At 41.2% G+C, this 101,837-nt stretch overlaps 3 protein-coding genes across 7 annotated transcripts; 2 read left to right on the top strand and 1 right to left on the bottom strand.

The window, feature by feature from the left end:
* Nucleotides 1–24,088: 24,088 nt before the first annotated feature.
* On the top strand, nt 24,089–44,590 carry thrap3a (thyroid hormone receptor associated protein 3a). 4 transcript variants are annotated; one of them, XM_086218010.1, is made up of 11 exons: nt 24,089–24,306; nt 32,293–32,449; nt 35,987–36,868; nt 37,480–38,172; nt 38,354–38,526; nt 39,648–39,759; nt 40,052–40,136; nt 41,990–42,171; nt 42,271–42,448; nt 42,562–42,705; nt 42,801–44,590. In XM_086218010.1, the coding sequence occupies exons 2-11, from the start codon at nt 32,316–32,318 to the stop codon at nt 43,038–43,040; spliced, it is 2,823 nt and encodes a 940-aa protein (XP_086074136.1). In that variant the 5' UTR covers nt 24,089–24,306; nt 32,293–32,315; the 3' UTR covers nt 43,041–44,590. The 4 variants fall into 4 exon arrangements, with proteins under 4 accessions (XP_086074136.1, XP_086074138.1, XP_086074137.1 ...); XM_086218012.1 differs by lacking the exon at nt 24,089–24,306 and adding an exon at nt 27,007–27,101; XM_086218011.1 differs by lacking the exon at nt 24,089–24,306 and adding an exon at nt 32,059–32,192.
* A 2,283-nt stretch (nt 44,591–46,873) lies between these two features.
* Nucleotides 46,874–59,159, top strand: mnmip1 (manchette microtubule inner protein 1). Its single transcript, XM_086218014.1, has 16 exons — nt 46,874–47,280; nt 47,739–47,896; nt 48,004–48,061; nt 48,975–49,084; nt 49,498–49,588; nt 49,672–49,733; nt 49,817–49,856; nt 50,321–50,415; nt 50,838–50,939; nt 51,300–51,351; nt 54,560–54,610; nt 54,702–54,819; nt 55,851–56,016; nt 56,985–57,187; nt 57,821–57,884; nt 58,010–59,159. Exons 1-16 carry the CDS (start codon nt 47,277–47,279, stop codon nt 58,040–58,042), a joined length of 1,407 nt encoding a protein of 468 aa, XP_086074140.1. The 5' UTR covers nt 46,874–47,276; the 3' UTR covers nt 58,043–59,159.
* Nucleotides 59,160–61,876: 2,717 nt separating this feature from the next.
* Nucleotides 61,877–77,332, bottom strand: eva1ba (eva-1 homolog Ba (C. elegans)). 2 transcript variants are annotated; one of them, XM_086218016.1, is made up of 5 exons: nt 77,049–77,332; nt 73,741–73,820; nt 65,593–65,764; nt 63,342–63,438; nt 61,877–63,115 (listed from the first exon to the last, which is right to left on the bottom strand). In XM_086218016.1, the coding sequence occupies exons 4-5, from the start codon at nt 63,406–63,408 to the stop codon at nt 62,691–62,693; spliced, it is 492 nt and encodes a 163-aa protein (XP_086074142.1). In that variant the 5' UTR covers nt 63,409–63,438; nt 65,593–65,764; nt 73,741–73,820; nt 77,049–77,332; the 3' UTR covers nt 61,877–62,690. The 2 variants fall into 2 exon arrangements, with proteins under 2 accessions (XP_086074142.1, XP_086074141.1); XM_086218015.1 differs by lacking the exon at nt 73,741–73,820.
* Between the last annotated feature and the right edge of the window lie 24,505 nt (nt 77,333–101,837).

Consider the following 101,837-nt stretch of genomic DNA (forward strand, 5'->3'; position numbering starts at 1 on the left):
CTAAAAGTTGCACCTCTGAGATTCGCTTTATAATCTATACCCAACAGAAGCAGAATCAGGCCCCGTGGACCGTCTCAGTCCAGCCCGCGACATTCGAAAAGGTTCTCAGAACCTCCACCAGCATTGTTCTCATAAATCCATGTGTGATTGATGACTCTGAACCGCTGTTAAACTTCGTTCTATCAGTGGCTGCTGTTCACAGTTAGGTTGGACTATCATATTTTTAAGCAAGGTCATCTCAACATTGACTGGGAGAGTGGAAATGTTCAATGAATTGTGGCATCGAGAGATATTTTTCACCCAAGCATGCTGATAACCAGTGACGCACTGATCTGATGTTGGTATTGGATATTGGCTCCCTACTTTTGAGGCTACAAACTCGGCCAACTGAAGTTTGATAAACTATGACTCTAGCTGCCTTGAATCCATTTTTATTATAACGTAATGAAATGAGTTTCATCTGTGACAGATGGAGTGCGGCGTATCCGCACTTGGCAAGAGAAGGTGATACTGTAATCAAGTGGATCTTTTCATCTGAACCTCAGAGAACATCAGATTGACACATGCAGTTGGAAAAAAAAAAAAAGTCAAAGAATACCACATCAAAAGAGCTTCTCTCAGTCTACCGAATTCACAGCGGTAAAATTCTGCAAATTTAGCACCGCGCTGTTTGAATGTTTCAATTTAATTAACCAATCTGAGGCCCTTAGTTATCAAAGTCAGTATTGCTTTCTGGAGAGAGAAAAAAAATGCCCACCCCAGCTCTCCACTGTGGGAAAAAAATAAAGGAGAATGTATGAAGAGGATTATTGATATTTTCCTTCAGCCTCCAAACTCAGCAAAACACAGGAAACCATTACCATGTGTGTTGCCTTGAGACTAATATAAGAGAGAGTGAGTACCTGCATGGATGATTCAAGAGCAGGCACAGAATCACCGGACAAGTTTGATCCTGTTAATATGTGCCCGCCACAACTAAATAATCTAATGATGAATATGATGGCGTGGACACCAACTGCAATGGATAAAAGGCTTTATTTTCCTTTACACTGATCTGTGAAGAAACCACTCATTGTTCTGATTTACTGTACTAGTTCTCTCCGTTCCCCCAGCGGGGATATCAGGCACAGCTGGTTCTCACTCTGAGAAGTGGAAAGTACCCCTTTTTGCATCATTATGCTCATCCCCCCTTTTCAGTTTCACGCTCCTTGTGTCTCAGATGTGAGAGGAAGCTAGCTCGCCAGCACTGTCAACTGTGTCTGGGACTTAGAGTATTATTTATCACTCGGGCTGCTGACTGCTTACTCACAATGTTTAGTGGAGGTGTCTCCCACAAGAAAGGCTCTTTTTAAATCAAGAGAGCGTGTTTTTTTTATACAGCCTGTCTGAGATGTAAAACCTGTAGTCTATTCAAGTAAGTTGAAATTTAATTCACACCAGATGCATCCATAAGACCACGGGCACCCTTACGCTGCAAATATGCTAACACAGCATGTCTTAAGGCATGAGAAAAGAGGAGGAAATCCATGTCAGATTTGCTATTTGTAGCCTGAACTTGAAACAACTTTGAACCAAGCACAGATGTTAAAACTTTTCTTTATACAGGAGGATGCGATATAAGTTATTATAGCCCCTTAACAGAATGCACAAAACACAAGTTGTGACTTTTCTTCTTTCAATCCTTGAGGGATATAAGAGGGAAATTTCAAAACCCCTAGACAGGGAAAAAGTTGCCAAAAGAACAAACAATTTAACTCCAGACAAAGCTCCTTCTCAGAGGAACTTCACCTAAAGCAGCATTAATTAAAAATAACCAGCAGCTGCCAGCCACAGAAAATCCTGCACCTTCTTTTAGCGTGTCAGAGTAAACTGGTCGATGCCTGTATTTTCGCAGAAATACTCCATGCCTCTCATTTCTGTCAGCACCCTCCCCCTCGGCCCGTGTTCTCAGCTTCTCATGTTGATGGCAGCTGATTCAACATCTATGTGAATCTACCTCTTGTGCCTCATCATGTCTAAAGCCATCAGGCCCCATTTTGTAGTAAGATGGTGTCAGGTTGCATATTGCCTGATCACATCTCGTGGCTCCAGACTTCTTGGGTTTAAAGACTCTCGCTAAAGTTCCTCCCACTGACAGGGCCAAATAAGGAAATAGTTCCCAGTGGCTGGCAACAATAAAACCATGTGGTTGGCATGGTGGAGAGTGAGCTGGTCTTGGTTATTCCAAATTGCTCTGGACTTGATTTAATTCGTGAACTTGCATAACTCCCTAAAAAAAAAAAAAATCGGCACAGCCAAGAAAGGATACAGTGAGCCAGAATCACATGCTATTTGTCAATGTTCCCACACATGGATACACACTACAAACACACAACACACACTCACATACATGTTCTTGTGTTGTTTGTGGCTCAGCGATGACTTCACAAACAGTTTCCTTCCGCAAAGATACGTTTTATGATGATGAGAAAGATTGACGGGTGCCATACGGTGCACAGATTGTCAAACAATGTTGCACATTGCTGTGGATTGGGAAAAGGAACAAGGAAGTTTCCCATGTGAATCACCTGGAATAACCAACACTTAATAACTTTCAGAAACCTGCAACAGGAGGCTGACTATTGGTTACACAAGCTGAGAGTGTATAAATAGAGATTTTTGTGTGAAAAGTCGAATATTAAATAACACACATCTAAAGTTTCATTCATCCCAGAGGAGCTGTATTAATCTATTCTCTGGTAGAAATAAGTAACACAACTTTTGCACTCAAGACCAATTTTGCTCATTGTTTCATTTTCCTTTAAAAGAGAGAAAGCAAATAGGAGCAAAAAGAAAGTCCTCTACATGTGTTCTTGATTTGGTGTGAATCGGCACTAGACCAACACAATGTACAGAAAAGATTATCTCAGTAGTCCGTGAGAGCTGCGGGAGAGTAATAAAACCAGATGAAAACCTTTGGATGAGAAGATCTCGGAGGTCCAGTACCAATGCTCCTAAAAGAGTATGCTCCTTACGGTTATTACAGCAATCCCCTGCAAAGTCTCGAATCTTTGCACACAATGATCATAAACTAAAATGTCCCACAGGCATAATGCTTGTACAGTTTCACTGTGACCCAGGGAAAGACATTTCAAAATCATGTCAATCTGTGACTTTACAAAAACCAGATCTCTCAAAATACTCTCACAGAGATTAGATAATTACATTGTTTCATGGGCGCACAGGACAGATGGCCGCTACGCTGTTGAACTGCTCTCAGCCAAGTGCGATTTCACAAAAACTGTTGCATAATGCGATAAAAGTCAAAAATTGGATGTTTGATCTTGAAGTATTGCACAAATATCTTACGAAGAGTTGAGCAACAGTTGGCTGTGTCGCTTTGAGGTTCGAGAAGTAAAAAAACACAGCGACAAAAAAAAAACAGCGATTCATAGGTGCATTAGACGACTTAAAGAGGAGGGAAAGTTTGTGCCCTCCCAGTGAACCATCATCCAAAAGCTTTAGGTTGTTTACGAGAGGAACAATTTCAGAGTGCCCTGGTAGGTGTAGTATGTCGCGCGTACTATTCCTGAAAGCCAAAAGCTCTCCGAGCTGCACAGCCTTGGACGTAATGCTGACAGACATATTGCTGTCTCCCCATCTGCCCCACAACAGCCTCTCCTCACATGCTGAAAAGTGTTTTTGAGATCGGCGATGTCAACATAAGAGATGGAACATGTGTGGCAACGTGGCTGCTCTTTACATTATACGTTGAAGAGAGTGTACATAAGAGCCTCGTGCATGTGTCTGCGCCACAGATCAGACGGAGAAGGGGAAAAGGGGGGAAATGCTGCTTAACCGAACTCTGGAGTTGAACCAAAAGCCACAAAAGTTGCTCTGGATCCAGCATCGCTGAGCCCTGTAGAGATGTCTAGCAGAACAGAACAGAGCAGAACAGTGGTTCTATTCAAACCAAACCATTTTTTCCCTGGCACCAGTCTGAATGGGTATAAAATGAGATCACTTCTTCTTTTTTCTTTTTTTTTTGTAGAAAATTAAATGAAGACAGAAGGGAAAGTATTTTTCCACCATCCAAAACAGCAGCTGAGCCTGGTGTGTATTTGAATGCAAGAAGGTGTATATTTAATATAAAGTGTAAAACGCTGTCAGCAAAAAAAAAAAAAAAAAAGTTTAAAGAAAAAGTTGTTTAGGTTGAAGCTGTGAAGCCGATGGCACCTCAGTTTTTCCTAGTTGAGTTGTTTCTTTTCGGAAGTGAGGGGGACTGGAAATGTTTACCTCACTCGAGTAACAGCAGAGTTAAATCATTGTCAACTCTGACCCCAATTTGCTCTTCGTTTTTATCACTTTTATGTGGGAGGGAAGAGTTGGATTCAGGATCCTGAATTCATACGGTCCAACTATGTGTGGGGGACATAAATGGACCTCTGTGGACACCTACTGATGTCACAGGATATTCATTGAGGAACAACATGTCTGCCTGAATCCAGCATCATTTTACATCAACACGGATGAAGCAGATATGCTTTCATCTGGGTTTTACCAGTGGAGTAAAACAAAAACAAAGTATTCTACACCCCTGACAGCCGAGAGGTCCATCATAGGTCCAACCAGCCCTCCGTCCAGGACTTATATGCGTCCAGAAGGATGAAAAGAGCAGGCCACTTCACCGCAGACCCATCACACCCTGGTCATAACCTCTACAAACTCCTGCACAGCACTGTGCGCCAAGACTACCCACACTGAAATATTTCCTCCCTCTTCATAGGCCGCCGCTCTAATGAAAACTAGTCCCAGTCCACTGTGTTGTATAACACTGAACATCCACTGAAAATGCAATATTCAATTACTATTCAGCATTTGATGGCTTATTTCCTGTTAATAATTCAATATTTGCTCCAAATACTTTGTGTAATTGCGCAACAGGGTTCAGTTTGAATAATTAGTATTGGCCACATACAGTTTGAACTCTGCACCATTACACATATACAGTACATGTATTCATTTTTTGAAGTATTAGTCATCTTTTATTTGCTTTCATCATAGAGAGCTGTGGAAATACTCTCTCTGTGTGTACAAATACTCAGCCGGTGAAGCAGAGACCGATTTTGATGTTGGGTGATATTGAGAGGGCAATGTCGATGATGCCGCCCTGTCACGGGCACATCTTTAGTCCACGCCCACTCAAGTCATCAGATCAATCATTTTTCAACCGAGAAACCGCTTCAAAGGTTTGGAAGGAAACTAACAAGCAGATTTTCCTGATTAAACTGGATTGGCCCCATGAGAGGAAACAGGTGGAGCGGCTCATCACACATACTCACTGATCTTAGCTGGACTTGCCCTCCAGGTGTTCATGCTCATTGCAATGTGTTTGAAATCCTGCAGTGAAATTTAAATTATTGCATTTTACTCTTGAGTAAAAAACATGGCCAAAACACAGTTCTAGGACATATCCATGGCAAACGATCAAATGCTGAGTGTCTGTAATTTAGTATATTTTCACCATTGTATTGGAAATATTTAATAAAAAGCTCTTCCCAAGCCTGTCAGACCAGTGTTGGCATCAAAGCACCAGCTAGGAAGCGTCTGGCACTTCAAACGGTGGGATTTATTCTGGGCAGCTGGGTGTTACAACCACAGCTCTATCAAGAAAATACTGGGAATTAAATTAAAGAACATGTCAACCCACTTTTCTAGTCTGATCATTGGTTTCCCATCACTGAACGCAAACAGGTTCCTCCCAACCTGCAAGCTGCAGTCAGGCTCCAGTTGTCTCCTCCATCGTGACATGGACTCAGGGGTCACCTGACCCAACCTGACCCTACCTGGCAACTGACTCAGTCTTTGAGTTAATTTAAAGTCAATAATGATTGCCAAGACCTTTTATGTGAGGAGTGTGTCTGGAAATGTAGAATGTCATCTACGTGATGATGAATGAATTGTATATCACCAGTGTTGATGAGGCAGACAGACCCACATGAAGAAAAACCAGCAGTAGAAGAAGACAGGAACTGAAGTGTAGATGATTTCTTATGGAAGAAAAAAAGAACAAACCGAAAATCAGAACCTGAAACAACAAACTGGAAGACAAAATAATGACTTACAGTAAAGCACAGAGAGGAGAGGCCAGACATGAAAAGCAGGGCAACAACAACAAAAAAAGAAACCAAAAAAAATCTGTCAAAGAATGACAAGAACAGCTGAGCAAATGGAATTAATCGTACAATAAGAGAAAAGGCGGGGGAAACTTGAGGACTAGAAGTCGAAGACTGAACAGAGAGAAAATCAGAGACAAAGAAGAGAAACGGTCAAAGAGGAAGTAAAGCACACAAGACACGATGAAGAAGTGATTTCAAAATAAAACATGTAACAAAGATATCCGAAACAAACGAATACGGAGCAGATTAACCAAGGGAAACAAGGAGCAACGCAAAGATCAAAGTTTAAAAGTCCACAGAAAGAAACAAAGTCAACAGGGCAAAACTGACAGTCTTGAGCTGAAATCCAAACAACCCGGTCTTTGACCCTATAGTTCATGTTACGGCACATATTCACAAATACTCAAAATCCACAATGACGAAAAGTTTTGCTCCATTCAACAAGGAACGCACAGAGATAAAAAAAGAGAAGAAATGTGTTGACTGATGTCATCCGCTGTTATGAAGCCATTAATGAAAACAGAACGACAACCTCAACCTCGCTCAGACGGACTCGAATTGTCGCTCCCAAATCTGACTGACTGAGTTGTAGCTTTTCTGAACAACTCTAATTCAATTTGCAGTGGTTTGTCTTATTATCCAATGTCTTGTGGTGATAACTTGCAAAGCTGTGGGAACATTTCAGTTCAGCTGCTGTTGTTTAAACAAGCACAACAATATGCGAGAAAACAATCATGCAAATAATACTGCTGTCTTTTTTCTAAATTCAGTGTGTTTCCAGCAGAGCCGCCAACAAACCAACGGTGGAGCATCAACGTTCTGTCTGTAGTTCAGCCAGCAGCTCCACTGGTTTCCCTCCAAGTGGAAGAGAAAAGTTAAACAACAACATTAAATTAACCTGTGAAGGAGAAAATGGCTCTGATAATGCAGTTAATGTTTGGCCAGACCTCCATTAATAAACGGACAGTGTACAGTTTTAATTTGTGTGCTGGCACTTGTTTGTGATTTCTTGATTTGTGCATTTGGACCTGTGAGCTACACAAATAACTATAATAGTATCAAATTATGACTCTTTCTTTTGGGATTCGTCTTTCCATGGAATAGCTGTTATGTGTCTTATACACCCACGCAGTTGCTTTCATGAATTTGGTTAATCAGCTCCAAGACACTACAACAAACTTGACATATCTGACCCACATCAATACAGTGGCATGACTTTTTTCATGTTGTTCTGGATTTGATTCGATCTTTTTTTTTTTCTTTCTTCAAAGCAGCATCTCTCGTCTCCTGACTCCTTGTGACATTTTCCATGAAAGTCAAAGTTAATTTTCAACACACTGTAATGGTCGAGTGAAGTCTATTTGAACACCCCAGGGAGCTCAGGAGAGACATCAAATTAGCATTGTTCTAGTTACACAACTCACATGGAACGAACAGATCTTCTCGCACAAATGCGTTCAAGGCACTTTTCTCTTCCTCCTGCCCTTCAGTTCACAACCCAAACTGCTGAACAGTCATGGAATGGACATTTTTATTGGGTACTATACCATGGCTGGAACTTGAATAAATAAACCCTGAAGTAAGTTGTGTGTAATGTCCACGATAGCTAGAAAGTAGGTCAAGATTCAGAGGGAAGCATAGAACCTGACTGGTTGCTGACACACTGATATTCTATTGTTCCATTATTGGCAGCCAAATGAAGTGTTAAATGGGTCTCAAACCAATTTACTGCAGCTCAGGAAAAAGAAATACATTTAATGAGAAGGTTATGTAATTAGACTTCATCTTCATGAAATGTTTTTGTTATTTGTTTGTACTGTTAGCAAAGCCCGTGGGATTCTGGGAAACAATCATTTTCAGTTAAGTAACACAGCGTGAGAGGGAATTGACCCCAGATGGGTTACTGGCACGTCACAGTGTTTGGAACAAGGACGGGATCACCGAACTGAGTACTTTGGTTCCCCTGTGCATTTCTCAGTTGCCCACACAGTTTTTTTTTTTTCTAAGTATCTCCAGCAGTTCAGCTGAAGGGGCAAAACTTTATGTCAAATTGTCACCACTCTGGGTGCGACCATGAAAAGGCTGGAAAACACACTGAGCCCCTCCTGCCGCCTCTTTTGGATTGGCACTTCAAATCAGTTTTGATATGCTGCGCTGAATATCAATCTATTGATCATTTTGCCCCAGTGACGGAGGGCTTGGTCCAAGCGTCCATGGTTAACCGCCAAGAAGTTTTTTTGAATGGTTACACATGTATGAGTTAATTTGTGTACACACAAAGCTTTGCCAGAGAGCTGCCTGAGGTAAAAAAGTGAGATGATGCTCAGAATGGAACCATTTTACCCAGAAAGGCAACAAAGTCACACGAAAACTGTGTGATTCCACTTCAGTTTAGTGGTAGTACGACCTTGTTTATGCTTGAGTGAGACTCCATCAAGCTCCTGCCAGATTGGAGGGGCTGTATGTCATGTCATTAACCAAAAATGAAATAGCTTGTTTGCTTGTGAAGGAGTTTTGGGCTATCCAGACGCAAAATTAAGTGACATTGACATCCCTCATGTTTGTGTGTGTGTGTGTGTGTGTGTGTGTGTGTGTGTGTGTGTGTGTGTGTGTGCGCGCACGCGCGCTTGTGAGTTTGTGTCAGGTGTTCTTCCTGTTAAGGGGACATAACTTTGTGGTCACAATGTGAAAATGGTTCTGTTTTATGGAGGAACAATAAGCAAGTACCCATAAATCTCAATTTTATGTTTAACAAGGAAGACTTGAGGTAGTGTGAAGCCTGAAGTTGGTTATACAAAGTTTCCAGCAAATAAATGGAAGTCAATCAACTGTGCTCTGAAGTGATGGAAAGACAAATGAGCGTGTGTATGAGTGCGACACACAATGATTTCCCTTCAGACATCGCTCATTAAATGTTACAGCTCTGCGGTGCCCTCCTTTGGGGTTAAATATACTGAAAAACAATAATAACTCATCCTATTGTGGTATTGTTGTACATCTGACACAATAACTCCTCTCTACTGATGTCTCTCCAACAGCGATGGACATGTCATTATGGTTTCATCTCCAACTTGTAACTATTGATTTCAATCTTAAGCATCTCTGAAATGCGCTTTCACTCCAACAGCCCTCTCACCTACGCCTGGAAACCATGACTCTTCGTCCTGGAGGTGAGGGTTAGTGAGCTCTCCAGTGTTTTTGAAGCACCCCCTTCCATTTGTTTTGAATCTTTTACTTTCCCCTGAGAATGTTGTGAAAAAAATAAACCAACTTTTTCCCGTATTTTACATAAACCGTGGGCCGTGTGCTCGCAAAAACAAGCTAAAAGGCTAACAGGGAGCTAAATAGCAGGCGTTTGCTAGCTCTGCAGCTACAGCTGTCGTGTTCCATTTGGATTGTCAACATTTCTAGGAGCCAAAAAAAAAAGGACAAAATTAGCTGCTTATCCTGGGCTAGCTTAAGCTATCTACATCATAATTAGCATTGCCTTATGATTCATTTACTCACTTGATGCTTTCTTCCAGACAAATACAGTTTCTCAGAGAGCACATGGGTTCATCTTCATCTCCTCTGCCAAGCATCTAATGTGATCCTTGCTGCTTGTTTGTTTGTCAGCAGAATATCTCAAAAACTAATGGATGGCTTTTGATGGCATTGAGTGGAAAAGCATAGTATTACATGGAAAATGTGATTCATTTTTTGAGACGATCTGGATCAAGTTCAGATCCTGAATCCTGAGGACCGTTCCAGGCCATTGGCAGGATATAGACCAGCTACTTGCGGTATTTTTCAGGGCCTTTTTTTTTTGGTGGTTGGAAGAGAATGTAGGAAAGGATTTGGATGATTCTATATTATGTATCTATGTAACCACATTGGTGGAGGTATGAGCTCTCTGAGTGCTTTCTAGTTCCCGATATCAATTAAAGTCATTGTTTTCTTTCGGTTTTACAACCCCAGATGGTCTTGTCAGTTTGTCCTGTCATCAGCAGCAAACAAAGGTCATCTGCAGCTGGGAGTAACTTAGAAACCAACATTTATTCGAATAAACAAATACTATAAAACCAGACCTTGAGTATAAGCTAAATGTCAAAGTGCTATCATCTACAGGAGTTTTCACTCAGAGGATTTCTTCCAAGGAGATTATTCATACCAGATTTTATTGACTTTATAGATTCTTCTGTAGATCATCTGATGTTTACTTTTGTTGGTCTTCATCTGCCGTGAGTTGCTGAGTTGTCGGTCATGCAACTTCTTGTGTATTTTAATATTGCAATATCTAAATAAATATATAGTTATGTCAGAAAGCACATACACACACATAAAGGGGCGGAGATGGAAATCTGTCAGTTCCCATGTGGTGTTTATGGAGCTGCCTGAGGGTAATAGAGTCAACAAATCCAGTCAGCTGAAACTAAAGGCACTGTGTGTTTGCAGTTACAAGTTGTGCTCTGGCATACCCATTTAGGTCAGTCTGCATCCTATTTGGGCCTCAGAGTTTAAGATGTGGGCTTGAGACCAGCTGGTCACTGGTTTTAATAACTATACTGGCTGCAAACGTATGGGAAGTTAAATTTTCACCAGCTACTGTTGACACGCCTGCAAGTGAGCTTTATTGCACTGGCAGAACTGGTCGGCAGGAAACGCAACTTTGTGGGTGTTGGATCGACTCTGATACATTGTGTAACTGTACGTGACCGTGAACAGTATATATGCTGAGCAACCTGTCCGAGCTAAAAAAAAAAAACAGAAAAAAGATTTTGCAAACTCAACAATGAAAAGACATGATTTATGTTCCAAATGGATAAACACTGGTAAAACAAACCTCAGTTCAATCGTTAAGTCACAGGCTGTCCTCAGTGAGTGGCCACATGCAACATTCGCATCGCCAAAATAAACGGAACAGCAATAAGTACGTCTATCAGAGGATGGAAACAGTTTGAGCTAAAATGTTCTAATGCACACACCGAGTATAAAGAGCACCTTTCTAAAGAGCCTATGATTGAGGATTTTCTGGAACTTTAATGTGAAAAGTCTGTAGAAAATCAGGAAGATTACAGGGTTGCTTCAAAATGCAAAAAAAGCACATTTTCTCAGTTACCACTAATTTTAACAAGTCATGTCGATAGTCCGTGCAAATTTGTGCGGCAATGCTACTTGAGATATTTCAGTCTGGTCCAAAGTAGTGGACCAAGTCCCTGACATTACAACACCTGGAGCCACGCTGATGGTATGGAAAAGAAATCTCCACTCCAACAACATGTCATGAAGGATGTAATGTCCTGATGACTCTGGCTAATCTAAAGAGCATGCCAAACTGTTTCCAAAGGGATGACTTTCTGCAAAATACGTCCCTGTGGAGGAAATAGGAGTGCTTTTCTGAAGGACTTCACTAAAGAAAAATGGCTGCTGTCAGATGTTAACAGAAAACATGTTTATCTCTTAGCGTGTGTGCGTGTGATTCTGGCTGCACCGGCCTTGATGCAGGTAATAACAAGGAAAAAGTACCTGGAGTTGATCAGATAAATATTGCATTCATATAAAAAAGGTCTTATATTTTAGACACCTATTATGTTTTTGTTTTTTTTAACTGTTTAAATTATATAATACTCTAACAGCAATTACAACTACTTAGGTAGGGGCATGGCAAAAACCATGAGCGGGAGCACATTATACAACCAAAACTGACTACATAGTCAGAAAGTAAAATATGATATTTAGTGTTATTTTTGTCTCAGCTTTTAACCCCCATTTGGTTTTCTCAATTGTGATGTCAAGAAAAGAACTTATTTTCTATTTTAATCGCTATCTATGTAACAGATTTATGAAAAAATTTGCGTTTGTCTCAGAAAAAATAATAAAATCTCATAGATTTAAACTAAACTTTGCTTTTTTGCTTTAAATTTATGGTCTTCTCTGTCTTTTTCATGTGGCATTACAGCAGCATACATACTTAACTAGCCCACAGCACTCTGAGAAAAAAACAACAGCTTCATATTACAAGAATGAAATGGTTTAAATATAATACGAAATATAAAAATGTAGCTAATGCTCAAGTGGGATGATGCTGCATCTCTCTAACTGTAGTGGGGATCAGATGTTCAGGCCTGTCTATGACAAAGATGAGTAATTTACTAAGTAAAAAGAATAATTTTGTGACTAATATACTTATTCAAGTGAGACCTGGCTTGACTGAAAAGCTGAATCATGAATGAGTGTAAGCATACGGTCCTTTCGTCCACCCACATCATGTTGAAGTCAAATATTTCCATGTCAGCAGACTGTCAAGGCCTACGCTGCACCACTCCTCCAGCCGCGGGCCAATCACAGGCATCTTGTGTCCAGACAGGGAAGAAACATAGAGTTCCTTGTCGAGGAGAGTTTCAAAAAGCCATCGTGTTCTGGCCAAGTGTATTATGTCCATTTCTGCTATTTCTGCTACAAGCTAAACCCATCCACATGCTTGGACAAAAGCAGCAGTGATAGCCAGTGTGTGGGAGGCTCTCTGTTTGACTCACACAAGTATCAAATCCGTCGCCTTTTCAAATACTGCTGTTTTTGAACTGTGATCCAGAAGGGGAGATGTATGCCACGTTTCTCCACACAAGTGGTGTGGATGGGCTGTTTTTTTCTTTTTACCAAACGTGACTCACTGTGGTCTTCAAAAAGAATTCCTTCGTTGCCCTCAATTTCCCGAATGTCTTCTTGGTGAGAGTTAAAAGCTGCTGAACTAGTATGCGTGTGGAATGTACTGTTTTTATTTGTTGGAAGGCTTTTTTTTTCTTGCATTGCACAGTTTGTTCCTGTTTTTTATTCCACTGGTAGTTGTGCGAGTTGACATGAAACTCTGCGGTAGGCATCTGCCTCCACTTAATGAAACAAAGATTCAGTTTAATTCTCTCCAAGAGGGCTGCTGTTCTCTAAAAAGAACTGGATAATCAGAAAAAACAAAACGTGTATTATTATTCTAATCCAGGAGGTAACAGAAGAAAAACTAACAAGCAGAATAGAATAGGGTGTACCCCTGTATCACGATTCAATGAAACAGTCTAAAAATTCTGGACTCGTTTGAGTGGAATTTTATTTATTTTTTCCACAAAAACAGTTCCAGCTTTTATTGTGTTATGTAGAGCATGGAACCGATTTGGCTCTCGAAATGTGAACTGCGGTGTCACAGCTCACCTCAGGCTGCTCGGTTTCAGAGGTGACCTTGATATGTTTGGCTACTGGACCTCACAAAATATACCATCCATTCATTGCTATGATTGAGTTGCAGCTATAGACTTGACCTTAGGAATCACAAAATGCAGTGAATGCTAGTAGGAGGAGACACAAACAAATGAATGCTACGCTTAGAAGATGCTTGTTTGAGCATGATTTGACCAATATTGGTTCAAAGGCACTTGAAATTTTTATCCTACATGCATCTGTTTTTGTAATGGGGGACAACATGCCACTACTGTACATTACTGAAATAAGTCAAAAAGGCAGAGCGGCCTCTTGGGTATCAAAATGCACATTTTATGCTGGAGTTTGTTGTCTCAGTCCGCTGTCTGCATCCTGGTTATGTTCTCATGTTACCGGTGATCCATCGGAACGCTAACTGTGAAATGACACCGCTGACAGCCTGTATGACTGACTGACAGATCCGGGAAGATGTAGCACCAAAGGTTAGGTGGATTTGCACAGGCACTAATTTTACCTCATGGAAAACCACAGATAGGGGATACGCCACTTAACAGGAGTGTATCTGTGTGAGTATCTTTGTAATAAGTGCGTGTGCAAGAGCGGTTATACTCCCCAGCCTCTGTCAGCACATGCACAAACAGCCCTGTTGACTAAACTCAGAAGAGGTGTTTTTCATTGATGTCACAGATCATAAACTAGACGCTGAGGGATGTCGCCAAGGCACGGAGGAGAGTGGCAGCCTCAGCTGCTCTCGATCATAAAGACCATCCTTTGGGCTTCTCCCTGCCCTGAGGGACATCTACTTTGGGTTTGAGAGAGTGCAGCTGTGATGGAAGCTACAGTGTTTTTCCTTGTGCATCATGAACACCCCTGTTTGTACCGCATACACAAGCAAATTCATGTATACTGACATGCACACCATCCATATAACACTCTCCTTTTGCTGCTTCAGTTCTCAGGTGATTACAACACTTCCCCCAAGAGTAAAAGGACTGAATGACGAGGCCGACTTCCTCATATGATCCCTTGTATCTGTGCTTAAATCGCATAATCTGGAATTAAACATGATGAATGTCTTTGTCAGCACAGCTTGGATGGAAATTTCATGTGTCAGCTTCTACACAGACTGAATCACACCACAACATCTGCAACTACTACACCTAGAGTATAATAAGCACCTCAGTCTCAGACAGCCAGACTCAAGCGATCCATTAGTAGGACTGATGGAATATCAAACTTGAGAAGCTGTAAAGCAGCAGAGGGTCATCCACAAACAGGATCCAGTTCCTTAGACTTCAAACTATTTGAGGAGATGCCAGAAAAAGGTGTGGTGTGGCCTTAGACCTTGACTAACTTTCTTTCATTTACTTGCAATCATTAGCGAGGCCCACACTCCTCCAGCTGCTGCTCTTTAACGGTGAAGTTAGTTATAAAAACTGCCCCAACGATCCAACATCACTGGCGGTTCACACAAGTCAAGGTTTTGGCTTTCACTTAAAGCACAAGATTTTCCAAGTCCCTCAGGTTATGATTCATCAAAACCTCATCCGTGGAAATCTTGAACCCCCTACCAACAGTCCCCCACTTGATGCACCCTGTATTAGCCGTAACTCTGAGATGCATGTGTGAGCAACATGCACAGGAAGAGCTTCTCTTTTGTGAGACTGCAGCGCTGCATCGTATCAGCGCTCGATTTAGGTCTGAGCTGCTGGCGTAGACCTCAAGGGGCTTAAGAAGCAAACTTAGTTGAAAGAAGAAGCCCTGCTGGGGAAACTGATCACTAGAGAAAATGCTGTGGCTAGTCGATATGTCTTGTGCTGTTATTTTTTCCAGTACTGAGAGAATGGGAATGTAGGGAAGAGAACACAGGAGAGAATGTTCTCTCTGGATTTAAAGCCAGATGATATTTGGGTAAAGAAACCAGAGCAGCTATACTGAAAAATGACATGAAATGAAAAATGGATCACTGTCGTATTTTTAAGCTACTGGGGCTGAAATGACATGTGCAATATGAAGTTGTCTCCCAGTGTGTTTTTGCAATATTATGCAATTGGTAGCTGGGAAACACTATGAGTGATTCATCATAGGAAAGTTGAATCAAACCTGATTTTTTTTAATTTATTTGTGGTTGATATGGAAATTTTATACATCTAATAACTACTAATGATGTCTGCAATAATGTTTAAGTCACAAACAAGATACTCTTCTATCACAACAAAAAGTTGTTCTCTGGGGTTCCCTGCCTGGCTGACATGTGCTTCTAATGCAAAAGTATCTTTGAAACACAGAGGATTCTTTGTTACAGAACACTTTTCATGTGCTGGTGTTTATTTGAGACCTAGCTTGATCATGATCTCATAATACAAAACAGAAGTCTAATTGCATAAGTACTCTTGGATATAATACCATGATATGATACTGGACTGTTTCAACAGAATCAAAGCTTATTAAAAGCTTCAAATTGTATTTACACAGTGTCAATTCTGTGTATCTGTGTGTTGTTACTGTTGTTGCAGGGGGTGTAGCTCAGGCGATACAACAGTTATTTAGTAATCAGAAGATTTACTGATTTGATCCCCCCGGCCTCCCTAGAGATCTTGTCCTTGAACTAGACACCAAGTCCCAATTAATCCTGTTGTGTAAAGTGTTTTAAATAAAAGTGCTGGATTAATTCAAATCTCTGGCTATTCCAGCTATGTTGACAATACAAAAAAACAGCCTTACTGTATATTACACCTTCCAGTTTCTTTTTGTGGCATTAATAAAAAACAATATAATAAATGGAAAAACTGTTACAGATGAGCTCACTAGAGTCTTACCGGCAATAACTGTAAACAACTATTAATGCAGGAAGGATTTTCAGTCAATATTATTGAAAATATGTAGTACTTGGAGAAAGTAGTATGCAGACCTGCCCAGAGGTTCAATGCTCCTGGCAGCAGTGAGGCTGAATGGAGCATATAAACACATACTAAAGTTCAGTACAGCGTTCATACGCGGTCCCTTTGTAAAGGTCATAACGTTGAAGCCAGAGAAGTCATGATTCAGTCGTACGTGGTATGCTAGCAGGATAGAAATACCACCATTTTGTTCCCGATAAGGAGTACGGGAGGTAAGATTTGGTGCAAACATCTGCCTCAGTCCTGCTCATCTTCAACATGCCGATATCATCATTGTGAGCATGGTGACATTTGCATTTAGCGCCGATGCAAAGTGCAGTGTCGTATACTCAAGCTGAGCCCATTATGGCCTGATCAGCTGCTACTGAGCGGCCATCCAAAGTCCAGATGAATTTCAGACATTTCAGAAATATTGATTGGAAATCGTCATGCTTTTGCACAGTGAGTTCATAGCCCCAAGTCATTTCCCAAAATTCATAGCAATTTCTCAGCAAGCCTGGTGGCAGATAGTGTCAGAAAGTGCTAAAGCACGTCGTGTCATAGGAGGCAGGTAGGTTGAGCCGTAGCTGTAGCATAACACCTGTTTGATGGCTCTTTCTCCTCCAATCAGGACAGACTTCAACTTCAGCAACCTCTTCATTTTATTCTTCTTCAGGGTGTTAAAAAAACTTCCTTGGAGGTTTTGAATGAATAACATCCATACTTAAGGCGATGTTAAAGCTAATAGACTGAGCAAATCAATTATTTTATCAAATTATTATCTCTCCTGTTTTCTGTGAATAATATGATCGCCGTAAGATTACCATGAATAGAAAGTAAAACAATGTAAATCTCCAACTTAATTTACATATGTCAAAAATGTGTTAGGGACAGACTGTCCTTGCTGTTTGGTATCACAGAATTGTACACTGCACACACACTTATAACTCTTTGATGGACGACTAATCCCAACAGGCTTTTGCTCATAATCGCAGCTCTTATGAAACCCCTGACCCAGCAATTCCATCTTGGGTTCCTACCATTCTCTTTAATTGCTGACACAGGGTTTGATGGGCAAGGCTGGGACTTGGGCCCACAGAAACTTCTAGAAGGTGATAATAGACTCTGGACAGGGGTCATGGAACCCTCTGGAGGCATGGGCAGCTGTCTGGCTTACGTGTTCATCTTCTCACACCCAGCTGGGGCCTGCTGTGTTGATCACAAAGGGGAAAGAGAGACATTAATCTTACGTTTGGAAGGAGTCAGATATCCTGACGTTTATGGTGACGATAAAGGACCTTGCGGATGGTGATGGCAAGGCGAGCGCCTTCACTCTCTAACCAGTGTGAGCATTTATAGGGTGGGAAAGCTGGATCTACATGGATGCACCAAATTGGACTAGAAGTTAAATCCAAAAATACTGACTGTAAACACTCACTGTATTTGACAACAGTATGAGCGTGGAAGGATTTACAGTCATGGTTTTCCTCTGTATCACATTACAACATTTAACGGGTTCCCAATAAGAGATTAACAAAAATCCATCTTCTGCAATTGTCTTTTGACTGCCAAAACTCATGGGTAAAATGATCCCCAAATTCTCTACAAGGTTCAGAGTTGACACTGAACTTGGCCCTGATGGGAGATTTGACTCACTCTATAATAGTGTAAAACCAAAGGCACTCACCAGTGATATTTTAGGAGCACAGAGAGGAAAGCCTTTAGTTTAATAAAAATGGCTTCCATAAAAGAATGGTTATATGTCCGTAGAACAATCATAGCTTTATTTTTGTATCAACTAAATCTTTTATTGGCTTCTACAGTGCTCTAATGATGAATTACACCATGATTCAGTAAGTCGTTAAGAAGAATTTGGCTCTTTGCAAGAGCTAACCACAACCAGATGGGCTGTATCAAAAGTAATGTTATGTAAAAGGATTGGCACAGACCAGCCTGACAGCCAGTTGTTTGTAGTTGGCATTATATTGTTCCTTCCAAAGACCTTATAAGACCGGAATATTTACACAGTATTATTGCTTGGCTATACTGAAATGTGATTATTGATAATTAAATAAATTCACATAAAGCAAAATCACAACAAAACAGGGAATTGTTTGTGCAAAATTATCTACTCATTAAATAATTACCATCCACGATTATACCATTGAATGTCAGTATATGTTTCAGGTTACACTTGTACAGAAACGGTCTGGTTGATACAGACGGATGACATATGAAAGGGAAAACAAAAATTTTAAGTGTCCTATTACAGTGTTGAGCCGTCACAAGCCAGCAGCTTTAATGTGCCTTCATGCATGCGTCTGAAACTCCACTGGACGGGTGAACACCATTCTTCCCAGAGATATTCTTTCATATTGTGTTTTGATGATGAGAGTGCCAACTAAGACGTCAATGCAAATCCTCCCATAGGTGTTCTATTGGTTTTCAGATCTGTTGACGGTAAAGCAGACTGCCAAAGCCTTGGTTAGTAAAATGTGGCTCCATATCACTTTCAGTCAATCATCCCTATAGGGGATTTTAATCTGCGCCATTAGAAGTCATGTTGAAGCTTAAGGCATGTCAGCGAGGAGACGGACAACTCCAACAGGTGTGAAAGATATAAAGTAGGAGGGGTATGAACTCTTCTATCCAAGCACTGAGAGAGAAAGTGGTGCTCAAAATAACCTGCCTGGAGTCTGTACAGTGAGCGTATGATGCAGAGTTGACGGGCAGGAGAGACGGACAACGAGGGACCAGAAGGCGCTGCAGAAGGGCCTTACCAGGATTGCCTTTCCACAAAGACAGAATCAATAATTCCTGAAATGTTCGTGAATGCTTTAAGACATTCCAGAGGAAACCCATAATAAGAAAGCTGGGAACTTCATTTTATTGCCAAAATATCTGACTGCTGTGCACAATATGATGTGGGAACAATTTATGGAAGCAAATGTCAACTCTTGACAGAAAAGTAAATTACTTGGAGAAATTTTGAAAGACTGCCTATTATCGTTGCCAATGAAAATAAAGAAAGTTTTAGTGGATTATATTTCCAAAAGGAAATAGAGAGACCTGTAATAAAAAAATACATTGTATGTAAAAACATATTTTTTATTTCCTCTTATTGTACAGTTCCAATGGTATTTAATTATTTCATTTTTAAATAACAGCCATTTCATTGTTAAATCTGAAAAAATGGTTTAAAAAAAAATCGGGCAGTCCGATACCCTGACTACAAGAACATTCCCCACAGGATTCCTCGAGGGACACGGTTGAATGCCTTCTCCAAGTCAGCAAAACACATGTAGACTGGTTGGGCAAACTCCCATGCACCCTCAAGGACCCTGCCAAGAGTGTAGAGCTGGTCCACAGCTCCACGACTAGGGTGAAAACCACACTGCTCCACCTGGATCTGAGGTTGGACTATCCCTGCACCCTCTTTTCCAGAACCCCCAAATAGACCTTACAAGGAAGGCTGAGGAGTGTGATCCCATGATAGTTGGAACACCCTCCAGTCCCCTTTCTTAAAAAGGGGAACCACCACCCCAGTCTGCTTATCCAGTGGCACTGCCCTGATGTCCACACGGTGCTGCAGAGTCGTGTCAACCAAGACAGCCAGGGCCTTGAGGAATTGCGGACGTATCTCATCCACCCCCAGGGCCCTGCTACCGAGGAGGTTTTGGACCACCTTGCAACCTCAGCCTCAGAGATAGGAGAGCCCACTGTAGAGCCCCCACATACTGCTTCCTCATTGGAAGACATGTTGGTGGGATTGAGGAGGTCTTCAAAGTATTCCCTCCATTGGAACCACAACATCTCGAGTTGAGGTCAGCAGCACACCACCTGCACCATACACGGTGTTGACAGGGAACTGCTTCCCCCTCCTGAGACAGCGGATGGTGGTCCAGAACCTCTTTGAAGCTGTCTGGAAGTCGTTCTCCATGGCCTGGCCGAACTCCTCCCATCTCAGAGCTTTTGCCTCGGTAACTGCCTACCGGTACCTGTCAGCTGCTTCCTGAGTCCCATGGGCCAAAAAGGCCCAATAGGACTCCTTTTTCAGCTTGACGGCATCCCTCACTGCCTGTGTCCACCAACAGGTTCTTTGATTACAATGTTAAACTAAAGCTGAAGATAGGACCACCAAGGTTGCCGCTCGTGACTGCCACGCATCCCACACACTATTTGACCCCTTTGGCCCCTCCCATTGGTGGTGAGTCCATTGGAGGGGGAATCCACCTTTCCTCATAATGTCATGCTGCCAAAAACCCTTAAAAAAAGTCTCCTTGAGCTACTGAGCCCCTAATTGCATCTGATGACCCTGCGACGGACTGGCAACCCATTCCAGGTTGAACCCAATGTCAGCTGGGATGGGTTTCAGCCCCCCCCCCCCCCCCCCGGACCCTTAATGTATAAGAGGTATAGAAAATGGATGGATGGTTGGATAGACTCACTCCTACACCACTTTGATTTGATGTAATGAGTCCTGCTGAGGCTCTTGCAGGCAGTGCCGTGTATTTGAATTTATTTACAATGCAAATATGCTCAGCTGCAGTTTGCCATGACACATTATGCTCTGAAAGACAGGAAATGTGTCAAGTGGTATATTTCATTGGTGATATACAGAGCTCAAATATGCTAAAAGCTGCAGAGACACAATAACTACCAGCCACATGGATGATAAAAAAGTCATTGTGCTCCTAACTATGATATGTGAGAGTAAAGAAGTAGTTGAATGGATTCAGAAGCTGGAAAAAATGCTTAAAAATCTGTCATGGAAGACTGCCTTAAGTTGCCAGATATAGCTTTGTTGAACTCAAAAGAAACATAACAATACTACATATATCCTCAATTCACCTCTTACTTGAAATGTATTAAAGGCTTGTACGGAAAAAAAGGCCTCACCAAGTGAAACAGAGCCTCAGATTCTTATGATAGAAGCTTCCACTCCCTTATAGAGAACCCACTGCACAAAAAGCATTTTAAATAAGAAATATCTGTGTTGTTACATGTCTATCTTGGTGCGGCTTTATCAAAGTTGCCTGGTCTGTGTTATGAATGTCCAAATCTTGAATGATGTATTCCAGAAAGCCCCAAGTATGACGCTCTTGTAGATTATCTTAAACCTTTTATAAGGGGATGTGTTAACAGACTGGATACATTTTTAAAATGTTATACAATTACATGTTTTACCATTAGATGTCATGATCAGGGATATCTCCCTGACCAAATTGTTCCCAGTAGGGTTTGAAATTTGACGATCATCGCTGCAGTAGGCTACTCTGCAGACATGACAAAAATAACAGCTCTTTTTTTTTTTTGAAGCACATTCCGAGGGGAGGAAAATAAAGGGCACACAGAAGCCATATGAACTCAATTGCCTAGACAGTCATGAATGTAGTGTATGTTACTGGTGAAAACAAGCCAAGAAAACCAGAAGATAAGAAATCTGAAGAGCAGGCCTTGTGCAACTCCTGGCTGACAAGCTTCCTGCCTTTACATAAATAGACCTTAATTGTCTGTGTGAAAACATGCGAGTAAAAATATTATTAAACTTATAGATAAGACAAGTAGAAACATTCTCAACAAAAGAAACACATTTTATCAGAGTATTCATGATTATGAGTACTCTTTTTTTTTGTTGTTGCATAATCTACTTAATGCACTGAATAAGGTTAGCCAGACTTCCCTCTCACCAGCAACACCCCGGCTCCTCCTGAGGGACCCTACGGCATTCCCAGACCAGATGAGCCATATAATCCCTCTAACATGTTCTGGTTCAACGCCGGACCTGCTACCAGTTGGAAATTCTCGGAACACATCCAACAGGAGGCACATGGAAGCTGTCTCAATCAGATGTCTGAAGCACCTTCAAGTAGTGATGCTGAAGCAGTTCAACCCAAAGCTCCCTTCATCTCTCTCTTCGCTACAGCAGACCTGTGCGGCTCCCACAGTTGGTGCATTACTCCCCCATTTTCTAAACACCTTGATGATTCATGCAATATAGTGTTCAATGTACTGCTATTAATATGGGCACAGTTCTATCACTGGAGTAATAAAAAAAAACTGCATACCTCGTACCACTGGCCTCGGTGCCCTACATTCCCACACAAAGGACACACCGAGGGGCAAGATTTCATGCTTTCTCCACTTCCACTAAACACACTCAAACCAAGTGGTCTCACATCAACTTTCTTTTGGGGGATGGATGGTGTGATCCACCAGTGACTGGTGCACCCTCCACCCTTTAGTCTAAGTTCCCAAGCATTGTCCCTGTCTTATGTGTGACATGTCAGGTAGGTTTAGGAGTTGAGGCCCATTCAAGGTCAGCGGTTCTCCTGCTGCATATAACCTGAGCCAAGCCCTGCTTCCTCTCCCTGCGTCCTTACTTTGTAAAACCTCAATGACAAAAGTAGCATCAGTGATGAATCTTCAAGTCAGCATTAAAAAAAAATCAATACCAAGAATACATTCTTGCCAGGATATGAGAAAGATTTTGTATTTCCCCTTGAGATGACTTCTTGGCCATTAATCATAGGACATAAATCCCTAAAAGCCTTCAGTAAAAGCCACAATATTGGAATTATGTCAGTGGAACATTGGCTCTTTGAGGACAGATGTCATCTACAACACAAAATGGTTGCTTCTCAATAAAATTAAAAGATACAACTGCACCGCATGTTTGTCAAATACAGCACATTTACATGCATGAAGTCAAACCACAAGCATATCGGCAGCAAATTACATGTGATGCAGCTTGTACAAAGATGAACTGATGAAAAGATAAAAGATAGATTTACATAACAACTGAAAAAGATGTGAACGCATGCAAAGTACAAAACTTTATTTTGATGGAACACAGAACTCAGAGTAATAAAAGAACAAACAGTGAATATTATTCCATATTGTGAAGCCGATCTGATAAATATCCAGAGTTGAATGGATCTACTGTTCACAGTGACTTCGTCATAAATAAGTTACAACTGTAGTCGATTAACAGCTTTGTGCTCAATGCCAGCAAGCCTTGTTTTGATCTGCGTAGAAGAAAGTGGCTAGCATGACAGTGCAGTGGTAAGCGCTGTCCCCTCACAGCATGGAGCCTTCTCTTTTGGGTCTCCATGTTCACCCCATGTCCCCCCCCAAGTGCTTTGGCTCTCTCCACAAACTGAAAACAGGTAGGTTAAGCTGAGCACTAAATTGTCCACAGGTGTGTGTGTGTGTGTGTGTGTGTGTGTGTGTGTGTGTGTGTGTGTGTGTGTGTGTGTGTGACTGGCAGCTTGTAAAGGTTGTATCGCAGTGTGAGCTGGGATTGGCTACACTGGGTAGTAGCCTATGGATTACCTACAGAATTTAATTTCATGCTCTATTTGTCAATACTGAAGCAGATTTTCCCATTTTAGGCATTCATTACATCTATCTTCTAAAAAGATGACGAACAAGTAACCTTGTTATCTTGTGACCTAAAAATAATAAAAATGAGGGACCACAAATTAATTAAATATAGGAAACAGTTTGTATCTTGTGACCCCTGAATGATTACATCGGTGGAATGATCATTCTGAACGGCCACAAATTCATAAACAAAATCTTGTGGCTTCATCATGTTGTTTTCTCTCGATGGCCACTCCAGGGCTCTGTAATCCGCCACTGCTGATAACTGACAAATGATGTGACACATGATGAAAAACTGCATTTGCTTCCATCTTGAAGTAACCAAACATCATGTGTGAGATCGCACACATTATTAACTGCAGCCATACGGTTACACGAGAGACTATTAAGCCGCTGCTGTGACGACATGATGTCATTTCTGGGCTCATGAGCTACTGTATTCCTCCTGATCGCCGCTCCCCTTCAGAGCAGTGATATCAGCCTGGAGGTGTTTGGACAGACGCGGAAGGAAACATGAAGCTGTGAGCCATGACGCGGCCACACCTCCTGTCTTTGAACGGCGCTCTTCAGCCGTCTCACGCCCGGGACATAAGTTAGGCTCTGCAGCACAGACACAAGGTAGACAAGGGACAAATAACTCATTCCTGCAACATTGTGCCTGAATGTGACGCAGCGACTCTCAACGACAACGCCGACCGGTAAGTGGTTCTGTTCTTTACGCTCAGTAATGGGGAGGAAAACAGAACTGAATGAAAATACTGCACAGTGGAGGTTCGGTGGAAAATCAGCTGTGAGGATCATGTAATGCCACCGTGGTTTATATCGTGTGTGCCATATGCAGCTGCGCAGTAACAGTTTATTGATTTATTGTAGATTGACTTATTACTATTATTTCTTAATGAGATTAATTGCTTGCTGGTTTTTAATTTTGCTTGATTGAAGTGCCAACAGTGAAAGGATGGAGAAGAGCATCTCACAAAGGACATGGCACTGTGGCTCTGATAGAAGCTCTGCTGGCTGTCTCTGGTGTTCTGTGACTGTATGAAGTGAAAACAGTTGAGCAGGGTCGGATAAGTCGCTGGAATCAAAGCATTGCATGCAGGCAACCTCTCTATCAACACACTTTTATTTTATTTTGTGGTACTTTACAATAATGGTACATTAATAGTGGTTATTTAATGCTTAGTTAACTGTTAGTAATGCTTCATGGACTGTTAACAAATGTTAACTCTGGGCAACAGCAAAGATGGCTGGAAAATCTGGAGGAGGTTGGGGTGGGGACAGGGTGAAGTGTTACTTAAAGGATACATGTTCGCCACTTTACAATACAAACCACTAAGAGCATTAATAAATCATTACTTATGCTTAAGTAATGCTTATTTAACACCCTTACATATATAGCTAAACCTTAACTACAAGTACCTTTGTTGTAAAGTGTTAACCATCTATTTTTCTTAGATGTTTGGACTGTCAGGGGATTTTAAGGGGAAAACTGAGTTTACTGGTAGTCTGCCTGCTGTTTATAGCAGAAAGCACAATGACAGGATAACTTTTGTGATTGCAGGTTTCACTCAGTGGTCCCACCACCTTCAGTAAACAGCTGCAACTGACTGCCAAGTCATATAGCAACAAGAATTGCTTTTTTTTTTCTTCTTTTTTAAAATAAAAAAACAAGGGTTTCCCGTATCTACTGATCTAATTGGGTTTTGTGGTATAGTGTGAAATCTATTTCTGAGTTGCATTGATGTGAAAAAATGATCCTGCAATATCCTGTTGGGCTTCAGGATCTTGAATGTGGTCAATCCTCTTTGACAAACACAAGCCACCCTAAAATATACACACACAATGAATAACAAAGGTGTGTCTACATGTTAGTGTTTTGGCACTGTATGTTCTCATTGTGTGTTTAGTTTCACTTTTGTCTGTCTTTCTTTTTTTTTTGGGAGCACTGGAACTGCCATGTGTGGTTTACTGCAGTCATTGTGGTGTCTTGCTTGGTCTCTTCTTTCCAGACAAACATGAGGGGAATGGCAAAAAATTTTAAAAAGTTTCAGTACACATCAAACTCCCTTAATTAGCGCCTTCACAGTAGAAATGAGTCTGGTTACACAACATGACACCCAGTGTTATATTGTCTACTTTAAGACTCCAAAGTCCAAGAAATGATAACTCTTAAGTAGTTTGGAAGCTCAAAGCTGTTCTACAAATCATCATTTTCCAAGTTACTGCCAACTGACCAAAATTAGAGAGGAACTTTAGCTGACTAATTTCCGCTTGTATGAAGCAGAGTTTCTGAAACACTGATTACAGAAGCATCTCAGTATGACAATGCCTCACAAACTGGGCCTCAGAGTTTCACGAGATGAAAACATATCGAAATGTGTTCTTGTTTGTCCATGTAAAATAAAATGCAAGTGAATGGAGACTATGACTTGCACATATATCCTCTTCCACCCCAACCCTTATTTTCAAACCCTCACTAAAGTGGTTTCAATTATAAATAGTTTGTTCACCCAAAAATAATCAACAAATAAGTTGTTGCTGATGAGGAAGGGATGCTACAAAGATTGATAACCTGACAGGTCATTGTTTGGTTTTGGTTTGTTTTTCAGAACCTTCTGAAAAATTGCCCATAGCAACTGTTTGGAAATAGATAAACTTTTTCAGAAAATACTTGGCAGGTTAATGTTCCAACCATTGGTTTGACAACGTTAAACCAACACCAACTGACAGAGACCAACGGGAGTCCGTTGACAAGCGAAAAGTCTTTTTTCTCTTGAGGAAAGCCTACGGTACCGTTCTTTACTCTTCTTTTCAACGATAGAATCAATTCAGTCCTGATATAAATGATGCCGTAGTAGCATCCACGCTAACCTTGTCAGGCGCCACCATTGAACAAGCACTTATTGCTGTTGTTGTCTCACCTATATCACGCTGTATCGCCTAAAGGACCTTGAGTGGATACAGTGGTTGAACAATAGGTGGTGTGGACGAAGAGTATGTGAGCCGAAGAGGGGAAACTGGTGATTTTTTTTCTTTTGACAACATCCATCCATCCATCCATCCAATTTCTACTGCTTATCCTGTTAAGGGTCATGGGGGAGCTGGAGCCTATCCCAGCTCACCCTGGACAGGTCACTAGTCCATCACAGGGCCAGCACATAGAGACAGACAACCATTCACACTCACAGTCACACCTACGGTCAATTTAGAGTATCAATCAGCCTCGTCCCCTCTTGATGTCTTTGGACTGTGGGAGGAAGCTGGAGTACCAGAGAGAACCCACACAGGAACAGGGAGAGCATGCAGACTCCACACAGAAAGATCCTGTGCTCCAGCCGGGTTTCAAATACAGAACCTTCTTGCAGTGAGATGACCGTGCTGACCACTGCACCACTTGTGCCGCCCTCTTTCGACAACATTTTGGACTAAATGGAATCAACACAGATCAGTCTGTGTGTGGTGTCAGTAAGTTCGTTACTACATCAAATGAGTAAGTAAAGCTACTACACATTTGCCTGGTAGTCATAAGTTTTTTCAGTCAGAAATATTGGAGAATGCTCTACACCCATGTTGCAAGGGTGCAGTCAGTTTGTAGACTTCTTTTCATTTTAAGTTCTTTGGGTTTGGACGCAAATGCATAAATTGAATTGAATTTTTTTTCTTGTGAGGTTGGGATTTTGTCAAACCAGCTGCCTCGCATGGTAAGCGGTTTACAGCTTACATGCAACAACATCATGAGTGTAAACAATCAACTTCAGTCTCTTGTCTTCTCTTACTTTGTGGTGACATTAAAGCTTATTATATAGATTTGTGGTGGTACCCTGCGGTGCTGCCACTTAGGCAAAATGCTGGTTGCAATGTGTGATTTTGATGCTCATTGTCGTCCCCTCCCCCCCCCCAACACCATAAATGCAAAGTGTTTCCAGTACAGACACACTTGGGGTGGTTAGATTGGCACATTCTCACCACTCTCAGTGGAGTCACTCACCATATTTTCCTCATTCACTCTCACTGTTTATTTCCCTACTTCCTGTTTCTGCTGCTCTGCATCACGTGCGGTAACACTGCATTGTCATTTGTCAAGGAAGAAAGCAGAAGAGCTTGTTTTCCTGCAGCTGATTCCCCTCATGAAATCGTGTTGGAATCATTATTTGGAAATGAGGTCATTTAAAAGGTTTCAATCAAAATAAATAGTAGAGTTTTAGTCCAATCCTTCTCTGAAAATCAACTTAACTTCTGTTTTCACCCAGAAAACTTGAAGAAAAGCTCACTGAGCAGTGAGACTGAATTAAACCGGCAGGAATCGGTGTGGTTTTCTCGGTATTTGTTAACCGCTTCAGCGTGTGTCTCCAGGGAAAACTTACGAGGGACTTCCACATTTCAGTAAAGCAAGATTGTGCCAATGACAGTTGCTGTGGCTTTTCTGAAATAGTGAGCGGGGCGTCTCGGGGCACATAAAGATAGCAAATGGGACGGCAGCTGCCAGTGTGTCATCCTAGTCTTAATGATATGGCAGTTGATTGAGTCGAGTTTGTGTGTGTGTGTGTGTGTGTGTGTGTGTGTGAGAGTGAGTGAGTGCTTTGAGCTGTGTATCGAGTTGCCGGACCATTGTTGATCAGAGATACTTTAGCTGTTACATGAAATAAACAGGTGAGGAGGATCATACAGCTGTCGTTTTCAACTGCAAGGGGACACTGAATGCTGTGTGTGAGTCAGCGTGTGTGCTTTCTTGAAGTTCTATCCATGTGAGAACCATGTAGAGCTAATTATTGTATAAAAACAGATATCTTTAACATACCTAGGTAATTCAGTCCTTGTGCACTCTGCCATATTTGGTAACATCTTGTTGTACCTGATATTCTGGTTTTGGTTTGTAATTTGATGTTTTTAACAAGGTAAGCAAGTTTACATTTAAGATGTTACTGAAACAATTTCAAAACGATAGTTTTGTGAATGTAGTTTATAGGCTACTGTACTTAATATTTCTCTACATTACGGTGACTGTCATACATACGTTGATATCCGTGAATCCAGGGCAAGAACACTCATTTTAATTCCGACAAATATTTGTATCTGAAAACCTTTCAGTGACTGAACCAGAGGGCTCAACTTGGACTTTAAACCAAGAAATATTTCATTTTTTCGGTGTCATCAATTTGTGGTCAATGTGATACGCGCTGGAAACTAATTAGTTTTTAAGGTGATACGTGCAGGACGTCAATTTGTTTTTAATATGATACAGACTTGACAAGTGTGGTGTAATTAATAGTCATGTAATTTCAGCAGTTGTTGGGTATTTGGAAGAGGTAAACAGTTGGTGAAGTAGTGAGTTCAGATTTAGGATGTGATTAAGGTGAGCAGGTACATGCAGGGGTTATCAATTAAAAGTCCTCAGAAGATTAGTAATAAGTGTGTGTGTGTTCATTTGGTGCACATGCATCAGTTTCTGCATTTTTGTGCAAATAGTGGATGATTAAAGACAAAGCCAGCCGCAGCCTTTGAGAGGGGCTGACATCTGTGTGATTAGGCTTCCGACCACACACACACACACACACACACACACACACACACACACACACACACACTATGAGGGAGGTACAGCTGCAGCTTGTTATCAATGGAGGGTTCAGAGTGAGTCTATCGAAATAGATCCCACCGTTCAATTCTGCCAACTGGTTATCCAGCAGGTTGCTTTGGTTCCAGTTTCTTTCATCCAGTCCAACAGCCCTGCCATAAACTGTGCCTTTAAAAATATCAAGTTCAGTTTTGAATGACACTGTCAAAACGGTTATAATCTGACTTTTTGTTTATCGACAACCCTGCCAAGGAGGTAATGTGATAGACTGCATGCGTTTGTAAGTAGGATATCTGAAAAACCAACCGGCGGATACGGATGAAATTTGATAGAAAGATGATTAACCTTTGAAGGCAAAATCTTGGACCCTGAAAACTTTTTTCAACCTTAGATGTTAGCGGTACTGGGCAGCAGCATGACTCTGGAGGTAGGTAGACAAAGAAATCGAAGAGTTGTTGTTTGGATCCGGCTTCCTCCAGAGACAGTCGTCTCATTGTTGTTTGGCACCTGGCATGCTACCTGAATTAGGGAGCAATATAAATACAGTCCATTTTGCATATTTTTTAAAATATGAAATGGTTTTAAGCAAAAAGTTTTGGTTTATGGAAATCCTCTGGATCACCAATCGTAGTTTTGCCGGTTGAAAAGAAAAATCGGTGAGCAGATATGGATGAGTCTATGTTCATATTCTACATGAACCTCCTGTTCCCTGGGACCTAAGGCCTGTCTGAGTTCAACTCCAGCAGAAATGGCTTGTGGTTTCGTGCTTGCGTGCATCGTACCGAAAGGTGTGAAATGAATATCAATTTCAATAACACGCGCAGTTCAATGGTTACCTCTCTGACAGTGTCAATCAAATGGAGCATCGCTGTTAAAGCAGAGCTATTGTACTGATTCACATTTGACTGTACAAGTGTACCTAAAGATGTGGCCTGTGAGGCTACATACTGTACTCACACGTTACCCCACGCTACTAAAATAAGGTTGTTTGTTTGATTGTAATAGGCACTACGGTTGAGGTAACTTATCTTTTTTTAGTAGTTTTGTTTGCAGCTCATTTAAAATGTTTCAGGGAAACTATTTTCAGCCATACGACAGCATCCAGAACAGAGATGTAGTGCTACGTTTATTCCAGTCATTACAACAAATTCAGAACAACAGCAATTAAACCTCTCCATAAGAATCCCCTATAAGGCCATCATCCTCTGATAACTAAAGAGAAATTAATCCAGTGGTTTATTTATTCTATTGCTTAGCGACCACATATTGGAGAGGGGCACATGTGAATGTGATTCAAATGTGCACAGTAAGCTGAATTGACGGTCTGTTGAGGCTGGGCCCTTCAGGAAATTATTCTCTGAAAGCCAAAAACAACAGGCTGCCAGGAACGAGGAGAGTGGGACGTTCGCTGAGCACATGGAGGAGGCGGGGGAAGATGGATCCATTTCAATACTTTCCAAAATAGTAGCAAGCATACACATCGGGACCACCATGTGATTGCGTGCGCTGGTTTTGAAATCCCTGTCATATGCACTTGGCAATTTCCTCCATCCCAAGTCCCAGAAGATGACTCATAATGAAAGATCAATTATTTGATCCCTGGCATTTACTGTACTCTGAGGATCAAATATCACAGATTATGCCTGGTGAACCTCGGACTGAACAAGATTCTCCTACTGTAGAATTATACTTCTGGGAGTGAATCCTTTGGGGAATTGAGAAAGTGCTCAATGTTCAAAGTGTAAATAAAACACAGTCAGTGTCGCTGATTAGAGATCCATGGGAGATCATTAACCACGAGAGAATGTGATATGGTGTGAGGGAGCTGCAGAGAAAACATTCAGCCCACCAATCTAGAGGAGGATTATTAGTATTGGACGAGTGAGAGTTTGCAACAATATTTGAATTTCAAACAAAAATGATGAAGCAAAATAGAGCTGAAACAAAACAGGCTCTCCAAATAGCGAAAGTTAATAATAGTGCTGCAATTCGGTTACTTCTTTATTTACATCGGCTGATATTTCATAAATTGTTGAGTCCCATAAAATGTCAAAAAAATGAAAACAAAAATGCTCATCATAATTCCCCTGAGCCCAAAATGAAATATTTCAATTGCAATCATTTGTCCATGAAACAGTCCAGCACCCAAAGACTCCTTGTTGTCTTTCATAAGTGGCAAAAAAGCACAAATAGGTCTACTTAATGTGGAAGTGGAAAATGTTTGGCATTGTTTTTTCTAGGAAAAAAAAAGACTGATTAATTGCTGCAGCTGTGGTTCATACTAAGCACAATGTTTTTAGTTTTCAAATAGAACAGGTTTCTTTTACAGGAAAGAGTACTTTTTTTTTCTTTTTTTTTTTTGGACATTGTTTCCTCTTAAACCATCCCAAGAGTGAAGTATTTGCTGCATGTAAGATGTATTCAGTGCCAGGGGTTAGAATGAGGGTGTGCAGAGGGGGGTCATGGATGGCTGATAGAGTGGTACAGAATGGAAACAGTGAAAGAAACCGGCTTATACAAAAAAATATCACTGCACATCCTGGGTTGTCATTTTTCAGAACCTTACATGGAAGCTGTCTTGTTTTGTATTGTTTTCTCATGAGGACCATAACTGAAACAGGAAACGCTTGTGTTGCCAGTGTCAGTTGTATGTATGATGTAAGGCATGCACATTTACCGTATATTTCTGTGTTTTCCAGCGAGCTCAGTAGTTTGTCAGATGACTGATGTGAGACTGCCCTCTATGCAAATGATCTGTGACTAAATAAAACAGGTTCTGTTTAGATGCCCTACGCTACTACAGATTGCCTTCTTGCTTCGTCACAGCTGTTCCATCTCTTCACTCTGCTTTACATGACGAGTGTTTCCAAGCGCATCACGGATGGCTCATATCTATTGGATAGTTCCTGTCATGGATTTTTGACTCGCAGCTCTCCTTACACTTGTTTATCCCATAGTACCACCGACAACATTCAGTGCGATGTCAACAATCATTGTCTGATGCTGGTACTTGAAGAACGCAGTAATTGACTTACATTTGTTTGTTTTTTGAGTATTTTTTTAAAGCATTTTTCTAAATCCTACTATGAACTCTATTTTGTGGCAGTTTGAGGTGGGCTGCCTGCAGCGATGACCAGATCAACAAAATCAGCCTCTCGCTCTCAGAGTCGTTCAAGGTCCCGATCAAGATCACGGTCAAGATCCCGTTCCACTTCTCACTCCAGAAGCAACTCCAGATCGCGGTCTAGGAAGCATCGTTACAGGTAGCTTTATGATTTGGGATTATTGTGATTTTATATCAAATATCAACTGTATTGTCCTTCACCCTCCAGTATTGTTATATCTCTGTCAACTGCAAACTGTGTTGTTAAACTTAGTAAAACAATTGTTACTTTAGACTTGAAAAATGTAAGTGTGCAGGTTAGTTAATCATTGAATTGTTCGTAGGAGATTGACGATGCAGTGTTGTTGATTTGATATGTAAAAATGCATTTATCCTGGGCCCAAGCGGACAGTTAGGAGAACATCAACAAGCAGTTGTGTATTCTGTGATTGGTGGGGTTTCCTGGAAGATGTTTTCCTGTTGATTTCCACCTGCAATACCTTATATTTTCCTGGACTTCATGAGCCTGGTTCTCATATGAATGGTCAAAGCTGGTGTAGTGTATTAATGGATTTGGGTTCAACCCAAAGCTCTGAAGAAAGCCTCTGTGTCCGGAGGAAATTGCTGTTTGAGAGAAAGTTCAGCCACTGGTTAGAGGAGTTTACTTAAATTAGAGTGAATATTATTGAAGTTTACATTGCATGTGGAAACATTTACATAAACTCAGTGGACCACAACCTATTTTATCAAGGCTATCATGGCAGTTTTTGTTGTTAATTGCTTTGCTCAAATAGAAAAATACTTTGTCGTATTATTTGTTAGGTATGTAAAATAGAAAGGTGTGGCTTCACTCAGATTCTCGACTGTTTCTGGCTGAATGACTGTGGCATGGCAGTAAAATGGCAGCGCGGATTGTTTCCTGGCAGTGTTGCAGCACATATTAAAATTAGCATAAAGAATAGACGTGGAAGGAATCTAATAGTTTAGTCTTTCTGAAACCACCTTCCATATGTGGTCACACTTGTACTACAATAATGTAAAAAGTACACACTTGCAGCTTTTATATTGAGGTTCACACATAAACACATCCAAAAATGACAAATGCACTCGTGCAGAGGTTATTTACCTCTCTGTATTCACTGCTTTTTGATTTGCTGTCTAGAGTTTATGATGATCATGTAAGTGAGTGAAGCTTAAAGGTAGACCGTCTTAGCATGACACTCAGTTTGGTACTTGACTTGTAAAAGCAAAATATAGTTTAAGAGTGTTGTTCAACTTGAAAAGATTTAGTTGATGGTATCTGCAGTGGAACACTCAGTGTAATAATCTGTATTGAATTATGATTAATCCTCTCGAAACTGAATGAACAGTCTCTTAAACTGGCAAGTATAGAGTCAAAGAATTGGAGTAGACCCCCCCCCCCCCCCATGTTCCATGTGACTCAGCTCAACCAGAACTGTTTTGAGAGAGATGCAGTTTCCGCAGCTCGCACTGGAAGTGTGCAGTGCTTCTCAGTGCGCTGCCTTCTTTAATTGCTCGCTATTCCAATGAAAAAACGCACTAGGTGAGTTTTCTGCATTTTTGGTTTGCTCACGTGCTTTAAGAGTCTGGCTTCTTTTAGTGTGGCGCTTCTTTAGGCTTTTAAAATGAATGAGTGTTTTTTTATGTATTAGATTTGGTGTGTCTGTAATGTATTCTTTGGTGTAGACATTACTAAATACCTAAATTGCATTTTAAAAAGGGTAAATGGACATAGCAGTTGGTTATATCTTATATACTGAGTGTTGGATGGTTTGATATACTTAAAATACATACAAAAGTTGATGCCTGCAACAGTTAAGAAGCATTCGCATTCTCCAGTACGCCAGTGGCAGTTGTGGGGATGACGTGTTGAAATGTGCTTCGTTTGTAGAAGAGCAGATTGGTGCCGATTGAACACAGAAAAGAACAAACGTATCATGGCTGTTAACTGAAGACTGGGTGAAATGCTCAGGCATGACTGTACCACGTTTTAAGCAAGAACAGCAGAGCCACCATGTGGACGAGCCCGGCACTGCAGCTTGGCTCAACACCACAGTGAAATCTAAGCTCTTCCTAATGCTGTGCTCCTAATGAAGCCCTCCTATTATTGGCACTCCAGAATTTTGGAATATGTTCAGAAATACATGCAAACACACCAGTCTTGTATAATCATGAGATTTAAGTTCAAACAGCAAAAATGCTTTTCTACAGTGAAACCCAACCCAAATACAGTCATTAAACCAATTATTGGCATACTTTTTTGATGAATTTAAATCCTCAATCAAAACAAATGTTTTGTACTTGTGGTCAACGTTTCACACGAGCCGAATGAAACGTCATGATTTTGCTGCATAAAAATGGGCTGCTTTTTCACAGTGATGAGGTCAAACATCTTGGAATCCCCTTCTCAACAGGTACCATGCACTACAGTGTAAGCCAAGTAAGGATTTGTGGCCAAATGACGGCCCAAATATTGGAGGAAAGGCACAAAAAGCAAGACCAGTGTTTTTAAAAGCCACCATAAGTGAGCCACAGCCTTTCTATGATAATGTTAATGGACTGCTGAAACCATATAGCTCTTTGGGAATGAAGTGCATCAGTTCAAGAGGACCAAATGAAGGCCGTAAGAAAAAGGACACCATTTCCTGCTGTAAAGTGTGCTGGAGACTATCATGCTGTGGGCCTTACTTGCTGCATCTGAATGTATCAAAGAATGATGAAAGCAGAGGATGATCATTGCATCTTGGGAAGAAATTTGTTTTCTAGTTTTAGAAGACTGTTTGTGGCAAAGATGGTGGGTCTTTCAGCAGGAAAAATCACCTAAAGCACATATCCAGCTGCCCCCAAAATGACTGAAAAGGACAAGATTGTCGGTTTGGCAGTGTTTGCCAGCAGTGAGCAGAGTCCTGACCTAATTCCTACTGAAAACCTTTGGAGGGAGGTGACAACTGCCATAGAGCTGGAATGAATGAACGAGTGGAAGAAACTTGCACAGACAGGTGCAAGAAGCTTCTAGATGGCTACAGGACACATGTAGAGGTTGTATAGCTAAAAGCTCTGCAACAGAAATACAAGTTTGTTAAGGGTGTTTGAGGGCACATGGTGTTACTTCCCCACAATGACATTTTTTTTGAACATTCAGCAACCTTGGACATTGTATTCAAAGATTCTATATAGAAGATTTAAAAAAAACAAAACAAAAACAGGTTAATTTACTTTCATATTCAATAATTCTCACCAGGACTGTGTTACCGCTTTCAACTGATACAAGGTGGCCAGGTACATCTGCATTTCTTTACATTTTATGATATTGAGATGTAGCATATTTGGTGTCTTTGACAAAAAAGACACGACTAAATGTCTAAGGTAACCTGCAAAGTAGTTTTCATTGGGATAAAATGATTGTAAAATTCAAGACTTCAGTTAAGAGAAGAACAATTTGGCCGATGCTGCTGCTTTTGCCATTTGTTTATTTTGTCGTACTTTATTTCCCTGTGTTCCATGACAACAAACATCTTCACCGTATAATCTTTCAATTTGATCACCTGTACCTTAACCATCTTTCAATGAACAGATGATGAATTAGTGCATGTGCATTTATATATTACATGTAAATGTACAAAATTGTATTGTAACAGGTCACTGCTGTGCTTTTTTCTCCTTAATCTTTTCATAGCTCTAGGTCTCGGTCACGGTCAAGATCTCATTCTCCGTCTTACAACCGTGACAAGAAATATCCAAAGGGGTACCAGAACAATCGGGAGTACCGGGGCTACCATCGCGGCTTCCGGAGGCCCTACAACTCAAGGGGCAGAGGGCGTGGCTACTTCCCACGTGGTCGCTATCAGCGTGGGGGTGGTGGCTACAACAATAACAATAATTTCCGCTCCAACTGGAAGAACTACAAGCAGTATCCTCAAAAGCAGCAGCAGCAGCAGCAGCAGCAGCAGCAGCAGCAGCAGAACCATTCACGTGGAAGATTTTACCTCCAAAAACGCTCAGGAAGCCCCCCTCCCAGTCAGTCTCGCCAGTCTGATCGATCTTCTTCACCATTATCCAGACAGTCTCAGCGTTCTTCCTCTTCACACTCCTCCTCTCCTAAATCAAGGCCAGCCTTGTTGCCGGCCAGACAAAGTTCTAAAGATGTGAAAGAGGAGCTCTTGGCCTCCAAAGAGGTCGAAAAAGGAGGAGGGGGAGATGGGGAGCTACTGGATCTCCTCGAGGTCCATGCAGGAGATGCCAAAGAAGGAAAAAGCAGCGGGGAAACAGGGGGAAAATGGCAAGGCCTGACAGAGTGTAGCAGCAGTCCAAAAAGAGCCAGTCCTCTGGCAAGCTCTGCTGTTACTGTTGGGCAGAACAGCCAAACCACTAACCAGTCCAGTACCTCCACTAAAACCACGAATGACATGAGCAACGGTGCCCCCTCCTGGCAGATGGTGTGTAATTCATCCTCTACAAAAAATCCATCACAGGAAGCTCTAAATTCAATGCTTTCCAGCTTTGACTTCTTCTCCAGTGAGGATGGGGATAGAACAGCAATCTCCATCGCCTTCAGAAAGTAAGGCTGACTTTACTCTTTTCTATAGTTGACAACATGTTGTGAATTATTGTTTGGCTCTGAAATGCTTTTGTGTAAGGCTGAACAATTTCAGTATTGATATTGAAATCACAATATACTGCAATATCCAAAAAACAGGCACCGAATTTTTGTATTATGGTGAAATATGCAAGAATGTACCATTACAAATAAATTGTTCTGGTACTCCAAACTGCAAATGACAGTTGTCTGGTTCAGATCCCAGTTAAAATCATATCCTCATGTATGATTTTACATAAATATTTTTATATACATTTTTTTTAGTAAATAGTATTTCTTATATTATTAAATATTATCTTCCCACTGAAATCATGTCAAAATAACATTCAGTCCGACTGGCAAGTCTGTTTGGGAAAATGATAAATCCATCTTGTGAAAAGTAGTCGCCTTGTCATAATGTTTGAAGTGATCTGTTATTTATTCTAACATGTGAGCTTCATATTTCACTTCTGGTTTAAACATATCGTCCGATAATGCCTTCCTTTCAAGATGACAACCCTGATAATCGTTGTTTGTCTGTCAAGCAGCTTGAACAATGCGATATAGCTCTTTATCTCTTTGTCATTTTGTAGGTTTTTGGAGGAGCAAAATAAAAAAGCTAAATCGGCTTTGGAAAACAGCAAGAACACAGAAGCAAATGCTGTGGATGTGGAGCAAGAGAACGTAAATGGTAAAGCATCCACAGGTATCACGGACTCAGTGTCAAGAGGGCACAAAGAGGACGTGGACGCTGAAGTGTCTCTGAACAGTCTGCTGAAGACTTCTCCTTTTCTGTCTGGTGATGGAGAGGAAGAGGAGGAGATAACAATCAAACCCAGTTCAAAGTCCGTCCACAAGGACTGGCACGATGGGGACGAGTGCTCTAAGCCAAAAATCAAGATCACTCACTCAGCTCGAGAACTGTTTGACGAGTGCTTTAGCAAATGGCAGAATACGTCCTATTCACAGGTAGCTAACGGTGACCTTGATGGCATGACAGAGGAGATGTTTCCCTGTGGAAAGCAAGATAAAGCAGCTGCCATTACTGCTGCTCTTGCGAAGCGGGAACTGGTTGGGAATTTTGAGGAATTGCCCACAGACAGGGGTTGTAATGCCAGGAACATGGCAATGTCTCTCTCCCACCTCTCTCCCGCACCACAACCAAGGAGGAATTCTGACAGAGAGATGTTCACAATCAGGGGCGGGGACTCATCTCTCATATCCCCAAGAAAAACCCAAGCAAAATTTAATGTCAGAATGGATTTCCTTGGAGACAGTTTGATAAGGTGAGCCTCAGGCAGTAGCTTGTTTCCACATGGAGCCAGTAAAGTGTTATCTGTATATATAGCTGTAATTTTCAAAGCTTTTCATGTTTTTTAATGACATAAATTCTGTTAAAAGACACTGTGAAATAAAGGCAGTTTTTTTTTTTAAAAACAAAACAAAACTGTTTTTCTTCATTTTCAGCTCTTCTGATATTTTAGCTGAGGAGCGACAGTTGTCTCAGGACCTTGTGCAGGCCTCAAAAAAGGACCAGGAGTTTCGCTCCATCTTTCAACATGTTCAGGCAGCTCAGTTACAGAGAACGCCCTCTGAGCTGTTTGCTCAGCACATTGTCTCCATCGTTCACCACATCAAAGGTAAGTCATCTTTGTGTCTACGCCAGGACGTCATATATCATCTCAGCACAGACAAATCAGCGTGTTTGAATAACTGAATTGAGCCTTTATTGAATTGTCGTTATTATTGTTTTTAACCCCTCACATTGCAACATCTCCTTTGGCCATACGAGGTAGTGAACCTTTGCAAACGTTCAATCAGTGACAAACGGCATTTTATTCCCAAAACATTTTGCTCTTTTAAAAAGACATGTAAGCACTGACAGAAGGCAGAGGCTGCGTAGCCAAAAACCTGACAAATCTGGAACCTTCATCACATCCATGCACAAGAAAAAGAAAAAGAAAAATCAGACAGCAATGATATGAGGAGTCCAGTCCACCGTGGTCTGATACAGGGATTCCAAATGTTTCAAAACCCACAAATTTACCGAGCAAAGATTCCTGACCCCCAATAACCAAAAAGGTGGTTGAAATATTCAGACACACACAACCTAATAGGCGTATCCAAACATACTGAAATCTTCATTCATTTTATTTTTACCATTTTAAGTTGTACACCTGGATTTATACACCTAGAGACATTCAAAAGATGAACATGCTACAAAAATGAATGGTATGCCAAAACATCGAACACGAGACGTATAATTACCTAGCTTCATGATGGATGTTGTTGAAGCACAGTAATATTGATAGTGCCAGACAACAAGGGCTGCAACTAACAGTGATTGTCGTGATCGACCCATCTGAAAAAGTATTTTCACGACTAACTAATGAATCTTCCACTTAAATACTGTCCGAAAAAAATTGTGAAAATATTGCTAACATCTTCTTTCCCAGTTGCCGTAGTCACTTGTTCAAATGACTTATTTTGTCCATCACACAGTCCAAACTTAGACTTACTTGGGGGAAAAAGACAGGAATGATTAATGGATTGTCAGATTCGTTGATTTTGTTTGGTCAGTTAATCAATGCTTTGCTGCAGTCTCCTATGATTTTACCGGGAGACAAAAGTGCACAGATTTGATGTGTGATAAGTCACTGTATACCATCGCAGTTGGATGGAAAACTTTATTAGGAAATTGGGAGCACAAATAACCCAAGCATTTATAAAAGGCCCATTTTTTTCCTGATTCTCCATGCAGCTCAGCACTTTGCATCTTCGGGAATGACTCTAAACGAGCGATTCACCGTGTACCAAAGACGAGCTGCAGAGGTGGAAACCGTGAAGCCAAGAAAAAGCCCAGAGATACACAGGTAGAGTCGCCTATTGAGTGACCCTCTCACCTTCAGTGTGCTGTGGCTTCACCTCCTCTTTTAACAGCTTTCAGGTATTTCTTTCAACTTTCCTACCTGAAAATCAACTTTGGCTTATTTGTTCTCATGCTCGGTGGAGGTCAGTTTTGTTTTCCCAACAGTTTTTCATTCTTTGTCCCGTTTTATGTGGTCTCTGTAGTTCAGTGTGGCTCAGTGTGTTTTTGACTGGTTGTTCTTATTCCAACATTATCTTGATCTAATTTTCTGCCTGAAATGTCTTTCTTTCTCACAGGAGAATTGATGTTTCACCAAGTGCTTTTAAGAAACACTCTCAACTTTTTGAGGCCATGAAAAGCTCAGAGGATGGCACTTACAAGGTGACTGACTATTTTGCACTAGGAAATATATTGAGAAAAACAAACAACAGCAAACCAGTGAGCAAGCCAGATGCCTTTAGACTGCATTCTCTTGAAGCCTGTGGCTTTCCTTGAAGGGAGATGCTCAAAGCCTAAGAAATGCAATGCAAAATAAGGCACTTTGACTATGTTGTTTGTTATATTTCACCTCCACAAATGGTGAATTGGTTATTCTGTGGGCACATGCCTCACCAAGGCTTATGAATCAAATAAAGTCAGAAATGGAAGCTGCTGTGCCCAAGCTGTTCAAAGGAGTCTATTTGTCTTCGTAAGTATCCTTTAAAAAAATAAGGAACGGAAATAACCCTCAGCAATAAATATATGTGCCTGTGCTTATAGTTACATACTTAACTTTCTGAGTAAACCTCAAAACATTTCTTCATTGATGCGCATGTGATTTGTAGAACTGAAGCATACACTACTAAAAACTCTGAAACTGAGTAAACTCAAACTAGCATTACAAAGGTATCTCCTTGTTCATCTCCAGCATGGTTAAAAAAGCACAATAGTGTTTTTCTACAACATTGCCACCATTTAGCGTAGCTTTCAAGAGTTTTCACTTTGCACGAGGATCAGACTACACAATATTTGGGTTTTTCAAGATGGCGGTGTCAGATTATGCAAGCCTGCCGCCAGTGAGAGTCCTTGTCATGTGCCACGCTACATGACACTTACTGAAGTCACACTCAGTGGGAGGTGGTTTGAGCAGAACAGTTGTGTGTGACGTTGGCAGTCTTGTCCTCTGACAAGAAAACAAAATAATAATTGTGGACCTGACCTTGTTGAGTAGTCATCTCTGTACTGGTCTACCACTGTAGCACAGCGCCAGTGTTAAAGCTCAGCTAACCAGCCACTCACTTCAGAAGCTTTTTCTCTGGAACATTGACCCATCTTAACTCTGTCATGGTGGTCCCGAAAGCAAATGTTTTGTTGTTCCATCTGACAATCTGTTTTGTTTTTGTCTTTACACATCTGTGCACCAGAAAGCACTCTGTTATCCTATTCAATGCAAGTTTTGCCTGCAAATGAAAGAAAAAAAAGCCAAAAAGACTGGAATGCTAGACTTTCTTGGATTATATTGCATGCCAGCTTGTCTGTCCCGATGTTCAAAGTTTGGCATGATCATGGACATGCGCTGGTCACGACAACATCGTGTCAAAATCTGATGATGTTGTGCAGTCTGATCCCGAATTAGTTAGAACAATTTACCAAAGCGTACATCCAAGTATGTACAGTTGGATTCCCATCTCCCGTGCAGCTATTGATTTTTGTTCTTTCAGTCCGTATGGTATGATTATCAACTCCAGGTTTATTGCTGTAGTATAAGAGCATCCAGGGTTGGTTTGAAAATGCACCTTCTCACGGAGCAACCACCTGTAAAACATGGCAATTGGCTGTTTCAAATAGACGGCAAATTAGTCAGGATGATGCTGAAACACGTTGGTGCTGTTCATTTCTGTTGACGAGAAGATTCTTCAGGAATTTCCCACAAGCACCTGAATGCGGCAGTGAGTTGGATACAAGACTAAATGGTGACGATGATGGATTGCCTCCAGTTGATTCTCGTACCATAACAATGATATAGCTGCGTTAAAGACAGAACATCAACCATCAGTCTATCAAGTACTTTGGGGCAATGGTTAAGAATTGGTCCTTTAGGTTCAAACTCCAAAAATGTCAAGGTTTTATTAATTACCTGGGTCTGAACCCTACTAATTAGTTTAAAAACCAGCTTGGCTTACTGCAGACTGATAGCTTCTACATGCGAATCCGAAGTCTGTCCACGACATTATGTTCTGTTCCGATTTGCTCAGGACGGAGGGGAAAAACTGAAGGGTGATCCGATGGACCTCCGTTTGGATATCGAACGCCGAAAAAAATATTCCAACCATGAAAGAGATTACAATCAGTCTCGGGGTAGAGATATGAGAGATTCTCCAGATTCTAGTCGAGAGAGATCTGTGGGAAAGTCCTCCAAACGCCGCAAGAAATCCAAGTATGTGCATCCACAAATACATTTAACAGAGTTGATCGCCTACTTGTGTCGTAAGGACTTGTGCATGGAGGAATTTTCATGTATTGTTTCTCCTCGTAGGAAACATAAGAGGAAGCGCTCTCGCTCCAGTTCTTCCTCCTCTTCATCATCTTCAAAGTCCCAAAAAGACACGCCTGATGACAAATCTGATTTCAAAGATGAAAGCTTTAACAGGATGCAACTGGGGCAAAAGGAGTCACCAGGACCCACTGACAGAGGAGGACCACGGGGAGGATTTGTAAGCCACCCTCCTCTAAGAAGTTTTTGCTCCAAAGAAGCAATGACTGTTCTTGAGCAATATTTAATCTGATTTGATGTTTCACAACTTTGTCCATTTTTCTAAATGTACAGCAAGTACGATTCCGTGGAAGGGGCTGGAACAGGGGGAATTATCAAGGAAACAGTTCCCATTGTAACCCTGTAAACATGACAATACAATCAAAAAATGAAGATTGGGACCCAGAATATACTCCAAAGAGCAGAAAATACTACTTGGTATGTTAGACCCAAACAACCACATGGATGCCAGTTAAATTTAGAACATAGTTGTTGCCTTAAACATTTCCATCCATCCTTTGTCCTCTTCTCAGCACGATGACAGAGATGGAGAGGGAGAGTGCAAGTGGATGGATAACAGAGGGCGAGGACGGGGGAGCTTCCCACGTGGAAGGGCACGATTTATTATACGCAAAGCCACCACCGGCCCAAATTTCACATGCTCCAAATGGGCTCACGACAAGTTCAAGGTCAATGGGGAGCAAGGTGGCATGCATGAAGACGAGAGGGAACAGGACCATAAAGAGGGAGGAATCAATGGAGGAAATACTTGAGCGTGGATTAAGACGTCAAAGAATCTTAATCATCTGTTAAGTTGCTATGGGATCTTACTCTTAATTTTATCCGCAACACCGATTTGAGAAATGCAGATCACAATGTTTTAAGTCTCAGCTATTGCTTGAAAAACTCTGCTTTAATGTTTAGGCTACTTACTTGACACAGTAATTTCTGACATCAGGACACGACAAGTAGAAGCACTGTTAAAGGGTGAATTGCTGTTTTCTCAGAATGCAGGTTCGTTACTCTTTTTTTTGCGTTATACGGTCAAATTTTCATGTGGTATTTGAGAATTCTTTTCTTGTGGCATTGAACAAAAAAATCAAGTTGTTTTGGAAATGGCAAGAAAAAAATCCTGTCTGTAGATCAAATAAGCTTGTGCCTTATACTTGTACTGGTAAATACTTTAACACCCCAGCCATTAGATTGATCAAAATGAGACTTCTTACACTGTAGTTCCTTAAAAAAAAAAAAAAAAAAAAAAAAAAAAAGTTTAACACTATAAATGACCCTTATGAGACAATGGGACCAAACTGCAAACGGTCAAAGGTTACGCTGAGCAGTTTTTCTGTGTACTTCATCCCATCAATCCACATTATTAGCTGTTGAGGCAAACTACCTGTACATGTAAGACATTGTTCATGAAATGGTTTGTAATTCATCAAAGTAACTATGCTTATATTACATTGGGTAGTTCTTTTAAAAGATTTTTTTCTTTCCTCGAGACATTCATTGTAGTTTTTGTACCTGGTTAGGTGGGATTTTGATTTTGTTTGTAAAGAATTTGCTCTTAGATCTTGATGTGAATTTCATTTGCTGTTTTTAAAACTTTACGCAGCCGATTGTGGTTAATCTATTGTGTTAGTTGTGTTAACATTGAGATAATATAGGCCCAAAAATTTGAACAATGAAAGGATAACACCTATTAATAATAATAAAAAAAAGACTTATTTTTCATTGCCACAGGGGGGCAGCAGAAACGAGCTATGGAAACAACACTGACATATTATCCTAAAGTTCATATTTATAGAACTACTTTCAAAAAAACCTATTTGTTCATTTGTATTGTGAAAAAAATTACATATCCAGGATTTATGGAGCTTTGTTTCTGTCACCTGATGAAATTACTTTGGTTCTGTTTCTGGGCTTAATAAACTCCTCAGTGGAATAGCTGACGCTTTAGCCGCTGCTACGTTCATCAGCTGTGAGGTCACAGCTGGCGAGAGCAGGGAGGTCTGTGAGGTGGAAGGTAAAGGATGAGATGAGCGCCTCTTCCGAGTCACGCCTGTCACATACTTTTTTTATATATTATTATATTAAAAAGTTTATTGTTAAATCCAGGATTAGGCTCTCCACTGGCTCACCAGTAGTACTGAGATAGAAACCTTTGGTGCCTTGCTGACTGTGTGTGGGTGTACTGTTCTTAATTGTACTGAAAAGCTACGTATTGAGATTCACATCATTTTGTTTAAATGAAACTGCTAAGGTGTTACGGCTCTTTGTTGTTGTTTTTTTTCTTAGCGATTGTAAATTAAAGAGATGGTGAAAATGTTTTCCTCGATGCGTCTTGATTTCTAACAGTTTGTCGTTATTTAAGAAAAGAAATGTTTACGAGAAATGCTGCAGACCAACCAGGGGTGTCATGAAAGCACGGAGGCCAGCCAGCCAAGTGCATGGTGAGCAAAGACGGAGATCCAGTTCACAACAGATTTTTTTACCAATTGCACCAACAATTTGAAGTAAGTCCGTGATCAGGTGCAAGCCGTACTCTGCAGTTTCTCCCTCTTCTTACATTTCTTGGCTCATCCACGGTTTTGTCTTTTGACAATTTGCTGTGTGATTATTTTCGAATCCAAAATATTCCGAGCATAATGGGAGTAAAGACCCGCCATGCTACCCAAACTAGCACCTTCTTTTACACAATCAAGTGTTCAGATTGTTCACAAATGACCACTATAAGTAACAGGTTGTGGGAAAGGAGAGTTGTGATACGTTGGGATCACCAGCTTTCACTGAGAGTTCAAACTCCTCCCCCCTGAAGACAGAGCAAGACAGGGTCTCTCTTCTGGCTTTTGCTTGGTAAACAGCAGGTCTTTGTGCACTTGCAGTTCAACTCAGTGCTGGTTGACCTCTGCTTTTCAAGTTGTGGATTTTCATTTGTGATTCGTGTGTGTGTGTGTGTGTTATGATGCTGGCTGCAAACCAATTCCCCTTATTGGACAATAAAGATATCTTTATTAATGATGGATGAAACTTATACACACACACATTTTTAAACCTATTATTTGATGGAGTCATCATTAGCTATTGAACAACTGCCACAGTATTTCTTTACGCACAGCCAGATTAACTCACACCCAGTTTGAATGACTTAAGATAAATAAAGAAGAACAGATAACAAAAGTGAACACTGACATCTGAGGAAAGAGTATACTTGTGTTTAGCACTTGGAATCTCAGCTCCTCCTGTGTGCACAGTAACCAGCGCCCATCAGGAATAGTTCTATTTGTTTTAATCATGTTTGAAAAACACATATTCATGCCCAGTGACTAATCCATGGCGTGGATAATTTTCTTTGAACAGGTTCAGCTGGTTGGCAGCAATTCCACCTTTCTGATGCCTGACATACTTTGAGGTTTTACTTTTACAAGAGTAAAATTTGGACACATTGGATTATGGGAGTACTCACTGTATATTACTGATTAATGTTGTAAAGAGCCAGCTTAAGAGCAGGGAAGTGGTTTTCCTGGGGCCTCCACCCTGATGAAGGCTATTTGGCTGAAATGTATCAGCCATATTCTTCCTACTTTTCCCTCTTCCTTGGACTGGCCAAGGAAACCACCTCACCACACTTATGGAATGTTTTTGCACACAATACCAAAGAACACCTTGTTTACACAACAACAACAACAACAACAACAACAACAACAACAACAAACACAACACTTGCTAGTTAAGTCTGACCAGTGTTATTCACTTAAGGAGACCTGTTAGGCTTGAGTTTTTCATATTTGAACATCTTTGTCTTATGTTAGTTTGATTTTGTGACAATATTTGTCAATGATTTTGTTTGTTTTTTGCCTTTATGGTTATTTATTGAATAAACATAGATCTGCATAATGCAAGTACTTGATTCATGCAGACACAAGTATACCAACTTACTGTACAAAATACTGCTTCAATTAAGCTGAATGTAAGAGACCAATGGTTGATGTTATTAACTTGATTGAATATTTCAAGTTTCTTAGTGCCCTGACATGTTCGCTTGATGTTTCTTGATTCAGTATGTTGTTTACTATGGTGGGTGAGTGTGCACAGCCCTCGGTCAGCTCCGCCCTCTCATCCAAATATGGTCACTTCAGGCACAAAAAAACAAAAACAAGAACTGCCAAAATACAGAACCCAAAGCTCTGTAACAGTAGTCCCCACCTCAGTAGGCGACATCATACTGGTGACAATGTCCACCTTATTTGAACCTGATGCAAACAAACACATTGTAATTCATATAAAAGCCCCTCTTGTTCCTCTGCCTGTCAAGGCTCCTGTAGCAGTTGTGAGTGTGCGATTTAATATTTATTATTGAATGAAGTGAGCATTTTTGATTGCTGTGAAATATTATTCAGAGCAGTTTTGCTTAATCCATTGTCGCGTATTCCAGTTCTGCGTTACTCAGTCCGTTTGCCTCTAGGATTTTACAAAACAACGGCAGCAGCACACAAACACACTCCAGCTCCTCCCAGCAGCATAAACGACACGCTTGGAGTCTCTTGTCTGCAGCTATTGTTGATACCACAATCAGATAAATAACAGCAGGCTAGAGGGGAGAATTTTAATTAACTTGCTCATTTTTGAAGACACTTGTGCGCGACTTCTAGTCCGACTGCTGCTGCATGTCTGTGCTGGATTTTAAGTGACTTATGGTTTGCTTTTGTTCCACCACTATAAACCTGTCTTACCTGTTTCTCTTGGTATTCTCCTTCTCTCTCTCTCTCTCTCTCTCTCTCCCTCTGTCTGTCTGACCCATCCTACATCTTACTGTTGACTTGCCATAACTAGCCTCAGGAAAAGGTGCTGAATGTTAATGTTTGACAAGAAGGAAGAAGGACCTTAGCTGCCATATCCCTGCCTTGGACAACACAACCACCACTCTTTCAGTTCTCCTTCCACCTAGAAGCTTGCCGTTCTGTGAAGGAATTCCACATTGAACTACAATCAAGAGAGTAAGACACACAATGGGTGAGTCCCTCGTTCTCAAGGAAACGATTCATTTAAAGGGTAAAGCATGGAGAAATAGTGTTGACAATCTTGAGTAACTGTGTGAAGTAAAGGCTAGCATGCAAATAAGAATACAACAGCAGTATATGGACAGCACAGTAGAACTTAGAGAATTTGGTTCTGGTTGCCGAAACATTTTCAAGCTGTCTTGAATGTCACTTTGTTCCTTCTTAGTTCTTTTAAGTCCTTCTAAAGTTCTCTTGCTGTTGCCGGTATATTTCACAACAGACTTATCAAGGAGAGAAAAATATTCAGAAACAATATCTGTAACAACCCACATTCACAGATCCTCGGCGAGCCAACACTGTGAAGAGGTTTGTCTTTGGTTTTGAAATGTCACGACACATCACTTGTCAGTCAAGAACACCAGCCTTGTGCAGGGAATCTAATTTTCTGCCCCATTTATGAACGAACTATAGAGGTGCTGGTGCTGCTCGACTTCGAGGGCAACATGGGAGACGAGCTCACAGTGAGGACGGGGGATGTGGTTAAAAACGTCACAAAGACCGGCGAGGAGGGATGGCTGGAGGGGGAGCTGAGAGGAAAGAGAGGCATCTTCCCTGCCAACTTCGTCAAGGTCTGTTAACTCTATAGAGCCCAGAGTGCCGTACTTTCACTGTGTTTATCTCTGTTCATGCTCATGCACGTGGAGTAAATAGGCTTCCTTTTGGTTTTTCATTACAGGAGGTACCAGTGTACTTGATGGGTGATGGCAAGCGAGAGCCGCGAAGCATTAGAAAAAGTACGATGTCTCACATCTGTCCATGTTATCCTCAAGAAAATTAGAAAAATAGAAAATGGACACAATAAACACAAAATATGTGGAGAGTTTCATTTTGGAATCATTTATCTTTGTAAATTTCACCAACATTTCACCTCATCAGTCTGATATACACGTCATAATAATTCCCTTTTGAGCGCCAATACGCTCAATTCAAAACGATACCAAAAAAAAGTTTTAAATAAATAAAGAAAAAAAAATCCCATCCAAAATTGGATTTTCTGCATTTTAAGGACATGCCTGACTTTGCTGAGAGATCGTGACAGCGATTTCAATTGGTCGTCTCAGTTTACATGCAGTTTTACTGCTGGGGGTTCAGGCAACATTTGAAAATTTCATGTATGATAAAAAAAAAAAAAAACATCAATGCTGAGCTCAAAGGCAGGATATTTTCCAAACAAAATGTACATGTGACCATCCTCTTCCTGAAGATAAATTAAATCAAAAATTAATTACATGAAAATTGAAAAAACATTTTTTTTTTTTATTACAAAATAGCAACTTTAATGATGTTAAACCTCTATAGCAACTGGCACAAAAGGACCACGTGTACACGATAAAAAAAATTAAAAATTAAAATGCTATTCAAGGGAGCTCTGTCATGAAGAAAATGGTTTAAAATGCAGGTCTCCAGAGTCGTGGTTCAAGTGGTGCGTGCACTCTGCAACAGTGCAGGCAAGCTAGCTGACTGTAAATCGATGTATTCCACATCCGCGCCAAATAAAACCTCATTATAAAAACGCCGCTGAACAACACAAAAACTGATTTTGAGGGATGAAATGTGTTAAAAACCTCTTTTTGAGCTCTTCATCCAAAAGTACCTGCAGATTATAAATCTGGCCTGCTAATGTGGATGCTGATTCTGTCTTTTCAGCGAAGAGGATGAAACAGCCCAGGAAATGTGAGGTCACGTTTGCCTACACCCCTGTAAATGAAGATGAGCTGCAGCTGGTCCTTGGAGAGACTATAGAAATCATCAGTGAGGTAAACTAACATTCAGGTCCGATACATTGCTCTTAATTGTCAATATCCAAAACAGTGACGCAGCTCACTGTGCCAACAAGCTACGGTAGCCTGATGATGCCAGGAGAGAAAACAAGTCACTTTCCCACTGCTATCCAAAACCTAAGCATGAGATTTAGATTAAAAGTCTGGATAAAATGCTTGTTCAGCCAACTACCACTAGGTAAATTAAGAATATGTATTGTATATATTTACTGGGGAAAAAAAATGCATGCCAGGCTAGTTCTGAGTGTTTCTCTGGATTATTCAAGCCAGCATGCATTTGGTGAACATAAAATGATTACAATCTCTGGAATGTATACAGGAGATTAAAGTCTCATAATACCATTTTATCTCACAGTCTTGTTTTCTGTCAACCTGAATTTACTTGACAGATTGAAGACGGCTGGTGGATGGGGATCAGAGGTGGGAAAGTGGGGGCGTTTCCATCAAACTTTGTCAAGGAAATCTTTGTTAGCCCAAGAGGTACAGTGTGCCCTTATTCTGTGTTCACTCATTCTTCTTTTTAAATTGTATGTATACTACATCAGTGGTTCTTTTGTTTCAAGACGCTAAATACAATGAGGGCAAGTCCAGACCGAAACTCACGGATGCAGTTTTCACCAAAGAGGTATGTAATGCCCAAATACTTCTCTCCACATAACCATTTTGAAGGCTGTGGTTTTTTTTAAATACGTCTTGTTTTTCTTAAAGATTTCTCAGAGAGCAAGTGTTCGCAACAAGGGGAAAAATAGTAAGTTCCAATAAAAGCTACTAAATCTTACTTAGTCATTGTAACTGATAACACAAATATGATCTAATGTCATATTACTGTTATTACTGATATTTTCTGAGACAATTATTGCGCTGGGAAAATATTTTCCAAACCAAGACAGGGCAGCTATTTTTAGAGACTTTAAAAGCAGCTCGACAGGTCTGCTTAAACCCTGACACACAATACGCAAGTGGCAGTCGGTGCATCCTGTTCTTTTACTTTGTGCTTTGAGGTTGTTTAAAAATACGCTAAATATCAACACTGATTGAGCTTCATTTGTGATTGCCTTGGCAACTTTAGCTCTGGTTCCTTAAAACCGTTTTTCAGACACCCTTTTAACGGTAATGAACTATAAAAAAAAAATCCATTCCCCATAACAAGTATTCTGTTCCAGCTTGAATCGCTGGTGGGTTTTCACTGTTTTTTCTTATGTATTTCCTCAGCAGTGGAGTGTTGCCAGGCCATGTTTGACTACAAAGGCAAAGTAGAGGATGAGCTGGATTTGAAAACTGGAGATGTTATAGTGATACTCAGAAAGGTCTGAGCACATTTTATTGTTCTTTTCTGACACTGTTTCAGCCATTTTTTTTTCTCCCTTTGTTTTACGCTATGGACAGACTCAGACTCCTGCAGGTGCCAGTTGTTTTCTTTCGCAGTCTTGGCGGACGTATCATTTTCAAACTGCCAAACTGGTTCTGTCACCTCATAGGAAATGATGCGTCATGCTGGATAAAATGACGCACATGATTTCAATGACACAAATTTGGCCCAAATCATATGATATCATGGAAAAGAGAGAGTTCTGTGATACTTTTAAGGATTAAAAAAAAAAAAAAAATTTGTGTACCACAGGCAGCCATGTTTTGTTTGACCGTTTGGTCATCTCATGAGAAGTAATTTCATATCCCAATGGACAGTGGTGTCTTTGAGGTTAAGAGACTCTTTAATCTCCATCTAAAGGAAACCGAAGATGAAGGCTGGTGGGAGGGAGAGCTGAACGGGCGCTGTGGTTATTTTCCTGACAACTTTGTCATGGTGATACCATCAACGGCCAGTCTGAACGTGAGTGGACCTGACACGCTACTGGAGAATAGCAGAGCTAAACTGGAACTTGCCCATATTCCAAGAGAGGTTTGACTAGTGCTACAATGAAGCCATGGAGAAGCTTAAAAGTAATTTGACTAGTCTCAATTATTTGGATTTTTTTTTTTTTTTTCCCCAAAATGTGTTTACGTACAGTGGCCTTTGCCTTGGCAAGTCTGCAGTCAGTGTGGAATGACTCAGCGTTGTCTTTAACATCCTGTTTTGAATTTACTCAATAAAAGTTCCCTCATTGGAAACAGAATGTAAAATGAAGGTGTCTTGAGTGCACAAATGGACCTACTTGTCAACCTGTTGAGTTTTCCGTCTCTCCTCCTCTAGCGTGGGACTACGAGCCAACTGCCTGCACGGAACGTCAACCAGGAACTCTCAGGTAAAATAACAGTGTGCATGATGCACTGATCAAACAGAACAGCACAGGAATAAAGTCCTTGTGTTTTAGAGGTTCTGACTCAGTATTTTCTGGCTTTTTTAACATAATTTTAGACTGTGAATGACTGCTGTTGTTGTTGGGTGGATGCTTTCCAGCGTGTGGAACAGCCAATTATGTTTTATAATGTGCACCTTCAAGATATTTCCGTACAGTTGAGTCTGAGACAGTCCATTTAATTCAGTTTAAGAAGACACATTGAGTCACCATGCTTAATTTGTTAAAAGGGTGTCACTGCTACTCAATAATAAAATCATGTATTTACATATTGAAATATCACACACTTACCACAATGACACTTCATCCATTGGGTTTTATTTTGCAGTTTCTTTGACATTAACAGTACTTAAATTGTTTTTGTTGTCGGTGAGGCTCAGTGGAAATGGTAAATGGTAAATGAACTCATTTTTATACAGCCCTTTTCTACCTTAGCGGCACTCAAAGCATTTTACAGTGTCATCTCATTCACCCATTCACACACACACACACACACACACATTGATGGTGAAGGCTGCCATGCAAGGCGCCAACCTACTCATCAGGAGCAGTTATGGGTCCACTATCTTGCTCAAGGACACTTCAACATGGTCACCGGGGTCGAAGATTGAACCAGTGACCCTTCTGTTGCTAGGCGGGCCCTGTACCTCTGAGCCATGCCGCTGGCCATGACATCTTTTGTAGAAATCAAGACTGTAGGGGGCAGGATGTGGTTGACAGACATGTTACAGCATAAAGAGGAGCCGTCTGTGGTGCAAGTTGTGGTGCAAGTGCAAATTTAGCAAATGCTTGTGCCAAAAGAACAAAAATATCTCCTTTACATCAGGTGTGCGTGTCATCTACAGGGACGCAGCGAGACAGTTTGACAGTTTTGAAAGGCTCCTGTAACACCTCTGAGGTGGGAGAGCACACTGCACAAATCGGGTTATTGGCAGCTGGCATCCAAATGTGTCATATTTTATCATCGGTTATTGGAATTTACATCCTCACTGTGATAACTTTACATCCCCCACCCACCCTCAAGTTCCAGTTCACCCCTGTTTTTCATCAGTGTCAGCTGACAACATTGTTTGTCGCGTTTCTGTATTCAGATAGTAAAAATTGTGCAGATTTCCTGGGGGCAAAAGGGTTTGTTGTTGTTGGAGTTGGGCATTGGGAACATTCTGAATTCTCAAAAGTCTAATGACACAATAAATTTGACCCTTCTCTTACTCTTTTTGGAAACATAACATGAAAAGTGATTTAAAACAATTTAACTTGGAGTCAAGTGCATTCTCAAGCAGTGTGTTTCTTTGTGTGGTTGGACATCCAAAAACTCTACGCATCAAAACATTTGTGCTTCATCAGGCAGGTGACACTACAACTCCATTAGGACTACGATTTTGTCATGCTGTCAGATTATATAGCTTTTTCATACAATATCACTCACACAAATGTAACAGGAAGTCTCAGACTCTAGTGAGATTGGGGGATGGTTGGAATGGTCACGTGACACAATTCAGGAGTCTTGGAGGAAACAAGGGGGTGGGGGAAGTGAGGAGAGCTCTGTCACAGAGATTTCCACAACCAGCATAAGAAGCAGCACTTTAACTACCACTCTGCTCTGTGGATGGTTTGCTTGAGAGGAAATGTTGCACAATGCTTTGAGCACTCAAGGTAGGCTTCCTGTGTTCTCATTTGGTCTGTCATTAATCTTGGTATTTGGTTTAGGTGTTCTAAGTGTCACGCCACGTATTGTGCTCTCATTCTAGAAGCCTACTCAGTCTTATCTTTGTGCTGTGCAGGCTGATATTTATTCTACCAGGCTCCTCAATTGTATGCTTGAAATAAACGCTGGATTGGGACATTACCTTCAGTTGACTGAGGCTCATAGTTCAAGCGTCTAAGTTCTCCAAAGGTTGTATTTTTTTTCTTTGAGCTGCCAGTCCCTAAAGAACTTGTTGAGACCCTGGGGAACAGTTACTGTAGAGCTACTGGATACAGCTGTGACCCTTGCTTGCAACTTATTGCACTCCCACGCATCTTAAACTAAAGCACAGTTTGATTTCTAACACTAGCATTATTCCCATAATGCTTTCTGGGGTAAAAAAAAAAAACAATACAAATTTCTCTCTGAATCAAATAAAATTAGCTTTTAGGAGCAGTGTTGCAAGTCTGCTAAATTGTGTCAATAAAAAAACAATATGGTATTGAAGACTCCACTTACATTGGGCTTTTATGTTCTCCTGACTACTCAATGCAATTTACAAGCCATTCATACACACATTTGTAGTTATGGTGCATGACTTCAGGTAAGGTGCCAACCTGCCACAGGAGAGATTAGACAAAACACTTCAACATGACCTCTACATGAGCCAGGCGTAGAATCATGAACCTTGTAATTATTAGATGTCCAGCGGTGCCATGATTATACTGTACCTTAAATGGATGCAATGGACGACAAATTCAAGCTATTCCCATACTAAGCAGGACAACAGCTAGCTTTTATGTATCAAAGTCAGTTTTGAGGTTCATGCTTGCTCTTCCTTAAGATGGGTTTGTTACAGAATGTGTGGAAAAGTAAAAAGGTGCGAAGACATGCAGGCCTGCCATCTGGCTCTTCATTTCTGGAACTAGACTCAGGTGTTTGCTATACCTGTACCAACATTCCAAAACCAGCATCTACTCCATCCCGAACAGGTATGACCTGTAGCTGCTGGTTACCATCTTTAACTGGAAAAGGTTAATGAGGTGACTTATGAGGAACTTACTGCAATTATTTATTATTAGTTCATCAATAATGAGTTTTATTTTATCATTATTTTTATTTATCAATGCAAAAGGGATGTGTGTGATCTTGCTTCTTTGTGTTTTTCCTGCTCACACATTTGACGGATGACACTGAAGGACCTTCCAATAATTTATGTTCTGAATGCTCAATGATGCTGTGCTTGTTTTTTTTGTCTGAGCTATTTAGTTATTAGCGGGATGGAAAGGTATTGTTTATTAATGGCCCTTTAAAATACAATAAACTAAAATGATATATTTAAGCTGGAACTCTATAGGATGATGAGCAAGGTAAATTATTACATGATTGTTGGGTTAATGTTTTTAATGTGACATCACAACAATATTGACTCTTAACACTTTTTCAAAAAATGTCAACTTCTTTCAGCAAAGACAGAGGCTTCAGCAATGGAAAAGGGCAGTTCTACAAAGACAAAAGGTAAGAATGGCCTTTGCCTTATATTATTATTACATATTGCATCCATAGACATGTTACTTTTTTTTAGTAATGTGAAGAATGTGCCTAACAGATGATAAGACAGAAGCTAAGGACTTGAGAAGCAACCCTCCGACCAAAGTCAAGCTGCCGTCTATCAACAAGCCCAGCCCCCCTCCAGTCAAAGAAAAACCTAACAAGCTTTTGCCCAAGTGAGTGATGAAGCATTTCTGGTGTCATCTATCTCAAAAACTAACTGCAAGTATAACCTCTCTAGAGTTCAGAATTCTCCCTATACTGAAGCTTTACTGAAACATGAATTGTTATTCATTTGCAGCCCTTTATCTAAAGAAAGGGCCCATTAGGAAATGTCAGTAAATGTCTCCCTTCTGGTCCAAAGAGAGCCTTTAGATGTTCAAGGTTTTGGTTGCTGCCACTTGTTGCTATGGTGTCTTCAAAGAAGAATGCCAGGATGCCCAACCTTTAGTGGCACGGTGGAAAGTCTGGGATGAGTCAGATTCGGCCCAAACAGACGAGAGCAGCCCATTTCCTGTTTCCTGAGCAAACACACAGGCAGACTGAAAAGACTGAGAAAACAAAAACAGCCCTGTCTTAAGGGGGATGCTAATCAAGACCAAGCATTTCTAAATGAAAATGTTCAAGTAAATACGTTCCAAATCTTAAATGTTAATACAGTCTCAAGCCTTCATTTCTCGGCTGATTCTTAAAAAAATAAAAATCAGATAAAATCAGTGTGTCAAAGTTCTAGAAGTTAATCTAATGTGAAATTGAAACATTCCAGCACAGAATAACATGCAATACTCCAGCTTTCATGCTCTGCACCTGCACGGGGCACAGTTTGGTAAGCTTTAAACCACATCCAAGGTTTCAAAGATCTTTTTGTTTTCTGTGAACACATAATCTACAGCCTGTGCCCCAGATTGCTTTACAAGAAATATGAGAATTCAGATTACGACTTCCGCTGAGGAGGTGATGTTTGTTAGCAGGATTACACAAACTATTCAACTTATTTTCTGGGGCACAGGCCAAGGAAGACCCATTTGGATTTGTTTATTTGTTAGTGATAAGCATTATCTCATAAACTGCTTGATGGAGAGAAATTTGGTGGGAACATACTGTCAATCATGGACGTCTGTTCTAGTTCCACCTGTTCCCCCATTGTTTGTTTGCTTACAATTGTTACAAAGAAAATGCTTTAGTTTCCTTAATTTCTCCCCAAAAGGACCAATGGTGATGTGGCTCCAGTACCACCAAAAGCACCACTGGAGAAAGAGGCCGACCAATTTGACGGAGTAGACGTGGAGACTGAAAAACTGAGCCACCCAACAGCAAACAGAGCTAAACCCCCACAGAGGAGACCACCATCAGGCCTGGTCACAGCAGCACAAGTATGTCCACATCAGTGACAAGTTGATTGATTTATTATTTTTTCATGGAATCATGTTTTCCTGAGCTGTAAAAATGTCAGCGCTTGAGTTACATAAGGCACTATTAACTTCTACCTCACAATCTTTGCATTTGGAACAAGGAGGCAACGTCCTTTTTATCAGGGAAAAGTACAAGGATTTTTTTGTCGTACAGTGGATCATGACAGACCCAAATATGCTTACCAACCAGCATTTTAAGGCCCAGTTTGTTGCTATGTTTTTCTGATTGCTGTGCAAAAAAATTCAAATGTTCATCAAGATCTTTCCAGAATACCTTAGACTATCAAAACAATAAATACTAAGTAGTACCTGTTGGACAAGAAAGTTATGGCACCCAACGTCTGCTAGTTGTTTGTTTGTTTTTGTCTACCAGCATGACCGCAATAAAACAATCAGTGAGATTCTTACAAAACTTGGTCGAGCAGGGGAAGAACCCTTTCAAAAAGGAAACTAGCACTAAGGTTCAACAGTCTCAAAAGCAGACTTCTGCATGAGCTGCTAAATAGCAACAAGATGTGTCTGAGCAAGTAAGCAGAGGTCCTAGTGATGTCATAGTGTTCCATTGTTCTTTGATAAACAAGTTCCAACCCGACTCCCGGAGATTAATAAATCATTCCAGCAAATGGGGGAATTCATTGGCTGTGGTAGAGGTGAATCGTGGGGCTGGTGCCACTTGTGCCTGGCTTCCAGTTGATAAACTGGCATAGTTGAGGTAGAACCACCTTAGGGCAAGTTGTGAGCTGTTGTAAGAAATGATGTGGTGCCTGCAGGCTTAGAGTTCCACTGACAAGAGAGAACCAGAGTCATCAATAACAACAAGAAAAGACAGATCTACCTACATTGTAAAAGATGTGGAGCTGATTTGTTGATGCAAGATAAACCAGAGTTTAGCTTTGGTTTATGAAAATAACCAATTATATGTCATTCAGGGTACAGAAAATCTCACACCATCACCATCACCAGCCAAGTCGGATCATCAACCCAGGACACCGCCTCCAGTCCGACCGGCACCACCCATAGTGGCTGTGGATGGCAAAATTGTGATCCATAAAGAAGAGCTGACAGTGGAAAGCCTGCAGGCTGAGATCAAAGAGCTGAGGATGGCTCTGGAGCTTCTACAGACACAACATGTGTGAGTACGACTCATCTGGAACATCACCTTGCTTAAACCAGAGAGAGACAGACAGACAGACAGACAGAGACCTGCTGAATGGAAAGTCAAAAGTACTTTAAGTTGTTCGTTTGTTGGGTAAATCTAAAAATTAGTATGTTGTGTCTTATTTTCAGTATCTTCAAACTGAACACAATAAAGTGAGGTTTTAAGTTGGATTGCATGACTTACTGAATAATTGCAGACACAAAGTTTAATGCACATGTGCTTGTGGCAAAATGAACCACACTTGCCATTTTTACAAGTTAATGCAAAAAGTTTTTTTCTGCATGTTGACTGTACAGTATGTGTGAAAGAGGCACTTTGTTGTACAATGTCACACCATTGCAGTCAAATCCCACGAGCAAATTAATGAAACATTGCTGCTAGCAGATATTCTGTCGCACACTGACAAAAAAAAGAAGTGTGAATTATTTATTAGATGATTACAATGTTTGTCCACCAACTTCATGATCAAGATCAAAAACAACAAAAATGTTTGAACGGATAGCAAGTCGCTGAAGGAGCTAACTGGCAGTGCATATCTAGACATATGTGGGCCAGCCTCTGTCTACTCTACAACCTCCTGTCTTTGTCTCTGTATCTTTTGATCAGCCAAGACATGCAGGAAGTGAAAGAAGAACTGACGGAGGAGAGAAAAAAACGACAGGCGCTGCAGGTTAGTGAAGCATTCATACCATTCACACATAACACCACCAATAATATCATAAGAATGCAGAAGTTGTTGCTCCCATGATCATGACTGTGATATAATTTATGGTTAAAATTGTCTTTTCCATACAGGAGGAAGTACTTGCTTTGAGGACAAAACAGTAATCACTGTGACTGGTACGGCTGGCTGACACTGTACCATGCAGGCCCATTGACTGCAACAAAATTAAACTTTTTTTTCAAACTTGGATTCCAAGTGGGGAGGAACACGCCATCTCTTCCACTGCAGACACACAATGAAGGGCTAGGAAAGTCAAACAGAGTATCAAGCTAATCCTGCACAAAGACAAAGGCAACTGGATCCTCCTTTAAAATAATGTTTGATTTTTACATATTTGAATGCTGGAAATCACAAATATTGGTAATGAGTGGAATATTCTTGGTAAAAGAAATTTATGTTTTACATAACTGTATGCCAACTTGTAACAAATCAGTTTCTAACTTTGGTTAGTTTTATGGTGTTTAACATTTATACAATGAATGCCTCAGTAGAATATGTAATATATGTGGCTGTACATAAGAGAACATATGATTTTTTTTCAGAAAACTTGCGGATTTTTTAAAGGAATTTTTAAGTCACATAAAAGGGTATTGTTATCAAAATATTAATAAATCGTATAAATGCAGGTATTTCATTTATCAGAATGCAATACAGTATAAAATCCACTAGAGGGCACTGTTTGTCAATTATTCTACACAATGGAGTTTACAGTGACGACTGGAGTTATGGAAGTCAACTGAGGGGAGTGATCTACACTGATACACAAATCAAAAAATGACATGTATGAAGATGTAACATATAAGGAAAAGTTCACTTTTAAGCTTTTATGAGAGAAAATCTTGCAAAGTGGTGTTAAAAAAAAAGTCAACTGCATTCTTTGCAAATAGGCGTCCAGAAAAGGTGACTCACACTCAAAACTCCACACGCTGTGACTCACTGAGACTGTGAGAACCAATGAGAAATTCTCAGCCCCCCCATCAAGGGTAGAGGTATTTATCATGTCCAAAAGCAGATCATCTTCAGTGTATAGATTGGGTTTTGTCTCCAAATTGGGGCGCTGGCGATGACTGTGGGAGTATTCCTGTCTCATCAGTGTTGCCCACAGTACAGAGCACATCTGGAGAACATGTGGAACTCATCAGGGACATGGCGCTTCTGAAACTGCCATGGGAACACACTATTTTTAAAAGCTGTTGAATAATGGTCATTGGGGTTATGTTCCCACTGGGGTGAAATAAATTGAAGTAAACAAAGGGTTGATATTTAATTAATCAATTAATTAAAATAATGCAATTTCCTTAATACAGCATACAAATGAACTTTTTTGTCCACTAACAGATATCGAAAATATTTAATAATCACAGTGACGACAAGAACTGTTTACACAAGAGGAACACTTATACTATGCAGCCTGGGCTGATACTTGACTCTCCTGGAAGAAATATAGAAGTGAACTTGTAGGAGGACTTTATGACCAGTGGGATCGGACCGTTGGGAGTGCCAAGTGTTGAAAACTGAAATATTTTGGAGCTCACTTCAGATACCAACAAACTCCAAGTTAAAAATAGAAATAATGAAAGACTAAGTGAGCTGACAAAGAACAGTTTGTCAGTGAAAATGGTTCAGCGAATACAATCCGATCTATGACCTCATGGGAAACAACAGTGAATTATCTAAAAGGAATTTTGATATGGAGAAAAAAATCACCAAAGAAGAGTCATAAGGTAGTCACTCAAGGATGATTTTTAACCTCAGAACTATAAAACTACACAAAAATATTTTCATTTTGACTATTCAAGTCAAATAGATCATGATGTGTTGAGGTTCAGATTTACGTGTTTTCCTGGATTTCCCTCACACTGGCGTTCCTTTCATAGGTGTATTGTTTCATAACATAAATACGGTTAGAATGCAAAGTTGAAAACACTACAAGCATACCATTAGAAACATGCCAGATTGTATATTTCTCAAATATAGCTCCCTTGTTGAAGACCTGACTAAAATATGCAAATTGTTTGAGGGATATTTAAGATTGTGTGTCAATGTTCCAAAATGGCTGGCACAGAGACCGTAGGGGTCCAGCTTAAGCTTATGGAAATCATGTTACATTTCAAGTGCAGGCAAGAACAGTGAGCGGCGGCGGTTTGCACGAGACGCAAGACACTAGCACAAAAAAGAAATTGACAGCTACATCTAAAATTCTTTTCCATCAACACCACTAATTTCGGAAAGCCAGAGGATTTTCCAAAAGCTTGACTGGGTTCCATCTGAAAACAGAGCAGGCCCCAACACAAACCTGAACCCTGTTCACACTGTGTGCACTTTAAGGACGAGTCAAGACATCTAGCACAAGTTCGCAGCCTCCCTCACTCCCTCCCTCCCTCCTCGACTGAGACCTTCATCCCCGTGACAGTATGCTAGGCTACTGAATATGAGGATACATGGTCATCCAGGTTGAGTACAAGTCCACTTACGTAGGTGTAATTGACATGAAAACCAGTCATAAATTCTTCCAAATCAACAAACTACCGAAGAGTGATTTGTGACAGTATCCCAAACAAACTTTCGCCCACTGTGGGCAGTTCGTCAGTGTTCCGCAAGCCTTTATTGGCAGCTAAACAATATTGCAGTCAGCCAACTTTCATGGAACGGATTTGTTATGTAAATACACAGTACTATGATCAAAGTTGATGTTGGCCTTCTAGGTTCTGAACCTGTCATTCCCTTTGAGCGCAAACAACATGTGAAGTCCAGGGAGTAATGATAATACACCCACCACAGGAAATATACAAGCTGGCAAAGTGACACTTTCCTTATGAAATGTTACGTGCAGAGAGTTTTAGGAGATGACCTGCACAGACAGACAGAGGCTTGTGTAGCAGTAACGTAGCATGGAGTCACGTAACATGTCATTTCATTCCGCTAACACAAACTTGGAATATCTCTCTATGTAGAGGGCTGAATCTTAACTGGCTTCATGACTTCTTAACGATTCTATAACATCTGATTTTTGACGCGTTGCGATGTATCTCATCATATGTCAGTTTAAATTAGGGCAGCGCCTCAAATTGATATTTAATTGAAATGGCAATATGGCCTAAAGCAATTCGTCATACCACAGGGGGGAGCAGTATTTGTTGCAAAGGGGTACTTGTGTCAAAATATTATTTTAAAAATTTAATAAGGGACCTTTTTTTTCAGGCCAGGTAATAGTAAGTGATGAGAAGTCACATGGAAGCTACTGATAATAAATAAATTATAAATTTAAATACGCACGTAAAATAGAAATATCAATAAAATCAAAAAGAAAGAGCTGTGTCTTGTTTTGTCAATAACGTGACATTGTCTTGCATAGAGTTGGAGTTGCTATGATGTGGACGATGTTTATTAATTAATTTATTTGTTTTAGCAAGCATCGTCTGTTGAATCTCCAACCTAAAACTAACTTCGGCAAACTAGCAAACACCGGTGTGACGTTGTGTTCGACCCGCTAGCCTACAGAAGTGCTAGCATGGCTAAAACGTTAGCAAGCTCACAAACGGGTTAGCATTAAAAGATATGGACTCAATAAACATAAAAGCAGCAAACACTTAGCTTGTTGAAGAGCGGCGGGTCGAACTCCAATGTTGAGACGGTTTTATAGTCAAAACAAACAAACCGTCGGGAAGCTGCTCGGCCCGTAGTGTCGTTAAAAAAGTGTTTTAGCAGTTTGATGAGTTTTAACGGTGAGCAGGTGCTGACGTGCTAAATGGACCGCTGCCTTTACGTCAAGAGTGCGGCCGATGGAAGCAACAGGTGTTCTCTCCAACCAGCTCTCAAGCTCACCTCCATTTTTCCAGGAGAAATTACCTCCAAAGTATTGAATTACCTTGGACATCTCCCTTTTTTTTAATGTCAGCCCAGTCTTGGAAAAAGACATTTGCCATCACGACTTTTGGAGTTCCCCGAAATCTTTATTATAAAATCTTGAAACTTTTAAGGCACATACAGGAGACACTGAGCAGAAATAAAAGGTTATTAAAGAATCACACTGGCAATTTTATTATTAAATCCATGGCCCAAAGAGCTCTGCTGAAATCTGATATTTGTATGACATTTGAGTAAATTATCCACTGTAATACTTTAATTTTATCATTTCCTTTCATGGAATTATCCCAGGAAATCCAGACATTTATGTAACTAGCAGTTGTCTTTACATTATATTGTGTTTATAATGTGTTGCCCCCACAAATGAATTGATATGTTCTTGTTTAAACAATGTAATTTCCTGTCAGAGCGAGGTCCCCTCAGGGTGTGTTCTTGGAGACTTTTTAAGAGCACTTTTGAGACTTCTCCATTAACTCACCATCATTCCAAACCAATATTGTCATTGCAACACACTGTACATACATTGTGTCCTATATGTCCTTATATGCTTTCATTTTTACACGTAAACCAAGTGTGCATTTAATGTAATCAAGCACCATACATTTTAGTAGACCAATTACTTCAAGTGACATCAGCTCCATTTATCTGCATTATTTCCATATGGATTGATTCGTCTTAAAGACACCTTGGGTTTAAATTCATGTTGAAAATAACTTTGCTTCATAAGAAGTGCAATACTATATAGTTAAGCTCTGTCAGAGTCATCACATGTGGCACATTGTTTCTGACACAGGCAGTTCAAGTCTTAAAGGCTTCAGGGTCTCCAGGCCCATCCAAAGGTCCATGCCTCTCCTTCATAGGAGTTCCCCTGTTGCCTCATGTATCTTAGTAGTAGTGCACTCTTCCAATAGTCCCTGTTCCTGTCCCCAGGATATCAGGCTGGCCGTTCCTCCAGATCTCACGAATGATCCGCTCCCTCTCCTCTAGTCGCTGTGCTCTCTCCAGCTCTTCAGCTGAAGTAAATACATTCACACTCATTGTCCCATCTGGTTGGCAGGTGTGATTACCGATAGGGATTTCTGTGGTGGGCAAAGGGACAGGGGCCTCTACTTCTTCCACTTCTTCGTCTTCTTCATCCTCACTGTCCTCATCATCCTCACTGATGTCCTTTGGATGTTTTTTCTCAGGCGCCGTGGAGGCGATTTTGGTCCGTGGCTTGCAGGAGATGCGAATGACCAGAAGGCAGAGTGTCAGCACCAGGCCGAAACACACCCCGAGCACAAAGTAAAGGCCAAAGCTCTCCGGGTTTGCTGAGGGAAGAATACAAGTTAACAACATCAGACTGAGTCACATGTTGTCACTTATTTTTCACCCTGTTGTTTTAGGCCAGGGCAGTGACCTGGGCCCTGCGCTTCCATGAGGTACAATCAGTGCACACACCAAACTTGACGTCAAACAGATGAACAGTTATTGAGATAATCAAGTCTCAGACATACAGTCAAGAGAGAATATGCCAGGCTTCAGAGCGTGACCTACCCTTGATGTGTGCATATGCAGCTATGCTGTTGCTCAGGAGGTCCATTTCTTTTTTCTTCACATCCATGGTTATCGTGGCTTTCCTCTCTCCACACAGCTGAAATAACAAGAAATCAAATATTAAACGTGGCCGATAATGCAACTCAAAGCTGAGCAGCCGATCAATGCTCTTCTAGGTGTTAAACTTCTCCAAAACACCCTTCCTACGGTTTCACATTTTGTGCAGCGTTTGGATTTCAAACCCACTGACCACAGAAGTTCTTCATGCCCTCGGGTGGGTGGCATGACCCCCCCCCCCCCCACCCCCACCCACCCAAGTGTCAAACAAAAGCTTCTCTGTGTCCTGTTTAAGGAAAGACTTCATGTGGGATCATCATAATGCGTCTGACACATGGCTCACTGCTCACTGCCTTTCTTTCTGAACCATGACAGACTTCTGTTAAAGAGGTCAAGAGCCAATTTTCCAAGTAGTCACAAAAGACATCTTCCTGCCTGATGGGACTGCAAGGTCAAGTTGTGCGTCCCAGAGGAAAAGGCGAGTGTGCTGTTGACTTATTTGTATTGTTTGGATATCATGTCCTTGACATTTGAGCAGGCTCTCCTGGCATCCTGTCAGTCTGGTGGACTCAAGTGTGTTTTTACCTACTCTAAGAACTTTCCTAAGGAAGCGTTTCATGAAGTCCAGCTGAAATGATATTATAAGTGGGTCTTCTGTTGTATCGTGACTTATTCTAAGTGAAATGTGATAGAGATTTGGGATGTAATGTTGGAGGAATTTGAGAAGTGGGTGTATCCAGAGTTATTATAACATTATGTGAGGCCCCAATGATGTACAGTAACAGCAGTGTTCATCAAGGAGAGCCAAAGAGAGACATAGGCCCATCTTGTGCTTTAAGTAGTTCCTGAAGTAGTCCTCAGTAAAATGCCTTACACATAATCTGGAACTGTCCCAGATCCCACTTTCCTCAAAATGGAAAAAACCAAACTGAACCAGCAGGCCCATTTTTTTTTGTAGGAAAACAAGGTTTGAGGTGCCGAACAGCCAAAGACACGTTGATAGAACACTTTTGCTAGCTAGCAAACTAATGTTTCTACTATATACATGTCACTCAAAAATTGAAGATTGATTGGGCAGATGGATGTCATAATATTATTGGCTGAAATTGGTTTGTACCTGGTTATGCATGCACCCTATTTTGTTTGATGGGAAGGAAAGAATATTTGGATTCTGATAAAAAAAAGAAAATATAAAAATATGATTTTTTTGGTACTTTTTTGGGCTTGTATAGTTGAAAAGTGTGACCGAGGATGTAAGCTAAAGGGTTAAGAAGCTGCTTTTTCTTTTTTAGTACAAAAGTAAAGCCTCAGTTTTGAGCCCAAAGTAGATACAGAACATTTCTTATTCATTGCCTTTTGCTGTCTGTTTTGTATTTTAACAATTACGCATTCTTCTACGCTCTCTCAATGCTTACACTTCATTCTGTAGTTTTTTTGTCCCGAGAGAAAAAATATTGAATTTCTTGCAATAAATAACACACCAGGGTCATGATGACCCGTATTCTTTATGATCCTCTACCTTAACATTCCCCAGCTCCCCTCCTCTGCCACCACCCTGCCGCCGTTCCCTGCTGACTCTGGCTTTTCTCATCTGCTCCAGAAGTTTATCGACAATTTCCACCTCACAGCCTGATGACATCAGGGTTTTTTGGATCATGAGACACATACGAGTGTTGATGGAAACATAAAATTGACCAGCACAAAATAACAGAAGGTGCCTTTAATCCTTCCAGCTCATATTAGCGCCATTCCCTTTCAACATGTGCTTTGTGTTGTGGCTGGCTGTGGGGAGAAAAAAACGACTCTGTTCATGAGAATTGATGATGAACTCTAAAGCCGCCCCACGCTAACCTGTGTGCACTGCACTCTTAAGTTAAACCACATGTCACTTTGCCTGCACACAGATCATATGGATGTCCTCAAATTGTACAAACCACATGTTTGTGTTTGCATTTACCTCCAAATTGCGCCTGCTGATAACCCCAGAGCTGGATTTCTATCACCACGTGAATAGCTCAGTGATTTATGGTGCATTAGGGCTTAGTTGTTGATGGAGCTCTCAGTAAAAGTCAAGCAGAACACCACACACATGGAAACCATATGTAATGTGGTTCATTAATGAACTTGAGAACACGCCAAACATTCTCCTGTAATATCAGAAGTAAGCAGAAAGTAGATTAGGTTCAGAACTTACCGCTAAAATGAAACTAGGAAGCGAGTGCTCAGTTCCAGTTCATGGTGCAATGAGGAGTCAGAGAATGGATGTGACCCGATCACGCGTCTCTCTCTCTCTCCTTATTCTCTCCTGCTGTTGGATCGGGGCCTGTGATCTTTGGTCCTCAGGCTAAACAGTTCATTTGGCCGCCCTGAGACAAGAGCAAACACACACATACACAGACACACACACATGTCAAACTGCATTAGATCCAAAGCCACTGAGGCGTCTGTGAATGCAAACAATGACAGGGCTATTGCAGCACACACAGTCCTACAAGAGACCGTGAGGCTTTTCATTTTATCCTAGTTTCACTGCCTTGAACCCGCCCTCTGTAAAACTTCATACAAAAGTTCAAAATTGCAATTAGAAAAGAGATGGAATTGTATTTTTCAGGTGTGCCCCTCCAGGAGTGAGGCAGGAGTCCTTTTTTAGGTTCTCACTGACCAGGTCTGTTGATTACAAGCAGCTGCAGCATCAAGTTGTTGCATTGCCCACGAGTCAATAGATTCTGGTAATTTGCCATCATCACATCACATGAACGAGACCCCTCTTATTGTAGTGTTCTAAATCAGTTCAGGAGCAGTCGATGACTCAGCAGGTATTGAAATAACATGAACAAAAAGGAAGTCTAGACTAACAGAAATGGTGTTCGCAGCCAAGGACACCAAGACTCTGCTTTGAGCCGAGTATTGAACATCTGTATTGAAATACAGCCTCGTTTCCTTGTCACTTTTACCGACTAACGTAAAACTACAAGTACTGAAAATATGTGTTTGAATATAATAAAGTGAAACTAATAAAGTAAAACTGACATCAAAATGAAAATAGATGGGGACTAAAGCACTACAAATCTTATACTTTTTCAATTTTTTTCATGTTTTAGTCCAAAATTTATAATTTTCTTTTATACTGCAAAAGTTTTTTGTTTTTTTTTTATAAATCAATTCAATGTCATGTGACCAAGACACCCAGAATCAGTACTAGAAATTAGTACTACACTGGGAAATAAAGGTTACATCATCCTACAAGTTAATGATGCTGTGTCCCATGCTGGCTCCAAGAAGTCAGACAGTTGATATCATAGACAACACTCTAAATGTCTTTAACAGATGTTTTATCATTCTTGTAATAAATGAGAATTAAAATTTAAGTAGGACTTTAAAACGATGCTTTCTTTTTCTCATGAGATGCAGAATAAGGATACTGTCTACATCAAAGAAGCCATCCCTCGAGTAAGGAGGAGGTCTATGACTCCATTTATCTTAAGATCCTTTATCCCTTTCCGGGAGATTGAACAACACTTGGCCCATTCGACTCCAAAAGCTCCGACATTCAGTTCCACTTGGTCTCAGGTGACTCTATCGACTCTAATGACTGCCGCTGTTACAAAAGACAGAGAGCGCTGTTAAAAAAAAAAAAGAAGTGGAATCAATGACCTAGAAAAAGACCCCACAGCAGCAGCATCCCCTTCTGTCAGTTAGAACTCAAGGAGACCTAGACCTGCCTTCAGTATGTACAGCCCAGGTGCCCTTCATTCAGGCATCCTCCAACGAGAAAACATCTAAACACAGTGGAGAAATGTACGGTTTTCCTGCTACACCAGAGTCCTCTAACATCTCTATCAGCTCAAACCACAACAACATACTTGAAATCCAAAAAGAGCCCCAGAATCCCTTAACTTCAGTCAATAAAAGCCCATAAAGTTGCTGGTGGTTAGTGTTTTACTTGCCAGATGGGCTGTGAAAAATGCAGCACTGAGAAGTTTCCAACTTGTAACCCTGTTTAGGAAAATATCTTCGCTGCCAGCTACTGTTGGTTTAGTAGAACCTGTATGCTTTCCTGGGCAAATGTCGATCTTGCTGATTCCTGGTAGATTCTATGTACTCTACACAGAGCTTGACTTACACAGTGTTGGGGGGGGGGGGGGGGGGCTCTCAGAGTGGTCACTATGGTAACATTCTTTCCAGGCCACCCCCTCGGTCCCCACAGAAGTTAGACGATGGGGCTTTTGTTTCTGCTCTGAAGCGTAGGGATGGACCACTGTTTTCTTGTCCGGCTTACTTCCTTAGTTTTTCATTTCCTCCAACCCACGGAATCCCAACTAATGGCATCTATTCATCATAATCCAAGCAGAGATGATGAACGTGGCCTTTCAGTGACATGTTTTGATTTTGTCTCAAGGGTAATAACGTGAATGGCTCCAGTGACAGACCTTCTTCAAGTCCGGTCAAAGCGAATGACGGGACACCTACGGTAGAGCCTCTCCCACTGGAATGCAGAAAACCTGAGCTTCATCGGGACTCTGGCATCTGTTACTGGCGCTTGTGACAACTGGAGACCTGTTTAAAGCCTATCTAAACACTAATTATCCAACCTTGTTGGTTTGTTGTGTTTTTGTTTTACCTCAAGAAGGAAATTATTAACAGATCCTCTCCTTCCTTGCGGTATCCCATGACTCAGTTTTCTGTCATTTTTTTTTCTTTTTGACCCAATTTGCTTTTCTATTACACATGTTGCCCTTTCATGAAGCCTTGCCATTAGGTTCATTAGAACAAAGGAGCCATACAATAGTGATTTGATACATCACCATCTTTTGCTCAAACCTAGGTTGCTATAGAAACTAAGAACACAAGTATCATCCTCAAATTACAGTTTACGGTATAATCAAATAATAGTAGCTAATCCAGAACTGCGGTGCCCCAGAGTGGTCTTGGGGGAGAAAAAAATATTTTGTGGCTACAGGATGTAACCTGGTCCCACAATGTGATGAATTTGTGGCTAGAAGACATACTGTAACTTCTTCCCACAAATTAATTAAATAATGGGAACAAGATTTCTTGTTATCTTGTGGCCAGGAATCAATCAAATTATGGGAAGAAGTTACAGTTTTGTGGTTGCAAAGTCATCAAAGTATTGGAATTACTTTGTTCTCTCTGCTGCCATCAGGGAAACAGCTTGTACATCTTAAAAAAAAAAAAACCAAACATGTGTCAGGTCATGTTTGCTTTTTGGCCACGATGCGAGTGTTATATTCTATTTCTCTCTTTGGATACTTGTCTTCACCATGACCCTGATACATCCTCCAAAAATTTGGAGCTGTCTTCACTTCCATGTATATTTATATCAATCTAGCTAAGGCCGCGCAGTTTGGCGAAAAACAGACAATTTTTCTTCCTACACACACTAGTTTTGTGGATTGCTGAGAGGTGGGTGGATTCACACCAACTGCTTCGCAAAAGAGGTGAGAATATCTCAAGAATCAGCATGTCATCTAATTATGTAACAAACCATGAAATTTCTGTTTAGGTGCATTTATGAAGGGCTGTCAAAGTATGGCTTTTGATACAAGCTTCTCCCAGCGGGTTCATAGTTCTATTTACAGAATGGAGATTGAAGTTATTAGAGAAATGAAATGAGATTTTCCAATGTTCAGGTTCATAGTGCGTGTCTTTGTGTCTTGGATGCTGTGACGTTAATGCTTAGTCCCATTTGTTGTCCCTGCTGGCTTATCATTTGCTCTTTTCTGGCCTTGTATCCTGAGGGGAAACACTCATGCATCCCTTTCCTGAGTTTGTGCTGTTAGTAGTCCTGTTGACTATTAATCATTATAGCCCCATCCTCGCACACCAGCTCTGTGAGAAAAGAAGCAGACAAGACATAGATACCCTACTGCCTGACCATGAGTTAGCTTAGCACAGTGAATGGCAGTGGATGGTAAGTGTTAGCACAGCTGTCAAAGTCATCAAATAGATGAACTTCAGGATCTTAGCTTGAATGTAAGATTTCACCCCACCCTCTCTTACAAAGTCAACCATAATGAGGAGAAACAGCTGATCTACCGGTCGTCAACAAACATTTTGTTGTGCTGACTGAAGCTGCGAGGAGTCAAATCAACGCATCCAGTCAGGAAAGTAGTTCCGACTATGTATCTATGTAAAATATTGTTTCAGAGAGCATGTTATGTGCAACACTAATTATTTAAGTGCAGGTAAAGGCTGTTTTGGAGAAAGGTGTATTTGATGACTTTTGACAAAGCTAAGCTAGAAAGCCCAACCACTTCCATTCATTAGGCTAGGCTAACTAGCAGCTAGCAGATGTCTGTGCATCTCTTGCCCACTGATGCAGCACAGAGGAGGGAAGGGTATCTCTCTTCTTCTCTGGCTCTGGAGAGGAAGGCAAACCAGACTATTTCCCATAAGTTCCTATTATATTATCTGTCAGAGATTTCAGTTTTTCATAAAACAAGAACCTCGGTGACAAGTGTTAGCTCTCCTTGTCCACCAAATTCTCAGTCAATACTGAAATAATTTGTTCTGAGTTCAAAGCAGAAAGCACCATTTGACTGCAGCCAACATAAACACAATACGGTGAGGTGTTATCATTTCCACTTGGAGATAAAAAACAATGGCCTTTCCTTCCCACAATGTTTCCGCCGGGACACTATTAGCGCAACATCCAGGTCGGAGCCTTCCTCCAGCATCATCTCTAAGATTAGCAAGCACGGGCATAATGACGGAGCTGTTTAGTGTACACAAATGTCAACAGGGTGATTTATCAGCCGCCTCCTAAAAGGAACAGACTTCCAAAGCGAGTTTGGAGTTTGGCCCTTGATACTTCACCAGTAATTCTTGTTTTAATAAACCATCCGCCTCTATGCTCCTCTTCCACAATGAAGAGATCAAAGTCATAACCTTCAGTGGAATTTATACAAGGAGTCCAGACACATTTGATTCATTGAAGATAAAGGGGTTAAATTACATGAGGGAGCAAGTCAGTATTATTATTGCCTCATTGTACTGACACTCCAAACCACAGAGAGAAAGAAATATTTGTAATGTCTAGAATTTCTATTCAGCAATTTCTGATACAGTAAAACAGAATGAAAATCTATTTTAATTTAATCCCATTTTATTGTTTTTGAGCTCATGTCCACACACAGGCTCTCTCTAGTGAGGGAGATTATATGGCACCTCTTGGCTTCAGTCGCACCTTTGCTTGGATTCTGTTGCCATAAACTAGTGATTTATTCACCATTTTCAGCTGGAAAGGCACATTTTGAAACTGTCCTCCTTAACCCATTTACACCTTGAAAGCAGCAAAAAAACAAACAAACAAAAAAAACCCTCTGGCAACTTTTTTAATATCCTCCAGAAACTTGAAGGACTCTGAAGGAAACAATTGAATCTTCAATGTCCGCTTAAACCTTTCTTTGTCAGCCTGTGCAGCAGATCAGCAGATAGAAACATGAAATAAAAACTTAAACAACTTAAACCTTTGGCATATGACTATTGCTCCTTTAAGTTAAAAAAGAAATCCAAAATACACAAAAGCGATACAGATGCCACATCAAGTCTTAAAGGGAGATAAATGCAAATGTCGCCTCAGGTCTTAACAGGTAGAGCAACCCATACGTTGCATCATGTATAAACGGGTTAAATAACCAACTTCAGAACTTCTGATTCACTCTCTCTCATGAAGCAGTTCTCCCAGCAGTGGCTGTTGGAAGGTTAAAAGTCACCTAAAAGTAGCCAAACATTTGAAACTGTATCACAAAAATATCTGCTGGATATCACTAGAAGCTATTCATCACACTGTAATCAAGCCAGAAAACAGTCTCCAAATATTCAAACATAATGTAACTTCAAGCTGTCCCCAAAACTGCTGGGGTGAAGGCGATTTCATTCCACCAGTAAACAGAAACATTGTCCAGATCTCTGTTTACACTGTCTGTAGAAGTATTCACGTCCACGGGGTCAAGGTAGTTTCTTCTGGAAGCCACAACAACATTTCTTTCACATCTAAGAAGGTTGCAAAGGACTCTTCTGGAGAAAGGGCATTAAATCCCATTTCCACTAAGCACTGAATAGATCTCAGAGGTTTGCAGCTGTGCTAAGCGTTAGTGCTGTTTCCTCCTCGTCAAGGTGTATCTGACAGGCAGGAAAGTCGTTGCATTTAGAAAAAGGCATTTGGTTTCCGTTTGGGCACATGGAGGACCAGGTGAAGTTGACCCCAAGTGACCTGGGTCATATAATATGTTTTTTTTGGGGGGTTTTATCCTCCTCTGTGCTGGATCAATTTAATATTCTACCTCCCTCTACCTTGGGAGGAGAATCGGATTCTGACAAAGAGGAGCAAATCGTATTGCGTCGCCAACTGGACGTGTCAGAAAGGAAATGTACTTTATCTATTTGCAACGTTAGAAATGCAACAGTAACATGTAACAGGAGCCTTAACCTAAACTACCATCAGTCCACTAAAAAATGTTTTGCTAATGTTGACAAACCATGTTAGTGTCGATGTCAAGCACAACTCTTTTAGACTTTGCAGCTACAAACAGCTCCACCGAAGGCAAGTCATTAACTGTCCAACTTTTATTTAGTTTGTCCCTCAGAGGGGTTCAGTGGAAATCGTTTTGATCAAACCACTTGTTGGTTTAACAGCATTCAACTTTGACATACTCGTTCCTTTGTTGCATTACATTATTCAGTCTTGTCCAAACCTCTTGAATATGCTTTAGTGTTTGATAGAGAGCTGAATGAATGCTTTGTGTTTTCTTTTCTTTCTTTTTTTTTTCCATGCATTGATGTAATTGGCTTTGGGCATGTACTTTATTTAACATAGACTCAATGAACAACAGCTTTGTTTTCAAGGGCAAAAACCTCTCCAATGGTAAACACAGAATAAAGCCAGTCAGGCGTTGTCAGCTCTGTGTTATTTGTATTAAGGTACTTTTCAATAAAGAAAGGGTTGTAAATTTCACAGGTCTGCATTTGCTAATGTGACGCCAGCTTGGTTTGTTGCTTGTCCTTCGAAGAGCTTGTTCTTTGAGCAATGGCAGGTAATGGGAGGGTAATGGAGATATGGGGATTGTGCTGGGGGTTAGGGCAAGTGGTTAATAACACACAGATGTGCTCCTGATGTGAAGCAGAGCCAGAATGCCTTACTATGTAAATCAAGAGGAGATATCCTGTGTAACATCCACAGACTGGTGTTTTCATGGTGCCAGTCAAGCCAATCAAACAGCACTCATGGCAGCAGGAAGGACCACAACTGTGCTCGTGTGTGTGCTCATGTGTGTGCGCGTGTGTGTGGTTGTGTGAGTGTCGGTTTGTTGACATGGTTTAGTTTGTCTGTGTGGCCTTGTTAAACTTAAGCTGAGATGTCTGAAAACTGTGGGTCCACTATATTTGTGGGGTCCGATGTGGTTTGGGGTTACAATCAAATTTGGGCTCGGTTAAGGGGCTCGTTAGTACACATGAATGATGATTACGTATTATGAGTCCCCATAAAGATCGCGACATCTACTGAATGTTTGTTTGTGACCTTGTTTAATTGTTTGTGGGGTCCAATAGGGACTGTGCGCTTTGTGGGTCCAGGTAAGCACCTGGTTCTAGGGTCAGGTTAGGCATTCAGTTGTGATGGTAAAGGACAGTCAAATGTGTATTAACCACTGAATGTCAATGACAGGCCCCCATGAAGAATCCATTTCGTGTGTGTGTGTGTGTGTGTGTGTGTGTGTGTGTGTGTGTGTGTGTGTGTGTGTTGACAGTGACTGGTTGTATGTTTGTGTATGCTGAAACAGAGTCATTGGAACATTCCTTACTGATTCTCTAAATCACATCGGGCTTAAGATCATCCCAAACCCCAAGCTCCAAAAATAGAGCCATGATCTCACCCTTCTCATCGATCTGGGATACCATCCAGCAACATGCCAGCTCCACATACTGCATCAATTATAGGGATGCTGCCAGCTCTTTGTGTGACACACACACACACACACACACACACACACACACACACACACACACACACACACACACTTTTATTTTCCAGGATTGGGTCTGCAGTTTTTTTACTGGTCAAGAACAAGTTCCAGTTCCCCCTGTGAGATTTAGGGGGTGAGTATTGTTGTTGTGACAAGGACTGGGTTTTGCAGTAAAAGGGATGTGATGAAACATCTTAAGCAGTTCAAAAGGCTTTTTGGGAGGCCTAGAGGTAATTATAAAGTCATCATCATTAGAATTGTCAAGGAATAAAGGGATAATGTATTTTTTCAGTAAAGATGGGTAAAGTAAGAGCCAAGAATTCAAAAGAGATGTCCACCAAAACAATATGTCATCATACCATATTTGAAGACCGTGTAAGTCTAACGGGGCTTTGCTGCTTCTTGTGCGATGTTGTTAGCATGTTGGGCTTGGAGGGATCTGGAAAATATTATTGACAAAATAAGAACGCAGCCTCAAATAGACATTTTAGTTTTTGATGATTTGGGACTCAAATTTTTTTTTAAAATTAAAATCGGAAACAGGAAATTAATATTTGTATGACATTTGAGTGCCTTTGTTGGTTCTTTTGCCCACTTAAATTAATTATTACAACCCCGTTGCCATCTTGATTACATGATTTTGATAAAATGACCACCATGGCACGGTGTTGCAGTGGTCAGCACTGTCGCCTCACAGCAAGAAGTTTCTGGGTTCAAGCCCCTGCTCCAGCACGGGATCTTTCTGTGTGAGTCTGCATGTTCTCCCTGTTCCTGCGTAGGTTCTCTCTGGTACTCCAACTTCCTCCCACAGTCCAAAGACATCAAGAGGGGACGAGGCTGATTGATACTCTAAATTGACCGTAGGTGTGACTGTGAGTGTGAATGGTTGTCTGTCTCTATGTCTTGGCCCTGTGATGGACTGGCGACCTGTCCACGGTGAACCCCGCCTCTCGCCCAAAAGCTGCTGGGATAGGCTCCAGCCCCCCCCCCCCCCCAACCCTTAACAGGATAAGCGGAAGTAAATGGATGGATGGATAAAATGACTAACAAATACATCCCATAAGAAGGTAAATATCAGTTGTTATGTTTATTTCCCGTTTACAGACAAACCTTCATCCAAAAGACTAAGAGTTTCACCAGCGCTAAATACTTTCGTTGTAAAAACAAGTCGAGGGTAGTCAAGACAACATTGTTATATTGTTAATAGTGTTGCCATGTGTAATGCGTGTTACTGTTTCTGTTTTTTCCCCTCTGTGTATCTGTGTGTATCTGAAATAGTGAGTGTACAGTGAGCTTGGGCAAACCCACTGGACTTGGCGTGTCATACATTTGCCTGAGCATGAACAGGACAGCATCCAAGTCAGTGAGGCTCCTGCTGGAAAGCAATAAGCTGAGCCCTCAGTGGTTGATGGGAGCTTCGAAACACATTGTTTATCAAACTCTGACTTAAAAATATCCCCTTGCTGACTTAATGTGAAGGAGATTAGAATTCTGGCTACACTTCATCACCTCCTGTCATCCATGTCTTCAGAATGACTATCTTTAAAGGTATATTATGTAACATTTCCATATTGCAATGTCTAAAAACAAAATCTGTTCAGTATAACATACTTTGTGAAATTGTATCCAAACAAAGAGATATGTGTAGTTTTGATCAATATGTAGGTGTGTTTTAATTTGTTGCCTTTTAATAGCATCCAATCAAATTTTACAAATAGGTACTTTAACATTGTTCATTAGATTTTGCGCAATTTTTCCTACCACAGATTACAATGCTGAGTTACTCTTGCAAAGTAGATAATGTATTGGCATGGCACAAAATCACGCAGGCCATCTTGTCAAGCTTTATCCAAAACATTTCTGCCAGAAACAGCAGTCTTTTGACCAATCAGAGTCCCTTGAGGAGATACAGCCATGGTTTAGGTGTGACAAAGTCAGCTCCTGAAGAGATTAGCATAGATGCTAGCTACTAGCATCAGATATGTCAGAACTGGAGAGTATTTCTTCTTTGAAACAAGCGCAAAGAACAGAATTGAAGGCTTTTCTCAATGTAAAGTATATTCAGTTGCAATTTCAGTTTTTGGCTTTGGGTATTTAACTTTACTCTGATTGGTTGCAGTGAGCCTGTGAAAGAGGCAATTTGACTTGGCTCGTCCAATCACCAGCCTAGTATTTCTTGACAGTGTCAGCCCTTTTCCGAAGGGGCTGTGGGGAACCTATGGATGGTTCTAAGTGAGGAAACATCTCACGCACCACAAAACTCATAATGAGCATACAACATAAGGATACCTGTAGTATTTGTATGGCTAATGGGTTAATCTGATGGTATGTTAGCAAAAGACAGGAATTTCCTATAGTTATGTTACTTAAATGTTTCCAACATCTTCCAAACATGCCAACTTGATCTTAAATATTATTGACCACACTTCTGTCATGTGAAATTCTGTCTTTAATTTCAATTTTTTTTCACACAAAATGCCTTCCTCTTTTTACTTGTGTGTAATTGTGTTATTTATTATTCGCCGCGGTGTAATCTTGTCTATGGGGTTCTTTGCTCTTCATCCATTCACATTTTGTTTAACTTCTGTGTCTCCCCTGCATTCATATGGACACCATGGGAGTTTTACAAGCAGCTCAAATCTGAAACTGACCCGTGACCTCTGAGTAAATAGAGTAAGTTAACAACCATCCTTAGGACAGATAAGACAGGCCAACTGATAAGTGAGTGAACGGCTTTTTGGAAAGAGAAAAGTGTGCTGGCATGAATAGCTCAGAGAGAGGTCACACAGAAGTCAAGTCGTTGCCGCCAGCTTTGAACGGGTTCGTTAGCCGAGCGTTAACACTTATCCTATGGAGAGTTATCTGATTGGCTAGAGGAGGCACAGTTAAAGTGCACTCCAGCTCACTCAGATAGTGTTAATTAAAAGAGACCCCTGAGAACAACCCAGCCCAGTCCAACCTCCGCCCATCACCTCCTTCCTCCCTCATCTCACTTTTTGCCAGATAAGAGGTGCTAACTATAAATGTCCTGTGAAGAAAGTGTGATGGGAGATTAAGCATATGGTGAACCGCTGTTCTGCTTGACTGCTTCAATGGACATTTATTTTTTTAAAACAGGGGGGCGAGCAGATGGAAAAGAAATAGAACCAGATGCACCAACATTTGCAAGCCTCTTTTTAAACTTCTTGTAGCATCTCTCTCCTTAGTTGTCTCATGATATTTCATGGCCTAACAGAAAATTCAAAAAGCAACAGGAAGTTGATTGGAACAAGGTGACAACTAATTCATCACAACATTGTTGGCTAATAATGTGCAGCTGCACAGGAAAGCCATACCAGGGATCTCCTGTCCTGCCCTGAACCAGAAATGCTGCATCAGCTCCTCTCTGGAACCGGTTCGTCAGACACATGCTGAACACACACTGATCAACACAGACATTTACTGTAAATTATAAGTGTGCAAGTGGACATGAGTGTATAAAAGGGCTTTGTCAAGTGGGACGTTCCAAGGTTTGCAGTGATGGTGACCAGATATCCAAACCTACATTCTTCACTGAACAAGCCAACCAAGCTCAGGTTTAGTTCTTTTGAGCTGAGAGTGACGTTATGCTCTTCTCCAGTGACAGAAAGCTGCTGGTTCATACATTGAAAGAAAGTGTCAAACTCACCAGTGTTTAATGACAAATCATGTCCCTCTGAAACCGTTCAGTCCACACAAAGAGCTTCAGCCTCCAAACTCAGCCTTCTTTCCCTCCAAACTTTGAAAAAAAAAAAAAACAGCATTACAAACAAGCAGTCCTGAGCGTTTCAGTTGATTCCCCCTGTTGCTGCTGTGGTCAAGTCTCGAAGAGCGTGTGTGTGTGTGTGTGTGTGTCTGCCTGCGCGTGTGTGTAGCAGGTCTGGGGAAGAGGTGGTAACTTCCTCTCAAAGTTGGAGAATGACTGAGTAACAGAGTTTTCTCTCTCCCGGCTCCAGTTCGCAAGAAGCAGGAAAAGCTGTCATACTATCCCCTTTTTTCAGATGGAAAAAAAATAGGAACAGCCTAAAATGGGCAAGCGCAGGGAAGAGGGGAGGGAGGAAAGCAGTAGTGGAGGTAGTGGTGTGTGTGTGTGTGTGTGTGTGTGTGTGTGTGTGTGTGTGTGTGTGTGTGTGTGTGTGTGTGTGTGTGTGACTTTCACGGTCACACAACCATACTTTGGACCAGTTGGTTAGAGAACTAAGGACAAAAGCTGCCTCTCTAATTTTCAAGGGTAGGTAAAATACAGGGTTAGCTCAGGTTAAGGTTTGGTTTAAACAGTGGTCATTGTTAAGGAACATCTCCAGTCAATAAACACAGATCTATCTAAATACACCAAACGGCAACGCAAAGCAAATCAGAAAATTTTCCATGTGCAAAAGCAGTAGAATCAGTATAAAAGGAAAACAAAAAGATGTGTGTGTGGAGTCATAGACTGCATAAATGAGCTCGACTCCTGAAGCCAGCAAAGTGAAGCCAATGTGTTAGTCCTTTTCACGCTTCTGCACTGGCTTCACTTTTTAACCCTTCCTTGTGGTTTGCCGATTCAACAATATGCCAAAAAATTACAAACTCGACATGCTGCATTGTGGCTGGATGGCCCTGTCATGTGTGCCTGTCACTGCAGACTTGACCTCTGACCATTGAAATCTCTTCACTTCATCCTCAGGTCCCAGTTTGTTCCTGAGACATTTTGTCAATGAGAATTTACAGAGGACAATAGCAACTACATGGAGCACAACTGAGGTGTTGTCTGTCCCCGACAGACACAGATATCTCATAAGTGTATACCGTCAGGGGGTGGCATGGCTCGGAGGTTGAGCGGCTGTCTGGCAACCGAGGGGCTGCCGGTTCAATCCTCACTTCCCCCGGTGACCATGTTGAAATACCCTTGAGCAAGTTACTGACCCCCTAATTGCTCCTGATGGCCCTGCGACGGACTTGCGACCTGTCCAGGGTGAACCCCGCCTCTCGGCCAATGTCAGTTGGGATTGTTCCTAATAAATCTACTCCCACAGTCTTCTTCAATTCAGTACAAACTTCGGTCTGCAAATTGCAGTTCCACTAAGATATATAATACTGCAAGGATTGTTTCAGGGTGTGGCTACTCTGTGATTGACACTCTGCGCCTGTACCACAGCGACCTGTCTGTGTCCTCTCTGGTGTCCTGTCTAAGGATGTATCATTTTCAATTATCATATAATTTAAAACATCCTTAGATATAACATGGTAAAATAGCCATCCTACTGATAAAAAATATTCAGAGGCGCCTCTATTTTCAACTAGATTTATGCTGGCCGGCCGGCCTGATGTGTTTTCCATCTGGTTCAATTTAGAGTTCTATGTATATATGAGATTGTAATTATGTTGTGTTTTTTTGATGTGTTTCTGATATATTTATATATACATTTTTGTACATATGTATATATTTATTTGTCACGGTGTGAATATAGAACATTTTTACATGTGACTGATCATGTGACTCCTTGGGGTAGATTTAAAGATGGCGTCCTGTATACATGATTTAGTCTGAAGAAGAGCGGCAACGCTCGAAACGTCGCTGTGTTGTGATGTGCTAGAATATATGCACAAAAGGGAGCTGATGTGTGTGGACTCTTCTTTTTTCTTTGTCTTTCTATATTGATTTTGGTTCCAGCACCAGTTTATGGGATGTGCGTGACTTCTCTACTTTTGTGTCCTCTCTGGTGCCATCAACTCAGGTAAATACAGTTACCTCTGATAGCAAATAAACAAGATAGCAAAGGCCTAAACACCAGGTTTGAGCCTTCAGAACAGGAGTGGGCAAACTGGGCAGCTTTGCTTACTCAATTTAAACAGTCTGTGTATAGAGCTGATTATCTACAGCTGTGTATGTTTCACACGTGACAAGAGAAGTCATTAATGGAGGATGGTGACTTTGATACAACATAAAAAGAAAGTGTTGTAGTTTACAGCTACTTACATTTTGGTTGTGTTGTAGAGAAAATTCCACAGTATTATTCTGCTTATTTTATTCTCCATGAGCACTTCTGTGTGTCCCTGCACCATTATAAACCATTTTGTTTTGACATAAAGTGTCTGAGAGCTTCCCCAGAACCTCTGAAGTTTTTAATTTATTAAGTCTCATTAGCGGTTGTACACTGCCATGTTGCTTACAGTGCCATGAAAAATCTTGTTTATACTGCGTGTCCCCCTTGTGTTCTGAATTAGTCATCAATTGAGAGCATTTGCAAGTTATTACTGGCGTCACGTTCCTTCAGTGTGCAGCGATAATGAGAAGGTTTGGGCGAAAGCAACTTCATACAAAACATGGTCAACATGTAATTGCAAGACACGTCGACTCCCATGCTGAAGGAGTCGACATCCTAAATGCTAACAGCTGTGAGTTACATGAGAAAATCTGATATCTCCTCTGGAGATGGCTTCAGTGTTTAACCTCACATTTGTGGCAACTGTGACAACAATGTTGTTTTCTAGTGTCGGGATGTTGCATGTCATATTTGTTCACCTGACACACTCTGCACATGCAGATTTGCAACCAGTTTTATTGCCAACAATTCCTCGACTGGTTAAGTGCTTTGCCATGTCAGTATGCATTGTTGTAAATCTTTGAAGCCACCAAGCTCATTCTTGAACAACTCTGATTAAAGCCATACGCTCGGGAGGGCATCGTGACATCTGTCATGAGCTAGGCGCTTGCTGATCATGGGAAAATACGGACAAAAAGCAGAAAATCAAGAGTTCATTTTATTCTCCAAAGGGTCAGAGTTGGAGCTTTTACTGTGCTACACCCTGCTGGGGCTTGAATGTGAGAAACCTGCTCATGAAGGGATTCTCACTTCTCCATCAAACATACTTTATTGGCTTTCTTTCTCAAAATTTCTCTTTCTCCTCGTAGAAGATCACGATGCAATTCATGATGAAAATCTCTACTCTCTGTTTTCTCAATCGCTGATGCGGAAGTGCAGAAGATTTAGAAAACAGTTAAGAGTTCCCCTATGAAGTGCCAGGATTGAAATGTTTCTCTGAGCTGCATCAGTGAACACATTCCCTCCTCATTGCTGGAAGATGTCCACCTGTCCCTGAGGCTGATTTATAGTCCAGCGCTGGCCTGGACTGAAGAGGGTGGACAAGTCACGGGTAGGCGAATGGAGCGTAAAAAGAAGCAAATAAGAACAAAAGCAAAAGAGGAGATGAAAACTGAAGCTTAAAGGAAAATGAGGGCGGTCTAATTATAGAGCACTTACGGGTGCCAAGGTAGGATCATGTCAGACAAACTTGAGCCTGCATTCTAAATATGTATGATAAGCTGTTGCGGAGGTGGAAATGGGAAGGGATGTGTTGCTGATAACTAGGGAGGGTCTGTCTGCAGGTGGGTTGGGGGGGGGGGGGGCTGGTGGGGAGATTTAAACAAGATAGTACTCGTTCACAAGGCTCACTGAGGCGAGGCGAAAGGCTCCAAACAGGTTTCATAGGAACAAAAGACTCCTGCTTTTAATCTAGATTCATATTTGCATGAGTCGACTCAGCCGCTCATGGCGCGAAGGTCGCCCAACAGTGCTTTTGTTGGTGATCCGATGCAGCGTTACAAAGCGGTGCATGGAAACGACCGAAAGAGGAAAAACAGAAAAATAGTTTGTTTGCAATATCACTTCCAAAAAACAATCTTATTAGATAAAAGCAGCAATCTGATAATTTATGTGAAATCATAATAATTTTCTTCCTCAGGGGGAAATAGAGAAAAAAACTCCCATGGATGACTCATAAGAACTGAAAACCCAAGGAGGGCTCCCTGAGAGAATGAGCATTGTTCCCCTTAGAAATCAAAACCATGTGGTGATATCAAACGGCAAACACATGTTGCTAAGAGCTCGCACCAAGTGACAATTAGATGATGAAAAAATATTTTCGGAGCAACACAGAAAAGAGAGCAAGTGAAGACAAAATAATGGAGGATGAAACAGTTATTTTCTGCTTGGCTTTCATCCAGAATGTCAAGGTACAAACTCTTTGGCATTCCCAAACCCCTCATTAAAACTTAGTTGGAAATCCTGTGGATGCATCTAGTCTGGTTCTCTACCTTCAGGTACTCTCCTTCATACATGAAAACACATGTCTCTGTCTTTGGCCTCAGTGCCCCCGCCCATAAAATGTGCACTGGAGGCATCTAGCAGCAGTAGCTTCTTTATGGGGCAGATGGGATCCCACAGTTACTGTCGGAGCTATTGTGCACAAGACTTGTTGTTTGTTCATGAGTCTGATCTCCTTCCTGCTTTGATTTTTTTTCCCCCTCTCCCTTGGCGTTTAGAACGAAATAAAAATCATACGCAAATTTATGACCTGCATACATAAGCATCAGTGTGTTCTTTACAAGCAAATCTCTGTTTAGAAAAAAATATTTATTAGTTTTAGTGGCCACACAGATAGCTTTGGTTTTTTGGGAAATACCCTGCTATACTTTATGGATAATAGCCGCGTTTCTATTCTCTTCCAAAGTAAATTTCAAGCTAACTTTAGAAAAGTTGCAAAAAAAGGAGAATATGAAATGGTTGCATTTTCATCAACTGTGTGGAAGTGTGGAATGATTAAATTCAGCTATGCAAGGCCAATTTTCATAAGAAGACGGCAGTAAAGGCAATATCACACATGGCCGTAAAAGGGTTGAGGAGGAGGTATTTATGTTGGCCAACCTGGAACTTAGTATCACTGTGAAATGCATCATGGATGAAAACCTCGCGATAGCTAAGCTAAGAGAAAGCTAATAGTAGGCTGTGAAAGAGCAACAGCATCACTTCAATGTAACTACAACTACCTTTGCACTCCATCAATTTTGTGTATCTACACTACTCATATATATATATATATATATATATATATATATATATATATATATATATATATATATATATATATATATACTACTCAAAGTAAAGATAACCATGAGGCTTCTGATGCTGTAAACTGCTGGTAAATCGATTAGTTAAAGCTTTGCTAAAACAGGACTTAATCTACAAAGCTCCAATTTTTGTCAGTCGCTGATTTTAGATGACGACAAAAATCAACTAAAGCAAGCACTTGTGCAAATTTTTCACAAATCTTTGTGACATTTGGGATTCGTGTGATATTTCAAATTGAGTATCAAAGTACATGACTGGAAACCAGCTGGACCAAAGTCAGAATTTAGGGTTTATTAACTGTCAACTATGAACGAAAATCCCACTGAGATTAACCACACTAACGGGGACATTGTTTCCGTGTCACATGCTAAGGCTTTTGGAAACAAGTCAAGAAAGAGTGTAATGTCTCCCTTCCGGCACACCCATTCAGTGTGCTGAGCAGAAAGGAGAGAGAGAGAGAGAGAGAAAGAGAGGGTCTGTTTGGTATTAGGCGGGAGGCCGCGGACAGGAAGTGGTCCTTGGTTGCACTGAGGGATTGAGGGAGTCCATCCTCACAGCAGGCAGGGGTCTCTCTAGTGTCGAGGCTTGGATGAGGCCCTAAGTGTTCAGCCCCAACCCTCTTTCCCTGTCACAGAAAGGTTGACAGAGATTAAAAAAGCAGAGGGGGAACGGAGGAGAAATTGAGGGGTGCGATTACATAAACATCTCAACACTTTGGCAGGTCCACATGGCTCTCTCAGTTACATAGTCTCTTTCTCTTCCTGCCTACTTTCCAAATCTTCCACTCGCTTTCTACTCACGTCTTGACAGTGAGCTGCCAAAAGCCACAAAGATTCAAGCACATTAGCTGAACTTCTCACATTCCTCCTGCTCAGCTCATGGTGATGATCTATGGGCCACGTTAGCTGCTTTTAATTCAAACCGAAAGCATGAAGTTTCACTTATTTCAAATGTTTTGCATTTCTTGAACAATGACAAATCTTTTTTTTTTTTTTGTTCCCCTTATTTGCTCGTAGCACTGATATCTGTAGGAATACCTCGGTGCATATGTCAGGCTGTCTTGGCAACGTATTTCTGTAAGTATTCGCCATGAATACTTTGTACAGATGTGCAGGGTCTCCTCAGGATAAATGCCAGGACCATGTGGATGACATTTCTCATTCGCAGTTAAATTTTACAGGATTGCCATTCCATTTGGTGCACACATTGAAATTATGATTCTCCACTACAGCAGGTGGCACAGTTCCATCTGGACCATACTGCTGTTTTGTTTTAGACTCTGTTTCTACTTCAGTTATGTTATCTGGAATTTTTCAGGCCCATCGTGAGTCAGTTTTTTTTCCCAACCATCATGTTGATTAAAACTGTTTTATTTTGAAATGTTCTTCCCTCTTGCGTTTTTTTTTGCCTTACTTCCTGTCTGTTTCCTGCCTTTTTTGTGTGAACACCTGTGTCTGGTCAGCCACAGCCCACTTCCTTGAATCTCTCATCCAATCAGCTCCTTCCCTGCCCTCATGTTCTTCAACCTGGTTTGTTTCGGGTCATTAGCGGAGTTATTTTCTCTTGGTTTGCTCTCTGTCAGAACCTCAGAAGAGCCTCCCCCATTTGTTCCTCTTGCTGCACGTATGGCTGAAACTTCATCCATCCATTTTCTATACCGCTTTTCCGTTAAGGGTCATGGGGGGGCTGGAGCCTATCCTGGCTGACATCGACCTTGGATGGGTCGCCAGTCCATCGCAGGGCCATCAGGAGCAATTAGGGGGCAGTATCTTGGCCAAGGATACTTTGACGTGGTCACTGGGGGAAGAGAGGATTGGACCGGGGACCCGTTCGGTTGCTAGACAGGTACTCTACCTCTGAGCCATGCCCCCCCGGCTGAAACTCAATGCTTTGAATCATCAATGGGGAAAACCCTTCGTCGATGGCGATTCTTTGGGTCAAGCTGAGAGCAGGAAGGAGGAGAGGAATACTCCTGCTATTGTTGTACAACTACTGTTTAAAAACTCCAGTCCAGTAGGTGGCAGCTATACCTAGAGGCTGGTTTGCCAAAAAAATAATATGCCCAGTCGAAGAAGATGAAGTACTGTTGACATCTTTTAAGCATTTTAGCAGCAATGCGAGCGTTAGAACCTTTAATCTGTAGTCATTCTATCTAGATAAAGTCTACAATTTGCAGGCCTGCAGTTAAACTGTTTTGAGCCATCACAGCCGCTGACGAGTGACCTGGACCTTTAATCACCACAGTGACATTTGAGCCCGCGGTAAATCTCTACATGATTCCCCCACGCTGGGCTACCCTCAGCCAAACACCATCAACGATGACGTCGGGTTGCAGACAGGGAGCAAGCGGTTAGGCCCAGCCAGCTGCTAGCAAGTTAGCTGTGGTCAGAAACACCATCAAAAACAGGACTGTGCCCGGATTCTTACAAATTGTGAATGTCTGTAACTATGGTAAAATACAGAACTAAGTACAAATGAAAAGTAAACGATAATGACAAATGGTATTTTTAATGAGGGTTACATCATTTGTGTCATACTTTTTCTTCTATCACCACATTTGGCGTTTTACACTGAGATCCAAAATTTATTTTGGGCCTCAACTATAATTTAATAAATGCTTCTGATCTGATTTACCGTTGGTGATGGAGAGAGTGACTGCCAGTATCTCTGTGAAATGTAGTGTAACATAATACAATCTGACAATGTTATATAAGCACATGTGGGGATTCAGCAGCGGAGGACTGGAATTCCACTTATACAAAGTTTCTATTGCTGAAGCTGAGCACATCTGAATGACATTAGAATGACCATACAGGAGGCCTGTCTTCCTTTGCATGCTGAAGAATGGCTCTTTGTGTGCGTGCCGCTGTGTTATGTGTGTTAGAATACACTCTTGTGTGCGACTGACCAACTTTGTCGAGCCGCCTTGACATGTTGGAAACGGAGAACATTCTGGAGGAAAACCTTCCAGTCTCATTAAATCACTGTCTGACCAGAACACACACAGAATTACATCCAGTGTGTAACGGCCCGCTGCAGTGTGAGATAATGAATAACTATTTCCACTTGAGCAGCACCACTCCTAGCAACACCAAAAACCCCCATCTGTTTACACACAACGCATAATGATGGGCTCTTTTTTTCAAACAGATCCGTAAAAAACATGGTAAGTATTCACCCCAAAATAAGCATGAACAATGTTGCACTGTGTTTATGGCTTCCTGCATAAAACTCCTGAAACTCGAATGGTGAAGGTCAGTTACTGAAACACTAGTTTCTATTTTGGGACAGAGAGAAAATACATTGGATCAAATTTCATCAGTCTTTCATATAACAGCTTGTGTTTTGTTTTTTGTTTTTTTTGCAGACATCAAAACAAACGAAAAAGGAGATGTTCAAGCCTGGCAGATTATAAACTGAAAAGCGTTCTGAACTTCCTTTGAAAAACTCCTTTCTTGACATTTTATATGACACATAAAACCTTTCAGTTGTTCTGATGGACGTCACTAAAATTAAAAGCTGAGCAGCCAAGGCAGCGAAATCCCATTCGCAGCCAGAATGTTTGGAAGATTACAGCTGTTATTACAGAACAGCAGAGAATATTATGGGGCATTACCACAGCCACTAACACTTACACAGTATCAAATTTGAGGCTGACACTAAAAGCAGCAAGAGTAGTTATTATGGTTTGATAAAGGCATCAGTCCCAGAGTGAGCTGGAGCCAGTTTGTTTGTCTGTACAACACACACACACACACGCACGCGCACGCACACACACACACACACACACACACACACACACACATATAAAGAGAGAAACAAAGACAGAGGAGGATGTAGAGAGCAGCTGTTGACTGTCAAAAAGTTAATGTGTCTCTTTTTGGCCACCATGTTTAGAACAATCCACTTCTCCAGCCCCAGCCAATGTCCCACAACACCCGCCAGGTCAATCGCTCTTCTTGACCATAACCTCCAGTCCAGTGTTGCCTCTCGCCAGCTCCAGCGATGCAAAGCTTTCCAAACATTTTGATGGATGGATACTTAAGAAACATACAAACAAATCTAACAGTGAGTCAACTGGTTGTTCGAAGAAAACAGAGATAAAACGCAAACTGGACAAGAGCTCCGGTTGATTCCTGCACTGATTCTTGGTGTTTTGCAGATTCATTTACTTTATGGAAAAAAAAGTAATACATGCAGTTCACCAGTAGTCGAACATTAAAGCCCCTTCCCTACCAGCCAAAAGACCCACCAACAACTAGAAAAGGTTTAATCGGCATTCAATCTCGGGTCAAATGACTCGATAATATAGACAAGTGTTCAGATCAACACTGACGTAGGCACAAATGTGGTTGTCTGCAGCACTCTTCCAGAGCAGTGCTGCGCCACATCTCACTCCTGAGACTTTTTAATCATCTCAGCCTCAATTGAGTTGGTGTCGAATTAGAAAAACAGAAAGGAGACAAAGAGCTGCTAATTGTAACCACATCATTTCCATTTCCAGTGCATTTTTGATGTTGAATTTTACGCATCTGGAAAAAAAAAAAGCAACAAAGGCAAACCAGCCTACTCTAGAAGGGAAAGGAATTTATCTGCGCTTTTTTTCTTTTGCAAGTTTATAAAATTCAAATGTAAGTGGGTGTAGTATTCTGATTCTGATTCTGATATGAAGTGGAAAAGGGGTATAGAGCAAACCACCTTTTACATCAGACTTTAATGTGCACAATGATGAAATACAGCTCTAAAAAAAACCCTCCTGCATTTCAACCTTCTCCGACCTTTGTGTTCCCTCTCAGGCAGGAACCGGAACATGAACCACACATGCTGCGAGTGAAAGCACACAGCAGAGTCAGAGCCTCGGGCTGCTCAGAGGTACCAATTTAGTTTACACATAAACAATCTGGGCCTCTTGACAGGTCTGCAATTGCAGCATCGTAGGAACACTTAAGTGGTGCTGGTAAAAAAGAAAAAAGTTTGAGACATTCATCCATCCATCCATCCATTCATTTTCTATATGGCTTATCATTCAAAGGTCACGGGGGAGGGGCTGGAGCCAATCCCAGCTGACATTTGGCGAGAGGGGTTCACCCTGGACGGGTTGCCAGTCCGTTGCAGGGCCATCAGGAGCAATTAGGGGTTCAGTATCTTGCTCAAGGATTCTTCTTTATGGGGAAGTGAGGATCGAACCAGCGACTCTTCGGTTGCTGGGCAGTCACTCTACCTCCAGGCCGTGCCGCCCCTGGTTTAGGACATTCTAAAGTTTGATTTATTTAAAGAGATGGTTTGTTCTTGAGCCATTCAAATAATAATTAATACTTTCCAGAATGAAAACGCAGGTCTGAAATTCAAACTATTGCAGGGAATGTTTCATTGGTGTAGGTTTTACCATTGTTGTTACATCCTGTTACATATTTGTTCAAATATTTGCACAATGTAAGTCATCAGAAATGTACAGCTGTATGTTACTTGAATGAGAAGTTTGACTGTCAGCAGCTGAAGGATCTCAGTAGAACCATTGATTCCAGTTCAGTCCCAAGTGGATTAAAGGATTGCAATGTGACTGCATCCTGAGCTACATGTTAGTGTTTAAAGGTCAAGGACAAGCACTGAATTAATTCAACATCTAGTTATACATTTTTGTTCTATCTGCTAAAAATAGACTTTCCAAATCATCAGTCCTGGATCAAACCATCTTCAGGGGAATTAATTTTTTTCCCCTCTGATTGAAACTCATTAATTCTATCAAAATATGCTCACATTTTCTGAGGTATCCACAGTTATAATGTAGTAAAAGTGGTTCTTCCTAATCACAGTTCCAGACTATGAATTATGGGAGCTGAAACAATCTTGTCAGCACTTCCACATGCACTCAAGGACCTGGGGCCCAATTTTGTTCTAAAAAATATCACAAAGAGCTCCATCCTGAAAATTCCTGATCCTCAATTTGGTCCAGATTGGTGACTTGTTGCTGATTGGTGGGGGCAAATAAGGGAGCAGAGGGCAGTACAGTTGGTTACACAACCACATCACAACAGCAAAGATGTCATCATATATATTGCATAGCACACTGGTCACATGATTTCACGTCACTGACAAAATTCAGAAATTGACAATGTCTAAAACCCAGGATATTTGGGTGAAATATACAAAAGAGCTCGATTAAGTTATGTTTTGGGGTTTTTTTTGTATGTGAGTGTGTTAGATTTTGTGTCCTCACAAGCATGAATCAGATCAAAGGATCTTGTAGCGGAGGATTTCCCTGGATCCTCTTTGAACAAACAGATGCTTTGGCCTCTCAGTTAAAGAACCATTTGTTGAAGGGCAACGACCGACTTGGTGCCTCCGGCCTGGGAGCAGGGAAACATGTCATGCCTGCATTCAGGCTGAAGGTCTGGTGATGCTAAGGCGCTAATAGCAGATTAGATCAACAGATTTCTGAGTCTTCTGGAGCAAAGAAGAGGATAGACTTTTTTTGGTTTTCTTTTACTATTTTCTTTGGGTAGCTATAATAAAGTTTGAGCAGTTCATTTGATGTGGACGATCACAGAAGACAAATGACTATGAAAATAGTCCATATTTCTACCCATACTAACCCTGCCAGTCTTTTTTTATGGACAGTCAGCTTGGGACATGACCTGCCAGTGTGGTGCCAAATAAATCAATGTGAGCTTGTGCCTCCCTTATCTTCATCCAGGACCCCTAACATTCCCAGGGGATGCCCAGCTTCACCGTTATCCCTTTTATAAAAACAGCCACTGCAGAGTCTGCACGCACAGACAGTGATTGCCTTTTTAGAAATGAGCTTGAACTATCCCACAGACATGATCTAAAAATACAAGCCCTCGCTGGTATTTATGACTGTTGAGAACAAGTTGAAGTGAAACATCGGGCAGAAATGTGGGGGAGGCCTGCTTCTTCAGCTGGAAACCACAAGCAATTGTGCTGTTGGGAGCAAAGCGCTCTGTGAAGCCTGCACGTAATGACATAGAAACAGGCATCGGTAATAAGTCAACAAATAAGCTGTTTCCATTCATGCACTTCCCTCACTGAAGATGGGTTTGAAGTGAGGATGGTGCACTCCCACCCACCCGCACAGGATGGTACAGTGATGACTGTTCTATGCTGAGATGAGAAGGATTGATTGCAAGTTCAATGAGTTTGCAGGTGCGAATATTTCTACAAGTGCATTGATGCAAGTTAATTATCCATCCATCCATCCATCCACTTTCTTCCGCTTATCCTGTTAAGGGATGCGGGGAGTATCAATCAGCCTTGTCTCGGAAGCTGGAGTACCAGAGAGAGCCCACACAGGAACAGGGAGAACATGGAGAGTCCATACAGAAAGATCACATGACCGAGCCGGGGATTGAACCCGGAACCTTCTTGCTGTGAGGCAACAGTGCCAACCACTGCACCACCGTGCCGCCTGCAAGTTAATTATGTACATCTAAAAGAGTCTATCTGATGAGGACTTTTTTCTCTCCCTCTCATTAAGGTGGAGCCCAGAGGAGTGTAATCGAGATAATAACACGCTTGCACACACAGCTGCTGATGGCGACTGCAGAGGCAAGCGAGGTTGGAAGTCAACACTACTGACTGTCTGGAAGAGGTGTTGTTGACGGCACATTCTAAAGACAGGATCCAACAGGCCAGCGGACAGAGGAGAGACCAGCAGACGTGGCAGGTGACTTTTCGGCATTTAAGAATATGTAGAGCACATAAAAAATATATAGAAAAATTAGAGTAAATTTAGTTTGAAGTGTTTTATAGTTTCATACTAATGTGTCAAGTCTTTCAAAACAATGCCCCTTGACTGGTCTGAAGCTCCTCACCAAGCAGTTAATTGGTGAGAAGGAGATTCTTTAGTGAACTTGTTCCATTAGCATCAGTAAAATTGGACCATACCAAAGTGGTAGCTGGATGTGCTTTCACAACCCTTTCATACCACACTGTGTGATGGTGACACCAACTAAACAGAACCAGCTCTGCTTGTGCTGTGTGGACGGCAAAACTGACGTTCCGTTGAGTTTGCGTAGTTTTGAATGTCTTGAAGTGCTGTGTTGCTTCACGACAGGGAACAAAATAACTGTTGCTCAGTCACATGCTTGTCTCATACAACGATTGTCAACTGAAGTTGTAGAAGGACTTTGTGTACTTCAGGCATTGGAATCCTTTTTTGACTCATGAATTTCCAGGTTTAACGTTACACCACAGGGACTGTAGCTGAGGGGGACAGGTTGGCACCAACAAACACCAAACTTTGCAGCAGGAGACGAGTGTTTGAATCCTGTTAAAAGTTGCATCCATAACTGTATTGACACATCTTTAAGTGTTATTTTACATTCAAATAAATCATCATCCATATTGCTAGATAAGTGAACCAAGGATTTTCCATCCACCACAACAAAAGGAGCAAAACTGAATTATTATTATTAGCATTATTATGATCATTTCCATGGTAATTTTATGTATTACTTTGAGACCAGGTTTGGTTAAGAGGCAGAGGGAAATGACTAGTTTGATAAGAAAACGTGTGTGTGTGTGTGTGTGTGTGTGTGTGTGTGTTTTATCAGCTTGTGATTGTTGCATTGATTATTGAGGGCAGCATCAATCTTCTCATCTAACAGCAGGAAGGAAAATGTCACTCCGAATGTCTAACAGATTATTCAAGTGTAAACAGGACAACAGCTTATTGGTCTACATGCACACCAACACACAAAGCCATGGCCAAACAGACACACAAGACCCCATCAACAACATAATAATTACTGCCTTCTCCTCCCACCCTGCTCATGTTGTAACCACTGAATCATTCAGGCATCTGCTTCCTGCCCCCCCACCCCTGAAGCTTAAGCCCCATGTAATCGTTCAACACCATTGCACTTCCTGTCCTGTGTCCCTCCATCCTGCCATCCCCCTCTGCTGGGAACTGTTGACTCATGGTTGACTGAATCAACAGTTCGGGGTTGAGAGGCATCCATCTGGACTGTGGTCACCGCTGCAGCCGGCTGGTCATTTACCTCTTTACCGGAACAAACCCCTGCAGTTATAGTCAACACACACTGACACTTGTGATAACAGGCTGAGCTGCTTTTCATCGGAAAACAAGCACTTTAACACCACTGCACAGTCGGAGGAGCAGAAATGGTGTCAAAAAGTAAATGAACGGCTTGTAATTGTGTCAGAACGAGTTTGTCACAAGTTCTGTTCTCTGACACCCAAGGGTTTTGGGAAGCAGATGTCCTTCCACGCTTTGTTTGTAGAGAGATTTTGTAATCTCCAGACAACTGTGACCTCCCTTCCTCTTAAACAGATTAAAAAAAAAAAAAAAACAGCAGGACATGTATTTGGTTTCCAGCCAATAGGTGCATGTCAGAGCGCAGCAGCGCCAAACATCATCGTCTGTCAGCATCTCATCTACAGGTTCAGAGGATGAGATCACACCTTTTCGCGTTTGCAGCTTAAGTACTTAATGATTTACTCATCCATACGAGGAGCTGCAGCAAGAGCCGACACGCTCAGGACCGATCGCATCTTTTTCAGCGCTGTCATCGCATATCAAATCACCCTCATATGAGGCTGTTGCTCCCTCAGGTAGAGTTTAAAATATAGGCCTGTCATTCAAAAGAGAGAGCTACTCTATTCATTACATGTTTTGTGTATTTTATTCTAAGCAATAATAGTAATAATTTAAAAAAGCCTGTAACACAGAGGGAGCTCAGGGAATGATGTACTTACGGACATATAAATTTAAATTCCAGCACTCAAATTTGAACCTCTGTGACCTCTAAAGGGTAGAGAGCACAGCTTGACTTTTGTGTAAAAAAAAAAGAAAAAAAAAGATAAAACTCTCCTCTGCAGGACAAAAACATCAACACCTAATTGGGGGGGGGGGGGATTCTTTGAGTGTGTCATTGAACCAGATAAATGTCTGATGATTAAGGGAAAAAATATCAAACATATTTAAAAAAAAAATACAAATATATCTGTGTATTTAAACACAGGATGAATTAACAAAAGCTTACATTTTCTAAATGAACGAGCACATGGCTCCTGGCAGCTAGAAAATTACAACCACCAACTGTGTAAATCCTCCCTTTTTGACGATGAAAAGTTCTATATGTTTGGTTGAATCGGTTTGAGAAAGATTTTCATTATTTAAATGGTCATTTTGCAGGCTGTAATTTTGAACCAGGGAGAGAAGTTCCTGATATTTTGTCACTATTTCATATAAATGGACTCCCCTGTGCAGAGGGGATTTATGGCGGGACTGGTCTATTGTTCTTAACTTGTCAGAGCTTTAATAAATCCTTATGATTACACTGTGAGTGAATACATAGGTGCATTTGCCTTGCATTGCATTTTTCAATCCTCCCATGACAGAGGAATGCAAAAACATGACTCCCTCACAGTTCAAACCATCGGGCTCCCTTGTAATCAGCGCGTGCAGTGTCATGGTGTTTACATTCAGGCTGCATGCTTGGGAGAAAAGATGGGCAAAGCTTCATAAATCAGTTTCCTGTTAAAGCCCCCAGTGTTTATGCAGCCTCAGCTAAATGTGATGACCATCTCTGATAAAATCAGTGACCTGCAGCAGCAAAGAAAAAAAGAAAAGAAAAGGAAAACCAAAGTTGGCCCTCCGCTGAATGCTGTGCAATTTACTGGTTCTGACGTGCCCTCTGGATGTTTGTTGGGAAGTTGACAAGCCTTGAAATGTTGATGGATGTTTGAATATTAAAGCGATACTTTATTGAAGCAATACCAAAAAGTATATTTTGCCTTTGAAGTATTCACAAATCTGTATTGATGATTTGCGCTCAAGAGGATATTTTCCCTCCTGTATTACTTCTTTGTGATTCAAGAATAGAGAAAGAGCCCACCGCCTATATTTAGCTTGAAGCTAATGGCAACTCGAAAACATTAGTTTCCAAACTCTCAAGCTAATTGGCCTAGTTTTGTTCAATCCACATCTATTTTTATCCATTTGCTCATGAATCAACAAACACTTTGATTTGAAATAAAACCAAACAATGAACATTCAGTTTTGGCCCTCGTTCGCTGTAGTGCAGAGTTCGACAAACATTAAGTTGAGCCAAGTCGCTCAGGCTCGTTATAGCTAGTTTGTTTTTTCCTAAATCAAAGTGTTGTTGGATTATTGAGCATATGGCTAGATTAAAATGATGTGGATTGTATAAAACTATTCATTCAAGAGTTAGGAAACTGACATTGTTGTTTCTGTAGCTGTCGATGGCTAACAGTCACCATTAGCTTCATGCTAAATATCGGTGGCCAGCTCTTTTTTCAATCTGGAGTCACAATGAAGAGATTCAGGAGGGAAAGGAAATCTCCATGAGCTCAAGACATTTCTGTGTGTGTGTGTGTGTGTGTGTGTGTGTGTGTGTGTGTGTTTATGGTTGAAACATCAGCAGATATCTATGTTTGAAGGACTGATGATGAGCAGCATTCGCACAGATCTTGCTTTTCGACTTGATAGGGTGACACATGTTTAACATCTCTGCTGAGAGGATGAAATTCCAGGGCAGCAGCTGTGGCGTCCAACTACAAAGCAAGCAGGGCAAGACTGTACTATTTCCCCCCTTGGCAGTTCACCTCTCACAGCACGTACGCTGCAATGCTTTCTAACCACATTTCTTCTGGATCCAGTCCGAAGAGCAGCAGCATTAGCTGTACATTATGATGGAGTCAGTGTATTAAAAGGAAATGAAATGAAATGGAGTGAAAAGTGCATACACATGGACCATTCCTCTGTAGGGAATCCAAGTGAAACAGTTTGTTCTGATTAGGTCTCTGCAATGACTCTTGATTAAGACTTTTTTTTTTCCCCCTTCAGTTTAAATGTATTTTCTGTATTCTGAGATGAGGTTGACTCATCATCACATAGTTTTCAAAATAAGAAATGGACTCAACGACTGTGTTTGGTTGGACTGTACAACACAGGGGGTCACGTTTAGCCTGGGGGCTCAACGAGGCCAGACAAGAAATCTGCCGAGTTCACCCCAGGACATAAGAGAGGAGAAAATAAACTATTACAAGCTCACCAAGTATTCACTGGAGGCAACTGGGCAGTTTGTGAGAGTGAAAGAGATTATGCAGTCAAGAGTGTAGTGGGAACAATAAACACAGCTTGATGCCTTGAACTCTAAACCACAGGTGGTGAGGACAGTTTTTTTTTAATACATATTAGAGCATAAACACAGCTGACACCTTGTCAAAACTGATAAAAGTGCACTGGGCTGCATGCATATTTGTTCTGAGAAAACAAACATGCCGAATGAAAGAATGAAGAAGAAAAAAATACAGTATTAGTATGCACCCAAATGCATAGAATAACCTCTGCAAAGTTCTCTACGGATCTTTGAAAAGTTCATCAAAGTTTTCAGACATTCCTCACATATGCGTTCGCTTTTATCCTCACACGGTAACCAAACCTGCTCTCATCTCATCGGACATTAATCTCTCCAGGTCTGGTCTGCAGTGTGGATCCCTGATGGACCAGGTTTTTGGAATAAAAAAACTATTAACCTGCTGTTAAGGTGGAGAGTGTGATTGATGGGCCTTATAAGTAACAGTCGGACCCGTTTTTTTTTAATCATTCACAACTTCACCACTGCTGCAGAAATGTAATCTGTGCTTTGGTGCAAAGCCTTTCTGCAGATGGAGCGAAGTTCCACTCGAAGGGGAAGTTAATTATGACTGTGGAGAGACCTCTGATATTTCTGTTCCATTGCTAAACATGAATTATTTCTGTCCAAGGGTTTGTACTTCTATAATAATTTATGTCTAATTCTGTACTAATGAAGGCAAGTTTATGTGTAGGCTCTTTCATTGTGTGCTTAATGTAGGACATAAAATAGAGCACAAGTAGAATAAATCCCTGTTTAAAAGGGGTCAGTGCAAGCACAAGTTCTCTCAATTTCTATTTTATTTTTTAACTAAGAGTTTTAGCAGACTTATTTGCAGATATGTGGTATTTAAAAACCAAACACTTTAAATTTGGAGCCAGGAAACAATAAAAAGAGTTGATTATTTTGAGTTTTGAGTTCTTTATAAACCAACAGATGTGTTCCATGATCTTTTCCTTCTTCTTCTTCTTGTTGTCACAAATAAGAGGCCAATGTAAAGATCTTAGCTGTGTGGTCAGGTTGTTAAGGACCTTCTTCCACCAGATTAACCCTACAGTTTATCCACTGAAGTACCGTACCACGCACTTTCTTGACCCTGGCACAGTTGGGAGAAGTTGGCTTCAGCACATACAGTTCCACAACAAGCATGGGTACGGAACATGAGCACGACGACATCTGACAGCTAAGTGTACAAAAAGGATTATTCCAGTGGTGGGACACTGTTGACAAAATAATCAGACTTAAACCAAATACCGGACCTTCGCTTTTGGAGTCCAAATTGAGAATCCTGCCACAGAGAAAAACCAGAGAACCTATTGAGCACGAGCAACTGTAGAGCCAGTCCTTCCTGAGAAAATGCCCACCTGGATCATTTGTTCTGGCAGCTTTTTACGACCAATAACTACTTTTTTTTAAACACAACCTCTAGTGGCTGTGTGAGTAAATACAGTCAGTGTGCCATTTTACGCAGAAAAGTCAGTGAAAGCAGAAACTGGATATCCGTTTTTCCGTGTGTGTGTGTGTGTGTGTGTGTGTGTATGTGTGTGTGTGTGTGCGCGCGCGGTGAATTTACTGGACGCTTTTACTTTCAGCTGTGTTGTAGTTTAACCTCCACCACGATCTTTTCTTTGATTTAACCAAGTGGTTTTTTTTAACTGAAAGCTAACCTGTCATACACGCCGCCGTCTAAACAATCAGATAATATTGCATATTCTTTTAAAAAGAAAAAGGACTTTCTGTTTCTCGTGCTCGGAAGTCACTGCGGCCTGACATCTGGATCAGCCCAGCTGTGGCCTCCACCTCATGGTCACTGAGCGAGAGATAGAACGGTTGAAGTGGGACTTCACCTTCAGGCTGTAATATTTGCTAAAGTTTCGATGTGACTCTTAATTCACGGCCCTCAACCCTTGCAACTTTTATCCTTCGTGTTTGTCCCCACTATCAATTAGTCTTGTTTCCTTTTAGCACAGCCAAACACTGACTTGTGACGTTCTCTCACCTGACTATATCAAATTAACAATTTTTTGAGATAATCGAGCACAAAGTCCTGCAAAGTTGCTAGCAGAGTTTGAAAACTGCTTTTTGGGATCTGTATTCAATTAACGCAGGAAGAGATGTTATCTGTGTCATATTCAGGCTTCTGAAATGGCTCCATTGTCCACGTTATTACTTCACACTGAGCACTCTGCGTCACTTCCAGAGAAAATAAAATGATATATCTTTGTGCCATATTTTCCAAATACATTCATTATCTCGAGGGAAATAATAGCCTGTCAGGACTTTCAGCCACGACCGCCTGTAGAAAGGGTGGCAGTTGTTATTTTCAAGAAGCCCATTTTCCCAGAAGCTAGAAGAGAGCAGGTCTTCATTTTCTACATCTAAACAGAGCCAAAGTACACACCCCGTATGTGCAGTAATTCCAACTGTCGTCTTCTGTTTAAAATGCTGAATCTGATATATGAAAAAGATACAGGTACCGCAAAGAGTCATACTGCAAGATCGCACAGGGCACGAATTGTGAACGTAATTGTGCTGTAATGTGAAACGACTGTTGAGTGCGATAGGAGACGTTATACTTTATTACAGTTTCAGACCAAACTGCAGCAGAACAAAAACGGAACACAAACAAACTGTAGAAAATCAATGACCTGCTATGATACTGTCCAGACTGGTCCCTCACTGACCAAGCCTCCCAACGACTGACAGCAATCACATGACCAAACACACAAACCAGGTAGTGGAGCACCTCCAAACATGGACATACACCGGGGACAGATGTCTGGGGATTTTAGTTCCTATATACTGTTGCGAGACACCCCCCCCCCCCCCCCCCACACACACACACACACACACACATACACACACACTCACACACATTGGGAACTGGAAAGCAAACCAGAAGCCAGGATGGGACAGATCCCAAGCCAAACCCTGAAGGAATTCACATCTGGGCCAGGATTTGGTCCAGACTTGTTCCTTCTCCATGGGTGCTTGGCACCAATTGGGAAATGCTGGTTTGATTTTAGTAAGTGGCACTCCACCCATGCCTCGCCGGGACTGAAGACACAGCCACAAGAATGACACCCTCTATGAATGTTTGTTACCGGCGTCGACTGAGAACCGCCGTGCAACCGCTTCGTCTTGACAGTGCGAGAATAGACCTGAACAGTCAGTCAAGCTTTACCCTGGGAGGCCTATAATGACCGGCCCCAGCTCCAGTTGCTCTCAGTCTGTGGGAAGAGTGATGGCTCGCAGAGAAACACAAACAGCCGGGAGAACAAAATGGTACAATTTTAGGCTTGTTGTTGTTCCATTTGATTTGTTTTGTTCTTACCATGCAACAAAATCAAATCAACTGTGGTGGGTGTCGGTGCACGTGTTCAAAACATGCCAAAATTGAGGGTTGACACATGACAACTGTTTGAATGAAAGGACCAGACTAATGTTTGCATTTCTCCCCTCACTGTAACAACAATTCCTGTTTATACTTATGTACCGCTGCTGCTTGTAGGTAATTCATCGTGGTTACGTTTGGGCACGCTTTTTTTCCCCTTGTAAATCATAAACAATTTTATTTCAGTAACCCGTTAAATCGTGAATGGACCAAGAGCGATGGTTGAAAAGGCAAACGTACCTGCCATGGAAGACTGCCATATATTGGGAGGCTGATTAGGAATGAGGACCAGGTGAGCAAGTGGGTGACACCTAATCACATGATCGGTGAGGGCTGTGGCGACTGCGTGGGGAATTCATGACAAAAAAAGATTGACCTGATTGTATATTCGGCCAACAATTAATATGCAGTACCTATGACCATTCCAGTGAAGTAACTATGGTTACTGATATGCAGGTTCTGGAGGTCGATACACACTGGAATAGAAGAATAAGATGAAGATTGCATACATAAAATATAACTGTAGCTGGTGTCACCTATGTGTCTGCGCCGAGGCGTGTGTCTGTTTCTTTTCACATTTGTTTGTTTATGTGTTTGCAGTATATCTCTAAAAGTCAGCACGGGTTTGATGAAAAATCTGCCTGAAACTAAAAAGCAAAATTACAAGGAACAAGCGATTAACTGTCAGAGATGATCTGGATCCTATTGTAGGTCTTGGATCCTGAAGTCTGGAAGTTTTACTGGCAGTATATAGTTCTTTTTTTTTGGACATGTCACAGACAATGTTTGATGAAATTCCTTGAGTTGTTGAAAGACGAATGTTTAGGCCTTTGGAAATCATCTTCCCTGTGTTCTGGATCTGTGTTTGACCATGTTCTTACTCAGGGGCCCCTGCAGTCTCCTCTGTGGAGGTTGGAGCTCTCTGATTGTTTTTATGACAATTCAGAATTTTTGTCAGAAACATATTGGTCATCTTCATTTTTAACACTCATTGTGATTTGCAGCATCACACAATATAAATTACGCTTTAAAAAAAATAAGACAGACTGTAGTTTTCAAAAGTACCTTTAACACTTGGAGCATTTACTTGAGCTCGACAGTGGCCACTGTGGCCAGAAGTGGTAATTACATCATGTCGGCATCAATTTTCTGTTTTGTCCATCCATCGTCCATTTGTCCAACCTTATCCTGTTAAGGGTCGCAGGGCGGCTGGAGCCTATCCCAGCAGCCTTCAGGCGAGAGGCGGGGATCACCCTGGACAGGTCACCAGTCCATCACAGGACCAACACATAGAGACAAACAACCATTCACACTCACAGTCACACCTACGGTCAATTTAGAGCATCAATCAGCCTCGTCCCCTCTTGATGTCTTTGGACTGTGGGAGGAAGCTGGAGTACCAGAGAGAACCCACACAGGAACAGGGAGAACATGGAGACTCACACAGAAAGATCCTGTGCTGGAGCCAGGACTCAAATCTAGAACCTTCTTGCTGTGAGGTGACAGAGCTGACCACTGCACCAGCGTGCCGCCCTTCTGTTTTGTCCTTTGGCATTCTTTGTTTGTCATGTTTGTAGGACTGTCTGTGTGCGAGAAATTGAAAAAGTGTGTGTTTTATTTCTTATCATTTCAGCTGAATTTAACTTGTGACAGGATTTGTTGTTTCCCCTTTCATGGTCTCACTCTGAGGAGGTGTATAAAATCTATATTTGTGTGTTTTGCATCGCTGATAACCCACAGAGTAAAAGCGGGGCATCCTCGCTCACATCACTCCCCTCACTTTGATGTCTATCTCAGTGATAGACTCGCCCGATTAGAATGAACTCCCACTCTTTTGATTGGAGAAAATATTTACAGCTCGCACCGAGAGTAAGCCATGGTCTCGACTGCCCACACCAAAGCTGGCTTTTGAAGGGGCTGCGAGAGGAAATACAAAGGCAGTTTTCCATCATCAGATACAAGATGAAGGAGTGGGTGGTTCTCAAGAAGAAGAAGAGGAGGAGGATGTGAGAGTCAGTGTTTTTGGTAAGTATGGTGGCATGATTAAGCCGTGTGGTTTCTCTGCTGGTGGGCTGTACTCGACTCCTTAAAATCACCTGGTTTCTGTAACCGTTCAGCTGTTGAACGCCGACACCAGAACAAATGAATTCATGTACTTTTGATCGTAGTTTAAACTGCAGTCGCATAACAAGGCCCTAAAGTGTTGAATGAAGTTCTGCAGACTCGTGTGATGATGTTGCGGTGAAAAGAGCAAACAGACCGACTTTTTTAGAAAATGAAGGCTTCCCTTTGTCCTGCTCAACAGTTGCATGTGTCTTCAACTGCCAAAGATATTAATAAACCTCCAACATATCATTTGATGTTTTTCAGGAGGGTTTGACATTTCACGATCTGTAATATGAAGCATTAAAAACTAGAAATACTGCAACGTGTGGCTAACGGTGACCTTGACCCTTTACACAGTGAAAAGTTTTCAGGTCATCCTCGAGGCCCAGCGAATGTTCCTGAGGTATCGTCTTCATGTGAGGAGGCAGCAGCCTGGTTTCCATCCCAATGTGAAGCAAATCTTTCAAAGGTTCACGTAAAAAGAGGAAGTGGGAGTGAGGAGCGTTTCCATGAAGTGGCTGGAGCAGATGAACTACGCTGGGTGATGGAAACAAAGCTGGTGACCTCGACCTTTGACCACTAGGGTTTGAGTCCAGGTGGATGTTTGTGTCAAATGTGAATGAGTTCCTGAGATATTACAAGAATGAGACAGATGGACAACCTGAAGACACACTGTCCCTACTCCACATCCGTCCAGGCACAAAGACATTAAAACACAAGGACATGAGGTGCTGGATTAGAACTCAGTTGGATCATTTGGAAACATCACCCAAACCTTTCTGCACGTACGGAGTCGCATTTCCTCTTCTGTTTCTAACTAAACCTGAGCGACAGAATGTGCTGCGAGCTCTAACATCATTAGGGCCAGACAGGTGTTGACAGACAGCTGAGTTTTCCTGAGTTTTTCCACAACGGAGACGTTTACTCCCCGCTGATGGTGCTGAGTGGGAACAGCTGAGAAAGTCGTAATCACCGTCCATTGATAGCTGCTCCTTTCCGAGGCTGACATTCCCTCTTCCCACAAACTCTCAGAGTGGATTTGGAATTCTGCACGATGACATTTTGTTACATGTTTTAGAGTTGGAAGTTGAGTAGAGTGTCTGAAAGACTGATGTTTCTTTCACAAAGTCTTAAGGATGCGACTCTGTATTGTTCAGAGCGCTAAAATGATTGCTCCTGCATCGGTAATCTTCTTGATACTGTATATTTGTGATGTCTCCTCACAAATGACAGGATTTGATTTTGGTTCATATTCGATGTTTCTTTACCCTCCGCTGCTTCTATTTGGGGGTCAGTTTAACTAAGACTCTTTTGCTAAATAAAATATGTTAAAAAAAAATCACAAGTTACATGGTTTGGTTGAGATTGACATGAGAAGCGTGCAGTTTTATGATCTTCAAGTAACCTCCCTCCGCCTGACGGCCTTGCTCTAACACTACCGGCCTTTCATGGCATGGGAATGACAGATCACATGACAGGAGAGTTTCCCTCAACTGAACATGACTTCCTGTCAATGATGTCTCATCTTAAGATGTGTGTGGGACTGAGAATGATGCTGGAGTCTGATTATGACAACTGTGTTGTCTATCAACTGCCAACAAACACAATATACATACCCCCCCCCCCCCCAAACAAGGGAAAGATATCACAGTTCCTCCCCATCTTGCTGCACCAGATATGCTTAGTCATGCCCAAGTTATCGTGTCTGCTCAATCAGCCCCTCAGAAAACCAGCAGTTGAAAAAAAAGAATATTTAAGACGAATCCAGTGGAGAGATGGGTGTTCTGAACAAGACTTGATATGACCTGCATGCAAGCCTAAGCTGGATTGCTGATTCTTGCAGGAAAGTTTTTACCTGATAAGTTTGCCAGTTTGTTTCACAAAACCAAGTTCCTCGTATG

This window comes from Aulostomus chinensis, chromosome 11 (assembly GCF_037954235.1).
Source record: "Aulostomus chinensis isolate RoL2024-O1b breed Wild chromosome 11, RoL_Achi_v1.0, whole genome shotgun sequence".
In the NCBI taxonomy this organism is placed as follows: Eukaryota; Metazoa; Chordata; class Actinopteri; order Syngnathiformes; family Aulostomidae; genus Aulostomus; species Aulostomus chinensis.

Excerpts from the sequence above, each read along its gene's own strand:
- thrap3a (XM_086218010.1), top strand. The coding sequence starts at position 32,316 with ATGACCAGATCAACAAAATCAGCCTCTCGCTCTCAGAGTCGTTCAAGG. Across the intron at positions 40,137-41,989 it reads CAGAGGATGGCACTTACAAG|GACGGAGGGGAAAAACTGAA; the intron begins GTGACTGACTAT and ends CGATTTGCTCAG. Across the intron at positions 42,706-42,800 it reads AGAGCAGAAAATACTACTTG|CACGATGACAGAGATGGAGA; the intron begins GTATGTTAGACC and ends TCCTCTTCTCAG.
- eva1ba (XM_086218015.1), bottom strand. The coding sequence starts at position 63,408 with ATGGATGTGAAGAAAAAAGAAATGGACCTCCTGAGCAACAGCATAGCT. Across the intron at positions 63,116-63,341 it reads TGCATATGCACACATCAAGG|CAAACCCGGAGAGCTTTGGC; the intron begins GTAGGTCACGCT and ends TTCTTCCCTCAG.
- mnmip1 (XM_086218014.1), top strand. Across the intron at positions 50,416-50,837 it reads TTATAGTGATACTCAGAAAG|GAAACCGAAGATGAAGGCTG; the intron begins GTCTGAGCACAT and ends CTCCATCTAAAG. Across the intron at positions 50,940-51,299 it reads CATCAACGGCCAGTCTGAAC|CGTGGGACTACGAGCCAACT; the intron begins GTGAGTGGACCT and ends CTCCTCCTCTAG.